Source organism: Phoenix dactylifera, chromosome 1 (genome assembly GCF_009389715.1).
Source record: "Phoenix dactylifera cultivar Barhee BC4 chromosome 1, palm_55x_up_171113_PBpolish2nd_filt_p, whole genome shotgun sequence".
NCBI classification, from domain to species: Eukaryota; Viridiplantae; Streptophyta; class Magnoliopsida; order Arecales; family Arecaceae; genus Phoenix; species Phoenix dactylifera.
Window position 1 is genome coordinate 13,538,426 of NC_052392.1, and position 125,404 is coordinate 13,663,829.

Genomic DNA, 125,404 nt, shown 5'->3' on the forward strand with positions numbered 1-125,404 from the left:
GAGAAGAGCCTGCCTCGGATCAACCTCCCCCGAAGTCGATTGATAACCGTCCGACAATAGGAGTTATCAGCACAATTTCAAGCGGTATTGTTAAGGTTTCAAGCACCTCAGATGATCGAGCCTCGCAAAAACCAGAAGCTGCTTCGAAGAGACAGGGCACAGAAGACGTCATCTTTTTCTCTAATGCCGATCTGGAAGGAGTATAGACTCCTCGTGATGATGCTGTAGTTATTTCACTTACAATCGCAAATTTCGATGTAAAGAAGATTCTTGTCGATAATGAAAGTTTGGCCAATGTATTGTTTTATGATGCTTTCTAATGAATGAAGTTGCTCGCTGCACAACTACTTAAAGTCAACTCATGTTTGGTCAGTTTCTTTGGTGATTCTATCCTTGTGGAAGGTGCAATTAATTTACTAGTCATTGTAGGACAAGATCCTTGAGACAGTACTATGAGGTAGAATTTCTTGGTAGTTTGGATCCCCTCTACCTACAATGCAATCTTAGGCCGATTTGGCCTCAGTGCTCTCCTTACCATTTGCTCATACAGTTCCCTACTAGAAGCGAAATATGAGAAATTCGAGGTGATGAAATGTTAGCTCATCAATGCTACTAGCCACCCTTAAAGGAAAGAAACCAATGGAAACACTTCCCATCGAAGGGTTGGATACACGGGACAAGCTAAAAGAGCAACAAGATGAACCAGCCGAAGAATTGGTACAAGTCCCCTTAAGGGAAGAAGAACCTAACCAAACTATGCAGATTGGCTCAAACATAGATGAAGAAACACAGGCCAAAGTGATTAACTTTCTCTGCACCATTGCTGACATCTTCATTTGGTCGGCCACTAACATGCTAGAAATAAGCTCCGAAGTAATCGTTTATAAGCTCACTGTGAACCCGACATATCGACCTGTGCGGCAGAAGAAAAGGAACTTCGCCATAGAAAGGAACTTCACCATAGAAAGGCAATAAGTCATAGACCAAAAGGTTGACAAACTTCTGGAGGTTGTCCTTGTACGCAGAGTGAATTATCCTGACTGGATGGATAATATTGTACTTTTTAAGAAAGATAATAAAAAATGGCAAGTTTGTATTGATAACACCGACCTTAATAAGGCTTGCTGTAAAGACAGCTTTCCACTCCCGACGATTGATCAACTCGTGGAAGCGACCTCAGGACATTAACTGCTGACCTTCATGGATACATTCTCTAGGTATAACCAGATTCAAATGACGTCTGAGGACGAGGAGAAAATAAATTTCCTCATCGACAAGGGCCTTTACTGCTGCAAAGTAATGCCTTTTGGCTTAAAAATTGCAAGAGCAACTTATTAATGGCTTGTCAATAAAATTTTTAAAGAGTAGATCGGTCAGAATATGAGGGAATACGTGAACGACATGCTCGTGAAAAGCCAAGCAATAGAGCAACATATAACTGACCTGGAGAGGCTTTTGCGACCCTCAGAAAGTTCCGAATGAAACTCAATCCAACGAAGTGCGTTTTCAGAGTCACCTCGAAAAAATTCTTGGAGTTTATGGTAACACAACGAGGTATCGAGGCAAATCCGAAGAAAATCTGAGCAAGACAAAAAAATGCAGCTACCGAAGACTATCAAAGAAGTTTAACGCTTGGCTGGTTGGATTGTAGCACTTGAAAGTTTTGTGTCCAAATGGCTGAGCATTGCCTCCCATTCTTCAAGGCTCTGAAACATCTAAAGAATTTTCAGTGGACCAGAAAGTGTCAAAAGGCCTTTGACCAACTAAAAGAGTATTTTGGCTCATCACCTCTCCTTACAAATCCACATGTCTGAGAAATGCTTTATCTATACTTAATTGTTTGTCCTTTTGTTGTAAGCTCAGTCTTGAGATGAGAAGAAGATAGATGTCAGAAATCGATCTACTATACAAGCCAGATTCTGCAAGACACTAAGATAAGGTATTTCAGGTTAGAAAAGATGGTCTATGCCCTCATCATCTTAGCTTGGAAGCTCCGGCCATGCTTTCAAGTGCATCCAGTCACCATCCTAACCAACCAACCAATAAAGCAAGTTTTGCAAAGACCTGAAAATGCAGGTCAGTTGGTAAAGTGGGTAGTCGAGCTCGGAGAGTTCGACCTTGAGTATTGACCTCGACCATCAATCAAAGCATAAGTGTTGGCTAATTTTCTGATGGAATGTACCATCATGATAAAGATGATCCCAAGCTCTCAACAAAAAGAAGACTACTAAGTAGCCATAGATCTTGCACGTGGATAGGTTATCAAGCTCGGCGAGCAAGGCCAGACTCATACTTACCAGCCCAAATAGAGTAATTATGGAGTATGCACTGCGATTCAAATTTTTATTTTTAAATAATGAAGCTAAATATGAAGCGCTCATTACCGGGCAAAGTTTGCTAAGGAGCTCAGTGTTCAATAACTAAAGGTCTTCAATGACTCACAGTTAGTTATCGGCCAAGTATGAAAAAAGTTCAAGGCTCGAGGGCCGTCGATGGTCAAATATCTATGGACATCAATTCGGCCTTTCATATCTTTAATATACAACAAATTCCTCCGATGAAAAATGCAAGGGCCAACCTATTGTCAAAATCCACCTTGGAGTCTATTAATTCGACGAAAGCCACGTATTTCGAAGTCCTAAAAATGCCGAACATCGAGGAACCCGAGTTTGTGATAAATATCATGGTCAAACCAAGCTAGATGGATCCTCTTATCGATTTTTTTTAAGGATGAAACATTGCCTGCAAATCGGATTGGAGCCCACTGGATAAAGCATCAAGCTTCCCATTATGTCCTTTTAGATGACAAGTTATACCGGAGATCATTCTCATTGTCACTTCTTAAGTGCCTCCGTCTAACTGAGGCATATTATACACTTCAGAAAGTATATGAAGAAATCTGTGGCAATCGTCTAGGGGGCAGATTTTTAGCCTACAAGATTCTGCGGCAAGGATATAGTAGCCGACCTTATAGCAGGATGTGGCCAACTTTTCAAGAAATGTGACTGATGTCAACGCCACGCCAGCATTCAACAATGCTCAGTGGTTCCTTCAACGCCGATCAATGCCCTTTGGTCGTTTTCACAATAAGGAATCAACATCCTTGGACTTTTTTCAATGGCAATTAGGCAGCGCAAGTTCCTCATCATGTTTGTGGATTATTTTACCAAATAGGTGGAAGCCAAACCAGTAGCTCGGATTATCGAGGTAAAAACTCAAAGACTTTTTCTGGAATGCTATAAGTTGCGGGTTTAGACTTCCTCGAGTAATCATCATAGATAATGAGCATCAATTCGATAATGCTCAGTTCAAAGACTTCTGTGCTAAGCTCGGCATTGATCATCGGTTCACTTCAGTAGCGCACCCCCAAACTAATGGAGAAGCCAAAGTGTCCAATTGAATGACAATTCTACAAGGCCTAAAAGCAAGCTTGGACTGAGCAAAAGGACTATGGACAGAAAAAATCATACAGTGTCTTATGGACGTACCGAACAATCTATCAAATTTCTACTAGGAAGACGCCCTTCAACCTTGCATTTGGAACAGAAGTAGGAATTCTACTAGAGATCGGATTACCATCACTTCGGGCGAAAAGTTTCAACAACTACACAAATTCAGATTAGCTCTGAGCTAATTTTTTTCTTCTAGAGGAGACTAGAGAACAGGCTCAAATCTGTATGGCAACATATCAACGAAAGGCAGCTTGGTATTACAATTCAAGGGTCAAAGAAAAGCTCTTCCAAATCTGGAGACCTCGTCCTAAGAAAGACTAAAGCGTCACAACCAGAGAAACTCAAAAAGTTGGCCTAGAATTGGGAAGGACCAAACCGAGTAGCCCAAGAAATACGACTAGGGACATATAAGTTGGAGCATCTCAATGGTACCCCGATCCTTCGAACTTGGAACTCCAAGAATATACACATATATTACCAATAAGGTTCATTGTAGCCTAAGTTCATTTCTAATAAAGATCTTCTTATTATATTTCTATCTTTTAGATCGGTCGACTATGATTAATATGTCCAACTTAGCTAAGATTAGGGATACCCCAGGAATGCTTGGGCCCCGACCTAAGACCTCCAAGGTCAAGGAGAGCTTGGTAACAAAACCAACTACTCCTGTAGAGACACGTCGGACACGTCCGAGACCTTCGTAAGTCGAGCTCACTCAAAATTTGATCTGAGGATGAACTCCAAAAATTCATATGAGGATAACCCAAGATTGCCTGGGGATCCTCACCGATCCTCGAATTGGATTTAAGCTTAAGAAGAGGCATCAAAGAAGTTCGGTACAATAAATAAAACTCAAATAAAACAAACTGTGCAAACCAAATTCAAGTACTTAGAGAAATTTCATTTTACATTACTTAGAGGAGTTTGTAGAAAATTCTCAGAATACCCGAGCCAAAACAAGATACAATGAGCTCGGCAAATCCGAGTGAAAACAAAAAAGTGAAAAAACGTCACTCCTCGCCATCTTCGTTCTCATCCTCGCTGTCCTCCTCGTCGAGATCAATATAAAGATTGTTGAAGTCCATCTCTGGATAAAGTCGAAGAACTTGAGCTTGGCAGTCTTCAAAGCCTTTCGCAAAGGCATCGGTGGCATTTTGAAAAGACTCCGCCTTGAATTTGTCCGAAGAGAGAAACTCCTTAACAACTTTAGCGGATCTCTCCTCGGCTTTGCTAGCCATCTCCTTGGCCTCGGCAGACTCCTCCTCAGCTTGAGTAATTTTTGCAGATACCTCCACTACTTGCTGTTCAAATGCCAAGAAGGCCTCCCTAGCCTCAAAAAGATGGCTATCGAAAATCAACGCACAAGTCTAAGCAGTTAAGGCTTGAGCTTCTACCCACTTGATCTTTTTCTTGGCCTTTCTCGCTCCCTCCATGGCTAGCCGAGCTCGCTCTTCTGCCTGCTCTAGATCAGCCCTCGACTTCGCCTCGACCTTGGCAACTTTTTGCTTGGCAGCTTTCCACTTCACCTCAAAATCCGAGACTTGACGTCATAACAACCTCATACATACAGTAAACTTCATGGGCATGTTGTAGAAAAGAAGTGATCAATATATGAAGTAAAACATTGTGAAATTTGGCATAAAAATACTTACTTGGATTGACCTAGGTGAAGGTCTCATCGATCAGTTCATTGACATGAACAAACCTTAAAATGCTTTGGCCACCCGAGGAGATGTCAACGCCGAGTCAGAATCTTTCACCGACCACCTCGGAATATAAGACTCGGAGGTAGGAGCAGAAGAACATGGGGCAAAGGAGGAGCTTAGGCCAGCCTGAGCTAAAGTAGTTGCCTCAGATGAGGACCGACAAGAGATCGGAGCAGTGGATGATGGTTGAGCAAGGACGACCCCTTTCGGAGGAGCTAACCTAATGGGCGACGCGATCTCGACCTCGAGGTTGAGTTCCACACTTTCTATTCGAGGTTCCAGCACCTCGGTAGCAGAGACCTCAAGAACAGAGGCCTCAACTGTAGCTTCGGGAGGAGCCAAGGTGGATCCTCCCTTTGTCTTCTTCTTCTAAGGGGCTTCACCCCCAGATGCTGCAGCGACTCTCTTGCACATAGCTTTTCATATCAATGTTAGGTCAATCTTCATGGCTACAACAACTGCAAAATTAAAAAAAATATTAGAAAACTTAACCTTGTAGCGAGGTGAAAAGATAAAAAAATGTGAAGAATATTACCCTGAGGGTCGACTGGGCTCAAGCCAACGTTGATCAATGTTTCCTCGAACAACAATTTTTGTAGCAAAGGAATCTTCAATTTATGAAAAGTGTCCAAGAATCCTTGATCATCACCGAACAACTATGGTGGTTGGTTCAAAGACCTCCAAGGTATCCTCCATAGGGTCTCAAACCACTATAGTTGCTCAGAAGAAATAAAAAAGAATCTCTCCTTCCATCGGTGAATGAAAGGAGTACCTTGGATCAATTGTTGGCCCTTCTGAGGAGAAAATAGCACCAGTTGCTTTTCCAACGATGCCTCTTTAAACCTACAATGACCCATAAGAAGTTTCTCATACAGGCCGAGCCGAGAAGGAGGAGATTTGGTCACCCGGTCCTCAGGACCGACAAGCTTAAAAGTGAACTCAAGAGGAACGAAATGTTGGGTTCGGAGCAAGTCCATCTCCTCTTGGGTGAGGCCCGACACTTTATATGTGGGCCGAAGTGGACTTTGGGCTCAGCCTCACTAGGATGTGAGGAGCGCCAAGTTTAAGGAGATTGGTCGAACGACCAACTCCCCGCTGAGACCTCGATATCAGCCTCACTCATGATGAAGAAAATAGAAAAGACCAAAGGGGGAAAATGCAAGAAAGGAAAAATTTGAGCAGCCAAAAGCAGAAACCCACAGATGATCGTCGAAAGAAACCAGAGAAAATGCCGAAGCCGGAGGAAAAGAACTTCACCAAAGAAGCACACAAAAGAAAGCTCGAACCACTGGAAAGATCTGCAAAAGAAGCAAGAAGTGTAAAATGGAGGGGGTTACCCTTATATGGGGGGTGTGAAGGGCTTTGATTGCAACAATAGTTCGACTTCCTGAGCTGATTCAGCCACATGTCGGTTTGGGTTACGACGTGTGCAATTTATCCAAATCACCACATTAATAGCGCCTTGAAAAAACTCTAGAATTATGATGTCATGGGACAACCCCGATAAGATGGCACTTCAAGAAGATCAATCGACATATTAAAACTCTTGTCCTCGATCAAGATGACTATACAACTTTCATCACCCGAACTAAGATTCAATTCGGTCTCAAAAGTGGAAGACAAGTGATGGAGAAATATTGGATATATTAACCTCGGCTTAGACCGATCTCTTTGACCTTGGTACTAACCGCGGTGAATAATTTTGGTAAAAACCGAGGTGCCACTCTTCTCGTGCTAACAAAGACCGCAGTTATGGCAACACTATAGTCAATGCACAATAAGCGTAATTGCTGCCGCATGTTGCTCATGCAGGATGGTTACCACGTTGTTAACGTACAACCGACCGTTATCATACAGTTAAGGCACGTCACGCCAAATCAAATAACAGATCAATATTCTACCTCATATAAAGGGATGGCCCGGGGATCCTCAAGCAAGTTTATTTGGAAATTCTACTTGATAAATTTCCTCCCTTCCACACCGTTGCTTGCTCTACTATTCTGACTAAACCATTGGAGGATCTCCCACCGGAAATCTTCCGATAAGTGGACTTTCTGCAAATTGGCCTCAGTAGTTCAACTTCTTTTCAACTCAGCCATATTCGGTCTTACTTCTCTTCGGTTCACACCGACCTCAGAGCAAGCCGAGCAGCTACCGACCTCAATGCAAAAGTTAGTGGCAACACTAACCATGTTTTCGATGATTCTGATCATAATGTGATGAAAATTTAAACAGGAGCGGAATTGATTTTGAAACACCCCGAGCCATTACAAACTTTTACAACTTATGTTTTATTGGAATGAATCCGATTATCTCCGGACCTGACAAAGAAATTGATCAATTTATAGCGGCAACAGCCAATTGAATTATTCAGTCATTTTACAGGCCATTCATACAAATTTTCCTCATGTATTAAATACCAATTATATATTTTGATGCCTTGACAGTAGTTCTGTTATCATTTATTGCCTCTTCTGTATGAAGAGTGGATCATAAATTTGAATATTTTAGCTCTCTTTTTTTCCGCTGTTACTTTTATGAGTGCTTCACGAACATCTATTAAACGCATTTCTTCCAAATTCTCAAACCTGTATAAATATAAAAAGCTCTGTTAAAACATTTTAGTTTTGTACTCAAAATGCTGAAAACCAATCTTGTTCCGGAAACAGCTTCTAAACGAAAGACCACAACCAGAGATCACTGGTTCATAAAGCATCAAAAATTAGAGGCCAGCTTGTCATCATTATAATGAAAAGTTGCACACGTGGCTTAGTTATATTAAATGATCCCTGCTTGTATAGTGCTACTCAACTGCCCTTGCCATATAAAGTTATAGCATAACTCTTATGATAGGGCATAATAAGGTTATGAGCCCAATGACTTGGCTGATTTGCCTTTCGCAATCGATGTCGAGTTATTCAGGACAAGTTTGTTTATACATGCACTCAAATGATAAAAATGTGATACAAAAAATTATCTGGTCTTTTTACAAACATAAGAAGCAAGGATAATAGGCTGAGGAACATGAGGAAAAGTTACAAAACCTAATCTACAAGCTCCAAAGGAATTCATGGTCACACTAAAAAAGCTAAGTGGTTGTTGATCATCCTCTTGGAGGTACCCCACATGCAATTCAAAATTTTTTATCCTGTCTGTGGAATGCTATGAAGAATTTGAGTAAACATTGATTAATCTACAAAATGAGCAATAAATAAATTGGCAGTCGAATATGAATAAAAAATAAAGCTTCATCCAAACACGTACCGTGTAACTGAAAATTTTAGTTTTGTTGCCTATTAATAGAAATATGGCCAAGGCCAAACAGGGGAATTGATGAACCGATCTCAATGTCTTAGTCCCCACTTGCCATTGTTGCAAAAGAAATACATATTGGCATCACAGGGGTAATGCTGCTCATCAGTTCTGCTTTTCCCAATAACCCCATTTGCAGGCACCTGATGAAAACTGAAGAGTAGAAAATTCATTCATCATCCTCTTCTTCCTCAGCATCATCAATTCCCACCCAACAGGTAAAAGCAAAAAGAAACTCCTTGAAGGTCACCATTCCATTTTTATCCCAGTCCATTTCTTCTGTTACAACACAAAATAAAACTGGGTCATTTATTCTTCTATTGATCTTTGACCAAACAAAGCCCTGAATTTTATCTAATACAGAAATAGCTTTGACAATATTTACTTCCTTGGAAAGACAAAAAATGCGGTCAGCTGCTTGAGGAAGGTGCTTTTATAAAGTATGTCGGACATAACATGATCTAATTTCAACTTCTTGCAGTGCTTGAGTGTTATGATTAAGGCGAACTAACTAAAACATAAGTTTTCACACCAGAAGTGATGTCATGCGATCAAACCACAATGCATTAAGTTGGAGAAAAATAAGCCCTCACAGTGCCAACTAAAACCAAAGTAAGAAACTGTCTCCATTACATATTTGGCATTGATAACCAGCAAGTGGACATGTATGATTTGAAGAATTGGGCTTGTGCGTGCACTTCATTTGTGAGAAAGAGAGGAAAGGGTGAGGAAGAATGAACTGACCAAATCTCTTCATGGCTATGCGTCCTGAAGAGCGTTCACCTGTAGTTGTCTCGTTTATGGCTTGTACCATCTCATTCTTGCTAACATATCCATCCTTGTTCTTGTCCAAGAAAACAAAAGCATCAACCAGAGTCTCAAAAGTTGCCTCAAGGCTTGGTAATCCCATACTTGATTTCTAGCACAGGTCAAGGAAACACAATCTTTTTCAAAGTTTTCTGCTTGTGCTTTAGCTGAAAATAGTGAGACCAATAAAAATAGTATTGAACTAGCAAGTGTACATCAGAGGGCAATGACCATATCTGGCAAAATGTCAGGAATGAAGATAACATCCTTCATTTTCTTTTTTACTTCCTCAAAATTTTCTTGAGTTTGATAACGTTTATGAAATAAAGCAATTTAAGATTAGTTATGTTTTGACGTGCATTGGAGAGATTAAACAAGGCCTCCCCATCATTACTTATTTTTGATTAGCATAGAGATCTGACTGCATGACTAGCAAGCCAAATGAATTTGACTGACTTCGGCTTGAGGGATCCAGTTTCAACATGCATGTCATTGTTCATACTAAGGGCAGTAGCCTACTTCACTTAAAGGTTCTTCAGAATTTCTTTCTCAACAACCTAATCCAGATACAATTATATTACACCTTTTCTTTAAAACCTTCTTTTTCCATGGCTTATTTTAGAATCTCTTAACACAAAAAGCATATAGCTATCCAGACTATATCTGCATTTGGCTCAAGCTGCATGTGATTCTATATTCTCAAGAAGAATTGTTCATCATTGCCTTATCCTTTACAAAGGCATCTTGCTAGTCTCATCCACTGAAGTAAATTCTGACTTTTCACCTTAACTCTAGAATACACCCACTTATAGTCCTTGTATCTGCTCTGCATTTTTTTTTTACCGTTTTTACCCAACTTTCCAACAAGTGCCTTGTAAAATATTCCTATTAATATTTACATCCACAGTGAGATAACAGACTTGCTAGAAGACATGTTCTGAATATGAACATTGAGGTATGCATCACAAACGACATATAGTGAGGATAGAAATCAAAAGTCATCAGACAAACATACAGATATTATAAACATATTTTCATAAGACCCAGTCAACAAGTTGTGTGAGAAGCTGGTCACTAATAAGAGATCGGAGGTGCATCCACTCTCTCGAGGATGGAAAATTTGAGATCAATGCCAATAAGAAATGTAATAATCACCTATACAGAAGAATGGTTGATAGGCATGTCCCAGAGCTTGCAAGAGATTTTATTCTGAACAAATCACTTTTCAGCTCTAAATATAATAATAGCAAGATATAACGCATCACTAATAACAATGCAATTTAAAATAAAATCAGGTGAGACAAAACACCATAGCAAAATCTTTTTAAAAAACAAAGATGTTATAACCAACAAAAATAGATCCACCAAATTACAGTCAGAACTATCAGCACTTTGTTCTCATTGTTATATCCTGTCATCCTGCAAAGTAAATAAAAACCACTATAAAGAAAATATAGCAAGCAGTAAGTGTATGAAGGATACTACTCGAGCAGCAGCTGGTTCCTTGAGAAGATAAACAAGGCATAGAAGAACAATAAACTCATTGAATTTAATTCCCATATTCTCATTGATATCACATGCCTTGAAGAGATCATTGATCTCCTCCTCTGTAGCAGAGATTTCCAAATTCTGAAAGCAACGCTTCAGTTCTTCTGGATCTATTGCACCATTGGAATCTTCATCTAGAAGAGAATGAAATACATTAGCCAGACTTGGTATAAATCATATAATTTGGAAAGCAGAGAAGACATGTGGATGGTTAAAAAGAAGGGGAAAAAATTCTCATATTTGGCCACTTGATGGAGGGGTGAAAATTCCCATATACTTCACAGCAGGGAGGGAGATGGGGTAACTGCACGTTAAAAAGAGACAAAAGAACAGTGTTCCATTCTTATGTCTTCCAACCATGGGCCCTCTTTATCCTTTGGTGAACCCAAAAGTTAAATGAATCACGGTCATTTGATCTGCGTGGACTTAATTGTGGACCTCATTTGAATTGTTAAGTCTTGGAGACCTGCTTGAATCAATATGGATGCAAACAATACCAAGATCATATGCGTGCATGGCTCTGAGAGAGAGAGAGAGCATCTTTGAATTATGGCTAGCTGATACCCTCCCTCTCCTTGCTTTGATTACCATATATATCACATGGTACCAAAAAATCATTTGCTTTTCCCCCAAGTTCATTGCTTGCGGGAATTTTTGTAGTCTTGCTGATTCAAGACAGAAAATGGATTAATAGAAGAATATAGCTTCCTGATGTTCATGGTGATCCTCATATTGTATCACATTAGAGGCACAATAATGCGTATGTAGAGGATTCTTCATGCAAACTCATGCATGAAGCAATTAAAATTAACATGGACCATTCAATCTGCAAGTCACTTCTAGTTGGTGAACAGAAGTCAGCAAGTAGGTACCAGTCGAAGCATCGAACTGTAAAGGTATTTTGTAAGATGCGTATTATAGTATGAGATATCATATGAACAGGGTTCAGATCTGACTAGTATTCCATCAAGAGAAACTGTATCTACAATCAAGTGATCGGATCTTAAATTCACCATTCATTTTCTTATCAATTTTTTATCTTCGTATGCTGACATTTATGCATTGTTTCAAGTGTACTCACATGTGATCCTAACAACGGGCAGTGATGGATCATATTGGCCCTAACCATTCCATAGATCAAACAAGTTAGAACAACAGATTGGGCCCACCATACATTATAGGCACAATTCACCTCAGTCGATTCTCCAATCACGATGGAAATGAATATGAGTGTATTAATAGCGATAAGAATATTGACCCTAAGTAAATTTGACATCCTTTTTCTTTTTCTTTTCTTTCTTTTTTTGTGGGTGTGTGGATGGTGCAGTTAGACAGACAAATTGTCTTCTCTATTTGGCACATCTAGCATTGATGAGAAACTTCCAACAGAGAAGAATAACAAACACTTCTTCCTGAAAGCCATTTCAAGCCCTTTGATATGACAAGGTTGCTTAAGGCAATCACTAACTTTTGTTTTTATATAGCACTAAAGAATTACTCACCGAATTACTCACCAAATCGCTCAAATATGGTTTTGCAATTTCTTAAGCTCTCATCAATTTTTGAAAATTTCATAATAATGCTGTTGAATGATTTCATGGAAGATCCTTCTGATGCCCTCTTTTGCATAGCTTCAACCATTTTTGCCTCAAGTTTTGATTCTGGTGCACTACATCTTAGCGAATCACTCTTCCCAAATACACCACCCATTTTAGTGCAAGTGTTGGATGCAGACCAATTATTTACCTATAGCATAAAGTAAGACACAAGCATGAGATAAGTGATAAATTAGAGATTTTAGCAATCTACTATGATGCAGGATAGTGTTTGACATGAAGTAAATAATGAATCCTCAATGTTGTCGCTTTCTATACAGCTACCAACAGTCAACAAGCAAGGCAAAGAAATAAAACACTGAGAATGACAGAACCTTCACGACTTAATTTTTTGTTGGATTCTAGTTTCTATTACCTGCTTAAGACCAAAACTTCAGGGGGAAAACATAATAAAAGGGGAAAGCAAAATATGATTTGTTTTGCAGCCTAACCACAAACTTCTGATGGTCCTTAGAAAAATTTGGGAGCTCTCCTTCCTGCCACAATTTTTCTGCTCAGGTAGGAAGCCAACCTTTCCAGTCAGAGACGGTGCAATTACCATGGAGATAGTCAGCCAAAAACAAATTAAATATGACTATATTTCTTAAGACAAAATCATTGAAGGACAAATCTTCTACTCTTCCTTCTCAATAGTTTAAGATAAATTAGACAATATTGCACGCTTGCTGGACATGATTGCGAAAAGAACTGCAAAGAGTAATTCTCAAGTAAAACAAAAAATTCCAAAGTAAGAGAGGAGGAGAGGAAAGATGGATCAAACAGTCTTGGAAAGATAAGATGCGACATATTATTCAGTCTACTACTTCAGTTACTGATGCCCATGAGATCCTATGTTTTTCCCCAGGGACCAGCAATCTGATTTCGTAAGATTTCACTTATGTGAAACCAATGTCTCCATGTTGTTCCTAGACTGCTGGTATGATATTTTTCCCCAAAAAAAGATGTTCCTGGACAACTTTTGCTTTGAAAATAAGATTCTAACATCTATGATGCTCTTACTTTCTCTTCACCTTGCGGGGAGATAAGATACAATTCCAAAGTGTATAAAAGTCTGCAAAATCAACTATAATTATCAGTATAGCATATCCTTTGCTGACATGCATCTTAAAATATTGTAATTTAGTTCAACAACTGAATGAAAGACTCATGGCCATGATCGGCGGAACCATCTCTAATTGTCTAGTTTGGAGCGTACCGAGCCGTACCGGCAGCAGACTGGAATGGTACCAGCAGCAGACTGGAATGGTTCCGGCAACTAAAACGAGAAACCAGTGATGAAGGGGGAGAAGGAGAAGAAAAGAGAGGAAAAAAGATAGAGAACAAGGGAGAGAGGGAGAGGAAGGAAGAGAAAGGGAGGTGGAGGCCGGCCGATGGAGGGCCGAGGAGCCACGCAGAGGAGGCAGAGGAGGGGCTCCGCCTCTGATTCCTCTGTTTCATTCTTGAGGAGTCATGCAGAGGAGGCAGAGGAGGGACCCTTGTTTCGAACGAAACAGGGGAACCGGAGGCGAATCCCCTCCTCCGCCTCCTCCGCGTAGCTCGTCGGCTCTCCGCCACCCTCCTTCTCTCTCCCTCCCTCTCTCCCCCTTCTCTCTCTCTCTCTCCCTCTCTCCCTCCCTCTCTCCCATTCTTCCTCTCCCCTGCCTCATCTACTGTGTCGTACGGGCCTAGCATGGAACAGACGGGGCCATACCGACCAATGCCGTCGGGCAACCGGTCCGATCTCCAGTTCCGGCACAGTTGCTCACGGCGCATTAAAAGTCAATTAATACCTTGCCCGGGATCATTGTACAGTCCATAATTTTTAAGATTTCCTAAAAGCATTCAGAAGATAAAAGAGAGTTTGGCTCTACAATTTACAAATTTTCAAGAACATTTCATTGTAGTTAGTTTATAGTATGGGTAACACATCAACGACGAAAGTCCACAACTTGCATGGCCAAAATTTTGTTACCTAGTTCGAATATCACAAAACCGGACAAAGAAATGATAACAACCAAACAAGTGCTTACTCCTATACTGCATAATTGCTTTCTGCAATGCAACATAGACATAGATTATCAAATAAATTAGGAGGAAAAGAAACAAATGTCCAACTCTCATGACCAGTCCTAGTGATATAGAGGTGGAAGAAGATAAGGAACACCTATGAAAACTCCAAACTTAACGCTAACACAAAGCCAGCCATGTCCCACCCAAACGCATCAAGCACTACTATTCTCATGCCATCTCTTTTAAAAATAAAGATAAGCAAAGATTATTGCAGTTGCATAATTGCATAAAATCGACAGACATTCATCACAGATCAGATACATCGACATCATAAAAAAAGAAAACAACATGTTTGCAAGGAATTCCTGGAAGGGGAATCTTTCAGATCCATTTTGCAGGTATTTTCTAACCCCCCAAACCAAAGCTGGCCTCTTTAAGATGAACTGAGAAAAAGATAGAACAAATAGAATTCAAGTACAGTGTTGCCCTAAGAAATGGTCGCACGTTTGAAATGGCAATAAAGGACAGGAAAACCAACATTTTATCAAATAATCTCCGATATTTAAAGCTCAACAAGTAACTATCTCTAAAAGTTAACTCTATTTATATTATATATATAGACACACAAACACACACAGGATGGAGACACGCCCGATCCTTCTCAACCTTCTCCTATTAAAATCTTCGCAAAATTGACAAAAAAATCCCCAATAAAAAGCTCAGCTAAATATCCACATCGGCGCCGATATAAAAAGAAAACAGGCAGAGTAAGAAAAACCCACAGAAAATCAGTTCGACGTAAGCCTAATAATTTTTTTATGGAACCACACCAAATAAAATCTAGTGCAGCATAGATAGAGACTGACCTCTTCCCTCTCAAGTCCTAGACTTTTAGCATCACATCAAACAACCACAACAAATGAAGCCAATAGTTGGTCGCTGGGAGAGATTTGGATCGGAGGAACGAGCTGTTGTCGAGCTCTCTTGCACGATCTCAGAGGAGTCGTCTTGGATCGGAGGAGGAGGAGATGCGGCGGAGAGGATTGGGGAAGGGGAGGGCTCCTTTTGGGCTAAAGTTGGGAATTTGGTTCATGGGATGGAAGCCATGATTTCTGGGGTGCGCACCACGCAGGCGTTTCGAGCCGTCGGAAGGGAGGGATGGGTGCAACCAATGCAAAAGTTTTGTTCGATCCTAACCAAAAGAAGGGAAGATGCTGGGAATCTTCCGGGTGGATCCGCCTTTCCTCTTTTGCATTGACCCAAGGGTCGTGCCGTGTCTTCTTTAAAATAATAAGGCCTGTTTGGAAGAGCTCTCGGAGAACCAAAAAATACTTTTTGGCCCTTCAAAAATATTTTTAGATAAAAAATAGTATTTGGTAAAATTTTTAAAAAGTTGTTTCAGTTTTTATGGAAAGCTGAAAATAGCTTTTAGGGAAAAACTCTAATTTGGAGCTTTCCGAAAACACTGTTTTCAGCTTTATTGGGAAGCTGTTTTTTGGACCAAAATACCCTTATTTAAATCACCCATCCTCTCTCTCCCGCCTCTATTCCATCTTCCTCTTCTTTTTTTTCCTTTTTTTTTGTTTTGGGAGCTCGTGGCTGCACCATGCCGGCCACCACCCATAATCGGCGACCCCTCTATATTTCAATGAAATAAAATAATAAATAAATAAATAAATAAAAAGAAAAATAATGAGTGAGTGGCAAATAATCTGATCTAAATAAATAAATAAAAATATTAGTAATTATTTAACCAATTTTATCACCTAGCTAGAAAATTTGTTAGAGAGATAAATGATCATTAGAAGGATGAAAAATTAATTTACACTAATAATTATAATATTTTATATTTTATTATTATATTATACTATAAATATAATATTATATTACATTATATCATAATACATTGATATGTTATGTTAAATAATTTAATATTATATTAAATTATTATTCTATAATACATAATGTTATAGTACTATATTATAATAATATTATATTACATTACATAAATATTATACTATATTATATATTTATATATTAATATATATAATATTTAATTATGCTCTATTATATAATACCGGTAATGTTCTTTATGGTCATTTTGTCACACAAAAGTACTTTCTCAATTTGTTTACCAAACACATGTTAAAGTACTACAACACTTTAGAAATATAGTTACCAAATAGTAAATAGCTTTTTATAAACGCTTTGCTTCAGACAGCTCTACTTCCAACAGCTCTACTTCCAAAAGCTCTATTATTAACAGCTCCTTCAAAAAGGGCCTAAATATTTCTACAAATAATAGTTTCCTATTTGTTTGCTTTATATATTCTATAAATCTTCTCTCAACCAAACAAATTTACTCTTAAGAGTATATACAAATATTTACTGAAAAAAAATGTTCAAAAAATCCTTATAAGTGCCTTAAGTTTGAATTTTTATTTCTTACACTTTCTCAATTCTAATCCACCATGTAGTTGCTTGAGTCCGAAGACGTTAGGCCATTTATTACCCAACCCATAAACGACTAGTTTTAGATAGATTTATATTTAATATAAATAAATTTAGATCATAAATAAATCAACCCAGCTACACCTATTTGTTAAACGAGTTGAGTTCAAGTTTAGATGTTTATCTTCTGGAATATCTACAAATGCTTTGCCCCACACACACACACACACAAAAAAAAACCAAAAAATAGAAAATAAAGTATTTGCAAATATACCCTCCAAAATCCTTATCTATACCTTGAATCTAGATCTTTACTTCTTGCATGTTGTTAGTTCTAATTTATCTTGTATTTGCCTAGGTCAAAAGGGAATTCAACTTATCAATTGACTATCTTAGTTGCATAAAATTTTAAAAAATTTCAAAAATATATAATTTTCATGCTAGTCATACAAATGTTTTTTTTTGAAAAATAAATAAATAATCAAGCACCTTATAAAAGAGTGCACATGCACAATACAACTTGAAAAACTGATAACAAAATCATTGGTAATAGTGCATTTGGTTTGGAGGATATCATGAACATAGATGTACATATGGAACTTTCAAATTATGCACACAGATTTTTAAGGGAGCATATATGCAATTTTCAAATTATGCACGCGTGTCATTTCCTAAGAGATGAAAAACAAAAAAGCAAAGGGTATATATGCAAAACATTATTTCTAAATCATGTTTAGTAATACTCTACTTAGATGACATGAACCAAAAAGAAGCTTGGGCCCCGCACACACCTCCCTCTCGCTTTCTTTCGATTTCTTTTTGCAATAAAATACAACTTATAACTATATATTGAAACTGGCATGCAATAACAGAGAAATAAAAATGTCGTGTCGCTTTTCACAAGCTATAAAATAAAGTTTCCAAATCTACATTTCGATACATCCATAGAAATGCCAACCGAAATGGTAGGCTTCATTGAGTCATTATCTCTTTTTTTTAAGTCAAATACACTGTCACCATCTGGGCATTTTAAATTAAACTAGCAACAGACATGTGTATTGCATGTTAAAAAAATAATAAAAAAGTTCAGAGAATTAAGAAATAAAAGAGAAAAAATACATGGATCGGATGAAGATTATTAACATATTTTATTTATTTTTAAATGTAAAAAGAGTCCAATATTTTGGGGATTGGATGAGAGATGGATACAGTTTTTTTAAACAAATAAATCCAACTTGTTTGGTATATCGAGGCGAAACTGTGTAGACAAGAACAAAGTTGAAGAAATAAATAGAGATGCATAGATTATATATTTATTTTTTTAATTACTATAATTCATGGAGAGAGAAATTAAAGGTATTCTTGTCACAAACTTTGAAAGATAGAATCTCAAATAATATGTTCCTCTCATATCTAATAGATATAGTATGGCTATGTGGCCAAATATAAAACATAGCCCAAAGATGAGAATGATTTTATAAAAGGATGGATTAAATTTTATAATTATCTATTACTTATATGTCACCATCTAGAAATTGATGTCATGTGTCATATTTTCAAAGTTTCATAGACAATATGGGCTTGTCATGAAACTTCTATGACTAGTCAAACATATACTATAATCTTCCTAGACTCAAGAAAAGTTTAATTATGTTGATGGTGGCTATGAGATTACCCGTTTGCCTCGCTTTATTACCATAACTCAAGCTAATCATTTCATTTCAATCTTAAATTGAACCACATTGCAATGTTTTCTTGAGGATCTTACAATTCAAACGTTAGAGGATTCTATACAAGAGGATCTCAAGTTTTCATACAACAACCATCAAATTCATTAAGCTATTCCTAGTCCCATGGCATGATGACTAAGCAAAATTCACCATTGTCTGCAAGTTATGTGTGCATTCTAAGTATAGATAACTCGAAGTTTTCAACAAGGAAGCAATCCCTTGTTCACATAAAAATGTTAAACTATAAGAACATATTCTATTATATTCTAAAAAAAGAAACTCATTTCTCACAAAAAACACACATTATATTAGCAATGTAAAAATAAAATAAAAAATAGAATTTTTTGCATTAATACCCTTCTCAAAATTTAAATTTGCGTGAATATCCTCTTAAAATTTATATTTATCTATATACCCTCATAAAACACTGTTTTTGCACAAATGCCTCTAATGTAACGGTTCTCATAACAACATTAATAAAAACTATATTTATTTTAATTAAAAATAAAATAAAATTTTGAAATTACTTTTTTGTTCTCCACCGCGATCACTTTGTAAATATTTTTTTTTGCACATCTACTCATTAAGAATATTTTAGTCATTTTAATTTGAAAACCGCTAATTTTTAATGATGTTAGATAGCGTGGGTATATATGTAAAAATAAGAATAAAAAAAAGGTAGAATAGCAAAACAATTTTTTTATGAGGATATACATACAAATATCAATTTTGAAAAAATATTCATGCAAAATTCAATATTTAGAAAAATATTTATACAAAAAAATTCTACAAAATTTTATAATTCTCATTATCTTCCGCCACGTATAGCAAGAAAGTTGGAGACCCAGCCATTCCACATGGCACTTTACACATGAAACCTTTTTTATGTTGTCCTACACGGGGTCGCATTGTTCTTTTCATCCTCCTCATTTGGAAATAGAATAAAGTTTTTTTAAAATTTTAAATTAAAAAAAACTTTTTAGCTAAATTTAAAAAGCGCCCTGCGGAAAGATGCTGCAGCGACCCCGGGAATATTCAGACGATCACCATCATCAACTTGTGCTCATATGCAATCTGGGCCGTCCATCCACAAGATCATTTGAACGCGTTTCCGGCTTAGAAGCCGCATGGATGCGTGCCACGTGACGAACCCTTATCGCCGTCGGTCGCCTAGCTGGGCCCCCTCCGTGCCAAGTAAGCAATGAGCCAATGACTTTGACCGGGAGACCCCTTCGGACGGGAGATTCCGCTTTCGTACCCAAGCCCGATGACGGCGCTATCGCCGGCCCAATCAGTCCCCGCGGGGGCGTCTCCGTTACGTGACGCCGTTATCCGTGTGAGCTTGCAGCTGAAGCCTCGCGTGGCCCAGCTGTGCGTATGGTAGGGGACCAGGATGTTCCCACCTTGGCCCTCCTCCTCTACCCAATAAACCATTCTTGGCTCTTAATTACAAAAATAGCCTCCTCCATAGAAAACCCAAAAGTCCATGATGGCAGCTGTCGTAAATAGATAACCTAGATTGGGTAAATAATTACATGTAGTGAAGCAAGTGGCCGCACAACAAAAAGCGGTGGTTTCCGTTAATTGCCACCCATAATTAAAGATCGTTATCCCACTACTTACCCGGTTCTGCATTCTGATCCCTTTAATAATGGCCCCGGGGACCACTAACGTCTCTTCTAGATGAATTTACCAAAATACCCCTCCACTAAATTAATGGACCACAAACTGTGTGGTTAGATCTCTAGAAATGCTTACCCTTTCCTTGGTGATGATCGGGGACCATCGTTGCAACGGGCGAGATCGTGGGCATTTTTAAGGTTTTTTATTACTTCAGTGGTATAGCTGTCCAAACTCCAAAGTTGGAAGTGCAGAAAGAATTGTGTAAATTCTTGCATGGTTTGACGGCATAATTGTCCAAAAAAAAGTACCGATAGCCTTTGATGTGTCAGAACCCTTGGAAAGTATAATGCACTTTTAGCCGCACCCATTGTTTTGCACACAATAATGCACCCTATTATAGCCATGCGGGAACAGCGGGGGCGCGCGCCGGCTGAAGGCGTCTGGATTGGGTGTTTTTAAGAGGGCCAGTTAATTGATTCCCGAGATAAAAGAAATCCGGCGCTCCTCCCCACCGTAAGAAAAAGAAAAAAATATTTAATTATATTAAGGAAAACTAAATTCTTACCCTCTCTTTTCTCCCTTTGTGCAACGTTCTCTGTGCCTCCGGCCTTCGCTCCCAGGTGAGAGTTGTCGTCTCGCTCGCCCCCCGATTCTCCCAACCCCGTTTCCTGCTGCCCACCTCCTCCTCGGATGCGTTCGAGACGGCCAATCGCTGCCTTCTGTGGAGTATTTTAGGGCTCCTCCGGCTCCGTAGGTCTCGGGGAGTGCTTCCAGCATCCGATTGCGAAAACGCGGTCGTGGTGGGCGGAATTTGGTGCTCGCTTGGAGAGTTGAGGTCTTGGCTGGGGATTTTAGGGGTTTCTTGCTTTTTATGCAGGTCTGAAGAAGTTCGCATGTGGTTTCTTTGAGGCGTGTCGAAGTCGCGGTGATTTGATCTATGGATCGAGCTCCGATGTGCTGTTCGGCTCTATTTAGGGGGTTGTGTGGCGTTAGATCTTGAAAGGGCGGGATAATCAGGGGAAAGGTGGAATTCGAGACTATCTTTACAATGATTTGTGAGGTTTTATCAGAAGAAAGTAAAATCTCTGGATCTTGGTACCGTTACATCTGAAATTTGGATGAATTTTGATGTTATTTGTGTCAGCACATCAGGATTAAATTTCGAGTTCTGATCCTAGGTGTCTTTCAATCTTTGTTTCTTCAAGTGTAATTCTGCAAGTGGTCTGAGTTCTTGATGATTTTGGATTCGGGGAGAGTCTGTCTGTTTGTCTGAAGTTTGAACATTTCAGGATTTGGTGTTGATGTTGAGCGTGAAAGTTGGGAGATTAGATGAAACTTTTTCCTTTGTCTTAATTAGGTGGTCGGTTTTTTCTTTCATGGATCTTGGGAAGATTTCAGACCTTCTGATTTAGAAGATGAAGGTGGATGGAGATGTATGCGGCTTAATGCGGTTTTAAGGCTTTAATTTTGTTGGGTCCGGCAGTTGTGTAGTTTTGAAGTCATCTGCAGAACCAGGGGATTTTTGTAATGGTAGAAATTTGATATCTTGGTGTTCTCAGAGACTCCGCATTTTGCAATAACTGAAAGCGGAGTAGCTCTGAGGGTTACAAGGAAGGGAAATGATCGAACAGTTCATCAATTTTGTGATTCGACCTCCTAGGTATATTTCTTAATCTTTCACTTGATTAATCTGTAGTACCTTTTACTTCTTCCCATAATTTGTGCTTATAACTTCCTACCTTTCGACTTACTAGAGTTTTCTACTTCCATGCTTATGTCTATTTCTATTTATGTGCATGTCTGCGGCCACACGCACATGTATCTATGTTAGTTGAGCTTGTTGATTAATTTTATTAGATAATTGTACGGAGACTATTTCTGCATGCATGGTAAGAGCTTGTTTCATCTTTCTTTCTTTCTTTCTTTCTTTTTACTTCTTTCTATACCAGAGTCTTGCTTGCGCCATACCTGTGAGAAGTATTATTAATGACTGTAATTCTCCAATCTGGTCAACGCCTTATTATTTATGTTAAATGACTATTAAATCCATAAATTTTTTTTGAGAGGTAGACTTTCCTTTTTTGTCTCTCAAAGCAAAACTAGAGTGAGTAACATTCATTTCATGTGGACGTGATTATTTTGGCGAAAGACAGGAGGCAAGTGACATGAGCCTTATGTTGATCACTCTGGAGTTTGACTTTGGAATTAGAATAGATGTATTCTTAAATCAGCATTATGTGGAATTCTTGTGTCAGTTTCACTTATTACCAAAGAACTGAAGAAACGTAAGCCTTGTACATCAAGCTTATGGCTGAAATGACATTAATTTTTTTCCACATCTTTTTGCATGGTGCCAAGCCATGTCCACAACCTTCTTGGTAGTGCTGAACTATGACATGCAATGCCAAACTTTGGATTCTTTTTCCCTCCTTTTCTGTAATTAACAAAGTAATGATTTTGGACCACAAGTTTTACTTCAAGTGCAATTCTGAAATCTTATTTTAATAAAAAATGACTTATCCCTTTCTTTATATGCACCTTTCTTAGGCAAGCTTCCACAGTGTTGAAGTTGATGAGATTCAGTATCCCAGTGAAACAATTCACTGATGTGATGTGCATTTTCCTTGCTTTCCATTGTCATTTGTCAAGACTGAGCTTCTACTGTCTGTCCTAATTCAACACTTGGTCTTGTGGAATTTATATTAATTTGCTTTCTTGATTGCATTTCCTTAAAGTAGTTCCTTCCATGCAATATAGAATTATTATTACAACATCCACTCCAGCTGGTCATCAAAACCAGCCCTGTGTAAGAATTATGTACTGATTATTATCAAAATTTGTACATTTGGTTCCATGAAGTTTGAATCTTCTTTTAATAAATTATTTTCCTCAGCATATCTTTCCTTGTACAATGGCACCCCATGGCCTTTTTAAGCTTTCTCTCAATGCCCTTCAAAGCCTCTATGTTTTTGAAAGTATTTACTTCATTCTCGATGCACTGCAATTTCCACAGTGACCTTTACTCATTAGCATGACCCTTTGTAGTAGAAATAAACTTTAATTTTTTTGTTTCCTTCATTGCATTTCTCATGTTTGAGGTTGAAGTTCTTTATTTGCCTCTCATTTTATAGCTTCATTCAATTCTTTATTTGCCTGTCATTTCTCATTCTAGTTCAGTTACTTGTAATCTGACAGCATACACCACTTGGTTATCCTCTATTCCTTGTCATATGAGATGTCTGTAATCTTCACTACGATTTTCCAGCCCACATCTGCATTAAGGCTGTAATGCTGTATGAGACTGGCTCCTTTATGTAAAAAGCGATCCTTAAACAGGCGTAGAAGAAGTTTTGAAAAGCTTGTCGTGATTATAAAGCACTTACCTTTCATGTGCATTTTTTTGGCTTCCACAAAATGGTTTCTGATCTTGCTTTTGTATGTATTTTACGAGTCACCTATTAATATATCTTGCCATTCTCATTCAAATCTTGGATCAATATTAGAACTAAATTAAAAAACAAGTGCATTGAAGTGTATCTAATGCTTCAGGGAAAGAAGAATTGGGATATAGCATCTTGCACGAGGCATGCTAAAAAATTTTCTTGTTTCAGAGTAATGAATATTAAATTGTGGAACATGAAAATGGGAAGAGTTTTACGTATTTGCAACAAATGAAAGGTGTTCAGACGGAAGAGAATTTAGAAAAAGTCATGGTAAATAATAGATATCAAAAAGAAGAATAAAATGAAAAGTTAGGTGGAAGAGATTTTCTGAACAAACTAAAGGTAGAGAGGAGGAAGAGGAATATGTTCCACAAGACAGCTGGCCCTCTTTCATAGAAGAAAATATTCAGATGCAAAAAAAGAGAAATTGGCTGGATGCTCTTTAAGTCCTTGTTTGGTTCATGAATAAGCCAGAAGTAAGTCCACCTTTTCATCTACTTTCAGTATTATTTCAGCCAACGACTTTTTGGGAACCTAAATAAAGCCCCAATAACAAGGGGTACATTTGGAATTCTAGAGAAACTGAAAAGCTCCTTTTTTGGTACTTACTTGGCTTTAACCGGGTCAAAATTATTTGGGTCACAGTGTTACCTGGTGGATGAGGACTAAGTAGCAAATTTATATAAAGTTATTCAAATTTCCAGGCTAAAATTATTTGGGAACTAAACAGGGCCTAAAGGAGAAATGGGAGAAATTTATTTATGAATGAAATGTTTATGTAAGAAGTCCAGCATGCAATCATGGAAAATGGGATCCATCACTCAATAAATTCTTAGTTGCCATTTGAGTTGTCTAATGAGGGATATCTGAGTTGATGTGGAGCCCTAGAAGAATTTGAGAAAATCATATGCATGAGGCTAGTCTCCCAACTATAACATGAAAATTCAACTTCAAATAGAAAAAAAGAAACTAAAACCTAGTAACAAGATAAACTAGTTAGCATTTGCATTGCTGGAGGCCAATCCTTTAGACATTTACCTTTCCATATGTACTAACTTCAAAGTAATTGAAATTTAACAAACCCTTGAAGAGGTTTATTTTAGCTTTTGATCCTTCACATTTGATCGTTCATCTTTTCTCTTATTGCTTTCCTGGTAACATTTTTTCGTTCTTTCTTTCTTTTTTATTTTGAAAGTTGGCCAGCATAGCAAAGCTGCATGTTTTTGGAAGTCGCATCTTGAGATGTATCAATCTAGTATTGCTTGATCGCACTTATAATGTCTCTCACCATCCAATATCATCCAACTCGTAACTTAATATCATGCAAATTCATATTGTGATAATTGATACTTGTTTTTTTAAGGAAAGATAATTGATTTATATCAGACAAAAATTTTTATCACCGTTGATGTTTTATTTTCCAACTAACGAAATTTTGATGTTAGTCTATTGCATGGAGTCGCTACTTTGTTCAATAGTATGCGTGAGAATGTTTGTTTGAGAGTGCATGAAGTATAATAAGGATTTAAAAATGCATTCAAAATTCATCTAACAGTTTTTCATTTTAGAACCATTTAAAATAGAATAGGTAAGTTACCTAGTATATCTTTCTGCATTTGTATAGCATCCATTGCAAGGTTGGCTAACTTTCCATGCTGATGCTGCTAATTTCTAGCATTATGGAACATCAGATGATATTGACTGATGTTAATGAGATATGACAGTTAAGTCTTGTTCTATGTGCTTCTTAATTTTGCCTATAACTAAATAACAGCTGGTAATTATTTGTTTTAGAATATAGGATCAACATAAATGGTTGGTGGCTCATTAACATCAAGGTAGAACTACAATTTAGTTCTCAAAATTTTTAAGAGATCCAACTAGTAGAATTCTAGTGAATCTTGTATGAATTTGGCTCTCAAGGTTAACATATTTTATAAAATTCAAATCCCACCCCCAATCCAAAAGCACATGTTGAGATATGTGGCAACCTGCTACACACATGTAAGGCTTGGCCCTACGAGCATTCAAGGAAACAACCTGTCAAACAACAAATACAAACCAATCTGACAACAGGAAAGACAACAGATGCTTGATAAAAAATTTCAAAAGTAACTAGATTTCCAAAACTTGTATTAGCCACAACAATCCCAAAACAACCTCAAGTTAAACATCAAGGTAGAACTACAATTTAGTTCTCAAAATTTTTAAGAGACCCAACTAGTTCTGCAAAACCACAAGATCAAAGAGGCTTCCAACAAAATTAGGGCGGCGTTGTCAGGTCCAACTAAGTCTATGATCTTTCTCTATGCTTGCTTCCCAATCTCCACCGATCACCTTCCATGCCTCGGGCTTTGAAAATGAGAGAAATAAGGGTGAGTTGAAAGCCAAGTAAGCAACTAACAACCATAACCAAACAAATCAAGCAAGTATGACAAAGAAACTTTGAGCAATGTATGGATGCATGATTCAAAATAATTTATTTAACAAAGATAGGATTTTCATAGTCAAAATTGTGCAAATAATTCCAAGGTTCTATATGTAAATCATTTTCCAATTCAATATTCCAAATGTGATTCCAAAGAATTTTTTTATAAGTGATTACAAAATCAAAGTTTCTTTTCAAATGCTTTCAATAAGCTATTTATGCCCATTTTTTAATTCGGTTTCTCAACTCATTAGTCTATAATCCCTGTGACAAGGCCCAAAGTATCATATTCAACCCTTGTGAAGTAGGTCCAGAGTACTGCATTTAACCCTTGCAAAGTAGGTCCAAAGTATTGCATTTAACCTCGAAAGAGTAGGTCAAAACTCAAAAGTGTATTTAACTCCTATGTAGTAGATCCAAAGTAATCAAACTTTGGAATGATCTACATGCCAATGTATGATCCCCGTTGTCAGGTCCAAAATGTAGCTAGATTGAGAGTCCAAATTAAACATGCAAAATCCAATTGTTTTTACCAATACCAGCACATACTATTATCCAAATTATATAGATGGCTCAAACAATTTATGAAATCCTCAATCATACATGAGTATCCAAAGTTTCAAATATTTTACATACATGTATGGTTTTCAAAGAAGTATTTTAAGCACTTCATTTTATGCAAAGGTTTTCAATGATTTTAATATTTTTATGCAAACATGGTAATAATTCATAATTATGAATAAATCATGAATTTCAAAGATATCCAAGGGTTTCAATACTATGTCGTACCATATCAAGCATGGCACATGCTAACAATAGAGCACATGCCGACAAAAGAGCACTGACGCCGATGTGTGCTAGTGGTGGCACACATCTCGTGCCAACCAAGCTCCAGTTCGACACCATATAGGCTTGGCATGACATGGTCAGGCACAATCTAAAACTCTAAGCATAAATAGAAAAATATGCAATTTAATTCAAACAAGTGTTTCACAAGGTAGAGTATAAAATTTTCAAGATATTTTGCTGCAATTACAATAAATATATATTTTAGAGATAGATAGTGGAAAATACTCTAGTTATGTTGAGGTTACTTACTGAATACGCTAAATCTGACAAGAGAGCCCTTCTAGTCAAATATAATCTTCTTCAACACCTGGCAAGTATGAACAATCTAAACATCAAAATGTAGCCCCTAGTGCCCTTTAATAGGTCTAAGTGCCCTATGGAAACCCTCATTTTCCTCATAATCAATTAACCTCCAAAATTTTATGTGAGACGTAAGTATTCACAATTAATGAAATAAAGCTCCAAAAAATGAAACTTAGTGAATATATTTGACATAAATAGGAGAACCAATTTATGGTTACCTTTGGCCAAATGAAGCAGTTCCAATGGATCCCATCAATCTTAGGCCTTGGCCTTCTCTACGATAAAATTGATCCATAATTAACTAAATTTATCATAAAAATTATAATATTAATATTATTGAAATCCCTAGAGTATGATAGTTCTATAGGCATATGCTATGAGGCTGGAAACTTGCCAGAGGTGACCGGCAACATAAATCTAGACCTCGGTTTTCTCAAATCTACCACCAAACAACAATATTCACCAATTTAAGGATAACAAGGTTGGTGTTTACCTGAATGAGGCCTTTAGCTAGAAGTTGGGGCTTCTCCTCGCTCAGTACGGTGGTCTACTCTCCCTACACTTGAAAACTGATATTAGTGTTATATTAGAGAGGGCAAAACTACAATAGAGAGGAAGAGCGAGTCAAGAGAGAGATTTAGCTTACCAAATAGGTCAAGCGTAGAAGGAATGAGAGAAGGGATGGGGAAAGAGGGTCGTTTTGGGGAGAGAGAGAGGGAAAAGGAGGTGGTTACAGGTGATGAGCAAGAGAGAGAGAAAAGAGGGAGTGTGAGAGAGACGAAGAGGAGGGGGAAGGCTGGTGAGGCGGTTGTTGGATGGCAGGATAGGGGGTGCCGGCAGGGTTGCTATGTGGTGGTGGTGGCACTAAGTGAGAATAGAAGAAGAAGAAATGAAGAACAAGAGGAGGGGATAGGGTGTTGGATGCGCATGCAGGGAGGAAAGAAAGGGTGGGGAGGTGCAGGAACTGGGTCACCTAGGTGCCCAGGCTAGTTTGGGCTTGATTCGTGGGCCTACGATGGCTTAGGGCATTAGAAATATCTAGCAAGCAGTTGAGGATGTTCTTTGGGTCCCACACCATTGGCTAGTTGGATCTGATTTCGGATTTGGAGCACGAAGAAATGAATAGGAGGAGGCCATGGAATTGGAGTTCAATGATTCAAAAACAGTGGGGTTTGGTGTGTGAATGCTGTAGAGGGATGGGTCAAGGGTGGTTGGAGGGGCCTGGCCCGGCTGTGCTTTAGGTGGTTAGAAGTTCGTAGGATGAAGCAGGAATGGAATGAACTAGAGGGTGGAAAAAGGTGGCGTAGTGGTATGTATGTCTTAGCATTGCAAGAGGAAAGAGGAAGCACATGTTAATGGTTGGTGGTTGGAAGTTAGTAGGATGAAGCAAGAATGGAATGAACTAGAGGGTGGCAAAAGGTGGCAAGATGGTAGGTATGGCTACAGAATTGGAAGAGGGAAGAGGAAGGACAGGATAATGGTGGCTGGAGTATGGAGCCAGTGGTGCTTTTCAAACATCTGTCTTGCCTGTTGCATCGATGCAACTTCAGGACCATTGGCATTGCTGCCATAGGTTAGCAGTGCTGCTAAGGGACGAGTCTATCTTGTGTTTTTGTGCCTCAGCTGGCTGCTGCTGGTGACTCATCAACCTTGTTGGGAGGGGCCACAATAGATGACCTGGTGAGGCATCATAAAACAGGCACTTCTGCTTGTTGGAACTTTTTGTTAACCTTCCTAAAAATTACTATTTCTTCTCATGATTAAGTTTTTCTTTTCTTAATGGATTTCTCATATACGTTTATTGTACGATATTTCTTTTACTACCTTTTGTGCTGTGTTTCAAGTTTCTGAATCTTTTATAGTCGAAGAACTTAGCCACATTTTCGTAGTCACCTGTGAATGTTGATTAAAATTGTATGCCTGAAGCAACTAGTCTTTGCTAAATCTGTCGTCATTGCTTGTCCAAAGATTGTCATTATATTCTACTGCTTCTATGTTGTCACCACTGCATAGATAATATGCACTGTACTAAGAATCTAGTATGTCAAATGGTGGTGTTTATTAATATTTCTAATTCCATGAATATAATATAAAATTTTCAAAGCGAATCAGCAAATGCAGTCAAGTTGTACTCTCGCCTACTACTATATTTTGAATATTGTATGCCAATTTGGAATGCATTATTATTAGACAATATTTTGGCTTTTCAACTACTTGTACCCTTCTTGATATGGTGATATACAGGGCAGAGTATAACCCAGACCAGTATTTATGGGAATCAGAATTCTCTTTTGCAAGCAGAAAATTCAAACGCCTAGACTTGGAGGCAAGTACGGACATCAATTATCGAGGTTTCTTCTGTCTTTTTGCGGTTCATGATGAGATGCTTATGGCAATTAGAAGTCTAATACTCATTGATTTTGACTTCTATTGAAATTTGACAGCTTACAAATGCAAGAGGGCATACCTTGCAGTGCAGTCACTACGTTCCCTCTGATATCCCAGAAAACAGCACTCTTCCTTGTGTTATTTACTGCCATGGAAATAGGTTAGACACCATTCTTGCCATCATTTGCCCCCATATATTTTTAGATTACATATAATGTTGCACTAGCATGCACCTGCTTGGTGCAAACTGCAATTACATGTTCTTTTAGAAGAAAAAAGCATTTCATTCTTTGCTAAGATAAAGAATTTGTCAAAATTGTGAAGTTTAAGATGCACGTGAAAAGGGAAAATGCTGAAATTGTTATTTGAGGGTTTATTCCCTGATATTGTACCTTTATTTTTTAAAAAAAAAAATATGTACTGTTGCTTCATTAGAGGGATGCTTAACTGATCCATATGTGACAAAATCCATCCCTGCCCCGTCTTTATAGCTCACTGATAATGCCATCTATTGCAACATCCTCTGTTGCAATGGGGCCAGTGAGTGATCCAAGGTCAAAGGTGATTGTGTCAAACATTGCCCTAATTTAATTTCCATATTTCTCTTGTTATGAAATTTTATCCTTGGAGATGCTGAAGCATGCTTGTTTCTTTGGTGACAAATGCAGTGGATGCAGAGCAGATGCAAATGAAGCCGCCGTAATCCTTCTTCCTTCGAATATTACGGTCTTCACTCTTGACTTTTCAGGCTCAGGACTATCTGGAGGTGACCACGTCAGCCTTGGTTGGCATGAGGTATCTTAATGCCTTTCAATGCCTACTAGCTTATGCTTACTAAATCTTCTAACAATTCATTTTCATCAATGACTTAACCATCAGAAGGATGATCTCAGAGTTGTGATCTCTTTCCTGCGGAGCAATAAGCAAGTTTCTTGTATAGGCCTTTGGGGGCGTTCCATGGGTGCTGTCACAAGGTATTTCCTCTTATAGTATTATGGCCTTGAATTTCATCAGTGCTAAAATTGTTTATGTTGCATTTTTCTTCCATTTTTGCGAATCTCTCTTCTGTTCTTCTGGATTGTCTCATCCAGAGCTATTGAAATTATAATTCATTTGCAGTAGTGTAACATATATTTTTTGGGGGTAGTTTGCAGTTCAGGAATTATGTTCATTTGAGATAGAGATATCTGGCTTTTGAGATCAATTGTACTCAACATGGTTCCCTTTGGTTATAAAATTACAATCTTCTACTTGATGTGCCTCTCATTTTTTTTGCCCTTTCCAGTGTTAGTTATAGGAAACCTTTGTGGCATTATGATTGACATCCACTCTAGTCTTGATGTGAATCTACAAAAGGTGTCAACTTACATTTGCCATCAGTTCATGTTAGAGGCCATCAATGATACCTGCCCCATATCTCTGAACAGATCTTACATAGAATACATACAACTATTTGCATCTGACTGCAAACTGCTGGTTGATATGATGATCTTAGAGGATCTTTGCTTACTATTGATGCCTTACTCTCTTGAATGTAATGCAGCCTTCTTTATGGAGCAGAAGACCCCTCTATTGCTGGCATGGTGCTAGATAGTGCATTCTCTAACTTATTCGATCTAATGATGGAGCTTGTGGATGTTTACAAAATTCGACTTCCCAAATTTACAGTATGCCCCAGAAACCCTCAACCCCCCCCCCCCCCCCCCCCCCAAAAAAAAAAAAAAAGAAGAATGAAATAAAATAAAATAAAGCTGCTGTGTGGATTATGAAGTAAACTGTAGCCATCATTTTTATTTTGACATGACATAAATGATATTCATGTATTCTGGTTATATATGTGGTTCTCAATCACAAGTACTTTGTTGCTTCCTGGGTTGTTGTAAGATTGATAGGCTGACAGCTGCTGCCTTTTGCAAAATCTATGTTGATTTAAAGATGGAATAAGGGACTTTAGTATTAAAAAATCATATTTTCTTGGTCATACTTTAGGATCACTGTAATGTATATATCTATTGCCATTATTAAGAAGTGTTATGCCATATTTTAATCGTTGTTTGCCATGTTCTATTAGTTGATAATCCTCCACTTTTTCCTTAACTAGTGGGATTTGTAAGCCCCTTTAAACATGCATTTAACTCTAACCCTTGGTCGACCCAGATACCATCTTGTTTTGATGTCTAGGTCACAACTCAATAGGTTGGAAATGGGCCGATGTGGACATGAGGCCCGTCAGGCCAGGCCATCTTTGAGTCGGGTTCTAGGCCTGTTCTAGTCAGGTTTGGGCTCGGGTTCTAGAGCCTAGATTAAAAATGGTCTTGTACTGAGCCCGACTGGGAGCCTGACCTGGCCTGGCCTGCTTGTAACCTTGACTCAGTTTTAACCCCCAACCACTATCCTCACATTGCCCTCCCACCATCTCATTCTCTCTGCTTCTCCTGCGCCACCCCACCGCTCAACCCCCCCCATTCTCCCGCTCCCTTATCTCCTCTCTTTTCACCTCTTAAGCACCATGAAAAAAGGGATGGTGTAGCAGCGGCGGACAGTGGGATCGTGCAGCAGTTATGGGTGGCAGACCACACAGTGATGGGAGCTGGATTTGAACCAGCACAGACATTGTCAATGAATCAACACGGTTAGGCGGCTCATATCTATAGAGAAAAGGAAAAGTTGAAAAAAAAAAAAAAACCTGTGTACGGTATGGAGAGGTTTCAGATTGGCGTTATTGGAGTTAGAGTTTTGGATTAGGGTTTGGGTTGGAACTAATTGGATCATCAGGGATGGAGCAAATTGGGCTTGGGCCTGATCCCTTGACTAAGGCCTAACCTGAAGCCTGCAATTTTTTTTTTAAGGCCATGCTCAAGATTGAGGAAAACTGTCTTGACCCAGCTTGGTTCCAACCTTACAGTTCGGTGATTCAACTGTAGATCAATTGCAACTAATGTTTGGTCCATGACATCTTAAACAGATAAAAAAAATAAATACTTAATAAAAGTATGTTTAAAGTACAAAATTATGAACGAATATGGAAATATCTACAATGACTTTGATTTTATTACATATGTAACATCTATACCATTAAAATGATTGAATAACACAACTCTTGTTTGCCTAGAAAGAAAAAAATATGCATTAATATCTATTACCAAACATAGCCAATAAGTAACTTAAGATGACAATGATGATGTAGGGAATTTGAATTTGGACAAGTTTTTACCACAGTTGAGATTAGATTCTAATCCTAAAAGAGAAATAACAAATACTATTTTCTTATTTTATTCGATCTCCCTTAAGTGGTTGACCTGGATGGGTCAAAAATGGGTCAACTCAAGCAGGTCAAGGGTTGACCCATTCATGCGAGTGGGTTACATGGCTTTTTGTATCTATTAATTTGGGTTGATGCTACCCATGCAGCTTTTGGGTCATGAACTAAGCAGATTGACCCAGTTGGCCTGCCCTGGCCTTAAAACATTACTAATACTAGTCAAAGTTAACAAAATATATTTGGAAATTCTCATGTTTGCTATGCTCAGTTATATGAATGCAACCACTTTCATGGACCATCATTTTAAACCATATGGCATTTTCAAATCCTTAACCTGACCAACAAGCCTTTTAGAATCTTTGGCAAGCGATATATCTTGCATGGAAACCCTAGAAGGCTAATTGTGGGGTTTACCCTCGACCGCGAGTGCATGCAATTAAGAGGCGACCTCCATGTTCCCTATAATGGAAATTGTTCAAACCAAGGTTTTAAAACTTGATTTTAGTTTCAATTTTGGTCCCCTTGCTGCAGTTTCAGTGTTGGCAGTTTTGGCATTTTGTTTTGAGTTCTGTAGTTTGGTCAAAAGGTCAGAATAAAATCCAAAGAATCAAGAAAGTAAGATAAAAATAGGAGAAATCAAGACAAGTTGTTTCCCATCATTTAATTATGTTTCAAGTTGTCTAACATCATAATTTATGTATTGGATTATTTTAAGCTAAAATCCATCTATGCTTGTTTTATTTCATTTCAGTCTTTCATATTATATCCAAAAAAGGGCAAAATATCAAAGGATAATACTAATATGCAATGCTCTCTAATCAGTTAATAAATGCAAAGAAAAAAAAAGAATAATATCATGTTTACTTATTTAGCAAAATCTTTTTTTAAAAAAAAACTAAGAGCTTGCTTTATCTATTGATATCTCTGTCTGTTGCTGCTTGAGTGTGAATGTGGTGGAATGTCGCCAACAAAGAGATGAATGGTCTGAGAAGATCATAGAGTTGCTATCACTCTTAGGCTGGGAAAAAGATGACTACTTTTCACCCCATCTCGCCCCTTCCCACTTTCAATAATCGAAAAAGACAAGTTGGGGACACTCATGTGATATCATTCTTTCTTCATGCCCCCCCCCCCCCCCCCCCAAAAAAAAAAAACACCCAAAAAAAAAAAAAAAAACCAAAAAAGGGAAAAAAGAGAGAGAGAGATTTATCAAAATAATAACAGGTCTCCTAAAGCCCACTTTCTCTACATATTGCATTGCTGTGTCCAGCTCTGTTTTCTCCCTAAAAGATGGTTTTTGAAGGTATGCATGCTCATGTTGAAGCAGTAATATCAAACAGAAATCACATAAATGTGTTCATGAGTTAAATTGTAGCACATCGACCATAAACTGCCAGGAAATTAAACATACTTTCAAACATTAAAAAACAGAAGTTTTGGTTGGTTTTGGCTGAAACTTGCTGATACTAACTGAAATATTTTGTCTTTTTTGGATCAGTCAAAAGAGATTGGATTGGCTGAAACTTAAAACCTTGGTCTAAACTTTGAACAAAGATGAAGAAGGTAAGGTTTAATCTGTTGAGTAACTTTCATAAGTGTGGAAAATTTGAGCAAATAGCCAAATTAAATCATGACATTGATGGCCTATTCATCCTATTCATAACATATTGACTCTGTTGACGAATCTTGAAAACATAACCTCTTTTAGTTGCATTCCATGAGATTAGAATTTAGCACTTCCAATTTGTATAGTAGTCTGCAGTTGTGGTGTGATCTCTAGGGTAGTAGGGCTATGATTCTATAAACAGAGAATAGATAGGCGAACTGTCCTAAAATCTGCAGCAAGTGAGATCTGAGATAAAATGAATTAAGATCAAAAAAGAGATATTTGGACATGCAAGAATTTATGATTAATGGATATTGATGGCATTGGTAGTTCTGGGTTTTGAAGGCCAAGTTGTGTGGTTGGAGGGCTGTAGTCAGGCTTCCAAAAGGGAGTATGTGGTTTTGCAGGCTGTTTTGAGCACGAAATAATAGATAACAAGGAAGAAGCAAAGCATGAGCTAAATGTTGCAGTCATGGTTGATGTGTTTGAGATAGTTATGATCAAGGTTTGTCGTACTGATCCTAGATACTGGTATCTTACCAACAAGATTTTAAATTCCAGCGGGACAAGGGCATCATGGCGGTCCCATCCCATTCCTATAAGAAATAGCGTCCGGACTCTAAAACCCATCCATGCAGGGAGAGAAGAAGAAAGAAGGGAAAGTAAGGAAAGAAAGATGAAGAAAAGGTAAAAGTGAAAGGAAAGAAGAAAAAGTGAAGAAAGAAGCTAGGGAGAAGAAAAAGAAAGAAAGGTAAGGCAAAATGGAAGAAAGGAAATAGAAAGAAGATTGGAAAAGGAAAAAAGAAATAAAGGAAGGGATAAGAAAAAGAAAGAAAAAGAAAGAAAAAGAAAGGAAGATCGGAGAGAAGGAAGAAGAAAAAGAAAGAAAGGAAAGAAGAAGGGAAGAGAGATGGGGGACATCTACAAGAATGCATGATTGGGACAACCAGCTGGATGGGGCGGGACAGGGGGCATCCCTTTCCATGAGAAAGCGAGACACCCCTGTCCATGGGATTTAAAACCTTGCTTACCAGTACGGTGCCATATGCATATTGTACCGACACAATATTTCTTATGCTGGTATGGTACTGCTCAGAACCAGGTGATATGGGTCGGTACAACATGGAACCGAGTGGTACAAGGTGGTTTGCTCATATACCAAATATAGCCTCAGTTACTGGTACCTTACTGGTATGTTACGGTAATGCCCGATGTGGGGTGGTATGGCAAACTCTGGTCATGATATAGTGGGGTGGTAGAGATGTTTCTGGATAACTCTAATGTAGGGTGGATCGACACCAAATGAATGCTTTAACTGATGTTTTGATGTTTAAAATGCTAATGGCTTTGATTGGTGTTTTGCATGTGTTATTTGATCCTCATTCTTTATGCATCTAATCTACTTCAAATTTTATTCATTTCAAATTCCTACTTTTCTCCCTCTTTTTCTGTATTAACCTCTTTATCCTCTATGTGCTTGATAGTTGGTACGATGAAAAATCATAAAATTTTGCACAAATCTTAGTCTGACATTTTTTCATTTTCTCTCTCTTAGTCCTTTGAGTTTAGGGTATGCAATTTTTAAAATAGATTCTTTAAAGTGGCTTTCAAAGGAGCTTAGTATGTTGCCCTTGCCAAACAATTATCTCTGTTTCCTTTCATGTCATGCCTTAAATGCTTATTAATTTACCTTTAGCCTAAAAAATGCTTATAACTTTATTTTTTTTTTATATTCATCGATTGAAATTATTGGCAAGGTTTGTTGTACCAAACCATGCCATTCCATATTGAGAATATACTGTACCGTCCCATTTAGGGAACCAATACTTGGTATGGGGGATGTACTGACTGTTAATACAGCGAACTGACCCGTATCAACAATGTACTTGCATGGTATTGGTACGGGCACCGCAACTGATACTACGAACCATGATTATTGGTATCATTTAGTCCATGATGGTTTAGTTATTTTCAGTCGTTGATCATAATCATACTTGAAAAGCTTTAGCCAGTTATTCTGGTGGCTTCGAAACAATATTTGGGGTTAACTTATGTAGTTCTAGGCCTTCTTCCGCAATACATGACCTTTGCAATATTTCTTTTGATCTTTAATTGCTGAGCTATTCACAGCTCCAAAGAGGAGTGTGTAGAAATACAAAAGTTGCTAAAAAAATTGTTGCTTAAAGAAAGAAATAAGAATAAAAAAGACAGAAAAGGTAACTGATGGAGAAGTCGAAGGTACAAAAGAAAACTGCAATGGCATCTCCAAATAGCTGCAATGACAAAAGAAAACAATAACCAAAATATCCTTCTTCAAGTGCAAATCCAGTTGTTCAATAAGAGCAAGGCCAAGCTATCATCTTATTTACATATGACGTAGGATAACTGGCCATGGTAAATTGCTGCTATCATATAGAGCATCCTAACACGTTAAGTGGAATGGATTGCATCCAGTAATCTAAATAAGGCACATTTCTGGACTTGCAAGCCTCGTTTTGACCCTCTTGAAGTACGAAGCGCTTAGTGGGTGCGGATTCAAGTTTCTGAGGAATTTCCAAAGCAGATATGTTACTCTTGGTAGAAGTTTCCTGCTACTAAGTGCTGACTATGTGGAACAACCACCACATCCAAAAGCAAATAGAGATATTTCTGGAGTCAATTTGACTTCATGCTGTTGTAAATATAACAGCAGTTCAAATAAACACTCCAGCAAAAGAAACTGGGCATAATACAGCAGCAAAGTACTGAGGTTAGATTATGTGAATGGAATGGATAATTCATAAAGACTGCGAAAAAACTAAATCCTAGACATCATCCTTGTTGTCAAACCCAGAAGTCCATCACATGAACTCGCTGCAAATGTAATGAAATGTCATACATACTTACTGAACCCATCATTTAAAATAATAGAGATTTTAATGTGGGTAACTGTTGTTTTTATATTTGATACTTTTGGCACCGCTAGATATGTCACTAAATATGTGACTATAGTCATCTGTAAGATCATCATGTGAAACTGAAAGCCCTTGCATCTTGTTCACCAGGCATGTTTGCAAATGTTATCTGCTGAATAATCATGTGTTTCGCCTGTGCTAAGATGTAGCTTTGATTATATTCTCTACTTCTGTAGCATAAACTTAACAGAATGTCCATAACTTGTATGGCTTTACAGGTTTTCTTTCTAAGAAAAAAAATACTTGTTTTCGATTAGCAATGAATAATAATGCTTTATCATAGTAATAATAAAAAGTCTCAGCTTGTTAGTCGTGCCATAATTTTTTTTGGGGGTAACTACAATATCCCATGTTCCATGTGAATGCTATGAATTGGATGGGCTATTGAACACTCATTCTGGAAGATATTGTATATATAATCATTTTGAACAACGGTTGTTTTGCTGCTATATTTGTTTTCAAAAGAGGCCCATTAAGGACTTCTAGAATGCCTGAAATGTTCTGTTATATATGTTTTCTCCTGGTATTTCTGTTTAGTTCTCTCAGTTTGCAAAGCTTGCAAGGCTTGTAAAGTTATTAAAGCTTACAACGGTATATTTTCCATTTTCCATTTTCCAATTCACTAATAATATATTGAATATCCACGAATATGGCAGCTATCCTCTCAAGTAAATATTTGATATGCATCTTACTTTATGCTTGTCATAATACTTAATGCCGGAGTGTTTCCATGATTTAGTGCTTATTTTCAGAGTGGTCGTATTGTTTCCTAAGCAATTCTATAGATGGTTGCACCATCTTGATCATTGATATGAAGTGCCTATTCCATCAGGTCAAAATGGCGCTTCAGTACATGCGGCGTGTTATTCAGAAGAAGGCCAAATTTGACATTATGGATCTAAATGCTGTACAGGTTTGGCTTTGATTGAACTTCTTTGAACACCCTTCTATATTCAACTTTATTCATGTGTTTGCTACTTTCACAGCAGTTCAAACTAAAGAGTATAAAGACAACAATCTATGCCTTTCTTGCATAGAGATGGGAGTTTCTTTGATAAACTGGAAAAACTAGCCTAGTCCATGTGCCCTTTAGGTCTCATTTGCCTGAACCGTGTGGTAACCCATCAAAATCCATCCTAGAGGGAACAGCTGCGGGATAAATGGTCTCTTATTGATTGCAGACCTTCATTGGTTTGTGGTCTCTTATTAGTTCTGAACCCTTATTGATTGTACAATCTTAAATAGCTTAACACAATTTTCTATGGTGTTAATCCAAGGTACCGGAACTCATACTATAGGACTATTTTTTGCCTTTACTGGTCAAATTAGATCCCTACTTTTCAACTCATAAAATTAGAACCTTACGTTTCAAAGTTCTACTAAATATGTATGATCATTCTGTTATCCACAGTTCGCACCAAAGACCTTTATTCCAGCATTATTTGGACATGCTTCTGAGGACATATTTATTCAGCCACATCATTCTGATCTTATTTACCAGGCATATGCGGTAAGCCATGATTTCTACTTCTGCCAGAGTAGCTTGGTTTTCATTATTACATTATATATTTTCTGAGTAGATAGTTTTATCCCATGGAGGTTGCTAGTAGATTCTGAATGTAGGTTGTGAATATTGCATAAAGGTGCATGTTAGTGTATCTATTTTTGGATTATTATGCAGGGAGACAAGAATATTATCAAATTTGAGGGTGATCACAACTCCCCTAGACCACAATTTTACTATGATTCTGTTTCAATTTTCTTTTACAATGTCCTTCATCCCCCTCAAATACCTACGACATGCTCAAGTAAGGTGGAGAGGTACTATGATTTAGGAGGTCTGAATATTGCTGCTGGTACAGATGAGGTGATTTCCAGATCCTTGTATGTTAAACTTACTTCTGAAAGGGGTGCACAGTTTGAAGCTGTGCACTGGAATGAAGGGTGGAAAAATCAAATTTGTAGTTATGACATGCTGTTAGCTTGTCATGATAAATTTTGACATATAATGGCAACCATGCTGCTGTTTTGTCAGTCTCATGTTATTAATTCTGTGTGATGTACAAGTGTTAAACAAGGTGATTGCAGATATATTGACCATGTTATTGCCTCCAGAGTTTATTGCATGAGATCATTGCTGGTCTCCGTGCAGCTCGAACCAATGCAGCAAGTTCCTCGTCAGCTCCTCCTAGCAATCCAAATGGTGCAGAACCAATCTGGACTTTTATAGCATTAATATGCAACCTCTACTTGGTATTATTATCTTTTTCTTATTAATCATGTGGTTGCATTATAGGTTCGACCACAAAATCGATAGTTGAATTGCTATCAGAAAGTGTAGCTAATATGTCTGTAAATAATGAGTTGGTAAGTAAAAAAGCTTCAGATTTCCTTCATAAAGTGAAAATTGGTATTCTAAACGTTAGTTACCACTAATGCAGGATTCTGTTATTGATCATGACAATACTGCTACTGGAATAGGTGGGAATAGTGTGGAAGAATCTCATTTGCAGGTAAATCAGATGTTTGTTTGTTATTCAAAGATAGTTACTGCTGGCTATCATTTTATTATTGAATTATTTACATTGAGTTTCTCATTGTCACTACCAAAGTAGTCTGGTCAAATTCATCTTTTTCTTTCTTTTCTAATTAACAAATCGATAAATCACCATTTGAGAACAGTGAACGTCTATATTTACTTCTTTCTATTCTTTGACCTTCAGGGATAGCTGATTAGGGAAGATTTAGATGCAGTGATTATCAATTTTTTTATGGTTTAATGAATTGTATTTGTTGGGGGGAAGCTACTCTGTATTTATTTATTTATATTGAGAAGATTTTGCAGGAGAGCCTAGTCTTTGATTGTCTTTTTATTTATAGCCAACCAAACAAGGTGTAGGGTCGACTTCAGGGTGCTTTTAAAGGGAATACATATCATATCTTTGGACATCTGCAAGGTTACAGGCTCCTTTTTTGGATGGCTATAACATCAAACACGACACTTTTTCAGTGTAGTTGCAGAAGCTTCCTAGATGCGGTGCTTCTCTTTTACATGAATTCCTAGTCTCCTTGATGATTGATGTCTTTCCATTTCTGCTCCCAATACTGCTGTTTTTGCTAGTAAAGATGTTCCTGAACGTGATAATATCTGGCACTTTTCTGTTTGCCAGAAATACGTCATGTCCTGGAACACCTAGACACGGTCATCTAGAAAAAAATTATCCATGAAACTTTCTAATGCCAAACCTGTTATTGTCAGCTGTTTTTCTAAATTTGCTACCATTTCCAGGAGAACTCGAAGGAACAAAATGATGAATGCTGCTCCTATACAAGCTCAAACAGGGAGAGCTGGGGAAGGTGTTCATCTCTGGGGGGAGCAAGCGAGGGATCATCCTCAGCAGAGTGTGCTGGAAGTTCAAATAGCAAAAGCCAGGTCCTCCTTCTCGCCCTTATGGCTTTTATTTATTCCAACCCTCTCAGGGATCGGTCATTAAAGAAATAACAAATACAGGCACTTTTACTCGTATTCTGCATATAATTCCTTTCTGATTAGTTTCTTCTTGCATTTTATTTAATAGCAATGTTTTTTTCTATTTTTATGCTTTACAGTATATAAAACAGCAATATCTATTGATAAAATATAATATTGACAAAATCAAGTACATCTTAGATTTTTAGCTCTGACCTTTATTACTGAGGGTTATGGTTGGTTTTGTCAGCATATGACACTTAAGGCACTCGCATCACCTCTGAGACGGATACAATGGAAGTCATCTGCTAAGCTAAAGGAGAAGAAGGGCAGCCCAATATTGAGGAAATCAAAGCGCGAGAAGCTTGAGAAGGGGGAAACATTAGGCGAACGCCTGCGGCTCTGCTTTCTGGGTCGAGCCAACCACAAACGACACCGTTCATCTTGACCTACTCTCAACCATGTAGTTTTGTATCATAACAGTAATTTTCTGAGAAGGTATTGTTACCTCTCTCTCTCCCCCCCTCCTCGCCCCCAGCCACCACCCCCCATTATTTTCCTTTACTTTAGCTGGTGAATATCTAGTTGATGAATGATGATTCCACTTAAATCTGAGAAAAGCGATTTGACCCGAACCTACTGGCTCCATTCAAGTTGGATCAAGGTCAGCTGGGTGTGGTGAAAGCTCTGCGATGCAGTATGTTTATAGTTTTGTTTAAGGTTAAAATCATCACAAATCAGGCCCCGAGTTTGCCGGGCCGGAAATTTCTGACCTAATCTGGAAGAGTCAGGTGAAGGTGGTATTCACGATTTGTGACCAGCACCTGAGTGATGTACAAGGTTGTAGGGCCCAACGAATTATTCATTTTGTTTCCAATTGGACAAGGTATAATTCACCTTATTTCCGGCTGTTGGAGGCTTAGGTAAAGTCAGCATCCAAGTAAATACGGTTGATTTCTTTTTTGGAGACTGGAAAGGGATATCACCCCAGCCCTGTGCCTAAGTAGGTGTCATATATGATGACCATTGCTCTAAGCCACTGTTTCCACCTGTGCTACTTGAATTATGCCTCTCATCTGTCTTCAAGCAAGGCCGAATTTGTGCCTTGATCATATTATAAATAGTTTTCATCATGTACTTTCTGTTCCTTAAAAAGCATTGATTTTTAGTAAAAATTTTGAAAAGTTGTTTTAGTTTTTCTAGAAAGCTAAAAATAGTTTTTTTGAAAAATATTTCATTTTAGAGCTTTTCGGAAAAATATTTTTTGGCTCAGTCTGGAAAGGAAGCTATTTTTTTTTACCAAAGTATCCATGATAAAATATAACAATTACATAAAATGCATAATTATTTGACCAATTATATTATGAAAAATTAATTTACTATAATAATTATATATTTTATATCTTTATTGCATTATATTATAAATATTATATTATATTATAATATATTGATATATTATATTAAATAATTTAATATTATATTAAATTATTATGCTATAGTATATAATATTATATTATTATATTATAATAATATTATATTATATTACAGTAATAGTAGTTTGAGATTAGTATAAGGGGACTCCCAACCAAAATAGTCCAGCTGCAAGAAATTGTGGGTAACTCAGTTGCAATAACTTTTCCATTTAAATAGACAATATTGAGTGGAAGCCTTTCATATTAAGCGTGAAGTTTCGCTAACGGTAAAAATTACTGATCGCCATAGTGCTTACAATGGGTGCTATTTGCCATGGATCTCAATATTAAATTGTACAGCTGTTACAAACTTATGATATTGCCCAAAACATTGTTTATGTAATTATTATTATTATTTTTTGGTTCTGGTGGTGCAATATTTTTCAGAGGAAGATTTTTTTTAAAAAAATATGAATTCTTAAAATATTAGTTTATTAAGAGTATAGTGAAAATATCAGATAATCTTGGGCATTTGAGTTTTAATGGATTGCTATAGCAGTAAATAATCCATCAAACAGATGTTATCTATTTTTCCATTAATGGAAGTTGCCTAAAACCATTCAAGGTTTTCAAATCTATATATATCAATTAACTCATCGAGTAGCTAAGACCGAGGTGAGTCGGTATCTTCGTCCATGTGGGCTGAATGCTCCCATCTAGAGAATTGCCATGGGGGAAAATTTGGCTTGCATGATGCTATTTTTGGATCGAGATATTGAGATCCCAGCAATCATGATAAATCCGGGATTAAATATTATATTTTATTATGATTTAAAAATAAAAATATTTTAAAATATTCCTTGACATAAGATATTGTATCGGTGGATGCCGTGAATTCTATCATTTTATATTGAATAAGATGACAAAGTTGTGTTTTTTATTTATAATATGTTGGTATATCAAGGCTGAGATAAAAAAACTTAACCCATTACGAGAGCTGCTACAAAGTCATAGAGGGAGGCCGATATTTAATTAAATCATGAATGACTGTGCTTTCCATGAGACGCAGATTTCTGCTAAGCTTGGAAGAAATCATAAACTATAACACGTCTATGATTGCTTTATATAAAATAAAACATCTGATATGAAATCTAAAGTAAAATGATTAATTGGTTGATGGGATCCCTGTCCTCTTTTTCTTTTTTTTTTTGTTTTTTTTTGGCGCTATAATTCCTCCTCCTCTAGCCAAAGAGTCTCTTCAGAATGGTTAGCTACGTAAGAGGCTATACAATCTGCTGCCCCGTTGGCCTCACAGTACATATGCTTTATCTGAACGACCATCCTTCCGTACACTATAGTCTGAATATTCCTAAGCAGTAGGTGGTCATCGCACGCTGCTAGATCCAATCAATGACTGTCGTTAAGTCGCCCCCCAGCACTATAGCAGATGCAGGCAATAAGCATCGGGCATAACTCAAGTCGGACCAAGCTGCCTTCAACTCCGCCCCTAGAACCGATATGCCAAAGATTTGGCAGCCACCAGCCGTAATCACCATGGAGTCCCGACCTCCGATGATGAAGCCCGTCTTTCTCCTGCTCCTACCATCCAGTACACATCCATCGAAGTTTACCTTAAGAAAGCTCGGAGATGGGGGCTTACACGTGAAGAACACCATACGGAGCGCTCCATGAGCAAAAGAGGAGCTTCAGGTGTCCCGAGCTATCAAGTGCTTGCTTCGAATCTATACTCGATACTTCTCATCAATTTCATGCTAAGCTTGCGTTTTTCATGGCAATTTTTTGAGTGAAGATATTAGCTCGAAGGAAAATGATACTTGAAGCCAAATTTGGTACAGATTTCATGGGAGGGCTGATTAGGCAACCTGACTTGGTCGCCTGGAGCTGACATGGCAAGATGAGTTGGGTACAACAATCTCTCTCTCTCTATATATATAAATTAAAAACACAACCGGCCTTGTGGAGGAAGGTGATAACGAGGGCGAGTTTGCTGGCGAGTTGGACGCTGAAAAAATCGTCATTATGGACGGATATTTAAGCTCACTCTAGTAAATTCGAGCTAAAATGTGAAGATAAAAATATTTTTTAATATAAAAAATAATAATATATTAATATATTATATTAATATCATATAAATATTATATATATAATACTTATAATATATATTATATTATAGTATAATATTAAGTATATTATTATTCAATTTTATTTTTAAATTATAATAGAAATATATTATTATACTTTATATGTATATTAATTTATTACTTCTATTTTTCCTTTTTAATTAAAAAATGCTAGTATTAAAATAATAATAATTATAAGTAGTAAATAAAAATATTAATTTTATAATAACAACTAATATATTTTTATAAAATTGATAATCTATAAAATTAATAAATATGTTTTTTATAAATATATAAATAAATAAATTATTAATAAATATTATTTTTTGGAATATATTGAAAATGGTTTGGATATTATATAGCCAATAATTTTGGACTCTTACCGAATACTAAATAAATTATTTGTAGATATTTAAAAAATTTTAACTGGAATATAATATACCCAATGACCTGGGATCAAATAATCTCGGATAAGAATCATGAGTGATCTAAGATCACCTGTGATTGCGTTCGGATCACCAAACGCCACCATGCCGTCCCAAATTTGGGTAGGAGTGGTTCTATATACACCCCCCCTATTGCTCAGGACACCCCCCAAAAATTAAAAAAAAAATAAATACTCTCTACACCCCCCCATTTGCTAAGGACACCCCTAAAAAATTTAAAATTCCTAAATTACCCCCCACCCTCCCCACCCCCTCACCTAAATTGCTCTCTACACCCCCCAAACCCCCCCCACCCCGCTCTTCCCCTCCAAAACACCTCGCCAACACCCAAAACCCCCCCCGTTCCTCCTTCTCCCTCTCGTCGCCGGCATTCTCCCGATCTCCGACCACCTCGCCGGCTTCTCCCGGAACCACCTCGCCGGCTTCTCCCGAAATTTTTTTTTTTCACGGTTCGTGTTCCGTTCGGCACTGGATCGCCGAACAAAAGGCTTCTGTTCGGCTGAACAGTGCCGGACAGAAGCCTTCTGTTCGGCACTGTGCAGCCGAACAGATCTGTTCGGTTGAGGGTTGCCGAACAGAAGGCTTCTGTTCGGCACTGTTCAGCCGAACAGAAGCCTTTTGTTCGGCGATCCAGTGCCGAACGGAGCACGAACCGTGAAAAAAAAAAAATTCGGGAGAAGCCGGCGAGGTGGTTCCGGGAGAAGCCGGCGAGGTGGTCGGAGATCGGGAGAATGCCGGCGACGAGAGGGAGAAGGGGGAACGGGGAAGGAGGGGTTTAAGGGGGGTTTGAGGGGTGTTTTTTTTTTTCTTTTCAAAACGAAACGGAGGAGGAGGAAGGGGGGTGTATGAGAAAATTTCAAGGGCAATATGGTAATTACACTAAAGGTTAGTTTGGGTATTTTTTTTTTTGGTTTTTGGGGGGTGTCCTGAGCAATAGGGGGGGTGTATATAGAACTACCCTTTGGGTAGCATTGCTCCAACTCGAAATTGACCTCCGAGCCCCGGCCCCGGCCTATAATTCCTTGAAGCCTTCGCCTTCCAGGGGAGTTCGATAACGGAGAAAAACCCCGGGGGTCGAAGGATTGGAGCCAGACCTCTCCTTCTTCTTCTTGTCGGTTTGTACGACTTCGTTGTCGGATCGATCTTGTTTTCTTGGATTGCGTTTCTGTTGTTGATATTTTCCTGGCCAGTGCCGTAAATTATTTGCTAGTTTCCGACGTTTATTCTTTTGGTCTAGTGTTTGGGTATACGGTGTGACGATTCGATACAGCGGTTTTGTTTTTTAGTCTGGATTCTGTGTTTTGGGGCATGCTTCTGTTTCTTGGGGTTTTTCCTGATTGTGTGAGGATTTTCGCTTGCTTTCATTTAGAAATCGTCTCTCTCTTTTCGTTTGCTTACATCGGAGTATGATTTTATTGGGCATTTCTTCAAAAGATCGGATTTTTAGTGGAGGATTACGAGTTTATGTTGTGATTCTGGGAACTGCTATTAGGATTTTGGATCATGTGATGGAGGAGGTTTTGCTTCGTAACATCAGCTTTTATTGATTTTTCTGGAAATCAAAATTACCTTTTGTCTGTTCTTTCATGATTTTTATTTAAAATGGTTGATTATTCTCCGATTGGATTTCGGTGGTTTTGATAGGGTTCACACTTTTGAGTGGCCGCCAATGGCTTCCAAGAGGATTCTGAAGGAATTGAAGGACTTGCAGAAGGATCCTCCCACATCTTGCAGCGCTGGTTTGTTCCCTTCCATGCCGCTTCTTCTTAGATGATACTAAGCCCTAGATTTTTTTATTTAAAAGAAATCATTTTTTTATTTTCTTTCTTGCTCCCCTCTTTCCACTTTGGTGGTAGGTAGAATCATTTCTTGAGATGATGGTGGAGAAAGTCATGGATGAATGATGACAATCGTTTCAGTTTGGTTTTTCTTTATCAAGTCTAGCTTTGTTTACCTGTTGGTTTTACCAATCGTGCTCGCTATATGACATTCGTTTAAATTTCTGGTGCAAGGTTATGTTGAATGGAGAATTACCTTGTTATGCCTGCAAATAAGGATCCATGAATCTTGAACCCTTTAATAATACTGCAGTAGACTGATCTGAACCATAGATTGAAACCGGGAAAACAGGTCCTTGCTGGCAGTTGGTTTCAGTTATATCTAGGATACTGCTAATATTGTTATGACATATTCATCTGTTATGAGCTTGTTATGCAATTTCTCTTCTTGTGGTAGTTCATTGCTTAAATTTGCGAATTTTCAGCTGTGATTTGTGATATTAAAGTGATGTGGAAATTAATTCCATCCTCTATATTTTTTCATTATCTGACATATAAAAAGATTTCTGCAGTTGTGAGACCATAACAAAGCAAATGATAGAAATTTCCATGAACCACTTTGCTGCATTTGTAGTAAGGTCTTGCATTTAGCATATAGATGATATATGATGCCTAAACCACTAGGTTCAATGAACAGCAATTTCTAAATACAAATATTTCTAAATAGGTATTCTTGGCTCATGTAATCTGTTGCACTTGTAGGACTACAAGTTTATGGGTTGAGTTCTGATTGACATGTTTTAAGATAGTCATTCTTCTCAGCAATAAATAAATAAATAATGTTGGAGTTTCTGTTAATCCAGAAATGTTGGAGGAGGCAAATTTAGTCTAATTCCAGTCTTGTGCCTTATACCAGATATATTGTCTGCCTATGCTTTATTGACTGTCACTTTTGTTCTATATCATGTATCATCATTGCTAACTACATTTTGTTGTGCTAGTCATTGTACATTCCAGAAGACGTTTCTTTGTTAGTTTCACTTTTAAGTTCTAAAGGTGTCTAGAGAGCGATGGTACTGAGAGCAATATTTTGACATGGCCAAATCCCTTTCTCTTACCCCCAAAAGAATTGCAGCAATGTTGTGAAATGTGGTTGATAAAATTGATCTAGCTAGGCGGTTTAGAGATAGATGTGATGGCCTGTTTGTTCAGCTACTGGAATCAAATGCATCTTGTTTGGGTCAAGTGTCAAAATTAAGCTATTGTGAGAAGGCAATAATTTTAGAAAGGCAAGGAAATAATGCTTCTTTAGCAAAAGAATTTTAAAGCATGTAAACCTTATACACCAATTCCACTTTGAGTATTTTTTGTGGTCTAGCTAGCTCGATTTGTTTGGTGGCCCCAAGCAACAACATGATTATACGTTTGACTGAATCTTTTGAGACCCATACTACAATTTTGTTAGGTAAGCCTAGATTTTTGACTTTAAGAATCCCAAGATTATTTGCATGTTTGATGTTGATCTATGTGCCATATCCACATCACCCCATTCAAGTGTCAGAAAAAAACATTCACTAGGACAGAATAATGTGGTTTTCTTGTGCTTATGATGCATTTTGGGTCAGGGATTAGTGTTAGCTTAAAGTGGGAGCACTGATCTGGGTGCCAAAATGTCCAAATATAGTCCTTTTTTGTTACTGCCCCTATTTTAAAATGTGATGCGTGAGGTTGTACATGTGTATGCGGTCCATTGTCTGCACTACATTAGCTATATGCCTTTGCTGTTCATGGTAATACCATATATGGGCCAAAAAGGCAGTCAACTTAACAATCTGCATCCATATGTGTGGGTCAATCAGTATGGTTGGCTACACGTGATCTGCGGGCCAAATATGTGCTGTACTCTTATATGGGCTTATGTAGATGGAGCATATTCAGATTGATGGTTAAGTTGGATCCAGGTTTCTATTAATTGTTAGTAATGCTACTATTATTTATCAATATTATTTTCGCTATTAATTTTAAGCACTAAATAATAACACTAGTTGTTAGTTATTACTTATTATTATTAATGTTAATATTTTTTATAAAAATTAGTACTGTCACAATTGTTTTTCTTATACTAAATGTACTTTGATTCATTTTTATATACTTAAAAATAGTAACCTTAGATGTGCGTGTATCTGTGATTTGCGTACTTTATATGCATTATGCGGTACCTTGATCGCCTGCTTATTGCATCAGCTTTTTAAAAACATTGTTCATTGTTATATATGTTTGGAGGGATATATGTATTTTGTTTAAGTTTTGGCAGATCACTAAGATGATATCATGAGTATTTTGTTTCTCTTTAGCCCTTAAATGTTAGTTAAATGGTCCATAATAAATGGTCCATAATCTACTGCAGTAACCCAATCAACACTGATTGATTGGTCATTCTCTAATGGCCCTATTCCTTTTAGAGGAGAGTGGTATCGTGTGCCCCTTATTGAAAATGCTTTCGATGTCAAGAGTCCCTCTTCCAATGCCTCTTTCATCTTCCTCAAACGAGGAGAACTAGAATACATAGAATGCCAATGCTTTTCACAGATGAAGATGGACGAGAGAAGTTTGTCTCATGGATGGATATAAGAGAATGAAAAAAAGAAAGAATAAGGAAAAGAAAAAAAAAATGCTGGATGATTAGGTAGACCATCTTACCTAGTTTTGGTCTATGTATCCATTGTTAAAGGCATATGGTTGCTTTATTTGTGACTTAGTTATGATCATTTGATAGGATTGAGCACATGTGATCCATTAGATTACATTGTCTTGCTAGATGTTTTGACAAGATCGAGTGTCATATATTCAGTTTTAGGCAGTGAGTTTACTAAGAACATTTTTGTTCTTTGCATTCTCCTTTTACAATTGTTGAGCAAGATTTGATTATTTTCCTTGCTTTGGGAACATCAAATTTGTGCCCTTTTGGGTTTTTTTTTTCTTAAATGCACTGCACAGATCAGAACCATGAAATTTAGAAAAAGGACAAGGAGGTAAAGAACTATAAGTACTAAAGGCACAGTTGTATGCCCTGCAAAATCTTGATTCCTTTTTATTTTGCTTCTAGTCTGCACAGAGGAGATTTATAGAATCCATGAAATTATTTGACTGGAAATCTCTATCGAAAACATTAGTTCCTATCTTGTTTTGCTTACATTTTTTTTATTTATTTGGAACCCCATTTTAACAACCAAATTATTTTTATAAAAGTTGCATAAAGCAGTCATACAACACTTCATCTTCTGTAAAACTGACCTAGTGGAGTATACTGACTCAATCTAAGGGCATGTTTGGTTCACCATAGGTGATTAGAAGTGAGGGATATAAATTGCCTGAAGTGACTTTTGATCGCCCCCAGTCGAAGTCATTGCAGCACTTATTTGGGAAGTCCGGGTATAGCACTTCAGTGTTCACTTCTACTGAACCGAACATGTTGCTTCCATGATCTGATCTCCTTTCGCTTTTGGCTGCTTATACTTAATCAACCACACCTTGAGTTATGAATAAAATGAAGGATACCTTTTGGGGGGAGCATAGGTAGTCCACAGCTATGTAGAACAATTTGTTCTCTTACTTTCTATTCTCTCCCCTGCCGCTTCTCTTGGCCTTTTCTTCTTAACTCTAGGAAGGATCTGGATCCCTTCTTTTTCCCATGATAAGAAGATGTACTGGTGTAAACTTCTTTTCTCTTCTCAAAAAGATGCAGGCTGCTTGAAAGCTAACCAGCCACTTGTTTTTGACTTGGATCGGTTATGTATCTTATGTCTCAACTAGGTATCAAATATATCAAAGAGGACTATCTTGAGATCTAATATTAGCTTTTATATCAGAGTACCTCAAACTCCAATAAATACATGATAAAAACTTTAAAAATCTAAGTTTGAGATCTTTGATCTCCTAAATGATGTAAAAGACAGCAATTAATGTCAAACTGGGAGCCATGATTCCCTTCTTTACTCCTTTGTATACCAAGGGTTTGCCCTTGCTTTTAAATTTCAGATGCTTGTGATAGATGAATTCCCTATTGGTATTTAGGAGGTGAATGATGTTTTATATTCTTTGTGGATGGTATGACAATTTTGGTGATGTGAGAATTCAATATAATTGTGAATTGAAGTTCAATTTAGAGCATCATTGTTCAAAAGTTTCTAAGTATGAAATGAATCACTTAGGAGACATTAATTGGGAAAAAAACCTCCTAAAACTTATTGCTGAGAACTTCCAAAGTTATACCTTTTCATCTTTGATTTCTACACAGGATAGTCAATGGAATTGAAAGCAATTTAATAAAATTTGGGTAGGATGATCAATATGGAGAACTGCTTTGGGGTATGTTGTTTGGCTTTTACAAGACTATGCATGGCATGCCCAGGTGCATAAGATCGATTTTTCGAAGATGAGTTTTGATATGGGTATTTGTGAAGGCATGAACTATGAAAGATTTGGTTATTATGGATCACATAAAAGTATTGTAGCTCTTGATTGATAATTTCAGATTGTGTAGTTCTAGGTTGAAGATTAGAGGGTTTCAAATTACATAGAGCACAATTTTAGTCAGAGCAAAACAAAAGTCCGAATTAAAGTTTTGAGGAACTGCCAAGTTAGATGTCTTGTTAATTCATTACACATATGCTTATAAACAAAAAAGGAAGTTTTGGAGACATAATTGGCTATTCATCAAGTTGTCCAAAAATCAATACTCTATATTTGCCACAACTACTAATATGGGGCAATTTGATGTGTAACTATGTAAGCAAAAGATCTCTAAAATATATTAATTTCTGTTTATAGATATCTTAGGTTCCAATGGTTTATATTTTCATTTTGCAACTCCAGCCACTGAATTGGCAGTGGGTGTAAAGTCCTCTCTTTATGCCCTTCATGTATCACAACCTTATCCATTTCTATGTTGATTTACATGAGGACAATTTTAATAAAATTTAGTAGACTATGTATGCTTGTTCACATGAATTACCTCTTTTCTTTTTTTTTTTGAATTTCCCTGAGTGGTAATGATGGCTGGTTGGAAATGGTGTTTAAAGGAATGTTTTGCAGAAATTAACAGTGCAGCAAAGAAAGATTGGCAATATCTTATCCCCTATATGCCTAATTATTACAACTAGTTTTTGCTCTTTCTATGTTGTTAGGCCCCGTAGCTGAGGACATGTTCCATTGGCAAGCGACTATCATGGGACCTGCTGACAGCCCATTTGCAGGTGGTGTGTTTCTTGTGACAATTCATTTCCCACCAGATTACCCTTTCAAGCCACCCAAGGTAACTGTTTTTCATTGCTCAGGCAAGTATTATCAATTTACTTGCATATCTGCATTGTAGTAAGTCATTTTTAGGGAATACTTACCTTTAAAATCATTTTTAAAGAGTCAACAATATTCGCCCTTTTCCACATTACCCTGACCATATAATGATATAACTATTGAAGCTTGTGTCCGCTTTTACATTTTACCAGTCATTGCTAGAAAATGTGTAATAGTTGTTTTTTGGGATAATGCTTCTTTACAAACTGATTTCTTCAGGTTTCCTATTGATTACTGGAAAACTCAGCCAGGGTTGCAAACTATATTATATATAAAAAAAATTATCCAGGTTTAAAAGGGAAAATTATTAAATTGTTGGGACTGGATTGTTGGAGCATAAGATGCTGATAATCAGTTGATAACATTCTGATTAGCTACAGAAAGGTCTTATCCATGAGGACATATACCTAGTTAAACTTTAAGTGGACTTTTTGTTCAAACAAAAAGGTGTCACTCACGATGCTAAGTTACTTTTTAGTTAGTTCATATGTGGTGGGAAACATACTGGCTGTTGTCTAGTAAATGGCTCCTTGGGGGAACTTCTGCCCTTCAGGCTAATTTTTGTGGGGATTAAAGTGGCTGGCATTTATCTTGTCAGGTAATGGTTCTACTATTGACTATGTTCTCTGAGAAAAACTATGGAAGTGTTTTACTGTTCTTGTAAGGTTTGTGAGCCTGCAATAGTTGATGTATTCAGCATTAGCTATTAGCTCCCCACCCCTCATGGAAGAGTACATGTGAGTTGGCACCTATTAGGGGAAGGTGCTCCCTTTTCACACATCGTTTTTTTTTCTTTTTTGTCTCAAGGTATGTCGAAGCTAGTAACTGCTGGCAGAACGCAATATCTATAACCTCTGTAAGTGCCAGCAAATGTGCAATAATTTAGTATTTGCAAGTATTTAGAATGTCTAGATAAAGCTGATAGCCCAAGGCCAATACTTCTACAATACTATACTGGTTAAAACACCAGGACCTGGTGACAATTCTTTCTTACAATTATTTGGTATGATGTGCCCAAAATTGTTATGTGCAATGTCACCTGATTGTGTGGAAAAGGTGTAAATAAGGTGATTATGAAGTCTTGAGGGTTGGAGGACGCTGTCATCCTATTCTCCTGATTTGTAGAGGATATTGAAAATTTTACCATTTTACTGGTCCTGTTACCCATAATTTTTGGGATTGAGGGTTATCTGCAGCCTCCTATGATCTCTCCAACTTCTCTTACTGGCAACTCTCCTACCATGTGAGGATTGTAACAAAATGTACGAAAACAAAAGTGAGCTTATATTTTTTTCACCAGGCAGATGCAGGCCTGTCATGTTTATCATAAATTTTCCAAGCAATAATATAAGCCAAGTTTGGTTTATGTTGATTTTTTTTTTCCATTTTATAACTCTTTGTTGCAATTTTGTTACAGCCTTGCTGATTGTGCATTTCTAAGTAATGTTGCAATCCAAGGACTTGTTTGGTATTGCTTTTGTTTCTTGTTTTTGTTTTTTCAAAAACCCAAGAAGAAAAATGAACTAGATTGAACATGTGAAAACCTTTTTGTTTTTTCATGCTTTTCATAAACTTTAGAGCTTTTGGAAGCAATGGTTTATGGCTCCCAAAAAGAGCAAAAAATAAAAGCAAGGGATAGCAGTTCTATGCAAATGCTATCTTCAACATCAATCTCTATGTGATATTTCACTAATTTGTAGGAAAATAAAAATACAAAAACAACAGCAGTGCCAAACAATCCCTGAGCTTGTTTTATATTGATGTTGTATCATTTTTAGTCTCTCTTTGCATGCATGATGAATACTAAATTTCATTTTCAGGTTTCCTTCCGTACCAAGGTCTTTCATCCAAATATCAACAGCAATGGTAGCATTTGCCTTGACATTCTCAAGGAGCAGTGGAGCCCAGCTCTCACTATATCAAAGGTAATTTTTAACATTCCAACTAGTCTTCCTGTTTTCAAAGAAGCTCCAAACCTAGTTTTGTTTTTCTCTTTCTGTTTTTTTTTTAAACTAGTTTTGCTTTTCTATTTTGTTATATGTTCACAAGCACCTTCGTTCTATTAATTATTGGACACATCAATGTTTTGATACAAAAATTGATTTGACCTTAAGCAAGCATACGTTTGAATGTCCATGAAGTGATACAAGTTTATCCAGTCGAGAATTGTGTTCATTAGGCCCGGCATCAATTGTAGTTTGGAAATGCACTTGAAGATGGCTGGATCAGGTTGAATTGGCTGTAGCAGCTGCCCTGTTAGAACTATAGTTCTGCTATTGTTTTTCTATTTTTAGGGCATTAATAATTTAATACTCTCTTTGTTCTTGCTTTTAACCTATGAAATTTCTTAAATTTGCAGGTACTGTTGTCCATTTGTTCACTTCTGACGGATCCCAACCCAGATGACCCGCTCGTTCCAGAGATTGCTCATATGTACAAGACTGATAGAGCCAAGTATGAGTCCACCGCCCGCTCCTGGACACAGAAGTATGCCATGGGTTAAAGGCCTTTCTGTGCCTTATATATAAATACTGTCTTTTATCTTTCTGGCACTAAATAAGGATAGAAGAATGCTCATATCTACTGTTGTTATCTGGTCGTTTAGCGTGTGGTTAAGAATGTGTGTCCTTGTGTATGAGGTTGTAATTTTCTTTTTAAAGTTTAAACTGGAGCCGATTCAAAACTCGTTTGTGGTTTTCGTTTGCAGCACTCTATTAATAAAGTTGTGTAGGTGTCTAAGGGCTCTGTGGTCCTCTATGGTTAAATGTAAAATAACATTACATTCTTGCAGATGTTACCATTTTCGTCGCTCTGTAATATTATTGCCACATAACAGGATTCTTGGCCCCTGTGAAAGAGCAAACATGAAATCTGGTCATAAGCAATTCTTGGTGGAAAGCTTTATTTATGCCTCACTTTTTTTTTTTTGTGTGTGTGTGTGTGTATAAGTGGACAAAAGCAACAATAGCTGGGTGTCATTCCAATAGGCATAAAGAAAAAAATTCCTCACTTTTCCCTGTATATTTGCCATCCATACATCATGACAAGAATCAGAGATCAGAAATCATAGGCTTAAACAGTTCTACCATGTACACGAATCTCTGACCAATTATAAGATTATTGTTGCTGCCAAATCAGCCAAAGGAACCGCTATTCATTGATAACATGCATCATCAACTCAGTGCAGGGGCCAATGACAACATGTATAATGGCAGCTTGAAACCTTGCTTAGCGTTAAACATATATACCAAGTGCAGCAATCATGCCATCAAAATTATACAAACTGCAAGATAAATTGTACCCGTCATTCCTATTAACATAAAAAAAACAAAAAAAAAAGAGCTGACAGGTTCTACCCTAGGGATATCATCGCATATCACATGGACAAAGGGCACACAAACTAAATGCAGCATTAGCACTAACGCTTTCCTACTGAACTAGACAAACAAGAAATTATGGAGTGGGTAAAAATCTGTCATAATTGTTAGAATGGAAATCCATTTGCCCGGGTCCCAGATGGCACTACAAAATCATTTAAAATCCTACTAGAACCACAATCAGCTCCTTTCCAGAATTTCTAAGCAAAGACCAGTCAGCTGGCATAAATTCTTCATTGCCTCAAAACTTAATAAAACCAAATTAATAGACATCACAGACGAAATTGCTATATTTGTAATGCCAGGTAAACCCCGTTAAAGGTCTCGATAACATGAGCAAAAAATTAAAATAAAAGGAAAAGAAAAGTAGATCATTGAGATTCTTGATAAAAAGAAAAAGTCTTGGAGGACATCATGATAAAAATAATAATAAAAAAAAGAGAAACATTTAACCACCTAAATGCTGTGGGTCGTTGGGATTCCCGATAGAGTAAGGCCTTCACTGCACTTGGTCATCAGTATAAGCACCTCAAAACATATATGGAATTCTGAGCATTATATAGATAAAAAATTCATCAAGAAACATCCCTCAAATGCAAGAAACCATTGCAGCTTGAAGCAATCCTTAGTCAATCTTTACTGATGAGAAGAGGTAGTGGACAAAGTAGAACGACATCAGGAAGCCAATTGTGCCAGTAGATAGCATGACAGCAAGAGCCATGATTAGTGAATAACCCAGGTAGACCATCGCTGACACAGGCCCACTTAAGCTCTTAAGATCAAACACCAAGTAGTTGATGGAGTATAGGAACACATAAAGAGCGACCGAACCAGAAGCAAAGAATGCTTTCCACCACCACCTCCAGTCTTCCACGCAGAGATGCATGTAAGTCAGAACCACAGACACTTCAGCGCAGACAACAACAAGCAAGAGGAGGACGACAAGGAGAAATCCAAACACATAATAGAACCTTCCAAGCCAGATGCTGGAGAGAATAAAGAACAACTCAATGAAGAGGGTCCCGAATGGAAGGGTTCCAGCACCAAGGACAAGCAACCATGAAGGGTATTTCCTCGCTGGAATTTCCCTTGGAATTTGGTTGGTCCTAACTGGGAATTGAATGGGCTCAGCCCGGGTGCCTAAGAAACCACCCAAAAGAATGAGGGGCACCGAGATGCAAAACCACAGGGACAGAAGAGTGAAGTACAATGAGATTGGGAGAGCCCCTGTGCTATTGTTCCACCAAAGCAAGAAGTTTAAGAAGGTGAGAATTACAAACACCACCCCAGGGAAGAAGCAGGCAATTGACCAAGCAACCGACCTCCACCCTTCAGACCCGCCTTTAATGGTACTCCATAACCGGACACCCGTATACCCAGCAAAAATACCAAGGAAGAGATAAAGGAGGATCATCCCAGTCAAGAGCATACCCCGTGATGCAGGAGACATGAACCCAAGGGCAGCAAACACAATGGTCACAGCTGCCATACATGTAATCTGAACACCATCTCCAACCATGACGCAAAGCAGTTTAGAGCATGTTGGCTCTCTAAACACATCGCCCACGACAAGTTTCCAGCCTGAGAGCTCCTCATTCATCTGAGCCTGGGCCTCTTTATCCAACTCCTCATACCTTGTTAAGTCCCTTCGAACAGTTCTCAAGAAAATAACAAACACTATTCCAGCCAAAAAGAAGATGACCATAAGGGAGTTCATGATTGAGAACCAGTGGACCTTGGCACCGTCCATCTTCAAGTAGGCATCCCACCGCGAGGGCCATCTAATGTCGCTCTTCACAAACTCTACTTCATAGGTGAATGTGATCCTCTCCTGCTCCTTGATCATCTGACACTTGTCAAGCTCCAAGGGGCAATTCACAGGGTCAATTTTATCATACATGTTATGCTTTGACATGGTTTCTGCATCACGCTTGATGCTGCATGGGATTACTTCGAACCCAACTATCTCATACCCAGACATCTTCTTCTTATCAGTTTCCGTGATCACCCCCATCCCCTCTTCCCCTGTGCCAATGATTTTCACACCACTCCCTTCATACTCATGGACCAAGACCTTAAACTTGAGGTGATTGATGATATAGTCATCATTGCTTCCAGTGGGGGTGTATCCAACCGGAAAACCAGTCCACTGGATGGTGACACCATTTTGTTGAGTGAACCTCATCACAGGCAGGTTGTCGAGAATCATGTTCACCTGATAGAGATCGCGAGTTCTTTGCTTCAGAAGCTTCACCTCATGCTCATTTAATGGCTTTGTCGTGCAAAGATAAAGCGATTCATTGACATTCATACGGAACTTGTATGGAGAGTTGTCGATCTGATCCCCCATGAGCAGCTCTCCCAGATTCTCTGCGCTCTTCTTGATCCCACCCTGGGGATGGCAGTATGGAAGACTATAGTAGCTAAATGGCAGCTCCGTCTCTATAGAGGTGAGTGAATTTACTTTGACTGGGATGGTTTCACCTTGAGAGTAGGTGTGCATATAACTCCCGGGGAGATAGAAGCCATTGGAAGGACATGTAATCAGAAGAAAAAAGAAAGGAACTAAAGGAAAGAGCCTTTTTGAGATCCTCAACGGTGCCATAGAGACCACAGGCCTTAAACGTATTCCAATAACCTGGAAAGCAACCAAGAACCCTAAATCAGGCCCATCCAAAAGTACCGCTTTATTAAAATTAAAAAAAAATCCAAGCAGCAGATCTACAGATAGAATAGCTCGTATTAACGAACAAGACGCATCAAAATATAAACTTTGGATGCAAAATATTACGAAACTACGGAGATCCAACAGCAGAACCCAAAGCAAAACTGTATATTAAGTCATTTCATATCCAAATAAAGAATATAACCAAATCAAAGCACAGAGCGTGGATCAAGCACTGGAAACTGAACTAAACAAAGGAAACAACAGATCTGAAACCACAACTACCGGATCTTGCCAGGAAAAACCTAAATTCTTCCAATTTCGACGAAAAAACCCTAAATCCAACGGCGCGGATTAGAATGAAATAGATCTAGAGGCAGCAGATCTGACCTTTTCGTGGGATTTGGCCTGGATCCCCTCGGATTCGGCGAACAAACGAGCGGAACAGAGGAAGAGATCAGATATGGGATCTCCCCGGGTTCTGAGAGGAGGATGGGGCGAAGAAGGAGAAGCGGAAGATCGAGAGAATGGCGTCGAAGTACCGCATCACTTATTCCCGTTGCGATTTTGATTTTGATTTTATTAGTATCTAGCGCCATCTCGACCGTCTATCTGGTGTCCTTTCCCGAACCAGGGACCACCATGAACATGAAGTTAGGTAGGGCTTCACTTGTGGGCTCATTAGGGTTAACCCAGAGTAAACCTTAAGCAAAGGAGAAGGTTGGAGTTTGTAGATCTGCTTCAATTAATTAATTTAGCAATATTCTAAAGTCATTGATCTAATTCTATGCCAATCAAGTCCAGACAATTTAAATAACATTCTAGTTAAATATTGATAAAAATTAAAATGGAAGAAAAAAATTATGGTAGTGTTAGAGCGAAAAAATGACTGCATCCCGACCAGAGGTATTGTCCGCTTTGGAAAAGTACGCACTTGCTTTACATCGTGCGCAGCTCTTGATGAGCAATATTCCCTTTACGACTTTGTCCTTCTTAAAAGGGCCCTCTGGAAGGAAATGGGTGGCCCCTCCTTATAAGGCACAATCCTTTCTGCTACTCTTCTAATGTGGAACTAAAGTCCCAGGTCCTCCATCCGCCTCCCAACACTATCCTCCAGCGGGAAGCGGAGAAGTTTTGGTGGAGCCCTTTCTTTAGCGCCAACTATTAGAGTGGGAAAGTGATTGCGTTCCGACTAGAGGTATTGTTCGCTTTGGAGAAGTACACACGTGTTTTACATCGTGCAAGCTCTTGATGGGCAATATTTCCCCTACGGCTTTATCCTTCTTAAAAGGGCCCTTTGGAAGGAAAGGGACACAATCCTTTCCGCTACTCTTCCAATGTAGGACTAAAGTCCCGGGTCCCCTATCCGCCCCCCAACAGGTAGCAATAATGAAATTAGCTTTCTGTTGTATAACTTAATTTCATTTAACAAGTATAATTCATGATTTTTATTGGACTTTTTCATTTTCAAGCTTCAGACAACAAACCTTTACCTTGAATAATTTGTTGAGCATAGAACTTTTAGTTGTTTGCTCTTAACTTTATTGAAATAATTAAGACTCGTGGCACCGCAGATTTATTAACTTCTCAGCAATATCTTATAGTAGTTAAATTATGCAAGCTTTGACCTTGGAGCATAGTGTTACTTAGAGCTCATTCTTTTTTTTTTTTCTTTTTTTTTTTTTGGGGGGGGGGGGGGGGGGGGGGGGGGGGGGAGGGGATTCTTTTACATTTCGACCGAGTAATTTGTGAAAATTTATCCATTTTTTTACATATCGGAAAGTGTTAAAATTTCATTGGAAAATGCTATCAGTAGAAGAATAATTTAGCAATCTTTTTTGTTTTCTTACTGAATCATGAGAACATAGATAAATTGGTCAATGGTAAAGTTGAGTAACTTTTCTATAATATTTTACTCTCAAACAAGTGGCCCTTAAGGTACACCAAGAAGACATAGAACAATATTAAAATAGCAATTTCTCCGGCTTTAAGCTACCGAGTGTTGGATCCAAGACAGTAATGAAACACTTAACTACAACTTATTCTAGAAAGCTAGATATTTTGAAAATGGCTCAAATATATATTTCATTATAAATTTCTCACATTTGCATAAATACACCCTAAGAAAGTGGTCAAATGCTCTTGGGTCAACAAACTATTTTGCATTCTCCCCCCTTAAAAATAATACAAAAAAAGCTATATCATAATTTTCTTGTAAATTGCATACTCTCCCTTGTGGTTGATAATAGGTTTTATTTACTTAATGGGGTGGGTAAGGTATCACCTTGCTTGTGGCAGCATAATCAAAAAAAGAAAATTTGCAGCATGCCCCTTTCAATAGGGCCCGCCAGCTTCTACTTTTAAGAATATTTTATTGGACTTATGACTAGGTTAGATGGTATGATCCCTTGGGAATGAGGTGGGTATAGTGTGAAAAATGTGGCAATTATGTTAATCTCAAAAAAGAAAAATTGTTGGACTTCCTAGTTCCTACGTTAAGAATGAGATATTGGGCTACGCCTTTAATAATCTTTTGGGCTGGGCTGGGCTGGGCTGGACCTTCCAAGGTCAGGCCGACGTTAAGCTAAAACCCTGGCGCCGAAGCCCTCCCTCGCTCCCACCGCCGCGCACGGCGGAGTTTGAGAAGGTCCGTCCCCTTGGATTCGAGATAGCGCCTTTCCTCAGAGGTAGTTCTTGGTCTCCTCCTCGCCTGCTCATCTATTTTTCCTAATTTCCTTACTATTTTTCGTATGTCAATCGGATGATCTCTAGGCTGGTACTCGCTCTTCGCAATGTATTCGTTAAAACCTCCAGCTTTCATTCTTTGGGTTTCATTCCGATCTTGGGTGCTGTCAACGTATTTCTTTCAAAACCGTTGGTTTGAAGCGTTCTTGCATGATTTTTCTGATGCAATTCTTTCTTTCCGTTTATTTTTGTGATTTCTTAAATGATTCTTGGCAACGTTATCCTTTTCATGGATTTGGATGCCCTTATTTTCTTCTTAGTCATGCATTACTTTTTTTTTTTCATCTTAGGTCTTGAGCTTTAACTTTTCTTGTCAAAGCTTTAATTCATTTGTCTGTTTTGATGTTCTCATACATTTCTTTCTTTTTTCAGAAAAAAAATCACGTATTTTCTTCTAAAATTGTTTGATATTATTTTTATAGCGTCGAGTAAATGGGCATATGAAGGAGTGCTATATCTCCTTTCTTTACCATGAATAAAGGTCTAATACGGTGATATTCTTGTTATTTTCATCAGCACGATATTAGAGTTCAAGCATGGCTCTTTCTTGGGCCGCCAAATTATCAAAAGGAATTCTACTCAAGGAACTGGGCATTCATAGGCAGCCCCGATATGGAGAATTTGGCAACCCAAATTCTCTGAGCTTGATGCTTCTAAGAAGTTTTAGCATGGAAGTTTCAGCTTCGGAGCAGATGAATCTTATTAGACAGCTGAGGGAAAGGACGAGCGCACCCATAAAAGATGTCAAAGCTACCCTTGTTGGTTGCAACTGGGATATTGGTGAGCTGTCTTTCACCTTTTAGACTGTGGCTTATGTGCTTGTTTCTTGTGTTGCTGCATGCTGTACATTAATGGATTCATGTAGAGGCTGCACAGAAGGACCTGAGAAAAAGAGGAGTGGTGCTTGCATCAAAGAAGTCATCACGGACTGCTGCTGAGGGTTTACTTGCAGTGGCACAGAATGGCAAAAAGGCTGTTGTAGTTGAACTTAACTGTGAGACAGATTTTGTGGCAAGGAATGAGATATTTCAATTCCTGGTCAGTATCATGCCTCTGTAATTTTATTTTTACCCTAATTGTAATTCAGTTTAGAAAACCTTAAATCGTGCCTCTTCGAGTGACTCATCTTTTTATTCTCTTTCCCCCTGTTCTATTTTTAAAAGTATCCCTTGTACTAGATACATGTCACATTTTATATATTTAAGCTGGAATTTCATACTTACAATATGTGTGGCGGTTCACAAAATTGCTTAGGAATTTAATATCACCATTGACACCCTGCCTCAAAGGTAATTGATGTTAATCTAAAATAATTAGAAATGATATCATAAATATCTGCACTTATCTGTCAATAGCTTTGACCCCGTGGAGATCCCAAAATTTTCCAATTTCAGCTGAAATAAGCGAATTAACTTCTGGACGCGTACATGGTCAGAGAACCATAACCATGATCATGAAGCTTCATCCCAATTATTTGGGCCTACTTTATGAGTCCTCCTCTACCGATTATTTTTCATCATGGATCCCATTTGATGTCACTATAAGCCTTTATTTCTGTCTATCTTCGCTTAGATCTTCCCCTCATCTCCTAAATCTTTTGATAAGGTTTAAAAATTAGAAACAAAGCATCTTCATATTGTTGGTGTCATCCCCATACCATCTAAATTGGTTCTCCATCTTGTTTTTAATTGGCGTGTCAACTCCTTACAATACTCTTTCTTCTACAATTCTTACAGTAAACCATTTCAGCATCTCATTTCTACTATATTTTACTTGTTTTCTTGAATCATCTTTGTTGACCAACACTCTAAGCTATACAATATTGTGGGCCTCATTGTGCTTTTGTAAATTTTTCTCTTAAGTCATCAAGGTATGTGTAAGTCATACAACACGCCAGAACCACTCTCCAATTTACCCATCCAGCCTGATAATATATAGCTACGAAATCTTGCATGCAGTGGTTATGGACTGCTTTGTAGTTAGCAAGACAAGAAATCATCCTACCTCTTTTTTGTGAGAGTGGTAATTTTTCATCTCCCATCATATTCTCTGTCAATCTGAAAGCATTTTTCCACCATATACCTTATCATAAGAAAGCCATTGCCTGTTGTTAACATATGGTAAAGTGCTAACCAATCTCCTTTCCTCACTTGAATTAAATGCTTTCTTTCCCATATCCCAACTTAAACCCTCCCTTAAAATGAGGACTTCATGAGTTGTCAACACAAGGACCCAAAGTCATGTTACTGTTAACATCCTAAGCTTATGAGCTTAGGTGCTTAGCTTGTGCGAAGCAACACACTTTTATATTTTCCATCAACTTCCCCATTTTAGTCCTATAAGTATTTTAGAATATACATGAATATTTATCTAATTATATAGAAAATTGTTGACCTTAATAAGAAAAATGATTACAAACTTACAGCATCTGTCCAAATTATTACAATAAAGCTTGTTGGTCATGGTGATGGTTTCAGAATTTAGGTCTGACCTAAAATCCATCCAAAATTTATATCTGACTAAATATTTTTCAGCTTAGCAATACCAATGAACTTTTTTCATGGGACAATTGAAGTGGAACCTTTTCTTGGTGGAGTTCTTTGGTCGCTCTGCATTAGCTCCAAACATCTAGTATCTAATGCATCTACCTCTTCAAACAGTCCTCACAGATTTCTGGAGGCTACCTGTAAGTACTTACTTGATATTGGTAATTGCAAAGAAGATATTCCAACCCCATCATCTCATTAGACACCATACTAAAAAAGGGCGGCCTAGTGCACGAGGCTCCAGCCTTGCAGGGTCTGAATAGAGTTAGATGTAAGCAGTCTTACCCTAACATGTCGAAAGGTTGTTTCCATGTTTTGAACCCATGACCTCTGGGTCACAATGGAGCAACTTTAATATTGCGTCAAGGCTCACCACTTCATGCCATGCTATCATATAAAATTTGATCATGTAAATATCAACTTGTATTACACATGCCAATATGGATGCACTAGGAAGACTATACTATTGTTTTGGATAACTAGTGTATACTATGTCTATTAAAGTTAGCTGCTTTTAATAAGACTTGCATTTGAGGATTTCTTGAAATGAAATTTTGTCTTTTATTTTTGGTCAATTAAACATTTAAATGGAATATCGCACATAATAGTTAAAGAAATATTTCTGCTTGAGCCTTGAGGGTTTTGAGTGATTTTACCTCAAAAAATCAAATAATGGAAAAAAATTAAGAATTGAAGGCTGTCAACCTTCTGACATATTATAATTTACACTCAGTAAGATTCAATCTTCTGATTGATTGATTAATTGACATTTAATAGTTTCATTTGAATGCAAAATTACAGGTGCTATAAAAGTAGTTTTGGCACTCTTGTCATGTTATGGAATAATTCAGTGGAACAGAGTGCTTGATGTTCTGAATTCTGATGTTCATCTACTTGACACCATGGAGACATAGTGGAACTTGGCATATTGTTTAGCTAATGATCTTTAGTACAGAGCACATGTTCTATAGCATTTTAGTGAACCTAATCCCAATCATATATTTCCTTTTGATACAAAGTACACTTTCAATATAATTATGAACAGTAAGTTAAATTATTGTTGTTTCTGCATTTCTGTCGGCCTTTTTTCTGTTTTCCTTTAATTTCTTTTCTCAAGTTTTACCATGTGATTTTGGGAGCTTTCCAAGTATATTTATTTGTACTGAGACGCACTGAGCACACGGCCTGAATGACATGCCAATCTGTCATGAAAACCTAAGTCCTTCAAAATCATATAAAACTAGCTAGTGAATGTCTGTTTGAATCTATACAGTAACTATGCAAAGCCTCCATGATATTAAGTGTCTATACCGCCAATTAACATTTTCGTTGGATGTTAAATTCCATGTCTTATAAAGATCAGCTGGCAATTTCTGATCGATGTTCTTTAAAATTCAATGGGCCTATCTTACCATTCTACCATGCTTCTATCCACCTTTCTTGTATTGATTTTTTTGTTGAGGCAAAGGAAGGTTTGTTTCTCAACTATTTAGTTTTCTTCAGGCATTACCAACAATCTTCTTTGCAGGCTTCATCTTTGGCAAGGGTAGCCCTATCAGCTGTAAGTCCTGTGCAGCAAATTCAAGAAGCTTTTCCTTTTGGCTCTGAGTACTTGGAGGTACACAAATATAAGTAGGGCTATTTTTGTAATCATGCTTAAATCATGATGCATATTTGACTAAGCAAAGATTTTATTTCTTTACTTCCTGGGCCAGGCAATTATCTTCTCTGTTCCATATCTTTGCTTTTTATTACCTTATGTTACTAGCTATCCTTGTATCTAATATGGAACCTGAATACAACATTGTCTTATCAACCATTGCCTGCATCCAAAGAACTAAATTAGGCACCCCTATCTTTTGCCTCACATTCATTAGGCCATTTTATGCATATTTTATTCTTCCTCATTTATCACATAATTTACCATTCTAGGTAATAAGAAAGCATGCGTGTTGCATGACATGACCAGCATAACCTCCATGAAACAAGACACTGAGTGCATACTTTTACTTTTCTAGCTTTACTTTTCAATTGACTGGTGCACACCAATGTTTTAGCAAACAAATTGTTCTGTATGCATTAAATGATCAGTTTGATCTACGTTGTGAAACTGGATGAGCAATGGTAAGATGTATTGTAGTTGAATGATAAGTAACTACCATGTTCTTTTCTAATTTTAATATAAATATAAATTTTGGTAACTTATCTAGTATTTTAAACTTCTCGAATAACTACAGCAGTACTAACATTGATATATCCATCTATGTACATGTTAACCATGCACATGCAGTGACTAATAGGATACCCAAAAGAAGAATTCCTCATTGCTATTTCTGTTTTCCTTATTTCATTTTCAGATAAAGCTAGGTTCTAGACTTCCATTCGTTTAAGTAATTAACTATGATATAAGGTTCATACTTCATGCTGATTTGCAGATTGGATCTAGTTAAAGTAATTTTGTCAAATAACATGTAATGAAATACCTGAAGCCTTTTTAGCTTTGAACAAATTTAATTGTGAAATCAAATATTATGTTAACATTTTTTAAGACAATCTATTTATTTTGTAGAACATCAAGATTAATTTAGATCATCCAAAAATTTGTGGAGAAACAACAGTGCAAAGTGCAGTTACAGAAGTTGCTGCCATGGTTGGGGAGAATGTAAAGCTCAGAAGAGGGTTTGCATTGTCCACATCCTCTCATGGTGTTATCTCCTCTTACCTTCATACAAGTCCCCAACCAGGTACTTATTCCGAAATGCTTTTCATAGGTCTGGTTTGCTGATGTGGGAATTATTTTTTATTTGGATGGAATTGGCATATGTGTCAAAAGAAAAGCTTTAAGGTCTCTATTTTTGTCACGACCCGGATCCGAATCTGTGACACGGTCGTGCTATTGCCGACTACCGCCTATAATAGCACGAAGCCACATATCAGGATAATAAGGTAGTCAAAATAGTCAACTTTCATTTATAACAGTTCGAGTACAACTTTCAGGGTAACCCAAAATACAAAGCTACTAAAATAGTTTATGTATACAAAATGTTTGTTTTACCCCCAAAATGAACCTGATGCAAGAAGTCTCTTGCTACTAACTCTGATGGTGATCTGACAAAAAAATGTAAATAAACTGATATGAGCAACACAGCTCAGTAAGTAATCATGCATAATCTTACCAGATCAAACATAATGCTAAACATGTTTATGCAGGGTTTGAGAAGCTGACATGTACATCAAATACAATTTTCATATATACAATATACTCAAACTGAGCTGTAAATCAATGCATGTACAATCATGCAATTTCATAAATATGATTATATATCATAAAAATTGTGCCATTATTCTATGATTTGAAATCCATACTCTTACATAGTAGTGTAGCTATGGCCGCTCTCAACTCCCACGGCAAGGATCAGCATGCCAAGTTATTGTTACCCACTGGCGGGGGCCATATGCGCATGCCAAGTAATTATACCCACTGGCAGGGGCCCATGCATAGCATCCGAGAGTTCATAAATCATAACTTTCATAAATCATATTTTATAAGTCATTTGAAAATTGATTAATAGCACCTCAAATCATTAATTTCATGATCATGCTACAAATATCATTTTAATGCATTTATAACACCATATTTCATGGAATACATAATATAACTAAATCATGTTATCTTTGGTAAATCATGCGCACTTACTAGCATATGCTTGATTCTATAATTGAAAGTATAAATAACACTTTATAAATTTTATAAACAAAGTATTTTCATGATTTATAAAACAATAAGATTAGTGCAAGATTACTTACCTTTTTCACAAATCATATACACAATTCAAATTGCATGAATAATACTTGTTTGTGATACATGATCTACAATAAGATTTAAGACAGATTACTTACCTTTTCAATTGGCTTAAAGCTTTCTCCTTTCCTTTGTTAATCAGTTCTTTGATTACCTAATCATGTCAAAGAGAACATTTATTCAATAAGTATACTTATCTATTTATTTTGCAAGCCCTTAGCCTAATTTCATGTAATTTGAGTCACAAGGCTTCCGATCTCAATTTTAGGCTAGTTCCACCTCAGTTTAACCCACCGTTGGACTACTTGAGCTTGGATTAAAATCAAATCAAGCCCACATAGACCAATTTGGTCTTTAATTACAGGATTGGGCCTGGTTCAAGATTAGATCTAGTCCTTTCTGGGTCGAATTGGTCTTCTGATTGGGTCATTGGGCTCAGTCCAAAATCTAATTGGGCCTAAGGGTCAATTTAAATTATTTGGGTTTGAATCAGGGTCGGCCTGCGGTTAATTTGGTCTTTAAGCAGTTGATTTGGGCTTGGATTAGGGTTGGCCCAAGCCTACTGAATCCATTTTAATCCACCATTTTAAATACTTTGGGCTCGGCCCAAGGCCAACCCGAGTCCAATCATTGTACAGTCCAATTTAATTGGATTCAGATCTAATTGAACTTGGACTCAACCCAATTTAAACTTTGTTTGGCTTAATCAATTTAAATATCAATCTGATTGAACCTAATTGGATTTAGATGAGACCCAACCCAAGCTAACCCAAATCAATTTTAATTTCTTTAAATCAGATCGGATTGGTTCGGGTTCGGACTCAACCCGTTAATCCAAACCAAACCCGTTAACCCATTCCTCCTTTTTCTCCTTTCTTTTTTTTTCTTTTCTTTCTTTTCCTTCCCTTTTCTTTCCTTTTCTTTTCTTCCCTGTTTCTTCTCGAACCTTCCTTTCCTTATCTCTTTTCCTTTCTTTTTTTTCTTCTCTTCTCCCTTCTCCTCCCTTTCTTCTTTTCTCCCGATCTCTCTTTTCTTCCCCCTTTCTTCTCCCGCGAAGGGAGGAAGGTGACCTCCGGAGGGGCCGAGCCACGGCCGGCGGCACCTGCGGCCGACGCCCACGACCGAGCCCATGGCGTCCCCGGCCTAGCTCGCGGTCGAAGACGGCGGTTCCTTCGTTCCCACTGCGGTGGGGGAGGAACCCACCACCACGGCCATGGCTGCGGCCGAACTCGCCGCGACCAAGGAAGGTGGCGGCGGAGCTCGCCGTGCCCGAGGGAGGTGAGGAAGGGCCTCCGGCCGTCGACGGCTGCGACCACGACTACGGCCAAGCTCACCACGCCGGATCCGCGGCCGAGAACACTGATAGGCTCTTCCCTCTTCCTTCTTCCTTTCTATCTTCCCGTTATCAAAAGGTAAAGGAACAGGGTTAGGGTCTACCTTGCTCCGGAGATGCACTGCAATGGTCCTGCTCCGACGCCTCTACTCCGACTTCTCTGGTTCAAGGGTTCAATTTCCTGAGGAAGAAGGAGATCAATAACGACTATACATAGGGCTCTTAAGCGGTGGTAACCGCTTTAGGTAGGCAGCTATGGCTCCCTTCCACCCGGCTGCTGGATCTTTCCGAAGTAGGAGGTGGCGGCACCGCTTCCGCGGTCGGGCACCTGTCGTCCCGTCCGCCTGGCAGCTGGATCAGCCACCTTCTTCTCCAAAGCAGGAGGTGGTGGCTGTCCGGCTGGGCTGCCGACATGGGTAGGAAGGCCCATCTGGCAGCCCAGACCCAATTATCACATTCTTCCCTCCTAAAAAAAAATTTCGTCCTCGAAATTTACATCCCTTAGTTCTCGAAGAGTTGCGGATGCTTCCCGCGCATTTCTTTCTCGAGCTCCCAAGTTGCCTCCCTCTCTGAGTGATTGCTCCACTGAACTTTCACGTATGGGATGGTGCGCCTCCGAAGAACCTGCTCCTTTCGATCAACTATGCATAGAGGGATTTCTTCATAAGTTAGATTTTCATTTATCTGTAGAGGCTCGTATCGCACCACATGACGAGGATCAGAAATGTATTTTCGTAGGAGGGAAACATTGAAGACATTGTGTACACCAGACAATTTTGGAGGTAGAGCCAATCTGTAAGCAACCTTGCCTACTTTGTTCAGAATTTCAAATGGGCTAATGTGACGAGGACTCAATTTGTCATGTCTTCCAAATCTCATGACACCCTTTGAAGGAGAAATCTTTAAGCATACATAGTCACCTTCTGCAAAACCCAATCTTCTGTCTGCCCAACTTTTCTGTCTGTCCTGAGCTGCCTTAAGTTTTTGCCTAATCAATAACATCTTATCTCTGGCACTTTGAACCAACTCAGGACCCAGTAATTTCCGTTCCCCGACATCGTCCCAATGTAGAGGAGACCGGCATTTTCTCCCATACAGAGCTTCGTATGGAGCCATCTGAATGCTGGAATGGTAACTGTTGTTGTAAGCAAACTCCACTAAGGATATGTGATCATCCCAGCAGCCTCCCAAGTCGACAATGCAGGCCCTCAGCATATCCTCCAAAGTTTGGATCGTCCTCTCAGACTGACCATCAGTCTGAGGGTGATAAGCTGTACTGAGCCTTAGATCGGTGCCCATGGTATTCTGAAAGCTTTTCCAAAATCTAGATACAAAGCGGGGGTCGCGATCAGATACAATGCTCACCGGCACTCCATGCAGACGTACTATATCATTAATATATCTCTGAGCCAGTCTGTCCAGTGGAGTACCAACTCTATAGGGTAGAAAGTGAGCTAATTTTGTGAGGCGATCCACAATCACCCATACTGCATCATTCTTCCTTACTGTTTTCGGAAGTCCGGCGACAAAGTCCATGGTAATGTGTTCCCACTTCCATTCTGGAATTTCTAGTGGTTTCAACAAACCAACAGGTCTTTGATGTTCTGCTTTCACCTGCTGACAGGTCAGACACCGGGCCACAAAATTAGCTATCTCCCTCTTCATACAATTCCATCAGAAATGTTTTCGTAAATTTCTATACATTTTGGTGCTTCCAGGGTGAACAGAGAAACGAGACCGGTGAGCTTCCTCTAAGATTTCTTCTTTTAGATCAATATCAGCTGGAACGCATAGTCGACTGCCAAACCTCAGGGTACCGTCGGGGTGGATTTGGAATTCGGGTCGCAACCCTTTCTCCACCTCATCTTTGAGTTGACCTAGCTGTGTGTCTGACCGCTGAGCAATCTTTATTCTTCCAATCAGTGTTAGTTGCACCCTCAAATTGGCCAGTAGACTTCCGGCACTTTGTGTAACCACCTCAATCTGCATTCGATCAAGGTCCTTCTGAATCTGTGATTGAGTGGTGAGTAATGCGATGGGACCCACTGCTGACTTTCTGCTCAGTGCATCGGCTACCTCATTAGCCTTTCCTGGGTGATACTTGATGTTGAGGTCATAATTTTTTAATAGTTCCAGCCATCTTCTTTGCCTCATATTCAGCTCTTTCTGTATGAATATATACTTTAGACTCTTGAGGTCTGTATACACTTCACAGTGCTCGCCATAAAGATAGTGCCTCCAAATCTTCAGGGCAAAGACTACTGCCGCTAACTCCAGGTCATGAGTTGGATAGTTCTGCTCATAGGGCTTTAGTTGCCTGGAGGCATAGGCTATCACTTTGTCATTTTGCATTAGTACACAACCTAGCCCATTCTTGGAAGCATCACTATAAATAGTGTAATCCCCAATATTAGAAGGCAAGGTCAGGACTGGAGCAGATACCAATCTTTGTTTCAACTCCTGGATGCTTTTCTCATAATTATCGTCCCAAATAAATCGGGCTCGTTTCTGAGTCAAACGAGTCAAAGGGGTGGCGATCCGGGAGAATCCTTTCCAAATGTTCGGTAATATTCAGCCAGACCTAAGAAGCTTCTGATCTCTATGACGTTGGTGGGACGAGGCCAATCTACAATTGCTTCTATCTTTTTGGGGTCCACTGATATTCCATTTTTAGTGATTACATGTTCGAGGAATGCCACACTATTCAGCCAGAATTCACATTTGCTTAGCTTGGCATACAACCTCTTCTCCTGGAGAGTCTGTAGTACTGCCCTCAAGTGGTCTGCATGCTCCTCTTTGCTCCTTGAGTAAATCAGTATATCATCAATGAAAACTATCGCAAACTGATCTAAATACTGCTTGAAGACTCTGTTCATCAAGTCCATGAAAGCAGTTGGAGCGTTGGTTAGTCCAAAGGCATAACCAGAAATTCATAGTGCCCGTACCTAGTTCGAAATGCAGTCTTTGGCACGTCATCAACTTTTATTTTCAACTGATGGTAACCGGACCGCAGATCTATCTTGGAGAAGACTTGAGCACCTTGCAGCTGATCAAATAAATCATCAATCCGGGGCAGTGGGTACCTGTTCTTTACAGTTATCTTGTTTAATTGCCGGTAATCGATGCACAGCCGCATACTCCCATCTTTCTTTTTCACAAATAAGACAGGAGCTCCCTATGGAGACACACTGGGCTGGATAAACTTTATGTCCAGGAGTTCCTGTAGCTGGAACTTTAATTTCCTTAGCTCTGCAGGGGCCATTCGGTAAGGAGCTTTGGAGATAGGTCCTACTCCTGGCATGAGATCAATAGTGAATTCGACCTCTCGATCTGGGGGTAGTCCCGATAATTCATCTGGAAAAGCATCTGGGTATCTTCCAGTTTGGTCTCCTGTTGGGTATTAATCACACAAGCTAGATAAACCTCACACCCCTTTCTCAATGCCTTCTCGACACTCAAGGCAGAAATAAAAGGTAATGATGAATTACATTGCAAGGGTGTGTCGCCTTGGAAAAAGAAATCTGGCTCTTCAGGTATCTGAAATACTACCCACTTTCTATAGCAGTCAATATGGGCATGGTACTGAGACATCCAATCCATCCCCAAAATGATATCAAAATCTTGCATGTCAAGTTGGATGAGATCTATCACTAACTCTCTTACTCCTATTTGAATTATGCAGTTCTTGAACACAGTGTCAACTACTACTATTTTTTGAAGGGGTGTAGCAACATGCAGTGGTTCTTCTAATTTCTCAGGCATGCAGTGCAAAAGTCTAGAAAATCTGATAGAAATAAAGGAATATGTAGAATCGGAATCGAACAAGATGGAGGCGTTAACTTAGTTGACCGGTAATATACTTGTCACCACTCGGTCGCTTGCACTGGCGTCCTGTCGAGTCAGTGCAAAAAGTCGGGCATTACCCCTTTGCCTTTGATCCATAGGTACAGGAGGTCGGGACTCGATCTTCTTCTGGTTCGGGCAGTTACGTGTCATATGTCCAGTTTGCCCACAGTTGAAACATGCTCCCGATTTCTTTTGACAGGACCCACCATGGGGTTTGCCATAGAAGGTACAGACCCCAAACCTCTTTTTCTGGATCGGAGCACCCTTAAAGTGTCTTAGCCTACTGCCCTGACTCCTAGCTGGCCTGGTCTCTTTACTCCTTTCTCTTTCTGACCTTTTCAGCTCAGCTTCTACTTTCAGAGCTCGGTCTAGAACATCCCGGTAGCTCGTAAAGAGATAAGAGGATAATCGAGATCTGATCCCGCATCTCAGTCCTTGCTCTAGCCGGTTAACCTTGCTATTTTCGTCCTCCATGAACTGAGGACAAAACCGGCCCAGCTTGTTGAATTTGTTGGCATACTCCAGGACTGACATATGTTCCGACTGTGTTAGGGACAAAAATTCATTCTGCTTGGACAGCCTGACTGAGTTTGGAAAGTACTGATCATAAAACATTCTTTTAAAATCCTTCCATGTCAACTGGTCGACTTTGGATGCTGCCTTCATAACCGTCCACCAGAACTCAGCATTCCCCTTCATCATGGGGATGGCCAACCTAACTTTAACTTCTTCGGGAAGCTGGAGTGCATTGTACATTTTCTCAATTTTCCGAATCCAAGCTTCTGCCGCTACCGGTCCGCTCCATCAAACATAGGTGGGTTCAGTTTTCGGAACTCCTGATAATATGAATCTGTCGGCGGTATAGGTTGAGAGGTAGTCTGTATCTGCTGCTGCTGCTGAAGGAGCTGTGCCACTACTTGACATACACCAGCAAGATTTGTCTGGATGGCTACGGCATTTGGAACTGGCTCAGCTGGCGTATTGGTAGCTCCACGAAATGATACTCTTCCTCCTTTTCTTTTATATGTTGCCAGTACTTCATTTTCGTTGTCGCTAATGGTTACCTAGCAATTAACATTATTAAGGTAAGACTAAAGTAAATCACTTTCTTCAACTAACATATTATGACAATTTTAATGTATTTTGACAATCTTAACTACCCGTTTTCCTCCTGTTTTTAAGGTTTTAATCTTGCTTTAAACCTAGCGCTCTGATGCCACCAAATGTCACGACCCAGATCCGAATCTGTGACACGGCCGTGCTATTGCCGACTACCGCCCACAATAGCACGAAGCCACATATCAGGATAATAAGGTAGTCAAAATAGTCAACTTTCATTTATAACAGTCCGAGTACAACTTTCAGGATAACCCAAAATACAGAGCTACTAAAATAGTTTATGTACACAAAATGTTTGTTTTACCTCCAAACTGAACCTGATGCAAGAAGTCTCTTGCTGCTAACTCTGATGGTGATTTGACAAAAAAATGTAAATAAACTGATATGGGCTACACGGCTCAGTAAGTAATCATGCATAATCTTACCAGATCAAACATAATGCTAAACATGTTTATGCAGGGTTTGAGAAGCTGACATGTACATCAAATACAATTTTCATATATACAATATATTCAAACTGAGCTGTAAATCAATACATGTACAATCATGCAATTTCATAAATATGAGTATATATCATAAAAATTGTGCCATCATTCTATGATTTGAAATCCATACTCTCAGATAGTAGTGTAGCTATGGCCGCTCTTAACTCCCACGGCAAGGATCAGTATGCCAAGTTATTGTTACCCACTGGTGGGGGCCCATGTTGCTCAGTTATTCTTACCCACTGGCGGGGGCCATATGCGCATGCCAAGTTATTATACCCACTGGCGGAGGCCCATGCATAGCATCCGAGAGTTCATAAATCATAACTTTCATAAATCATATTTTATAAGTCATTTGAAAATTGATTAATGGCACCTCAAATCATTAATTTCATGATCATGCTACAAATATCATTTTAATGCATTTATAACACCATATTTCATGGAATACATAATATAACTGAATCATGTTATCTTTGGTAAATCATGCACACTTACTAGCATATGCTTGATTCTATAATTGAAAGTATAAATAACACTTTATAAATTTTATAAACAAAGTATTTTCATGATTTATAAAACAATAAGATTAGTGCAAGATTACTTACCTTTTTCACAAATCATATATACAATTCAAATTACATGAATAATACTTGTTTGTGATACATGATCTACAATAAGATTTAAGACAGATTACTTATCTTTTCGATTGGCTTAAAGCTTTCTCCTTTCCTTTGTTAATCAGTTCTTTGATTACCTAATCATGTCAAAGAGAACATTTATTTAGTAAGTATACTTATCTATTTATTTTGCAAGCCCTTAGCCTAATTTCATGTAATTGAGTCACGAGGCTTCCGATCTCAATTTTAGGCTAGTTCCACCTCAGTTTAACCCACTGTTGGACTACTTGAGCTTGGATTAAAATCAAATCAAGCCCACATAGATCAATTTGGTCTTTAATTATAGGATTGGGCCTGGTTCAAGATTAGGTCTAGTCCTTTCTGGGTCGAATTGGTCTTCTGATTGGGTCATTGGGCTCAGTCCAAAATCTAATTGGGCCTAAGGGTCAATTTAAATTATTTGGGCTTGAATCAGGGTTGGCCTGCGGTTAATTTGGTCTTTAAACAGTTGATTTGGGCTTGGATTAGGGTTGGCCCAAGCCTACTGAATCCATTTTAATCCACCATTTTAAATACTTTGGGCTCGGCCCAAGGCTAGCCTAAGTCCAATCATTGCACAGTCCAATTTAATTGGATTCAGATCTAATTGAACTTGGACTCAACCCAATTTAAACTTTGTTTGGCTTAATCAATTTAAATTTCAATCTGATTGAACCTAATTGGATTTAGATGAGACCCAACCCGAGCTAACCCAAATCAATTTTAATTTCATTAAATCGGATTGGATTGGTTCGGGTTCGGACTCAACCCATTAATCCAAACCAAACCCATTAACCCATTCCTTCTTTTTCTCCTTCCTTTTTTTTTCTTTTCTTTCTTTTTCCTTCCTTTTTCTTTCCTTTTCTTTTCTTCGCGGTTTCTTCCCGAACCTTCCTTCTCTCTTTTCCTTTCTTTTTTTTCTTCTCTTCTCCCTTCTCCTCCCATTCTTCTTTTCTCCCGATCCCTCTTTTCTTCCCCCTTTCTTCTCCCGCGAAAGGAGGAAGGTGACCTCCGGAGGGGCTGAGCCACGGCCGGCGGCACCTACAGCCGAGCCCATGGCGTCCCCGGCTGAGATCGCGGTCGAAGCCGGCAGTTCCTTCGTTCCCACTTCAGTGGAAGAGGAACCCACCACCGCGGCCATGGCTGCGGCCGAACTCGCCGCGACCAAGGAAGGTGGCGGCCGAGCTCGCTGTGCCCAAGGGAGGGGAGGAAGGGCCTCCGGCCGTCGACGGCTACGACCACGACTGCAGCCAAGCTCACCACGCCGGATCCGCGGCCGAGAACATCGGTAGGCTCTTCCCTCTTCCTTCTCCCTTTCTTTCTTCCCGTTATCAAAAGGTAAAGGAACAGGGTTAGGGTCTACCTTGCTTCGGAGATGCACTGCAATGGCCCTGCTCCGACACCTCTACTCCGACTTCTCTGGTTCAAGGGTTCAATTTCCTGAGGAAGAAGGAGATCAATAATGGCTATACATAGGGCTCTTAAGCGGAGGTAACCACTTCAGGTAGGCAGCTATGGCTCCCTTCCGCCCGGCAGCTGGATCTCCCCGAAGTAGGAGGTGGCGGCACCGCTTCCGCGGTCGGGCACCTGTCGTCTCGTCCGCCTGGCAGCTGGATCGGCCACCTTCTTCTCCGAAGTAGGAGGTGGTGGCTGTCCGGCTGGGCTGCCGACATGGGTAGGAAGGCCCATCTGGCAGCCCAGGCCCAGTTATCACAATTTTAGTTGAAAATTGCATTATATTGGGAATCCGTTGTCCACTATCTGCCCTGCGAATTTTCAAATATGGAGACAGTTCTTAGGCTCAATATCATATTGTGGGACTTATTCAGTAGTGAGAATTTTTCAACATTTTAGTACCCTTTTGTCTGAAGTTGCATTGTGTTTGAGATTGTTAGCAAAATCAAATTTATGGGTTAAGAAGGCAAATTTTTGCCCTGAGTCTCTGAGTTATGTAGGTTCTGGTGCACAGATGTAACATTTGTTGGCAATGTCTTCTGTTCAGGTTTAAAAATAATGTGTTTGGTCAAAAGGGCGATGGCAAGTCATGTGCGATACATATTTATCTAAAGGGCATCAGTTATGCTTATGCACACAATTTTCACTAGTGCTGTCACCTCAAGTGCTGAAGGTGAAATGGGATGGAAGTTTGTTAAAACCGGATGATCTTACTGCAGGTCTTACAATTTGACACCTATATTTTTAAAAAAGTAGTAGCAGTATTGGGAGCTTATACAAAAATATGAGGTGATCAAAGGAACAAATAATTTTCCATTTTCTGTTTAAAGTGGTTCAGGAAATAGGAGTAGAACAGCTATTAGAAAATAAGTTCAGTGTCATACTTCCGAATCCCAAATGAAGCATTTGATCGTTTAACCTTGGAAACAGGACGTAGAGAATGCTTGTCTGCTGATTAATCTAATATGCCTGTGTGTTACCTTTTGTTCTTCTCTTCTTGATATTGGTCTTTATGTCTCACAAATTTCTGATTTATTCTTTGGTGAGTTGTGCTTTATAATATATTTGAATTCTCATACAGCTTGGAAGGTGCGTTAAATTTGATTAAAGAAAAGATGTCATTGATACAGTAATTTGTTCTCATTCCAGGACTGGGCCGTATTGCTGGATTGCTTACTTTAGAGGTTGAAGATGAAAATGCTTCATTGGATGCTCTTCAGCGCATTGGTTCATCACTGGCGATGCACATAGTGGCATCAAAGCCCTTGTTTTTATCAAAGGAACTTGTTTCTTCTGAAGCAATAGAAAGTGAGCGTGACATACTAAAATCTCAGGTAATTCATAGCCAGGCATTTCTTTTTTGCCTTTATATTTATGTTAAAGGAAACTTGTGCACTTAGGACCTTTCCTCCATGGATATGGTTCTTGATTGCAAATTCTACTTATCGAAAATTTGAAGCAAGATTATAGGAACTGCTGCCTATGGAATAACTAAACGTTCTTTTATGTTCCATATTTATCTTCTTCTTTCCTTGAACCTGAAGTTGAATTTAATTATCTCTGAGGCTACTAATCATCTAAACTAAATTTAGTAAAAACTGCTGTAGAAATTAAAGAAAGGTTCTAGATTTCTCCAAATTGATAGGGCTGAAACAGAATTGGTGTTAAAAGGGGTAAGAATTCTGTCTCCTCCAATTTGAAAGTTCCATGCATTATGTCATGACCTATATTTGACCCATTTTGTTTCCATTAAATCAATGGTCTTCCATTAGCTCAATTTTTAGCCATATGTTAACCCTTTCTGGATTTTTCTTTTTCGATTGCTTCTTCAAACTTCTACATAATTACCACATATTAAAATAAGGTTGTTTGCCTTGAGATGTTGATTTTAAAACCCAAGGACATTAAAATAGAAAGGTTTCTAAGGTGGTCAAACCTTGTTCAACTGTTGATTCTTCTGAGTCAATTGGGTAATAAATTTTCGGAAATAGTCAAAATTCCTGTATAATTGATATTGTGAATAAATAATAGACTACTAGTGAAAAATAATAGACTGCTAGTGGAAAATAATAGATCATTTGAGAATGTTAAAATTTTAAAAGATGATCAAAAGAGATAATTTGATAGAATATGCATATTCTATGTTCTTATATCTTGCATCTTGCTCTCTGACTCAGAAACACACACTTATGGCTAGGTATATAATTTCTTTTTTACACCAAGGATGCATTTGGTTGCACGTCAGACTGGTCATGTGGATGAGCAGATTTTGTTTTATTTTCAAACTATCTAGCTTTCTAATTTTTTGCAAATTATAAAAAGGTAACTATCACAAGATGTCTTGAATCTGGAGTTTGACATGACCTTCAAAGTTTGCATGTGAAATTTGGATGAGCGTGGGCCTAATATATGCAGTCACAGCTTGTGCATATTCAATGGGTCAAGTAGGGATTCTTACTTAATAGGACAAGTTTTCTCTTGATTGCATAAATCTTACTGGGAATGTTAGAAAATTAATAATGACTCTTATATGGAGAAGGCTGTATATATGGTTCTGATTTTAGTTGTATCTGTGCTTCTAGTTTGGATTCTTGTAAGTAGCACCTACGGCTTTTCAAAAATGAGGAACCTTTTTGTGTTTTTCATCATTATCCATAATAATAGTCGAAAGGTCGTCTCCCATCTATTCAGGGTCATATTTACTTATCTTGTGTTACTGCTAAACCCATTCCTAGGCATTATATGTTGTCTGGTATTAGCACCACTTATCATGGGAAAAATTTATGCATCCGTTATCATGAAGCAGCAGTATTATGATCACCTTCTAGTAGAACATGAGCAAGATTTTCCCCTATCGGGTGGTCCAGCAGGTGGTTAACTGTGTATATTGTTATCTGCTCTAAAGTTTTGTGCTCCCTCTTTTTTAACTCTCTGTATCAGGCGGAAAGTTCAGGGAAGTCTCAGATGGCCATTGAAAAGATGGTGGAAGGCCGTATGAGGAAATACTTTGAAGAAGTGGTGTTATTGGAGCAGAAGTTTGTTATGAATGACAGTGTTAATGTCAAGGTTTGTCTGATGCCTTATCTTCAGTGGTTGTGTTTTGTATATTTATTATTTCATATTGTTAGGTTGGACCCCAACCACAATCAGCTGTTTACTCTTGATCTACCTAAAGCTATCATTTTTAGTTCATTTTCCCATTCTTGGACCCTGATTGAAGTCAGAGTTCATTATGCTACGTGCAAATTCTATTTCGGGCATGAATATTTGATGGCTGCGATATTCCTGCAGTCACTGCTGAATGATTTATCAAAAGAAGTGGGCTCATCTGTAAAGATTGGCAATTTCCTCAGAATGGAAGTTGGAGAAGGAATTCAGAGGTAAATATCATATTGAATTGGATCATGACATTTTAAATTAACAATTGCAATAGACTGATTACTGATGATTATTACTATGATACAGCTGAAAACTATCTGATTTTTCATTAAGCATCCCCATTCCCCAGCTTTGTCTTTAAAGTTACTTTTTCCACCACCGTCATCCAAATATTCATTCTAGGAAATGGAACATGGTAGGATGTATAGCACGCTAACAGATATGACAAGATTAAACCACAAAATAGAAATGAGATGTGAATATCTTGTAAAGGCTTTATCCCTTTCATAACAATTTTCACCAGCTATGTCAAGTGCTTTATAGTTGTCCCCTCTTCTCTATTCATTCAATTTAAAAGCGCCACACCTTGCCTGTATCCCAGTAACCAAATCGTCTTAATTGATTCTACTGAATATGATCCTTGGGTGGTGACTCCTAATGTTCTAATTATGTACTAAAAACTGTTCTAGTGTGAACTATACTAACATTGTGATCTTTACAATCCTCTTACACCCCATTGCTCATATGAAACAGGAGGAAAAGAAGTGGGAAACAAAAGTGCGGCCATTTTCATTTTTATTAACTCTTTTCTGTAATTTCTGAAAGCATGAGAAAAGCGCATGAAACAAAGAAACTTAATCAGTAGGTGATGCCTTGCTTGGTCTTAAGTAGAGAAATTCTGCTGTCGTCCTTGATTGGTACTCCGAAAATCAATACCGAAGTACCTATTGGCCGCAGCATAGCTGTACATATTAGCTAAAGAAATGAAAATATGGCCATTCCAAACATAAATTTGAAGGAGAAGTTGAATTAAAATTTGTAAGAAGCTCAAAGTATCTGGAACCAGAAATCTATGAAATATATCAAGAAATTTCAAGCTCTACATTTAAAAACCTAAACTTATCTCTCTAACCTCAGGTTCTATATAAGTCATGCCCAACTCTTCTCTCTTCTGCACTGCGATAATGAAAAGCCTCAAGGAAAAGCATGACAAACATAAAATAAATTCAGAATGCATATTCTATTGTTGTTCCGATATGCTAATAAATCTTGATGTTTCCCTTGATGATACCTCTCCGAATATCATTTCAATAGAATATGAATTGGGGAGGGACAAAAATATGTGAATTTGTAAATCTGAACTTGCCTGAAGCTGCTTCTTTTCCTCTTCTTTCAATGATTAATGAAACAGCTCTGTGGAAAATTTTGGACGGGCTTTGTTCCTGTTTAGATATTATGCTTAAAAATTAGATCATCAAGATTCTTGTGGCTCTTTCTTAGAAGATAAATATGCATCCTACTGATCCCATGACAATACTTTTTCTGTATCACTACGGCATCAGGTGCCATTGATGTTCATGAGATATGATTTAGATTCTTAGCAGATATATAACACATTGGTCCCCCATATTTGTCCACAAGTTGAAGCATAGTTTTTATTGCAATGAGGTTGCTGGTGCTGTCCAGAATTTGAAGCTTGAGTTGCATTCAGTTGATGAAGTTAGGTTTGAATTGCAGGTCTGCTTATACTTTTTTTTTTTTTGCTATCTGATTTTTATTTCATCATGAAACTCTTTTTCACCATGCTGTGGATATTTGATGTTTGGTAATTTATGTTCTTTTTAAAGTAGTAGAGACAAGGGCATCATTACATTTAATTCCTCATCAGCAGATATGACATGTTCTACCCTTGTAATTCTACTAACACACAGTTTAAAAAAGATTCTTTACAAGCACATGTTTGATTCGTTACTCTAGCATTCCAAATGTTTGATTTAAGGGCAGGTAGGTCTTTTTATTCTTCCTTCTTTCTGTTTCAGCTTGATGCTACTCTAGTTTAGGGCTGGGAATGGGCATAATGTTTCGATAAGAAACTAAGATATTGATGGTTGGGCTCCATCGGATTGTGTTCAGAAAAAGTGCAATGGGAATATGCACCTACCTCTTAGTTATCGATTGGTATTGCATCTTGGTATAAAATATTGGAATATGAAGAATGATGGCCCCTTTTCATCATTAGAGCTCTCTCTCTCTCTCTCTCTCTCTCTCTCTCTCTCTCTCTCTCTCTTGTTGAAAAAAGAATATTATAGCGATGCCAACTCCTATTTTTTCTTATGCCAGTTGTAAAATGGCATTCGAGTATTCATTTTATGCATATCAGGGCACTTGAAAGCAGAAATGCTGTGTTATTTTTTGTATTCTGGTGCAGTTGGACTTTCATTCTTCGATTGGTAAATGTTAGGCACATAAAACTCCTGAATATATTTTATCACTAAAGATGTCGCACCACATTCAGGCTTGAAGCTGCGTAGGCCTCTGATGCTGTGGCTCGAGCTGCATAATATCCTATCAAGATCTTGATGAGCATCATACCACAAGGAAACATTGTGATCTGAACTTCCCCATGTCGGCGGAACTAAGAAGTCTCCTTCATGTGTGTAAGATTAGAATAAATTTTCCCATCTGGTTGTTTCTAAGCTATTCATGTAAGTTTGTGTTTGTTTTTTATTTGATCACTGATATCACTTAAGATAGAGTAATTGCATCAAATTTACTATTGGATGCTTTTTTTCTTTATTGAATAGTGACTAATGAATTTCTGACTGACACATTTTTGTAATGTAAGCATGGCATGCTAGCAATAGAATGTGATCGCGCCTTTGTAGCTGGCAAGTTGGCTCTGCATCATTCTTCGGGCATGCAGCCATGATTCTTTTGCAGGATAATCAGTTGAGGCTCGGTATCATGTTCGGTAACAAGAGCCTAGAAAGGTGCATGCATTTGTTAAGCTTCCATGGTAATAACTTTATTGTTTTAAACGATACAAGATTTAGCTTTATCCATTAATATCTTGCACGGTATGGTTGTCTCTCACTGTTGGCTAGACTTTGTGGTACATTCTGGATTACAAGCCACACCATTATTGATGACGTGGAATAATTTTTTCAAAAAAAAAAAAAGGCTTGGGGCTTTTTATGGGCTTGTATCTTTAGTTCAGTTTTTTAATATATTCAGGTTATATTCAGGTTGCAGCGAAAGACTTAAAAATGTGTGCAGATGAAGAGACGTCAAAGGAGAAGGATATTGTAGGGCAAAATGTATATCTTAGAAAAAGGGTAATAAGGAGGAGCATAGAACATGAGTAACCTTATGACGACTTAATAAGTTTGGTAAGCTTGCTAGCCCTAACTGCCTCAGATTATGGTTTTTCTTTTGTGTGTGTGTGTGTGTGTGTTTTAATATTAATCTAAAAAAAAAGAAGAATAAATAAAGGTGGTCTCAGCTTAACTTATTCACTTCCCTGTGGAACATAACAGCTTCATTCTCTTACAAGTTCTCCAACAAGCTGCGGTAACTCATCCTTCCAAACCCTTTCATATTGACCAAGTGTCACCTTGTAGGAATGTTGAAGGTTAATATTCGCATATGCGAAAATTTTTCTACCCCTCTTCATATACTGATCATTCTTTTGATCTTCTCATCGATGCCACATTTTTGACGATTCCTCATTAAAGCTCTCAGCCGCAGTCATGACCGCTTCAGGTCTAAAGTGAGGGCATCTTCATGTTTGGCGCGCAGACCATCATGGCCCAAATCGGTACCTCTATTCCACCTTCTGGTCAACAAAAAAAGAGTCTCAAATAAACGCTACCATTCCTTAAGCCATGATGCCAGCAACCTTTCTTTCTTCCAGCAAAGCGGCCTTGAGAAATTCCAATCTTGTTTTGTGGGCTCCACCATTTTGTCCCCCTAACATTGGCATATGATCTGCCAACCTTGAGATGGGATTCCTTTCATCTCTCTCCCTCCCCCCACCCAAATGGAAGATTGAATAACGCTATTAGCTAATCGCCATCATCAAGATTCCCAAGGTGGTTGTAGTCCCACCGCTCATGAATGGTTCACATGAAAGATGGAGACCAGCTTGCTTGCATTGGTAACCCAGCTGCATATCATAAGCAAAGCGTGATAAGGAATCTTACGAGGCTTATCAGTAGTATGTCAACCCTTTTGAGTAGTGTAAATGGTAAGGAGTTGGGGGGGGGGGAGACTGTGCATGTGAACCTTCAGAAAGATCTCTCTTTTGTTATTTTATTTTCACCTCTTCTGAACTGTAATATAGCTTACATCTCATCATTTTTTTCCATGTTCACCTTCTCTGGGCCGTTCAACATGGGATGATCTTGGCACTTGTTCATTGCTTCGCCAGCACCCCATGGAGCTCTCCTCATGTACTCCTGCTTGGTCTCCAAGGCCATGTTCCCTCCTTTCCCTTTCTTTTGTCCAGTAAATTTGGAAAAGCGAGCCATGTCCCCCTTTGACCATGAACCCTAGCTGGTAACTCTCTTTACACTCTTGTTGCTTTTGGTATCTTCCACGGCTTCCACCACCCTAATGCTGCAAAGCAATTAATTATGGATACTGACCTCAAAACAATGCCACCTTCTTTCCGTACGACTAGCTTTGTACTCTAATATATTTAACTATAGAAAATCAAGTGGCACCGCCATGCCTGATGAGTCGACGTGATGTTGTCAATTTGTTGTTGCAACTACTGACAAGCAAATATCCAACCTTCGTGATGTATGGTCTGCAATAGTCTCGGTCAGGTGAGCAACTAAACTAGAATAGACAATTGCTACCAGATGGCAGTGACTAGATTTGATGATTAATATAGCCTTGAATAATTCAGTTCATGATGAGTGCGCTACTTGGAGAACACTTTGTTTCTCCTTTGTTTTCTCAAAAACAATTAAAAGAACATTTATTTATTTCTTGCTGGGCCAGGAGTGGGTACGACTGACTGTCAGATATGAGCAGTCCTGATGCAAATAAAATTAGACCTTGTAACTTTATTGAAGTTGGATTTGGGTCTTGCAATCATTGAGAGTGTGGAAGCATTTATTTTCAAGGTCTAGTTTCCATCAAGGCTTATCGAAGCCGGAAGGCGGTAGTCATTTGGTCGAATCCCAGTTACCCCGGATAAAGCGGGATGTCATAACTTTCATACTTATCAACATATCAATTGAGATTTTTTAATCTTTATTTTACCATCATAAAAAGAGTTTTACTAAATAATAATGAAGCTAGTGTCTAATAATAGGTGCTGATATTGGTTTTAATATTCAGATAATATGTAGATATTCTGATTTCTTTTTGTTGATCAAGATCTGTAAATATCTTGGTCCCTTTCAAAATTAATATCTATTTGTGTTGGAAATAAATTGAGCTTTTCTTCAGCCTGGTATTGATATACCGGAACATTGGATGGCCGCCATTATGCCTCCTCTCATGCGCAGAGTGCGGCATGGCCAATCTTATGAGAATTGTTTCGAGAGCTCATTATGCATATAAAAGAAAATCATCGGAGAGCAGACTCAAAGTCGTGATTGTGCATGGGTTCGGAGACTAGAAGTCCATACGAGGATTACTTTGTTTCTTTGGAAAGTGGTTTGGAAGTGCCTTCCGACCAAAGCTGTCCTGAACAGACGTGGGCTGAACATTCCATCAACCTACCCCTATTGCGAGGTGAAAGAGTATGCCAATCATGTCTTCTTCCAAGAGAGCGAAGTCAGTATGGAGGCTGTCTGGCTTCCCTCTAGAGGTGCTCTATTTGACAACTCTTGAAGGCTCCTTCCTTCAGTACTTGAGGAGTTGGTCAAGTAGGCCATATCTCAAGCCGGGAGGTGTTTTAGCGGCATATATTGCTCACTAGATTTGGTTGGTCAGAAATACCCAATTTTTTTAAGAGAGTAGCAAGCCATTGATGATAGTACTGGAGAGGACTCGGGTGCAAACTTTTTGAGATCATCCACCTCGGCTCTCCCAGAGAACCCTTGATAGCTTGGGGCACCTAGGGTCTATATCTGCTTATGTGGTATCTCGGACAGTGCTCATCATCTGAGAGCCCCTACTCTTGAGTTTCTTCAAGGCCAACTTCTATGGATATATGTTGGATGATGGCAGAAGGGAAAGAGCGAACTTTGTCATTAGGACTCGAATTCCAAACTTGTTGTTGCAAGCGAGTGCTTGATCTTCGCCATATGAGTGCTTGGAGCAGAGTTGAGGGCTGCCTAGGCCTGCCTCGGCCATACATGGTTTACTTTGAGGGCCAACGCCATCTTAATGGAGGGTGACTCGACAACGATGATTGGTTAGATCCAAAATCAAGCTAGAGAGGTAGACCCGCACCCCATGATCCAAGATATCGAGAGCTTGGCAAGAAGATATTTCTCCTTTAGGACGAGGCACATATATCGAGAGGTGAACGGGACTGGAGATTGGATGATCTTCTTTGTAGCAGCCAATCACTCTAGCAGAGTAATCAGACTACTAAGACATATATGCCTAGAGCTTTTAGGAATATATTTTTTTCTATTTTTTTTGAATGAATTTACATCAAAGTAGCGCAAAATGCCTATCTAAGCAAAAAAAAAAAAATAAATCATGAAGCCCTTTGGTAAATTTATAATTAATCAATTCTTAATGTTTGATACAAATTTTGCCATGTTGCGTAAATTCTTTTCGTCACCTCACCCTAGCTAGGCCACTAGAAGAGTGAGAGGTACCAACTTGGCCTTCGGCCCTTCAGCTCAAAATAAAAGAAAAAAGTTACCAAAAAAATATTAATCTAAAAAAATGCTGAAAGCTTGAAAGGAAAAGTATCGCCTAATACTCGCCGAGGAATATAACACCACAGCTGTCGCTTTTTTTTTTTTAACCTTTTTTTTACAGGGACGCTTGGAATTCGTTAAAGCGCGTGGCGAGGCAGGAGGCGTGCGAATAAGGCTGGACCACCCCATAACCCTAGTCTCATTCCATCTCAGTTTTGGAGAGCACACTATGGTGGGTCCCATTCATTCGGCGCGAAGGGGAGCCAATTCTGACACGCCTGAGTTTATTCTCCATAGAACAGGAGCTTTTATGAACATTGCATTGACCAGCAGACCATACCAAACCTCACGCAGGCTTTGTACCATCATTGAGGCCATGGCTTGCACCATACCACCACACACGCCGCTAATTACATTCAAAAAAATCAAAAATAAGAAATTGACGAAAAAAGAACGGAACATACCCAGTACTCTTTCAGCGGAACTCTTCTGAATGATTTGCAGCATAGAAAACAACCTAGTTAGCAGCACTATTCGCTTTCCGTTAAAAATAAATAGTCTAAAAGGCCACAAGCACCAATATCTCGTAACAGCGGGTGCCGGTCGATATGGTTGTGCTGGTCCTGAATTCAGTCGATCATCGTGGCCGAGTCACTTTCAAGATGGATACTATCTGCTCCCAGAATTATTCCGGCATAGATAATGCCCTCCAATGCAACTCTCCTCTGCACCAATGACAAATGCATTGATGATAGGCCTACCCCCGACCGCAACCACTCATTTCTATAAATCTCATTCATCAAATATTTATCTTGAATTTTTATTCTATGCATGCTACTAGGTGTATGGATAGAATAAAATTGGAATGTAGAAGTAAGATAGATCCTCTTGGCAGAATTAAATAAATAAATAAATGAAGAAAATGAAAAAATAAAGAGAAGTGGTCTAATTGGTTTCCCACTTATAATGTGAAAAACAAACAATAAAGGTGAAGTTGAGGATTACGTTATTTCCTACTATATGATCATGACCATCCATGCTTCATTTTACACGCATCATGTATTCGACACACATAGAACTATAGAAGCATGTGTTCTTGGACAAGGGACATGCAATTTCTAACTCCTAGTAACCATGAGGAGAAGGGAGGAATGTATATTATTGGACTAAAGATTGCATTAATTAATTTTTGAAATGCAATGGATATGATTTATGACTGATATATGTGTGTGTGCTGTCATCATTACAAGAAACCTAAGGGGAGGTTTTCTAGCCTATCATTTAATTTTGTGTGTATGAGGAATTACAATATTATTTCATCATAGTTTTATAAACATCATCTCATATAAAAGATATTTTCTTATGAGGGCTTATCTATAGTAAATTAACATATTATAATCATGTGCAATTAATTAATATTGGTCATGAATGGTTTTTGGATAAAAAACTAGAAAGAGTGGGGCTGAACCCACGTTCATGCGAGCTTGTCTACTCTCAGCTAAACTTCATGGAAAAGATGGAGCTCGCCCAAGAAGATGAGATGAGGTGGCACTCTAGTGTGACCATCTTTTTTTTATTATTAACAACCCATATCTTATGTTTTTAATGATAATATTAGGCCGATCTGTAATTATAGGTCGGATGATTAATCATCATGACATGGTAGTTTAATCATGAAGTAATAACCATGAAAAAGTTCGCATTATGGGATCCATTGACCAAGGAATTATTAAGAAGTAAGGTCTAAGCCAACTAGTTGCAATAACATACTCATTTCCATACTCTATGTTCTAATGAGTCTTATCTTGAGCATCATAATATTTTTCTATCCAAAGCATGGTCTAAATGAAGGTGCCCAATCATCTTACTAGTAAAGTCTCTAGGCGATCATACTAGAGATATGAGCTCAAATCCTACTCTCATCAGCATTTAACCGGTTGCGAGTATGTGGAAGAAGATTGTAGTTCATTATCTACACATTTTTTTTTAAAAAAATAGTAGAGATAAGGAGGATGTATTTATATTGAGAAATATTTTTGTTATATGCATGCTGAAAATTGATGTAAAATAATTATATAGATCACAAACTATTTCATTTGTCATAGTTTTCAAGGATGATGGAAGAGAGGTGCATAGAGCGAAATCCAACTTCCCCTATATATTACACCAAATCTCAATCAAATTTGGTGGTGATGTGACCCACAAGGATCATTTTATATTGAACCTAAACCTCCATCAATTGTATGACAAAAACATTGCAACTATATGTAATAACGTAAATTGCTTCGATGTATATGTAGATGAACATCAATTTACATATTAGCTAGCCCTTTTCTTATGATAGATGGCGATGGCCTCCACAACAAGGTCTATAGTTTTTTCAATACTCGCAACCCTCTACAAAAGACTTTACCAACATGGTACGGTATCATGCTTTTATAATTTAATAAGGTAGACCTCCATTATTGGCTTTGGTAGGTACTATTGGGCTTGTAAACTATGTTAGATGGCATCATGACCCATCAACCCCAACCAAGTGGATTATCTTGAATCGTGCATGAATTGGGATAAGCTTAAAAAAGTAGAGCCTAAAGACCACATCCACAAACTAATTGAGAGTTGAAGCATTGATTCATACGGTTGTATGGTGATTTGAAGGAGATATTTAGTTGATCCCTCCTACACTCTCAATGTTTGTGAGTGCCCCTCAAAAGTATATACAAGAAATTGAAGCATTTAAATTCCACACGTATAACATTTTTCCACTAAATTAGATTCACAGAAATCAGAGCATTGCCAGATGTGCACCAGTGTCTGCATGCGGCATTGGCCTTGTTGCTGGAAATTGGACCCGGGGGCGACCAATGGCTGAGAAGGTGGAGCTCCGGCGTGAGATGGCGGGTGGCGGTCCGTCGGCGGGCGGCATCCTCCAGGGGACCTGCAAAAAGTCGGTGGCCGGGGTTTCCGGCGCCGGCCCTCCAATGCTTAAGTCAGAGGGGGCTAATGTGTAGAGAGGGAGAAAGTATTTTCTGGAGTTTCAGAGTCCGGACCCGCTCTAAGAGGGAGGGATTTTCCTTTTATAGAGGGGTACAGGATTACCTGCAATGTGATGGGGCGAACGGGTTACCGTCATGATTGAGTATGATCGTGTGAATTAATGCACGATTGTGTAAATTAATGCATTGTCGTGGGAGATTAGGCCGGAGCCAGTGAGTTGTGGCTGATCGGACGTAGCTGAGTGGGCCAACTACTTGCCGTGGAGGGCTTGAGATCCGTAGATAGCATGCGCATTGATTGTTGAGTGAGCCGGAGATCAATGGAGGCCATGCGCATTAATTGTTGAGTGAGCCAGAGATCTGCGGAGGCCATGCGCCTTAATTATTGCAGGGCATGGTTCCCGGTCGAGCTGCAGAAGGATGTGACCGCAACGGGTGGATAGTGAGGTCGGGCTTCCGAGGTCAAGGATGCTGAGGTCGGGTGCCCGGGTCGGGCATCTCGGAGTCGAGCGTCTGGCCGGGCGCCAGGTCGGGAGCTCTGAGGTCGGGCCTCCGGTTGGGCATCTTGAAGTCGGACGCCTCCAGGTCACGTGCTGGTGATGCGCTCACGTGTTTCGGGGCGATTCATTTTTTCCCAACACTACCCTCCGACTTCCGAGTTTGAGCCGCTTACGAGCTCGGACGAGGGAAGTAGTTGCCTTTACTGTATTAGTGGGGGCCAGAAAGTCTTAAATTATTCCGGCGTTCCGCGTGTTTTGGGGCATCCTTAATGAGAGGAGACGGGGCGACGCTCTTTCGCCTTTCGAGGTTGCCTCGTGTTGTGGGCTCATGATGGGGCTCCTGGATCCGATAGGATGCCGCCTTGATTCTGTATTCAAAGCGTCGATCCAGATTAAATATGCCGCTTCGGTCTTTGGGGCCGACACGTGGCGCGATCTGGACAGAAGGCGGGATCCGATCCCGCCGATCTAGGTCATCAGGAGGGTCTATATAAACCCCCTGAGTTAGCCCTAAAAAAGTCTTGTTTGGCCATTGCAGTTGCTGCTCCCCTTTCTTTCCTTTGTTTCTTTTCTTCTTCCACAGTCGTGACCAAGTCTTTCCAGCGGCGCCTTGAGGCGATTTCCGACGACTTCACAGTAGGTCATTTTCCCACGTTGGCTCGGAGGATCCTTCTTCTTCTTTTTTTTTCTTTCATTCTTTGTTTTCTTCTTCATTTCCTTTTTTGGGATGGGTCGTGGTCCAGGTGAGGTCGGGTCTAGCCTAACTGAGGAGGAACTGGAGCTGGTCCATTCCCGATTTTTCTTCCGGTCTGGGTTTCATCTCGAACCTGCAGGGTCGGAGGACCGGGTGACGAGACCTCCTTCAGGTCGGATCGGGGTGTACATTGAGACACTCTGGGCCGGCCTGCGGTTTCCTCTTCACGAGTTCGTGAACGAGTTGCGGGTGGCATACCAGCTCATCCCAGCATAACTCGCTCCGAACTCGTGGAGGACCATCATCGGGTTCTTATCCCTTTGCCTTGCGCATGGGATACCGACCTCGGTGAATGTCTTTCGCCGGTGCTTCATGTTGAAGTCAAACCCGGCGGATGGGGAGTGGCTCTATCTCGCCTTTCGGGGTGGTAGGCCATTCTTCCGAGGTGCCCCTTCCTCCATCCATAAGTGGAAGGAGAAATTTTTCTTCTTTTCCTCCGAGCTCACGTGGAGATTTGACCCAAGGTGGGGGCATCCCCGGCTGAAGGCCCTCAATAAGCTCCCCCAGCTTTCGGCGGACAAGCAGAGGGTTTTCGACACTCTGCATGGCCTCGGGGAGGATATCCTTCTGACCGACCTCCTGAGCGAGGAGGCCCTAGTGAACGTCGGCTTGAGCTCGGCGCGCCACGAGGGTAAGAGCAGTCGCGCTGCTCCTTCTTCATTTTGCTGTTTTTTGTCTTATTTGTTTCTTTCCTTCTTTTTTTGGTGCTGATCTGACACTTAGAAATTCTTCTTTTTTTCAGATATTCCCAATATGGTGACCAGCAACACTGTGCTCTTCGCCCGACTAAAAAGGAGAGCGGCCGAGGCCAGTGGGGCTCACCCCAAGCCCAGGAAGAAGGCCAGGTCGGCCTCGACTTCTGCTCCTGCCGAGGCGAGGGGTTTTGGGGCCAGAACTTCCGGATCTGTCCAGGAAGAGGCCCCAACTGCCGAGCACGCGAGCTCGAGTTCTAGGAGGACGACGGGCTCGGCGCCTCCAGCTTGCCCCGCCCCATTTCTCAATGGCCAGGTCGGCCAATCATCCGCCTGCGGCGCTCGGGCCCCGAGCCGAACAGGGACCCTGGGGTCTCGAGCGAGTCGCGCCCCGCCGTTGTGAGCGTGGGCAGGCCGAGCTCGTCGGGGGTCAACATCCCGAGTTCGTTCGGGGTCGAAGATCACTCCGAGAGGGGGTCTGACGACCCGAAGTCTCCGATCCATGAGAGCGATTCGGCCCTTTGCGATAGCAACGTCGCGCGCGAGGTGTTTCGTCGCGCATTGTTCCCAGCTGACCGAGCCGAGTTCGAAACCGTCGACCTCGACGATCTTGTCGATCAGACTTACTACAATGCTGCTCGGGTAAGTCGTCTCCTCATTTTTGCTTCGGTTATTGGCATTTCCTTCACCTTCACTTATCGTTGCTTTTCCTACAGCATCTTCATGAGATTGACATGCTGATGTTTATAGCTTTGGAATGCCAGAATGAGGCCTAGAGGGGCCAAAGGCAGCCGGAGGCGGCCGAGAAGAGGCTCGCTGATTCGGAGGCCATGCGGTTGGAGGCCGTTGCGCGGATGGAGGCTGCCGAGGTCGAGCGGCGATCGGCAGTCGACTAGCTCAAAGAGGAGAGACCCGCTCCGAGGCCGCCGGCTACAAATATGAGGGCGGGGTTCTCCGCCTGAAGGTCGAGCAGGTTGAGGCTCGAGAGAAAAGGGCACTGGAACAGGCCCGGGATGCGATAGCACTCTTCAAGAAGTCGGAAGAGTTCCGCGATCTGATGGAGGAGGAGGCCGTGGACAAGTTCCTTCGCGGCTTTGAGAACTTTCGGAGGCAAATGCAACGGTTTTGCCCCCAGCTCGACCTTAGGGATATTCGGCCAAGGATGGGAGTCGGCGTAGAGAGCGAGCTCGATGTTCCCGCAATTCTCGAGGTCGAGCAGGAGGCCGATGAGGCCGAGGCTGATGCGGCCGAGCAAGCGGCGCGGGAGACTCCCTCCGGGGAAGTAGTCGGGGGCGCTCCCGAGGTCACTGGCGAAACCCTATCTGAGGTCGCCGCGGAAGGTCCCGAGCCAGCTTCTGCCGAGGACCCCCAAGTGATCATCGTAGACCTTCATTTTGGCTGCTTAAGTTGGATTCCTCTTTGGCGAATTTCTTCAAGTCTCCAAGCTCGGCTAAGTCTTTAGACCTAGATTCCGGTAGAATTCGCTAAGTTGTTAGGCTCAGCTCTAAGAGGAATCATGCTGAGGCTCTGGGCTTAGATTTTAGGAGAACTCGCTAAGTCTTTGAGCTTGGGCTCCGAAGAAGTCCCGCTAGGCTTTTAGGTTTATCCTCTGGAAAAATTTCGCCAAGTCCTTGGGCTCGGCTTCCAGAATAAGCTTGTCGAAGCTTTGAGCTCGGGCTCCGAAGAAGTCCCACTAGGGTTTTAGGCTTATCCTCTGGAAAAATTTCGCCATGTCCTTGGGCTCGGCTTCCAGGATAAGCTTGTCGAAGCTTTAAGCTCGGACTCCGAAGATAACATAGGCCGAGGTCGGGCTATTATTGGAGATTTCATGCTTTTTGATCTCGAACCTGGTCGGAATGTCATCAGGTAAAATTAGAGCTCATGGTGAGTGGCTTGGCACTTCCGAGCTCGGCCAGAATATCATCGGGCGGAGCTCGAGGTCGTCGTTATAGGCCGTCTCGGCTTGAGTCGATGTTCGGACTTGGCCGGGCCTTCGTCCAGAGGGGTCTGGAGCAAGTGAGGATTGAGTTGGAGATGGGTGGTGAGGAGCTCCCCACGCTTGGTCGGAAGATTATGCGCGAGGTCGAGGGAACCTTGGCTTGTGGTCGATTCCCGGCTTTGGTCGGGGGGGGGGGGGGGGTCCCGTGCTTGGTCGGGGTTTTGTTGATCGTCCTGTAATATAAGCAAGTAAGCGCAATGATGTAGGTGCTGGGTAGGATATAGGGCATCTCAGGTTGAGGTAAGCGACTCCGCTCTGAGGTCGACTTTTAGTGGCATTCTTTAGCATGTAGTCCGCTCCCACAGGTGGAGCCATCTGTTGCAGGGATGGCGCTTTGGCCGGAGCCTCGCGCAACAGCATAGCCTGCACCGGCCGAGCAGAGAAGGATACCGCATCCCCTACGAGGTATTGTCCGCTTTGGGCGCGCCTGCACGCCAGGGGGTCCGCGTAGGTACTGCCCCTGGGTCGTACGCCACGGGGGTCCGCGTAGGTACTACCCCGTCGTCGAATGTCTTCCCGAGGCCGAGGGAGCTTGGGCTCACTGTCGACTCAGCGGGGCATTCGGACCTTAGTCGGGGGATCGAGCACGAGGTCGAGGGAGCTTGGGCTCGCTGTCGACTTGGTAACGCTTCCCAAGGTCGAAGGAGCTTGGGCTCGCTGTCGACTCAGCGGAGCATCTCGACCTTAGTGAGGGATCGAGCACGAGGTTGAGGGAGCTTGGGCTCGCTGTCGACCTGGTGACGCTTTCCGAGGTCGAGGAAGCTTGGGCTCGTTGTTGACTCAGCGGGGCATCCCGACCTTAGTGGAGGGATCGAGCACGAGGTCGAGGGAGCTTGGGCTCGCTGTCGACATGGTGACGCATCCCGAGGTCGAGGGAGCTTGGGCTCGCTGTCGACTCAGCGGGGCATCCCGTTCTTAGTCGAGAGATCGAGCACGAGGTCGAGGGAGCTTGGGCTCGCTGTCGACCTGGTCACGCTTTCCGAGGTCGAGGGAGCTTGGGCTCACCGTCGACTCAGCGGGGCATCCCGATCTTGGTCGGGTTCTTTGATGGAGATCAAGACCGAGCTCGACGTCGACGTGACGAGGTGTTCCAGACTTGGCTGGGGAATCCGAGCTTGGTCGAGTTTTCTAAAGTTCACAAGCATCCCAATATCAGGAAGAGCATGGAATAATTAAAGGGAAACTGTGAATGAATTAACATGAGAAGGGGACGAGAATCATGTTCCCAATCGTTGAGAACCCCTAGAGGCTCTACTGGTAATACATCCGAAGGTTTTCGGAATTCGAGTTTCGTGGAATGAGGGTCCCTTCGAGAAACTCCAATTTGTATGCTCCGGGCCGCTGGACTCGTGCAATCCGGTATGGCCCTTCCCAGTTCGGGGCAAGCTTCCCCTGCTCGGCGGGCTGAGAAGCTTCAGCTCTCCTGAGGACGAGATCTCCTGCCTTAAAAAAGCTTGGCCTTTACTCTAGAGTTGTAGTACTGTGCCGTTTTTCATTGATATCTCGCCATGCGAACTCGGGCTGCCTTCCTTGTTTGCTCGATGAGGTCCAAGTTGCCCCGAGCTGGGAGGAGTTGGAGGCTGCGTCGTAATGTTCCACTCTTGGTGAGGGGAGTCCAACTTCCAGGGGGATGACAGCTTCTGTTCCATACGCCAGATTGAAGGGGGTCTCGCTGGTAGAAAGTCGGAATGTGGTTCTGTAAGCTCAGAGAACATTGTAGAGGTCTTTGACCCATTGTCCTTTGGATCGGTCTAGCCTAGCTTTGAGCCTCTGAAAGATGGTGCAGTTCGTCACCTCGATTTCTTCATTCGTCTGTGGATGGGCTACCGAGGTAAAGCGGTGGTCGATGCCGAGCTCGGAGCAGAATTCTCTGAAACGGTTGTTGTCGAACTGACGACCGTTATCAGATATAAGAATGCGGAGGAGTCCAAATCTACAGATTATTGACTTCCAAACAAAGTCCCGCATCTTCTGCTCGAAGATCCGGGCCACTAGTTCGGCTTCGATCCATTTGGTGAAGTAGTCGATGGATACGACCAAAAATTTTTTTTGTCCGATAGTCAGAAAAAATGGCCCCAGGATGTCAATCCCCTATTGGGCGAATGGCCAGGGGGCACTGATCGAGGTCAACGGGGCCGAAGGTCGGCGCTGGATGTTGGCGTTATGCTGGTATCGATCGCACATTCGGACGATGTCCAATGCGCCCTTCTGAAGTGTGGGCCAGTAGTATCCCTGGCGCAGGATTTTATGGGCCAGTGCTCGGCCTCCCAAGTGGTTTCCGTATATCCCTTCATGAACCTCTCGCATAGCATAGTCCGCCTCTGACAGGCGGAGGCATTTAAGGAGGGGAGAGGTAAAAGATTTTCAGTGAAGCTTGCTTCATATAATATGTATCGGGAGGCCAGATGCCTGATTTGGCGGGCCTCGAGCTCATCATTGGGGAGGGCTTCATTTTGCAGTATCCCGGTCACCCCCTCCATCCAGAGAACATAAGTTCAAACCCTAATTTTTTAGCTGACGAGCTCGTCCATCCAGCTTGGCTCGGTGTCGATGCAGAGGGTTGGCTCGGGCTCCTCTATGCTGGGCGTCGGGAGGTACTCGAGCACTGTTGCTTTAGAAAGCTCGCTTATGCGGGAAGTCGCCAGCTTCGACAAGTAGTCTGCCCTTAGGTTCTCTGCCCTGGGAATGTACTGGATGTTGAAGGAGCCCAAGATGGACGCGAGGTCTCGCACCTTTTGGAGATATCTCTGCATCGACGGCTCTCTTGCTCCAAAGTCTCCTAAAATCTGGCTCGCGACCAGTTAGAAGTCGCTGAAGACCTTCAGGTCCTTCACCTTCAGCTCTTTTGCTAATTTGAGCCTGACAATGAGTGCCTCGTACTCTGCTTCATTGTTCGAGGCGAAAAACTCGAAGCGTAGAGCCTGCTCCACGACTACCCCATCTGGGCTAGTAAGGATAAGACCTGCTCCGCTACCTCGGGGTCTCCTCCGCTGGCATTAGTGGGAGCTCAGGATCGTCCGGCAAAGTGCACTCCACGATGAAATCAGCGAGCGCTTGGGCTTTGATCGCCGGTCTCGGACGGTATTCAAGGTCGAACTCCTCGAGCTAGACTGCCCACTTTGCGATCCTCCCGGTGCGATCTGACCGTTGCAGAATTTGCTTCATAGGTTGGTCGGTCAGTATGACCACGGTGTGGGCCTAGAAGTAGGGCCGGAGCCTCCGAGCCGAGATGACTAGGGCAAAGATTGTTTTCTCCAGTTTGGAATATCGGGTCTCAGCATTCCTCAGGATCCAGCTGACATAATACACTGGTCTTTGAAGCTTGTTCTCTTCTCGGACCAGGACCGAGCTGACCGCAACCGGGGAAACAGCCAGGTACAAATAGAGGAGCTCGCCCTGCTGGGGTTTTGTGAGTAATGGAGGGGAAACAAGAAGATGCCTGAGCTCTTCAAAAGCTTGCTGACATTCCTCCGACCACAGGAAGTTCTTTGGCCGCTTGAGGATTTTGAAGAATAGGAGGCACCGCTCGGCCGACCTAGAAACAAATCTTCCCAGGGCTGCGACCCGCCCAGTGAGCCGCTGTACCTCCTTGACCGTTTTTGACGGCACCGTCTCTTGCAGCGCTCGGATCTTCTCAGGATTCGCTTTGATTCCACGCTGGGTTACTACGAAGCTAAGAAATTTATCCGAGGTGACTCCGAATGCACACTTGGCAGGGTTGAGCTTCATTCGATACTTCCTGGGTGTGGAGAATGCCTCATTGAGGTCAGCTACATGGTGGTTTGCTGTTTGGCTCTTCACCAGCATGTCGTCCACATAGATCTCCATGTTTCGGCCTATTTGATTTTTGAAGATCTGGCTGACGAGACTTTGATATGTTGCTCCGGCATTCTTCAACCTGAACGGCATCACTTTGTAACAATAAATGCCCTTGTTGGTGATGAATGTCGTCTTCTTCTTGTCTTCTGGCGACATTCGGATTTAATTGTATCCCGAGAAGGCGTCCATGAAGGTCAGCAACTGATGTCCTGAGGTGGAGTCAATGAGTTGCTCGATGCTGGGGAGAGAAAAGCTGTCCTTTGGGCAGACCTTGTTCAAGTCAGTGTAGTCCACGCATATGCACCACTTTCCGTTAGCTTTCTTCACGAGGACCACGTTGGCGAGCTAGTCTGGATAGGAGACCTTCCGGATGAAGCCGGCGTCGAGAAGTTTGTCCACTTCCTCGGCTGCTGCTCGTTGTCGTTTCAGGGCGGAGACCCGTTTTTTCTGTCGCACAAGTTTGCAGGTCGGTTTCACCTGGAGTCGGTGAACCATGACCTCGGGGTCTATCCCCGGCATGTCGGCGGGCGACCAGGCGAAGACGTCCATATTGGACCAGAGGAACTCGATCAGGTGGTCTCTTTCACGGGAGCTCAGGCCGGAGCTGACCTGCACAGTTAGCTCTGGGCAGTTTTCTTTTAAGGGAATTTGGGTAAGAAGCTCACCAGGTTCTACCCGTTCCTTCCGGGGGTCGTCCTGCACTTCCAATATTTCGATGGGCAGCATTTGATCTGATGTTTGGGTTGGCGCCTTAGCCGGTTGCTTTGCTTTGTGAGTCACCATATAGCGCCGCTTACCTATTGACTGGTCCCCACGAACTTCGCCTACTCCTTGGACGGTGGGGAACCGCATGAGCAGGTGATAGGTCGAGACCACAGCACGAAGGGCGTTGAGCCCTGGTTGTCCAAGAATAGCGTTGTAGGCTGAAGATAGATGGACCACAAGAAAATCCATCCTCACAGTACTTTCTCGGGGGACGAGCCCGACTGTGACAAGAAGGCTGACCTCGCCCTCAATCGGGACCGAATCTCCGATGAATCTGACCAGTGGAACATTCATTCTCCGAAGCTGGCTTTCCGTCATCCCTATTTTTTGGTAGGCATCATAGTACAAAATATTTGCCGAGCTTCCATTATCAACTAGGACGCGCTTTACATTAAATTTATTTACAATCATGGAGATGACCACAGCGTCATTATGAGGAGTCTCAACCCCTTCCAAGTCCTTGTCCGAGAATGAAATGGCTTCGGAGGTGCGCGGACGCTTCGGAGGGGTCCTTCCCCCAGTTTGTTCTTCAACTGAGCTTCCTCCTCCGATAGTGTTGATGGTGCCCGCGATAGGCCTATTGTCATTTGGATCTTCGGGCAGTGCGGCATTTTCCACTGGCCTCCTTTCCTCGCGCCGGTTCCGCACAAACCGGTTGAGTACTCCGCGGCGGATGAGTGCCTCGATCTCATCTCGGAGCTGGAAGCAATCCTCTGTATCGTGGCCATGATCCCGGTGGAAGCGACAATACTTTTTAGGATTGCGCCGAGCTCCTATATCCCGCATCGGGGGTGGAGGTCGGAAGTAGTCTCGACCTTCTATCTCCATTAGGATCTCTGCCCGGGGAACATTGAGGGGAGTGTAGTTCTCGTACTTTCCCGAGGGCATTCGTGGCCGCGGCGGAGACCACGGTCAAGGCGGGGACCTTGGTCGAAGCTGTCCCCGCTGTCGAGGTGGACTCCTTAGCCGAGACAGGTTCTTATCTCGGCGGGGAGACCGGCTTCTCGGGCGGCTGCGCTCCTCACGGCATTTCTTCTGCTTCTTTGAGGCCTGCTCGGTCGTGCCCTACCTGGAGGCGATAGCCTCTTCGGCCTTCGCATACTTCCGAGCTCGGGCCAGCATTTCAGTGAAGTCGGCGGGGAAGCTCTTTTCAATGGAGAAGAGGAACTTGTAGGATCGAGCCCCGATCTTCAGTGCCGACATGGCTATCGACTGGTCGAGCTCGCGGACCTCCCAGGTTGCAGCAGTAAAGCGGTCGAGGTAATCTTTGAGGGACTCTCCCTCCTTTTGTTTGATGTCGAGGAGGGAATCCGATGCTCGCCGCTGAAGTCGGCTGGCAGTAAAGCTGGTGGTGAACTGCCTGCCGAGCTACTCGAAAGAGGATACCGTGCTCAGCTTCAGTCCGGAGAACCAGAGCCGAGCCGTTCCCCGAAGAGTTGCTAGGAAGGCTTTGCAGAGCACAACTTCCGAGGATCCCTGCAATGCCATGAGGGCTTGGTAACTTTTCAAATGGTCGAGGGGGTTGGCAGTTCCATTGTAGGGCTCCACCTGGGACATTTTGAACCTCGGTGGGACTGGTTCGTCCTCGATCTGGCGAGAAAAGGGGGACTTAGTGGTGAACTCAAAGTCGCCCTCGCGCCTTGCCTTCCTACTGTGGAGCGCTTCAATCCGGCGCTCGAGCTTCTCGACCTTCCTGTCGAGTTCCCCACCCTGGGGATTGCCACAGTAGTCTGCTCCAGCTCGTGTTGGTCCGGGGCTGACTCAGCTTCCGAGCGCTGCAGCCTTCTGTCTATGCTCCTCCCTGGCAGTTCTCTCCGGGGAGACGCTTGGAATGAGCCTTGGTAGCAGCACCATTCTTCATTGTTGGCTCTCGAGGAGTAATGGAGATTCTGGCCCTGGGGCGCCGATTCGTCTGGAGGAAGCACTAGCTGGACCTGGGCCTGTGGAGGCGGCATAAGTGGGGCCTCCGCGCGTTGCAGGCCTTGGACGGCTGCGGCCAAGGCTTGAACTTGTTGCACCAGGGTATTGAACTGTTCCGGCTGGATTTGGGGGACTGGATCCGCCGGAGGTCTTGATGGTGAGTTTTGTACAGAGTGCCCAGGGCTTGGTGGGGGACGTCGGGAGGCATTGGAGGCTCCTTTGCTCCTCAACTTTATGACCACAACTCTGGTCCTTCCTCTAGCGCCAACTGTTGCTGGAAATTGGACTCGGGGGCGACCAGTGGCTGAGAAGGTGGAGCTCCGGTATGAGATGGTGGGTGTCGGTCCGTCGGCGGGCGGCGTCCTCCAGGAGACCTGCAAAAAGCCGGTGGCCGGAGTTTCCGGCGCCGGCCTCCGATGCTTAAGTCAAGAGGGGCTAATGTGTAGAGAGGGAGAAAGTATTTTCTGGAGTTTCAGAGTCCGGACCCGCTCTAAGAGGGAGGGGTTTTCCTTTTATAGAGGGGTACAAGATTACCTGCGATGTGATGGGGCGAACAGGTTACCGTCATGATTGAGCATGATCGTGTGAATTAATTCACGATCATGTGAATTAATGCATTGCCGTGGAAGATTAGGCCGGAGCCAGTTGTCGTGGCTGATCGGATGTAGCTGAGTGGGCCAACTGCTTGCCGTGGAGAGCTTGAGATCCGTAGATAGCATGCACATTGATTGTTGAGTGAGCCGGAGATCAGCGGAGGCCATGCGCATTAATTGTTGAGTGAGCCGGAGACCTGCGGAGGCCATACGCCTTAATTGTTGCAGGGCATGGTTCCCGGTCGAGCTGCAGAAGGATGTGACCGCAGCGGGTGGATAGTGAGGTCAAACTTCTGAGGTCAAGGATGCTGAGGTCGGGTGCTCGGGTCGGGTGTCTCGGAGTTGAGCGCCTGGCCGGGCGCCAGGTCGGGAGCCCTGATGTCGGGCCTCCAGTTGGGCATCTTGAAGTCGGACGCGTTCGGGTCGGATGCCTCCAGGTCACGTGCTGGTGATGCACTTACGTGTTTCGGGGTGATTTATTTTTCTTCAACGAGCCTAAATGCAACATGAATCATAATTAGTCCTTCCTTGATGGGAGTTTTCCATCTTTATTCTTACATCACAACGATTTGGATGGGAAGAGGTGTTCATTTTTTTTAAAAAAAAATTTGGTATAGAGAGGTGTTCATGAGTTTGCGCAGAGAGCTTTCGCTTGCAAGGGCAAGCCTTTAGCTTTCTCTGACCATTTTTTTATTAAAAAAAACTTATTCCTTGCCGCGCTAAAATTCTCAAAAGGTGTTCCTCCCACACAACCAGATTCTCGTACGGAGTCAATCTAACTCTTGCGATGTCACGTCATCCTGTCGGACGGTCTGCCACCGTTGGAATCTCGACGGTAGTTGTCGGTGCCGTCGGTACGTAACGGCACGACGTCTTGTCAAATCCATCTGCTGGATTTAGTTTGGAAACGAAATAACGGACACGAAAAGTTAATTAATTAATCCTTGTTCCCAGAAAAAAAAAACATAAAATAAATCAAAACAATAATCTAAGTTTCGAGGTTGGATATCATAAGTGCATCTTGCACCGTTCTCTTGCGCACGGCATGCCAATTATGAATATATCCATGACATTTAAGATGCCATAAAACTAGGGTTATTCCCCTATTTTATCCCACATTTATAAAAAAATAATCTATTAATTAGTAAAAGATAACCATAGCTAGAATGGTTTCTTGTCTTTTAATAGAATGATTGATAGTATTATATCAATTATGCAGTGGTACAATATAATCATGGTATGGAAAATAATTTATCGAGTAGGAACTTATCCCATGTTATCTTGTCTTGTCTTGAAATTTAGCATACACCTTATCCCCAAATTTAGCATCTCTATTGTTCTTTCAAGTTTGTAGATTGTGGTGCATCATTCATGGACAACAATGTAATTGGCCTTCCTCAACTTCTCCATTCGGTTGGACTAAATTGCAACGTGCCAAAAGAAATGAAAATAATTTTAATATCTATGAAGATCAAATTTAGTTTAATTTCATAATTTGATATGCTTTCATTGTGATTTATTATTTACATAGTAACGGCCTTCCATCTTTTTAATCCACTAATTTATTGACTCGAACATAATTTAAACTTTTTCGCTGCTTTGTTCATATATTTTTTTTAAAATTGTAATATCCATGCAATTTAAAAATATCATTCTATTTTGTGCAGAATAATATTACCAAACATGTTAGAAGCCTGCTATATATCTCTCTCCACTATTCTTCATTATACAATAAGTACTAATGATGCAATAATAATTTTTTCATTACACTATGATCTTAACTTTATTGAGGGAATTATGGTTTTAGATAGTGGAGGCCATAATGGAACATCAGCTTTCGAAAGCGATTCATGTGTTTATCTCATTGTGGTTTACCCCATCCCATGCTGCCGAATCATTATCTTAGTGTTCTAATACCTACTACTGCACTATTCATGCTGCTATTCTTTTTTTTTCGATTGTTACCGCCATTTTATTAACCCATTACTCTACTAAATTATACAATGGACATCATATCCTGAACACCGGCATCATGATCCGTAGCCTCTTATAATCATGGTGGTCTCATTCGCAACGAATGGCTTCTTCTATTGTTGCTTCTTTTTTTTCTACCACTTCCATATATGCAGTGAAAACAATTGTTATGCGTTCTCTTGAACAAGTAAAAGACTTCTTGCCCTTTCCAACATGTCAAAGATAACCGGAAGAACATGCTATTGCTTTCAATGACACTAACTACCATGTCCATCCACGAAGGGATATCCATTCTAAGATCCCGAAACGGATCTAGTTATTGAGGCCAGTTGTTCAAGTTTGAAAAGTAAGCTGGCACAAAAAATAGAGAAAAAGAGAGAGAAGGATTGCTTATTAGATGCATAGGTTTATGTTATACCAATGCATATAGTTACTTCGACTAGTTTATAAATAACCTGCTAGTTTATATATCATCGAGAATCTCGCATCAAACTTTATACATCAGCTTTAGATCAATAACTATTTTGAAATATATTATGTATTTTTCAGTCTTTGGTTTTGCTCGATGGTTGATCTTATTTTTCCAAAAAAAGATAAATTTTTAGATCAACCAAGGTAATGAACATGAATTTTATGAAAATATAAAATATATTTAGATTTTTTTTTCCAATGGAGTCAATATAGTTTTATTGGACAGCATAGTGATGATGAACATAAGCAACTTCCCAACCTAACAACCATCCCCCGCTATCCCCTCTTTTTTTTTTTTTTTTTTTTTTTTGCTTTAACGGATTCTTTAGGCAACACGTGTCCGAATACATCCAAGAAAGTCAAAATACACAATCTCGCGTAGTGCCAATGGCAGCTCCCTCTCTCCTGCCCACAGAGCGTATCCTGAGTGGTGGGCCGCGTATGCAGCCACCCAGTCGGCCGCCCCGTTGGCCTCTCTGAATACATGCGTGGCCTGAAAGGCTGCGCCATCCCTCACCATCATCCTGATGTCCCGGATCAGAGGATGATCTGTGCTCTCACCACTCGGTTCCTGTCGGATCCACCTAATAACTGTAGCGAAATCGCCCTCCAAGATGATCAAGCTAGCCCGCAGCACCTGCCGCGCGTGGCGAAGACCGCTATCCCAATTCGGTTGGAACATCAAAGCACTACAGAGGTCGTCTTATCGGGTCCTATGATTTGGAAAAAGCACTACTACTTACTAGGGCCAATATTACTTAAAAAGGCCAAATTTTAAATTAATATTGATTTCTAACGGTACATTTTGACCTCTCATTAACTAAGGGCGCCCTCCTAAAAAAAAAAAAAAGTGAGTCTCCTCCGAAGACATTAGGTGGCTCAGAACTCGCCACGTTGATAAGGGGCACTCCCTGATCTCCACGTGGTCAACCTACTTTGCCCGATGTTTTTATAACGAACCTACAAACGTCCTCTAGGCCGCAGCGCCGGCGAAAAGGCACCGTCCAACGGCTGTTCTCTTGGCTGCACCTGAAATGGACCGCCCAAATTAAATCACACCGTCAAGTGAGATCACGGCACCCGCAATTATAAATTACTCCTTCCCACTTATGTGGGCCGTACAGCACGTGCGTTGCACGTTATCCCTAAGTTGCTACTTTTTCATGCACTGTTCCTTCAACTTGGCTCCTTCAAAATAAGTAGGCGTGCATTCGCTGCTCGAACAAGTCATCGATGATGTATGATCATTTATCTCAAGCAAATTGGTAGGACTAGTGCTATGCCATGAAACTACCTTTCCTGAACAAAGATGTGGTCCAAATTGTAAGGGGATGTCATCACTCGATTAAAAAAAGCTATGATTTGTGAAATTTTTGTTCATCCCTTTATAGATGTTTTTAGACGAAATACTCGCTCATTGTGCACTATTTTTCAGCATAATTTATTTGGAATCCTGGGTTATAGAAATTGCACATCGAACATTGTAATGATTAATTATAACCTAGTTCAACATACAAGATATTTTATATGTTGCAAGCTTAATTTGACGCTTCTAAGAAGTCCAAAGATTTTTTTTTTTTAAAAAAAAATGTGTGTATGTATGTGTTGAGGGGGGAATTAAGTAGGGACAGGCGGGTGGGTGGGAAAATAAAGCGAGTTGGGCAAAACCCTTTTTGTAGAATCCGTTCGAACATATATTTAGTTTTATATTGACTGTGTAATAAATATATCATAGCAAATAAATAATACCTTGCAGCGAGGTCCTAAATTATTATAAATTGTATCAGAGCAAGCTTAGTCTATAGCCTATATGAACTAGAGAAAAAGTGCAGCACTGATCGATTTGGGTTAACCATGGATTAATCATGATTGTTTATTGAATTTGTTGTATATGCAAGATGCGACTGGATTTAGATCCTTAACCTTTGACGGCGCTAGGATTTAAATGGGAAGCGCATGTAAGAATTTTTGCATGTATGTGTTTAGCTGTATATCAGCTATGTAATAGATAGATCTTGAATACTTATATAAAGTCAAAGAATTCAAATAATATATTTTACCTAATCTTTTTAGATGAGGTCTTAGACTGTTACGCTCTTCAAAAAAATTAACAATCTCACAATAACTAGACATTCACCCGAATCACTAATCCTTATAAAAAATGATTCAATCCGCCACATTGTTTCACTTTTGGTAAAGTCTTGTTGCCAATCCATCAGCACGTTGATTTCTCACTCTCAAGTATAAAACATCCACAGCTGTATGAGACCCCAAACCTGCTAAAAAAGAGAATGGCGTGATGGATCTTTACCTTTGGTCCTTAGACAGGTCAAAGACAGAGTCTGTCCTCCCTCCAGACCATGTTAGCTTCCATCTCTTTTCTCTTTATAAAAAGTGCTTGAACCTTGCCCTAGCAGCAACCAACTTGGCTCTGGGAACAGGAATTACAATAATTCAGAAACTAGCAAGGTTAAGAGAAAAAGGGCAAGGACTTGATATTTTGGTAACTCATGGATCAGTCGCCCTTATTTGATAGCATCCGTACCTCACTTGAACACACGCAAACAAAAATCACAAAAAAAATCCTTACAATTGACATGCCACAGAGTGTGCACATAAGTTGCAGGGTTCGGGTTGTATCTTTCATACGAAATAACAATCGTTCTACTTTTGCAATATTGATCATTTCATTGGAACGTGTTTAGCAAAAAATTTTCATTCACCTATCTGCATAGATTTTAAAGCGATTACTATATAATTCAATGTTGACCGTTCTTTTGAACCACACCCTAGCTGACTAATTCAATGAAGACACCCATGGGTCAACTCATCCATGATGCATGCATGATTCCCCGCATGATGTAAGCTATAGATATGATTAAAAAAAAAAAATGCAGGCAAAATTGTAGGACTTCCTACTATAGTAAAAGTAAAAGAGGAAATAACCAGGCAAACGAAACCTAATTTCACGCCAACCTCTCGAACTTTCCGAGTGTACAAGCTAAAAATATTTAACAGGCTGTAAAAGAGTAATAACCTAACAGACCGGGAAGATAAACCACGTGAAGAAAAGAAAGCTAAATGCCCCACCTGTGCACGGATTTTAAAATGAAGTATTCACCACGCCGGAACCTACTCATCCTAGATCCGGCGATGATGTCCTTCCTTCTTCCTTGGTCCACCCTTGATCCAGCCGAAAGCGACTTCCGGGCCCGAAACTTTTTCTTTAGTTTATTTTTTTGGTCCCTCCGCCAACAGAAACTGACACGTATATAAGGAAGGATGGTCTGAGGCAGAGACACCACACCCAACAAAAAGAGAAAGCGAAAGCGAGAGAGAGAGGGAGAGAGGAGTCGTATTAGTTCTCGAGTCTCCGAACCTTCTCTTCTCCCCCCACCACGAAAGCCAGGGAGCGAACGGCAAAGACGGCGAAGAAGAGAGGCAGGCGGCGGCCGAAGAAGAACCGATCCCGTTCCCCCAACCCCCTTCCTGTTTCTCTTCAAACTCCGATCCGGAAAAAAAAATCGTTAGGATTCTCGTAGGAGGATCAGAGGTTCTCTTCGTCGTCGCGGGATTTTCGAACTCTTGGTCTCCAATTAGGGTATCGAAGAGGTAAATACGGGTGATCGATCGTTTGCTGCACCTGGATTGTGCTCTGGATTCCGCGCCTATGGTGTTTCTTTTTTATTACTTTTTTTCTTGATATTTTTCGCCGTGTCTAACAGATTTTGGATCGTAGTTTTTTTTTTAATGATTTGGATCAAGAAATTCGGATTGTTGATGGTTTTCTTGATTTCAGAATCTCAGATTGGTTTAAAGGTATTCAATTGGTATGCTTTTTGTATTTAGCTCCAGATCCAGGGTGCTTGGCGTTCTTTTAAAGAAAATCTGTTTTTTTATGACGTTTTCGTGTTTCGGGTCAAGAAAACGGGATATGATGTGGTTATCTTGATTTCGGATGGTCTTGGACGGATTTAATCGATGGTTTAAAGGAGTTTAGACGGGATTAAGGAGATTTAATGCGGCTTTGTTGGATATTTCTATTGAGATTGATTACGTTATTGGTTTCTTGAATGCAATTGCTTTGTGGATCTGAGCAAGGTGAAAAAGGAGGTTCCGAACCTCCTTTTTCAGTAGATCTTTCGTTGTTTACGCTACTGGATGTAGGAGTTCTTGTGAGGTGCTTTTCCATTTTTATATCTCTTTGTTTTTAAGTCTTTAAACACTGAGATTTAGGTATCTGACCAGTGAGAAGGTTTTGCGCTTTAAGCTGTTAAATCAAAAAAAAAAGTTAGGATTCGTAAAAAATGATAAAATTCAGGAATGGCAGGTTATTCAGAATACTAATAAGTAATAATGCTTTTTCTCCCATTGTTTCTAGCATTACAGACAATTATGAAAGATTTCCATCTTTCAATGTCCTTATACGTATATTTTGTGGTACTCCATATACCTTTATTGATGTAAGTTTCCTTTTTTTTAATATGCTGCTTGTGTTTTCCGTTCCCCTTCTTCCAACAACATTAGATAGACAGATTGTGTTAGGTGGTTCACCATGGGTTCTTGTTTGCTCGGCATTCATTGCAGATTCTATCTTCAGAACAGAGGTCTGTTAGAGTTCTGACTTTTGCTTGGAGAAATGTCAGGTAAGGGTAAGGCTATATAATTAAACCACTGCCTTCTTTCAAAAAAGCAGTGATCAAACAAAAGCATAAATATCATTAGTACTTGGAATTTTTTGATGAGCGTCACTTGGTTTCACTTTACCATGTAGAAGGTCTTGAAGGAGTGCTTGCTTATGATGAGAGAAAGGAAAGGAGATCAGATGTGGAGAATTCAGAAGATGAAAGAAGAAGATTATCAATAGGGTCGCTAAAGAAAAAGGCATGGCATGCTTCAAGCAGATTAACCCATTCTCTTAAGAAACGGGGGAAAAGGAAAGTTGATTACAGGGCTTCTTCGGTTTCCATTGAGGATATAAGAGATGCAGAAGAAGAGTGTGCAGTCTATGCATTCCGACAAGAACTTATTTCTAGAAATTTGTTGCCTGATAGGCATGATGATTACCACATGCTGCTCAGGTTGGTCGAAGATGTCAATAACATGCAAAGTTCTGCTTTAAGATATGCTATTCAACTATGTATTAGCTTCTCCTTTTAAAAATCTGATAATATAGAGTGAACTCTAACCATCTTGATTCAATTGGAGTTCAATGTCCACTTAATTATCCCAAGTGGAAGAACATATATAATTCTTACTCCACTGTTTGGTTGATCTCATTACCTATCAATTGATTCATTTACTGCAGATTTTTGAAAGCTAGGAAGTTTGACTTTGACAAAACTATTCAGATGTGGGCTGAGATGCTTCAGTGGAGAAAAGAATTTGGAACAGATACCATATTGGAGGTGAGGCCACCTTATCATGCTATTCAACACTCTTCCATGCATTAAAGAATGTTAGACTCTGGACTTTCTTTAGGTTTCGGTTTCAAAGAATGACCAAAAAATGCCCCTTGCTGCATGCACCTCGCTTAACCGTTGTTGTGGACCTTAAAAAAATCTGCAGATACATGAGATGTATGTTCTGTTCAGAACTTAGATGATTTAAATCTACACATTACCACTTAAGGTGGCTTTTCTTGAAACTGATTCAGAATATCCATAGGTGTTGTTTTCATTGATAGTGTGAAAGCTCTAGAAGCATTGTGGAAGCCACAACATTAAGCAACAACATTTCATGTTATTCTGTTTTCTTATACGCGACATTATTAACTCACAGTTTCATGCAAATATCCTGTTTTTTTTTCTTATAATGGTTTCTATTAGTTTTAATTTGATCATTTCTGTTTTCTAGTTACCTAACTATCTTCTTTACCATGGTCAACTTGTTCAGGATTTTTGTTTGACATTTCCAAATAATAAACATTTTTTTTGTTTCAGTGGTTCTTAGGAGCCATAAGTTAAAAATTATTGTTTTTCTCCGTTGATGGAGGTGCATAATCGAATTCTAACATCAAGCAACATACAAATATTATTGGATGCAGGATTTTGAGTTTGAAGAGCTGGAGGAAGTCCTGCGCTGCTATCCTCAGGGTTACCATGGAGTTGACAAAGAGGGAAGACCTGTATATATAGAAAGGATAGGAAAAGTTGAGCCAAATAAGCTTATGTACATCACCACAGTAGATCGCTACATAAAGTATCATGTACAGGAATTTGAGAGAGCTTTTCATGAAAAGTTTCCTGCATGTTCAATTGCAGCCAAGAGACACGTTGATTCGACAACTACGATATTGGATGTGCATGGTGTGGTATGTCAGTGTCTCTAGCATTCTTTTCATTTTCTCTTAATTGCGGTTTCGAAAGCAAAATGGTGTTTTGCTCAGTTAGAATTTTATAATGGATTTTTCCTAGTTTGGAGGTCAGGGTTACTTGTTCTGGCTTCCAAGAAGCATTATGCAATTAAGTTTTGCATTCTATTGTTGTGCAGGGTCTGAAAAATTTTAGCAAGACTGCAAGAGAACTCCTGCTAACAATGCAGAAAATAGATGGTGATTACTATCCTGAGGTATTCAATCAACATTCAATAATGTTTACTTATCTTATTCAACCATCTGGATATGAAGAGACTCCTACACATGTTTTTGTATGCAGACTCTACATCAAATGTTCATTGTTAATGCTGGTTCCGGCTTTAAGCTGCTCTGGAACACAGTGAAGGGTTTTCTTGACCCCAAAACTACTGCAAAGATACATGTAAGGACCATTACATCTGAATGATATTTTACTGGTTTGTCCAACATTGCCTGATGGGTACATGTAAGGTTTCTACATTCAGGTATTGGGATCAAAATTTCAGCATAGACTACTAGAAGCTATCGATGCAAGGTTATAATGTTCAACTTTATCTGCATATCACTTTTTGTTGATCCATTTCTTTTTTCTTGTGGTTAGTCTTATCTGGCTTTCCTCTTATTTCAGCCAACTGCCAGACTTCTTGGGTGGCTCTTGCACATGCCTTGCTGAGGGGGGGTGTCTTAAGTCTAATAACGGACCATGGAAGGATCCTAACATTATGAAGGTAAAATATTTTGTTAAGAAACTGGAGAACTACTAATATCGTCCAACTGGATGATAAATTCTTTCCGCTAAGTCAAGTTCCATCAAGTAAGAAAGGCGCTGACCACTCTTTCCTTGGAACTTATCCTTCCTTAAACATAGCATGAGCTGATTGTTTTTTCTTTCTTTTCGTTTCCTTTCCATCCCAAGCATATATACCATTTACCATGCTTATCTGTTCACTTTGCTTTGCTAGCCTCAGAAAAGAGTGCAAAAAGGGCCAATTTTCACAATGCTGCATGTCACCAACTATACTGCATTGGGCAAAAATGTTGTTTCTGACATCTAGAAACCCAGTAGAGGCGTTTCCATGGGCCATTTATGGTTATCTATGTTTATTTGATCAGGGTGATAAATTAGTTTATCAAACAGCACACAGTATTGCGCACATTTTTCTCATATCATCTTTTTCGCATCTCATCAGATGCAGTTTTCTCAAGTGGTCTAGTTATCATGTAGGTAGAGAAGGGGAGAACAGAAAGGTTATACTTTTTGAGAATATCAATGAATATAATAGGATTTTAGAGAGAGAATCTTAGTCAAAGAAACTAATCAGTTAGGATGTTTGGGTACGAATGAACGTATTTAGAAGGAACACTAGCCCTTTCAATTTGTTCTGTGGTGAAAGATGACATATTTTTAGGTTGAAAGTGATTGGTTGTCCTTTTGCTCTTATCACTTTGGGATGCATTGATCTACCAAGAAAATGAAAGGAATATATAAAATTCTTACCATTTTTCCCCACATTTTGTAGCTTGTGCGTAATGCTCGAACGACTTCGTCAAGGCATGCTAGACGAGTATTGCATGGAGAACTGCTAGGTGGCTACTTAACAAAGCCACCTCCTCTGAAGGCAAGATTTTGGATATATCAATGCTTGCTTCGGTTTCATTTAATAGATATGCCCATAAACTCCTTTTTCTCAAATGCATCTACAACATAAAGTCAAATTACATTTCTGTTAGCTCAGCTGGTTAGCACCTCCCTCCTAAGGCCTTGTCATTTGGGGAAGGTATAGGATTCAGACCCTAGTGGTGTCACATTTCCATCTTATTATTCAAAAAATTATTTTTTTCCGAATGACAGGGAAGAAGCAGCGATATATCAACAGCTGAATCTGGATCGGATTTTGATGATCTTGGCTCTCCTATTGCAACTGGGTTGGCTGAATATATTCATTTGCCTCCGGTTTGTGAGGAAGTGAGTTTTCTTTCTTGAAAATTTTACTCATTTGCAACTTCATTGTTGGTTGCATTATTTGGTTTTTGAAATGAAGGCACATACTATAATTCCTGCACAACCAATAGAATATGACTTTTACTGCCTTTGATGCTGGAGCAGGACTCTCTCAATGCCCTTCTGATGGATGGCAGACAATTGTAATAGCAATGCTACCGATTTAACTTATAAAAAAGATCAGAATATGTGCATATAATTTTATATATGGTTGTGTTACACCCAACCTGTAATCCTCCTTGCAACTGCCCCTCTTTCTAAATGCTTTTGGCAATCTCTTCCCTCAAACATCTTTGATCATTACCATTTTTGTGGAGAAATTCAAGTTTGATTTGTCATTTTTGTCTATTTAATTTCATAAAATACTAACTAATTAATTTTATGCTATTTTATGCTATAAATGCTTCGTAGCTGCATGTGATCCTTGTTCTGTGATTTCCTCTCCCTACATAAACTTCTCCCTGAATAATTGACAGTGACTTACGGGAAACAGGAACATTCAATGGTCAAGGGTGTTTAAAGATGAGGACAATTTTTCTCTTCATTCTATAGATATGTCGATGAGTTCGTATCATGGGAGAGGGACTTATACTTGCTAGGAATCACCATTATAACAATCTTCTACATAAGGAATATTGTTGAGCAATTAGTGGGAAGGCTACTTGTTCTTATTCTTGGAGAGAAAGAACTTCTTGAGAAATACTTGTTAATTTTAATAGTTTTAGTCTAAATGTGTGTCTAAATGCGCCCATTAAAGTGGGGCATGCACGAAGCGCTTTTTTAATGGAAGACCTTTAGCTTAAACCCCTACACCTCATTGTGTAATATTGTACTCCTAAAGGAAATGAGTACCTTGTGTTCTTAGAAGTCATGCATTTTTCATCCTTCGCATGTTTGCTGGTGATTAACAATCATGATTTGGTCTGTCTTTCACTTCTTTTATCAAAGTTTGTCTTCCGATCCACTACAGGAGTCCTCTAAGTGGTTTTGATGAGATGAGGCAATGAATGTTAATCACCATTTCCAGTACATTCTACTCTAATACCTTCATCAAAAATGTTTGTAATGAGCTGTTGGTACAATAATTAAAAGCACAGGACTATCCTCACAATATTTTTTTAGGGATGATGATACTTTTTGCTAATTTTTAATGTCCGTTACTGTTCCTTTTATTTTTTTGCAATTTTCATTTATGCAGGTCAGGGCAAGAGATTTGACAGCTTACTACAGTTGCGATGACCATTTTGTTGTGGTCGACAAAGCTGTGGATTGTGGTAGAAGAGGACCAGTGTCTGATAAAGCATGTTTAGAGCTTAAAGATCAAGGGAGGCTGTCCAATGGTAGTGCAACATCAAGTTCACCAGGTACGGATGCTTTAGTGCACTTAAAGTTCTTTAAAATGAGGGCCTTTAAATTTTGGGTCTGTTTCATTAACAGCTGAAAACCCGAAGCTGTGAGAACACACAATTTGACAGATCTAGTAGTTACTATAATCCAATAAAACTTTGCCTAGTGAGGCCTGCCACCCTGGCATGTGATGCTTCATTCTTAATGTTGTTTACATAGGCATTGATGTGGTTTCCTGATGCCATTCTTTGACTACCTCGGAAGAATATTTGTCAAATCATTTCATGAATAAGGTTAACTCTTCAAAGTCCATGTTAATCTCCATACTTGGTCCTTTTTAATCTACTGATGGTAGGTTGATGTGATATCCTAAGGATAAGAATCTTGACTAGAGTTTGCTGGCATAATCAAATATCACTAATTGGCACTCATGTCTTTGTTAATGCACTGATGGTATGTTCTCAAGGATAAGAATCTTGAGTTGGCTGAATCCATATCTTTGCCCTATTTGTGTGTATGCATTGTGTGGCTATAAAATGTCTTTCATTTTTGGTAGCTGAAGAAACTCATCTATTACTCGAATTTGGATTTCACAGTCAAAGAAATTTAGAATTGATTATTGGGTATAAAGAACCTACTATCCAAATCCCTTGTCATTTCTATGTATAGGCAATGACTGATCCATCCAATATAAAAAAACCGTAAAGTTGCTTATTTTCAGAGTCAACAGTTTTCCTTTGTGTTAACAGTGTTCTCACTTTTCTGAAATTAGATTGAATGGTTTATATAGATTGGAGGGCTGCAAAATGTGATTTTTATGTTGGGCATAGATTATTAAAAAACTCGATCAATATGTCTATCCATTCAAATATATTCTTTCTTATAGTTTTTTATTGCTGCAATGATCTTTTTACTGTGTATTTGTGATCAGAAATCTTAGTTGGCATTTGTTGTTTTCAGATAATTTGACCAGTGAGAGCTGCGTTACCACAAAGGAGGATTCAGAGGAAGGAATTTTCCAATATGTCGCAAGAATAATCATAACGTTTCTTGTTGGACTTCTATCCTGCTTTTGTATTTTAGGTAGGAGAGAAGAGAGACGATTGGGAAACAACCATCCTTCGGATATACTGGATCCCACTGCCAACAACCATCCAGCTATGGAAACTATTGAAGAACATCTCAGTCCTTGTTTAGAGCGCCTTCAGAGGCTTGAGATAATGTTCGATGAGCTAAGCAGCAAGCCTTCAGAGATTCCTTTAGACAAAGAGCATGTGCTTCTGGAATCTTGGGACAGAATAAAGTCAGTTGAGTGTGACCTTGAGAGGACCAAAAAAGTAAGCTCGGTTTAACACATTTTAGTTTCCCAGTCTCTGGATATAGTACTTTCTTTTAAACCATACACTAGGACATCATTCATGATATTTTCTTCTTTTTCTAGTAATGAATTAATCATTGACATAGTACCTCTTTTTTATATCATACACCTGAATTTCAACTTAGTTCAAAGTTCTTTATTAGATTTGTTAGTTTTGATGTACACTTCCTTTACAATTGGAGGAAAAAATATACATCTGTAGTTATATTTTAGCAATTTACACAAATGATTTGCAAAGGTATGCACCCCAAGGCCAATATACACAATTTCCTTTTTTAAATGGTAAAACATTTCATGTGCATAATTACATTTTACAGATCAGTTCGGAACCTTATCTGGTCAGATGTTTGAGAAAAAAGAGTTCTTCAATAACCCGGCAAATTATGTCATGCCGCTTTTCTTTAATACATAGTGGCATTTTGGCCATCCTCTTTCTTTCTGCGAGAGGTTTATGGTTTCAGATTCCACATCATGACTGTGAGTTTCACTTTTCTTGCCTGTTTCAGGTTTTACAGGCCACATTGATGAAGCAACTGGAAATTGCCGACTCATTAGAAGCTGTGCAGGAGTCAAACCTTCGGGTAAGTTTCTATAGAATATGACATCTGCTTCGTCATGTATATCTTGCTTTATTGAAAGTGAGATGCCTTTTGTTCCACAACCTAATGGCTCCATTTTGGTCTGTGGTTCCTAAAATCCTTGAGGGGGTGTGTTACTAATTAGTACTATATTTCTGCTTCTCAACCACCAAAAATATTCCGCTATCTGCGATGATGTTGAATTTCTAATAGGCATATTTCTTGTGTGACCAAGCAAAGTTGTTAATTCCTGTTATGCACCTCTTCTAAATGTTCAATTTTTGAGTGATGACATCCATACCATCCTGTTCAAAGTAGTGCCACCACATCTTTAACTATCTAAAGTGCTCTAGTTTTTTCTTTTCTGGAATCTTTGTTGCACTCTGAGAATATAGCCCAGTAAGCATTTCAATTGCTTCAAGCCTTTTAAGTGATACCTCTGTTTTCCTTGGAGTCAGTCCCCTCATGGATCATGGTCTCTACCACTCTGGCTCTCTGCGAGGCTCTAAACCTGTTACAAACTGAAGAATTTCTGTTTTCCTTCCATGAAGGCCATGACCTTCTCCACTCTTTTTAGCCTGTAGTCTCAGCAAGTGTATTTGTCAAATTGGAATCGGCTGTTTAAAATTCCTGCAAGATTGTTGTTTCTCATTTCTTTTTTGGTAGAACCTGATGCTTAACATTGGTTCTCTTGATTCAGAGGCGGAGATTTTGTTGAACGTTGAAAGAATGCCAGCAGCTGTTGTAAATGGATGGGATTTTTGGAGTTGGATGATAGATTTCCAAGTAGCTTCAAGTATACACTGCTGTAAATTGATAGGATAAAGTGTCAAATGCTGTGTCTAAAGTTCAGAGTTGCATATCACTTGGCCAAGTGAAGGGTAGAGCATGATTTAGAAGGGGAAAATGACAAAACGGGTTTTTAGTTGTAAACTCACAATCCTCCCCCCAACTCTCGCACACACATCCACCCCTCCTCTTCATTCATCCTTACGGATGTACCAGTAACTGAGGCCAAGAGAGTTGAAGATATTAAACTTGGTAAGAAACATTGTCAAAGAACAGCAGCACAGCAAGGCCCAGAATATGCATCTGATAGTTGAGGAACTGATCACTGCTAATAAGGCTTGCTCCATGTTAGGGCAAATATTATGGTAAGCAATATTCTATTCCATTAGTTTGTCATAGTAATTTATCCAAAGTGGGAGGATTTTCAAATTGCATTTTGATTTTGGTAATTTGTGCTTTTATTTCGCTCACCTGATGTGCTCGTTGAAATTCTTAGATGGCACCCTAGTCCGTTGTCTGCATCGTCTGTTGAAACTAATGGCTACTGTGAATTTTTCAGAGGTGCCTGATCCATGATTACATCGTCCTTTTGAACTTGACCAAATGGTTGGATTATTCAAACTATGCACATAACGGGTGTGGGCATTCCATGATTTTTATACGAGGCCTTTTCTGAACATGTCAAAAATATACTAAGAACATAAAGCAAGGATAGCTTAAGCACGATAGAATATTCCACGGGATTCTAACCTCTGCCTATCTCTCAGCTTTTTAACAGGGGTAGGGGTCAAAGTACATTGGATAATATCTATTTTAATTCATTAGTATCCTAACCTATTTGGATATGAATATAAATTTGAGCATTGAATTAATATTCACGTCCACATCCATAATCGACAAAGAAAAATAAATAGGGATGAGAATAGGCAACTCCTTGATTGATATTATTGATTTTTTATTTCTAACCTTATATAATTTCATATAATACTTATGAACTTTTAAGAAGAATATATGACTGAATTAACATATTATTATCTTAATTTATCATTCATTTAGTAATATTTTTGATTCTATAATTATAATGTTTAATTATCTGATTTATATACATATTTATATTTATTTACGGCTTTTTTCGAATATCTGATATGGATATAAAGTTTTGCATCCGCTTAATATCCATATCTATATTTTTATTTACCAAACAAAATAAATATAAATATGAATATACTAGTATCCGATGGATAAATATCTAATTTAATTTTAGCCCTATTTTTTAATATAGCTTTATCTCTCTCCCTAGGGGTTAGATACACCCTTGACGTAATCTTTTGTGAGATTTTGTACATTTTGATTTAATTTTGTGTTAGCTGAAACAAAGTTACATGAATTGCTTTAAGCGAAGAAAATAGAGGTTTAGGTAAGGAATGAATAGGATGAAACATAATGCAATCATGCCTGATAAATTGCACTGCATCGGGAAGAAAATGCGCCCCACCCTTTGATTTGGCAATCATGACATCTTGTCTCTCATTATGGGAAGGATTGAAGCCTCGGTGGGATTGTGGCCATTTCAATCGTTCTATCCTAGTTCAATTAAATCATCGTGCTTGGAATGGGTGCAAGATTCCAAACCTCATTTCCGTCTTCATCCTGATCAGGTCACATGCCGATACAGCCGTCCTAGTTAGAAAGAACTTGCTCCTTTTTCTTTTTTTTTTTGTGCCGCTCATGCATCGACATCATCACCAGGAAGGAGGGGAAAAGAAGCTCCGTTTATGGGCTCCTCCTCCTTCCATGTTTTTCTTACGATGAGCAGAGCATGAGCACAGAGCCTCCGACTGCTCGGAAACCTTTTCTTCCGTGTTTTACTGGCTTGGACCGCTTCGAAACCCCTCCTTCCAAGTTTTTCCCATGATTAACAAAGCATAGAGACCACTCGGGAGGGAGAAGGGAGAAAAGAGTCATGGGCCCCTTTTGTATTTTGCTTTTTTGATTCGCGATGCGCACGCGGAGTGGATGTAGTCCGGGTGGTTCTATATACACCCCCCCTGTTGCTCAGGACACCCCCCAAAAATTAAAAAAAAATTAAATACTCTCTACACCCCCCATTTGCTAAGGACACCCCTAAAAATTAAAAATTCCTAAATTACCCCCCACCCTCCCCACCCCCTCACCTAAATTGCTCTCTACACCCCCAAACCCCCCCCCCCCCCCCCCCCCCCCCCCGCGCTCTTCCCCTCCAAAACACCTCGCCAACGCCCAAAACCCCCCGTTCCCCCTTCTCCCTCTCGTCGCCGGCATTCTCCCGATCTCCGACCACCTCGCCGGCTTCTCCCGGAACCACCTCGCCGGCTTCTCCCGAAATTTTTTTTTTTCACGGTTCGTGCTCCGTTCGGCACTGGATCGCCAAACAAAAGGCTTCTATTCGGCTGAACAGTGCCGGACAGAAGCCTTCTGTTCGGCACTGTGCAGCCGAACAGATCTGTTCGGTTGAGGGTTGCCGAACAGAAGGCTTCTGTTCGGCACTGTTCAGCCGAACAGAAGCCTTTTGTTCGGCGATCCAGTGCCGAACGGAGCACGAACCGTGAAAAAAAAAAAATTCGGGAGAAGCCGGCGAGGTGGTTCCGAGAGAAGCCGGCGAGGTGGTCGGAGATCGGGAGAATGCCGGCGACGAGAGGGAGAAGGGGGAACGGGGGAGGAGGGGTTTAAGGGGGGTTTGAGGGGTGTTTTTTTTTTTCTTTTCAAAACGAAACGGAGGAGGAGGAAGGAGGGTGTATGAGAAAATTTCAAGGGCAATATGGTAATTACACTAAAGGTTAGTTTGGGTATTTTTTTTTTGGTTTTTGGGGGGTGTCCTGAGCAATAGGGGGGGTGTATATAGAACTACCCATGTAGTCCATATGGATTCGTGCTAAAGTTCTACTTCCTTTGCATGAATTCGTCGTTTAATCACCAACCATATGGATCTCAAATCATCCAAAACTCCAAGCGAACAACTGATGTTGTGTGATGCAGAACTGTGGATGCTGATCGAGAGCTGAGAAATCATCCCTCAGTTCATACGTGCTCTCCTCTCTCTTTTTTTTCTTTTTTTTTAAAAAATTTTCTTTGTAACTAATAAATCATTCTAGGCATCAGGATGGCCACCCGAATGGAGCAGGATGATTTAAAATGCCGCTGTTCTATGAGATTTAAAACCTCGCACCATGATTCATAAAGACAATGTTTTCTTGATCCAGCTTGTAGAACCGCGGCAAGATGCAAGTCATCCCATTCGCTTATACAATTGAGGATTATCAACTAATTCATATATATTTTTTAATCCCCTCTCTACTGTAGTATAAACAGCCTGCAGCCGCCGATGAATGTATGCAAAATCTAACATAATCACCATGAAGAGAAATCCGCTGGCCAAAAGAACGGCCGAGCAACAAGAAATTCAGACAGCAAGGACTATCCACATGTTATTGTTGCAATAGCAATTGCAAGATGCAGCAATGGAATTCCCCACTTTTGAATGACATGTACATTTGCCATATGTAGAAGGAGAGGAGAGAGAGAGAGAGAGAGTCGTAGAAGGATGTATTCTTTTTATTCACTTACAAACAATACCATAGCCCGTCTTTTATAGTTGAAAGTGGCTATGCACAGCTCATATACAGCTCGTATATACAGCTCATATACCGCTAATATACAGCTAACATCCTCTTTGTTTCTCCCATGAAAATACACCGATTATAGAGATGCATGGGATGAGATCCGTAGATCATGATATCCGATCAATTCGCCAGACATTTTGTTGAACGATAAATTAGTGGTCGCCAAATGCTTCGCTTGGCTTGGAGAAGTTGTGACTTAGAATCCTCAACATTTAAAATAAAATAAAATAAAATAAAAATTTGATTTTTGATAGTGCTTGGTTGGAGAATAATTAGACGATATTATCTTATTTTTCCTACTTATTTTGCCACACAACATTTGAGGCAAGTGGGATAGCCTTACGACATCCCTATACACTGCCCCAGGGGATATCTTTCACATATGTCATGAGTCTACTCTGTTACTATGCTCTGATAAGCTTAGTTCAGGGGTAGGGCAAAAACTCATCTTGCCTAATAGCATTTATTTTTTCTATCCATTTTCTGTATATGCAAAAAAAAAAAAAAAAAATATAAAGCAATTTTTCCTTATGATAAAATTCAAATTATTATAAAATTTAGTGTGTTAAATGCACTTTATCTATTCCCTTTATCCTCTTTCATGTATTCCTCCAACCAAACACCAATACATCTTTATCCTCAAGTAAACCCATCCTGTTTTTAAGGTTCCCGGATAATTTTTTTTATATTCTCAAAATTTATTTCACAACTGAATACAGAAAATTCATCCGCTATAAGAAAAGGATGGGAAAAAAATTTAAAATTTATTTAAATTTTAAAAATATTTAAACTAACACACATCAAGTTGGTCGTTATCAAACAGCAACACAACTCAGAATCCTTAACTAAGAACTCAGAATGACACGCGAATTTGGCCAAACGATCTCGAATAATAAGTGATCCAAACATTTGCTTTCCAATGCTTCTTGATTAATTGATTAATTAAAAAAAAAAAAAAGACATAGAGGGTAAGTTGGTCCGAAGGAAAATTAGACGCGACGGGGCGATGGGTGTAGTTCTAAATACACCCCCCCGATTGCTCAGGACACCCCCCAAAAATTAAAAAAAAATTAAATACTCTCTACACCCCCCCATTTGCTAAGGACACCCCTAAAAAAATAAAAAATCCTAAATTACCCTTCACCCTCCCCACCCCCTCACCTAAATTGCTCTCTACACCCCCCAAACCCCCCCCCCCCAACCCCGCTCTTCCCCTCCAAAACTCCACTCCAGCCGGCTTCTTCCTTCCGCCCAAAAAACTTCGCCTCAAGCACCTCAAGCACCTCGCCGGCGGCCAAACCCCCTCCGTCTCCCCCTTCTCCCTCGCCCAAAACCCCCCCGTTCCCCCTTCTCCCTCTCGTCGCCGGCATTCTCCCCTTCTCCCTCTCGTCGCCGGCATTCTCCCGGAACCACCTCCCCGGCCATCTCCCGAGCAACGAGCACCTCGCCGGCGCCTCCACGACCACGTCGAGGTAGCTCCCCGCCCCCCCGCCTCCAGTGCTCCGTTCGGCACTGGATCGCCGAACAGAAGGGTTCTGTTCGGCTGAACAGTGCCGAACAGAAGCCCTCTGTTCGGCAACACTCAACCGAACAGAAGCCTTCTGTTCGGCTGCACGGTGCCGAACAGAAGCCTTCTGTTCGGCTGCACAGTGCCGAACAGAATGGTTCTGTCCGGCTCTGAGCAGCCGAACAGAAGCCTTCTGTTCGGCTCTGTGCAGCCGAACAGAAGCCTTCTGTTCGGCACTGTGCAGCCGAACAGAAGGGTTCTGGTGCGTGCCGTGCTGAATTTTGTGCCGAACATTTATGTATGCAATTGAATTATTTTCTTTGATATAGCCTAACATTGAATTTCTATATTTTCAGACATGGATCCCCGTCCCGCCAGAGTTAGACCTACGGCGTCAGCTAGGAGACGTCGTGCTAGGATTGCTTCTCCCGAGCCTGCTCATATGCCATCGGACTCTCCTGAGTCAGAGCATGATGATATGCCCGCTAGGGGCGAAGACGATGAGTCCGTTGGACCATGTCCAGGAGGTCCAGAGGATGAGTCCGTCCTGATCAGTTTCAGGACGCATATAGCAGCTTCCATCTGGAGGCAACAGGTATTGTTTATTTGTTATAGCATTATATTTTGTTTATTGATGTTTTATAAAGTAGTAGTAATTATACATTTATATTACAGGAACGAGCTCCACTAAAGTGCATGAACCATACTGCCAAGGTTGGTGAATGGAAGTGGTGGTCTTCAAACCAACCAAATACCAGGTTCAGAGCACTATTGAGGCAGTCGGGCCTCGTAGAGTTAGTACAGTGCTCTTATCGATTCATCGATAAGATTCTGATTTCGGGCTTCGTAGAGAGATGGCAGCCCGAGACGAACACCTTCCATATACCATTTGGCGAGATCACTATCACGTTGGATGATGTATCCGCCATTTTAGGGATTCCTGTCGCAGGTTCCTCAGTATCAGTTTCTCCTGAGAGGATGAGTGATCGGGATGCTGAGGAGCTACTTGTGGAGTTGTTGGGGGTGTCAGCTGGAGACGCGCGTCAGGAGGTACTGTCATCGCGCGGTCAGTCTGTGAGGATGGAGTGGCTGAGGACTCAGTTTCACTCTGTATCTGATAGAGACAGGCAGCAGAGGATAGAGTGTGCAGCACGAGCCTATTTGTTATTTTTGTTAGGCTGCACACTCTTTGCTGATAAGAGTGGGACCAGGGTGCCTATAGCGTATCTGTGTTTACTACGGGATCTGGATAGGGTGAGCACATATGCCTGGGGTACAGCTGCCTTAGCATATTTGTATCGGCAGTTGGGGATTGCGTCGAGGTCATCAGTGAGACAGATCAGTGGTTATATGACGCTTCTGCAGGCATGGATTTATGAGCATTTTCCAGCACTCAGTCCTCACCCGTCGCTCGAGTATACTGATGCCAGTCCCCGCGTGCACCGCTGGATGCCCGGTACTCCATCCCGTACCACGATGGACCATTTAGTGGTTCTACGTGAGTCATTGGACCTTTTGAGCATCGATGAGGTACGTATCATATTACCATTTGCTTATGTTTGTCAGTACATTTAATATGCGATATAGTATAAAACTGAAATGGACCTTTTGTTTTACAGGTTATTTGGGATCCCCATCATCGGCTTCGGGGAGATCGCCCATATATACCCGTCGCATTTTTTAGTGGCTCCATCAAGTGCCTTGATATCGTAGAACCCTATCATCCAGAAAGGGTTCTTAGACAGTTTGGTCGTATTCAGACCATCCCTCGAGCGCCACTAGCCCCTACGCGAGCCAACAGAGGTTCCACAGCAGGCTCGTACCGGATACATTACTCCTATATGGATCAGCTTTGGGAGCGGTGGGAGGACCACGTGCTGAGCCAGGCGAGCAGGAGCCACCCAGTTACCCGGCCATCAGACAGCGTACCGGGATACATGGAGTGGTATCTCCGTATCACGCACGTTGCAGTTCAGCCTCCTCATCTGCGCTCGAGTACTCATTCTGGAGCTAGGGGAGGTCATGATGATGCTGACATGCACCGGCGGCGTAATGCAGCTGCACTCGGTATCAGTACCGACATTGTACGGATGGGTCCCTCAGAGGCTACGTCACTAGGTGCCGGGCACCTATATGATGCTATTTCTCAGATGCATCAGGTACTTCTGGGTGATGAGCCTGGCCCGAGTACAGCACCCTCTCATTCGGATCCAGGACCCTCTCATTCGGACGTACAGCAGTACACGCGTCGACGATGGCGTCATAGGGATTGATGATGGAGCCTTTGTAATCTTTGTAAAGCCTTTGATATTAATGAAAAATATATATTTTTGGTACATTTACGTGTAATCTTTGTAAAGCCTGGCCCGTTCTATTTTACACAAATATAACAGTGCACATAACAATCAATCTAACAATGCGAAGACAGATATTTTTTGATTTATATTGATGATGGAGTTTCAAAAATTGTACATATATAAACAATCAATCTAACTCTACTGTCTTGCCTCCACCTCCCCCTGAGGAGATGGAGTCCCGTGGGGGGTTTGACCCTGAATCTGATACGACTGATGTTCTGCCTCCACCTCCCCCTGAGGTACCTCCAAATGTTGTTCCAATCAAAGCTGACCCTGGACAAAGTTCCCCTCCAAAAAAGGCAGCAAAGCCTAAGAGGGTGCCAGTGGCAAGACCTGGCCTTGCAAGGAGAGGGCAGCCGATTAACCTCTTAACCAAGAACATCACAGAGCCCTCTTTTCCAACAAATGTGTTAATCATCTGCTCAAGCTTGTCACCGTTAAGTTCTTGTACATCAGAAAGGTCTATTAGTTCCCCTGTTTGATTTGTTTGCTCCCACCAGCTCTTAAGTATGTTTCTGTTTACATCTGAAATCTCAACGGAAACAACAGTCGTCATATGTATTCCCAGCTGATGATGGAGTTTCACAGTACATGACTCTAAGAGCCCCAAAAAATTTACAACTTTCAAAAATTGTACATATATAAATAATCAATCTAACTCTACTGTCTCGCTAATTATAACATTAGGTGAGATGCTCTCTTTGAACTGTTGAATCCGTGCTTCATATGAATTTTCCCATCCGGTAGCACAAGGAAGATGATATTTTCGCCAGTTGGTCGCTACTGGCGGAACGGGATGTCCCGGCAACAAGAACACCTTCAAAATTAGAAATAAGAAAATATTAATAGCTACAAAATTATAAATAAGCAAAATTAAATATTCGCAAGTGTTGTGAACGTAGTACCTCAACAAAATGATTTCCATTTACGAATCCGATAGCGATATCTTTGCGGGATAGAAGAGGTACTGGCACAGAACGGAGAGGTAGGAAGGTCAGACATTGTTGCAACGAGAGATGGTATAGGACAACATTATAGCAGGATGCTATAAGATGACCCATGTCCGGCATAGTCATCCATCTGTCATATGGTGGACAATCATCATAATATGATAATGCATGAGTGATCTCAGCAATCGTCCCTTCCACACCATATAATGTGCGATAGTGGTCCGAATGACATTGCAACTCTTGCAATAAATCCTTCCTAACACGCACCCAGTCATCTTCTCCAAATCCCAGTAAGTCAGCTATTGCCCTAAATCCGCAATTCCCATCAGCTTACATCCTTGATATGCTGGATGTATGGTCTCAAGGCAGAAGGAATAGCATCAATATAGATAATGGGCGTATGTGACTGGGCTCTAGTACGAAAAATCTGCAAATAATATCAAATGATAGAAAATATGTAACAATGGCAGAACATGTCCCGTATCGGCACATCTCGGCACGGCACATCCCGTATCGGCACATCTCGGCACGGCACATCCCGTATCGGCACATCTCGGCACGGCACGTCCCGACATGTCCCGTATCGGCACATCTCGGCACGGCACGTCCCGACATGTCCCGTATCGGCACATGACATACCGGCACGGCACGGACCGTCCCGTAGACGTTGTGATACCTATTGTAAGGAAATAAATATTTGGTACTTACCTTTTGCTTGGGCCGTCTCTTTTGAATCTGAGTAGATGGATTGCGGATGGTAACTTTCTCAACACCAGGTGAATAACTATCCTGTCCAGATAGAACCAACTCAAACGCAGACGGGTCACGTCGAGTAGACGTATCAACCTTCAGTGAAGCGCGCCCACGTGAACCGGTCTTCCGTTTTGCAGGCTCTAAAAGAGGTGTACTATCTGGACTTGCAATCTCTCGTAACTTCTTGATCATCTGCAATTGAGAAGCCCCATCTAACTTCTTGAATCGTAGCGCAATCAAATCTAACTCTGCATCACAACTCAACTGAATTGGCTGCACGGGGGGGGTAGGCAGAATATCAAGTTTCCTCCAATGAGGATCTATGCAGTCGAGAGGAATGGGCCGACCTTCCACCCTGTACCGCGCAATCTGGTGAGCACATGGTATACCATGTGTGCGTCGAATAGCGCACCCACAATTTGAATCATCAAACCCAACTGAATTGGCTCGTTTCGATTGGGCGAGGACATGATTTAACGCACTTATAGATATGAAACCTCGCAACTCTTTGAATTCAGCTGGCTTGAAGTTGTGCTGCACTACCAATAAACTCTTCTCCAATGAGGCTTTAACGGAGCTGTGCTGCAACTCAATCAATCCATGTATTCTAGTCCAAGATGACTCGAAACTTCCTTGGCTTGATCCAAGCTGCTTTTTGAGCTTTGCATGTGCACTCTCGACCCTAGTAAACAAATGAAAGTTAGATATAAGAATTGAGGCAAATTAAATTTAAATGAGTCTTTATTTGTGATACCTATTTGTCGTCACATTTCCGTAGTGCCTGCATGTATCAGTCCACGCCGCAACAAATCTTTCCTTGTATTTGCTCAGCCAAGTATCTGACACATACTGTAGTGCATCTGGATAGGTACCGAACTCTCTCTGCAGTGCACTCCAGCGATCATTATACTCGTCTTCCGTGGAGGACAGCACTAGTACATTCCAACTCATAATAAATTTATCCCATTTCTCCTTCAATTCGAAAAATTTTTTGCACTTGGCCAAAACATTCCTACTAATATGCCATCTACATAATAAATGTCTAGCAGTAGGAAATACTCTATGAATTGCATTCATCAAAGCCAAGTCTCTATCTGTAACAATCAACTCAGGCAAAACATCATCAGCTATGACACTGCGCAATCTCTCTAATG

General features: G+C 40.2%; 6 protein-coding genes across 15 annotated transcripts; 4 read left to right on the plus strand and 2 right to left on the minus strand.

The window, feature by feature from the left end:
- Positions 1 to 8,359: 8,359 nt before the first annotated feature.
- Positions 8,360 to 15,612, minus strand: LOC103710655 (probable calcium-binding protein CML21). Its single transcript, XM_008796484.4, has 5 exons — positions 15,297 to 15,612; positions 12,340 to 12,571; positions 10,760 to 10,959; positions 9,215 to 9,389; positions 8,360 to 8,749 (listed from the first exon to the last, which is right to left on the minus strand). The coding sequence occupies exons 2-5, from the start codon at positions 12,533 to 12,535 to the stop codon at positions 8,640 to 8,642; spliced, it is 681 nt and encodes a 226-aa protein (XP_008794706.1). The 5' UTR covers positions 12,536 to 12,571; positions 15,297 to 15,612; the 3' UTR covers positions 8,360 to 8,639.
- Positions 15,613 to 20,779: 5,167 nt separating this feature from the next.
- Positions 20,780 to 41,573, plus strand: LOC103710654. 3 transcript variants are annotated; one of them, XM_008796483.4, is made up of 15 exons: positions 20,780 to 20,854; positions 21,112 to 21,894; positions 29,502 to 29,583; positions 29,702 to 29,805; positions 30,314 to 30,440; positions 30,525 to 30,619; positions 31,189 to 31,312; positions 38,300 to 38,380; positions 38,879 to 38,977; positions 39,149 to 39,334; positions 39,583 to 39,670; positions 39,764 to 39,834; positions 39,909 to 39,980; positions 40,757 to 40,900; positions 41,187 to 41,573. In XM_008796483.4, exons 2-15 carry the CDS (start codon positions 21,854 to 21,856, stop codon positions 41,382 to 41,384), a joined length of 1,512 nt encoding a protein of 503 aa, XP_008794705.1. In that variant the 5' UTR covers positions 20,780 to 20,854; positions 21,112 to 21,853; the 3' UTR covers positions 41,385 to 41,573. The 3 variants fall into 3 exon arrangements, with proteins under 3 accessions (XP_008794705.1, XP_008794704.1, XP_026661862.1); XM_008796482.4 differs by having other exon boundaries at positions 20,806 to 21,894; XM_026806061.2 differs by lacking the exon at positions 39,149 to 39,334 and having other exon boundaries at positions 20,806 to 21,894.
- A 4,322-nt stretch (positions 41,574 to 45,895) lies between these two features.
- Positions 45,896 to 54,885, plus strand: LOC103710652 (ubiquitin-conjugating enzyme E2 28-like). 3 transcript variants are annotated; one of them, XM_008796476.4, is made up of 5 exons: positions 45,896 to 46,050; positions 46,580 to 46,674; positions 51,900 to 52,027; positions 53,889 to 53,993; positions 54,428 to 54,885. In XM_008796476.4, exons 2-5 carry the CDS (start codon positions 46,605 to 46,607, stop codon positions 54,569 to 54,571), a joined length of 447 nt encoding a protein of 148 aa, XP_008794698.1. In that variant the 5' UTR covers positions 45,896 to 46,050; positions 46,580 to 46,604; the 3' UTR covers positions 54,572 to 54,885. The 3 variants fall into 3 exon arrangements, with proteins under 3 accessions (XP_008794698.1, XP_008794699.1, XP_008794700.1); XM_008796477.4 differs by having other exon boundaries at positions 45,905 to 46,054; XM_008796478.4 differs by having other exon boundaries at positions 45,907 to 46,046.
- An 810-nt stretch (positions 54,886 to 55,695) lies between these two features.
- LOC103710650 (transmembrane 9 superfamily member 12) lies at positions 55,696 to 58,671 on the minus strand. The gene is made up of 2 exons (XM_008796475.4): positions 58,501 to 58,671; positions 55,696 to 58,083 (listed from the first exon to the last, which is right to left on the minus strand). The coding sequence occupies exon 2, from the start codon at positions 58,048 to 58,050 to the stop codon at positions 56,071 to 56,073; it is 1,980 nt and encodes a 659-aa protein (XP_008794697.2). The 5' UTR covers positions 58,051 to 58,083; positions 58,501 to 58,671; the 3' UTR covers positions 55,696 to 56,070.
- A 1,993-nt stretch (positions 58,672 to 60,664) lies between these two features.
- Positions 60,665 to 82,352, plus strand: LOC103710649 (elongation factor Ts, mitochondrial-like). Of its 3 annotated transcripts, none has more exons than XM_008796472.4 (10): positions 60,665 to 60,797; positions 61,372 to 61,635; positions 61,721 to 61,893; positions 64,930 to 65,019; positions 65,971 to 66,145; positions 77,250 to 77,434; positions 79,041 to 79,166; positions 79,392 to 79,480; positions 80,864 to 80,996; positions 81,775 to 82,352. In XM_008796472.4, exons 2-10 carry the CDS (start codon positions 61,392 to 61,394, stop codon positions 81,778 to 81,780), a joined length of 1,221 nt encoding a protein of 406 aa, XP_008794694.2. In that variant the 5' UTR covers positions 60,665 to 60,797; positions 61,372 to 61,391; the 3' UTR covers positions 81,781 to 82,352. The 3 variants fall into 3 exon arrangements, with proteins under 3 accessions (XP_008794694.2, XP_008794696.2, XP_008794695.2); XM_008796474.3 differs by having other exon boundaries at positions 61,732 to 61,893; XM_008796473.4 differs by lacking the exon at positions 80,864 to 80,996.
- A 23,530-nt stretch (positions 82,353 to 105,882) lies between these two features.
- Positions 105,883 to 115,473, plus strand: LOC103710648 (phosphatidylinositol/phosphatidylcholine transfer protein SFH13-like). 4 transcript variants are annotated; one of them, XM_008796471.4, is made up of 15 exons: positions 105,883 to 106,187; positions 107,163 to 107,221; positions 107,353 to 107,656; positions 107,884 to 107,983; positions 108,622 to 108,888; positions 109,068 to 109,145; positions 109,232 to 109,333; positions 109,416 to 109,465; positions 109,559 to 109,658; positions 110,451 to 110,549; positions 110,783 to 110,896; positions 112,131 to 112,296; positions 113,240 to 113,616; positions 114,164 to 114,238; positions 114,936 to 115,473. In XM_008796471.4, exons 2-15 carry the CDS (start codon positions 107,215 to 107,217, stop codon positions 114,951 to 114,953), a joined length of 1,857 nt encoding a protein of 618 aa, XP_008794693.2. In that variant the 5' UTR covers positions 105,883 to 106,187; positions 107,163 to 107,214; the 3' UTR covers positions 114,954 to 115,473. The 4 variants fall into 4 exon arrangements, with proteins under 4 accessions (XP_008794693.2, XP_008794690.2, XP_008794691.2 ...); XM_008796468.4 differs by having other exon boundaries at positions 105,886 to 106,187; positions 107,163 to 107,227; positions 107,350 to 107,656; XM_008796469.4 differs by having other exon boundaries at positions 105,886 to 106,187; positions 107,163 to 107,227.
- The last annotated feature ends 9,931 nt before the right edge of the window (positions 115,474 to 125,404 follow it).

Coding starts and splice junctions, on each gene's coding strand:
- LOC103710655 (XM_008796484.4), bottom strand. CDS start 12,535: ATGGGTGGTGTATTTGGGAAGAGTGATTCGCTAAGATGTAGTGCACCA. Junction 10,960..12,339: donor AACCATATTTGAGCGATTTG/GTGAGTAATTCG, acceptor ATTCTCTTCTAG/ATGAAGATTCCAATGGTGCA. Junction 9,390..10,759: donor AACCAGCTGCTGCTCGAGTA/GTATCCTTCATA, acceptor GACCTGTGCTAG/AAATCAAGTATGGGATTACC.
- LOC103710654 (XM_008796483.4), top strand. CDS start 21,854: ATGATCGAACAGTTCATCAATTTTGTGATTCGACCTCCTAG. Junction 30,620..31,188: donor TCCATGGGTGCTGTCACAAG/GTATTTCCTCTT, acceptor AATGTAATGCAG/CCTTCTTTATGGAGCAGAAG. Junction 38,381..38,878: donor TGGATCTAAATGCTGTACAG/GTTTGGCTTTGA, acceptor TGTTATCCACAG/TTCGCACCAAAGACCTTTAT.
- LOC103710652 (XM_008796476.4), top strand. CDS start 46,605: ATGGCTTCCAAGAGGATTCTGAAGGAATTGAAGGACTTGCAGAAGGAT. Junction 46,675..51,899: donor TCCCACATCTTGCAGCGCTG/GTTTGTTCCCTT, acceptor CTATGTTGTTAG/GCCCCGTAGCTGAGGACATG. Junction 52,028..53,888: donor ACCCTTTCAAGCCACCCAAG/GTAACTGTTTTT, acceptor TTTCATTTTCAG/GTTTCCTTCCGTACCAAGGT.
- LOC103710650 (XM_008796475.4), bottom strand. CDS start 58,050: ATGGCACCGTTGAGGATCTCAAAAAGGCTCTTTCCTTTAGTTCCTTTC.
- LOC103710649 (XM_008796472.4), top strand. CDS start 61,392: ATGGCTCTTTCTTGGGCCGCCAAATTATCAAAAGGAATTCTACTCAAG. Junction 79,167..79,391: donor ATGACAGTGTTAATGTCAAG/GTTTGTCTGATG, acceptor ATATTCCTGCAG/TCACTGCTGAATGATTTATC. Junction 79,481..80,863: donor GTTGGAGAAGGAATTCAGAG/GTAAATATCATA, acceptor GATTCTTAGCAG/ATATATAACACATTGGTCCC.
- LOC103710648 (XM_008796468.4), top strand. Junction 110,550..110,782: donor CAAAGCCACCTCCTCTGAAG/GCAAGATTTTGG, acceptor TCCGAATGACAG/GGAAGAAGCAGCGATATATC. Junction 110,897..112,130: donor TGCCTCCGGTTTGTGAGGAA/GTGAGTTTTCTT, acceptor TCATTTATGCAG/GTCAGGGCAAGAGATTTGAC.